We start from the raw sequence: 144,179 nt of genomic DNA, 5'->3' as shown, positions 1-144,179 counted from the left end.
ATGGGTGAGCTTAGGAGAGGCACAATCTTACTTATCATTTATGGCCGTCCTTTACTTCGCCTCCCACAGGCATCATTATTCCTGAGGTCATGACAACAGCACCACAAAATAGAACAGATTTAGATTTAAATCCTTTCACTGGTGAAGGCAAAAGCCGCTCTGCGCTCATCACCGTTGACAGGAAAGACGTATATTTGTTTTGGTTGTTCAGGAGCACCTCAGCTTTCAACAAGTCATTATTTTACAGAGGAAAAATGAGGTCTGACTTATTTTTAGACGCAGCTAAAATTAAAATAAATAAATAAATAATCCGAATCATGTAGAAATTCAGCTGAAATGATGGCATTGAAATATTTTATTCTAGTTTTACAGTTTCAGAAATTTGATTTTTTTTTCATGAGTTCATAGATGTGGATTTTTTGATTTTCTCAAACAGTTTCAAATCATATAATTATGTTTTTGAATGACTGACGTGATCTGGCAGCCTGGATGTTGAAGTTTTCATGTTAAAATGTAGCGTTTGAATTTAATCAACTTGAGAAACATAACTCAAGTTGAGTTTATGGATTTTGTAATTTGATCAGAGTGAACATACTTTTTTTAATGTTAGGCCACAAGTTCTGTGCTTTCAAAATAAAATAATTCAATTTCACGATCAGATATTAGATTTTTTTTTTTTTAATTTGTATCTTATATTGCTTCCATAAAATATATTCATGTCATTAGTTGTAGCCCTGTGAGTAGTGTTGAGTGATAGGAGCAGCTTGGGACAGGAGCTTGCTTGATTCTACCTGACTTGTGATGGTTCTGGATGTCTTTGAGGGCCCACAAACATCACGCTGCACAACAACAGCCCCTGACTGACAGCGCACAACAACAGAGAATGACGCGGAATGGCCACAATCATTTTTGCAACAAGTCAGAAAATTTCTGAATGGCAAGAAAGCAAAGAGAGAGAGGGAGGGGGCATATTGTTTCCTGGGCCAGAGCTATCCTGTGCTGCTGGAGCAGGGCAGACCAACGGAGAGTCAAACTGAGGTTTAATTTCACACAGAATGCATCGCCAGTGGTCTGCTGGACTAAGATCTAAATGGGAACTAGTTCACTATGGATCCGCTGCCAGGTATTTCACAAGTGATTTGGGAATTGCTAAATATGGGGAGGTCGTTGTCACAGATTGATGATACGTTTGTTTGCTGAGTCAATGTTGTGTTATTTGAGTTCTTGTGCCACATTTTTGTGGTAGTTGTGAGTGATGTAAACTTGTTTTTTTTTCGTTTTTTTTATTCAGTGTGACATTTTTATTCCACTTTAGTTGACTGACATTTTTTTTTAGTGTGACTAAATACTGACCCGTGTGGAAATATTTAGGAACACGGCCACACAATTCAGCTCAGTCACAGATGTTGAAGATAGGTTAGTTTGTGCCAGCAGTTGAAGTTAAGATAGCAGTGTGTTTGTGTGTGTGTGTGTGTGTGTGTCTGTCTTTTCTGTGGAAGCAGTGTCAGCCAGGGTATGTAAACACTGTCTATCACTGTGCCCACTCTGGACCCCGGTCTGCTGACAGATTTATGAGGGCAGTAGAGCTGTTTCCTGGAAGATTCCTCAGGTTAGGTTTGTAGGGTTTTACCATCCCCATGTTTAGAGCTTGGTGAACTCCCTGTGGCTTTACCCAGCCCCAGACTGAAAAGGCACAAGGCAGCCCCCCGGATTTTAAATTACTCACTGACTTTAAGTTTTCGTGTTATGCACAGTTCTTTATTAATTAATATTATTGTTATTATGTAGAAAGTTGTTAGTACTGTGTATGATAAAACCCAAAATTGTGAAGTAGGGATATGATAATGAGCGTTTCACTTCATGTCCCAGTATTTTCAGATATTGTGATGCCTGAAGCAGAATAATTCATTGTTACTGGCCTGACATTGGCCTGATATCATTCCCCAACATGCGTGGTGCACTTGTAGAATAGCAGTTTCAGAAATATGTACTTGACATTCAGCTCTAATTTAGACTTCAACAAGCTCAGCTTATTATGTGGGTTTTTATTTTTCCAGTGGTTGATGTTCATGTTAGAATTGTTACGATGTAAAACTACTTTAAACATTTTGCTAATTCTTGATATAAAACAAAACCTCAGTGTAAGGACACTGATGGAAATAAAGCTACACTTTTAATTTGGAATAGAATAGATAATGACACCTAAATTGAATCTTGCATTCATTCACGTTGAAATATTACTTAACATGGCTTTTATGTTGTTTCTATTGTTGGCTTATTATGGGTTCAACTATGGTTTTCATTAGCACTCACTGACACAGTGTGAAGCCAGACAAGACAGTCTATGCAGTCTCTGCAGTCGTCCTTCAGGGAGCTCCTGTGGATCTGCAGCAAAAAGGGAGAATAATTTATTTTCAGTATATTAGTCATACATTCAAAAAGCAAAGAGTCTGAACAAATTATTCACATTTCACTGTGTGTTTCATTCACCTGCTGAGTAGTGAGGCCTATTAGAACATATACTACTGTGTTTCAGCTGTGTTATCGGGCAACTCAGTATGTGAACCAGCCCAGTATTTTCCCAAGAGAACAAATTCTTCCTTTATTCTGCTAAAACAAAAGCTAATCCAATAGTTGAAGATTGCATTGCAGCTAAAACATTTCCCTCTTGTTCTTTCCAGAGTGTTTGTCAACAGAAGCTTGGCAATGGAGAAGATTAAGTGCTTTGGCTTTGACATGGATTACACTTTAGCAGGTAAGTTGATACACATCATCTGACTTATCACCACTAGTGCTAAAAACAAAACTGTTTCTTTATCATTGAGTGTCTTTGGGATTTCTGACTTTTGATGTTGAGACGTCACTTTGGGCCTTTGACCGACAGATATTATCCTCGACACGTCATTGGCTGGCTGCACCATACATTTATTCATCAAACACAATTTCTATATTCATCAGTAATTAACATAATGGTTATGTACGGCAATGTGCAACTTCACCTTTTAGTTTCAGTGTGCAGGTCGTCTAAGTTACATAGCAGCTTCTAAGTTTCCATGGAGCTGTCCATCCATCCTGTTGTCATATTAATAATGCAGCCATGTCAAACTGAGCATGTGTCAGTTACAGCAGCTATTTCTATGTTTTTATATTGGTACAAACCAGTGTTAGTACTAACATTACTAACTTGCCAAAATCTTCTGCCATCGTTGTGTTTACAATGCAAGAGTTGATAATATGCCCTCTCAGAAGCACTTCTTCTTCAGGGCAGCCTGGACGCTATCATGACTCGGCATTAAAAAAAGTGACTATATGGGCCAGAGCCAACTGGATAGCCTGGTACCTCAGCGGAAGAAAAGAAGTGATAGACGAGTGTTAAGATTGTTGCTCATCTAAGTGAGTAGATGAATGAAGATGGTGACCTCATAAACTTTCTGTTTGATTGATAGCAGTAAATTCTCCTTTCCTTATGAGCGTCATGTAGATATTAAAGTTGTATCCCGTCTTATCAGCGTTATATTATCAGCTCCCTCTGAACTCCATCTTGTTATCCATAAAATATTATTGGCCACCAGGTCAATGTTGGTGACACATTGAGCACACTCGAAGACTCGGATAAAAAAAAAAAAAAAAGAGCACAGCTTCCTGGTACACACAGTTTCAGATAGGTCTTCTTTTTCCAACTGACCAGTAACCAGGCCAAAAATATCCTCTTTTTTGTGCCACTTTGTTCTGTGACTCAGCTCCAGTTTTTGGCCTCCCCATCTCTATAAATAAATCTACCCTTACTTTGAGAAGTAGGTCACGTTTGTTTGTTGAGTTCACCGCTGATGGCTTTTTTGATAACGGGGATCACTCGTAGTCCGTCTCTGGCTCCGTACCCCCGGTCCTCGTTCCGAGGGCAGGAGATTTCACGGACGCTCAGCTGTTGACATGGCTCTCTTTATGGGCGCTCATAACCAAGTGTTAATGTTTGCTCGAAGTGTGGCTATCATGTATCGCTGGAGGATGTTCAGCTCTGGACCGCAGAAATGCTACATGAACTCCAGAGAGTAGGAAGAATCACAGTTGCTGCAGAACTGTGATGAAGACGTGTGTAAAATTCCTGATGTGTGTGCTCTTTAAAAAAAAAAAGTTTTCCTTTAGACTTATTTTCTAGACTGTAGAAAGTGGAAGGGGGTGGGGAGGTGGTGGTTTCTGGCAGGAGTCCATGTAAGATATATATCGGTACACCTCAAACATAGTCCCTGTCAACAGTCGTTCGTCAATACTAATGCTTTTCCCTGTGTCAGTGTTCATACCCAGCATGTCACTGTAAAGCCGATGTTTATGACAAAGATCCACATCGTTGGTCAAAGGAAGTCTAGGAAAGGTTTCTCAGTTTCTCATTACTGTTTTTTCAAACTGGCAAATATGAAGTCTTACTGGGTTTGTCAATTTCCCACAGTGCACCTGGACATAAGGAGCCAAACGTCACACTGTAAACTTTCCTTTAAAGCCTCTTATTTATAACTTCTTTAGCAACAATTACCTTAGAATATCAGTAAATCTCAGGTATGGTTGAGTTTGAAAACTTAAGACTATGTGGGTGTTGGTCACATTTGATTGACACAAGCATTTCCCTTCATAGTCGTCATTAACCAACTGTTGCTACATCCAGAGCGACATGGCATTACATTTTTCAAGATGAGCACAGAACAGTCCACATCAAACCAGTGAGAAACAGACTGACAGTCTCTCATTTGAAATAATCAAATCTGTTTGAACCTTGACAGATTCAACTGTTGCTAAATCCAGAGCCACGTGTCATTACGTTTTTCAAGATGAGCACAGTCTACATAAAACCCGTGAGAAACGGACTGACAGTCTCTCATTTGAAATAATCAAATCTATTCGAACCTTGACACAGCACTTTATGTTCATGTAGGACTCCATGGCTCATCGTAATTAAGAAAATGTTGATATGATTGAGCGTCCTAGATCACCGATGACGTATTATCATGTCACACCAATGATTTGTGTTGTATTTAAGTCACTGCGTTAGTCAGAAACAGATATTGCTGCTCAGTGTTTTTACCAAAATGTAAACATAACCCTCACACACTGATACTGAGGTGATGCTTGTTATCTGTGTGACAGAAGGAAGACCATGGCCCGAGACACAAAGATAGTTTATTGTATCTCTCTTTATTGATTTAAATTCATCACCTGAACACAGAAAAGTCTAAAGTTGTAGCTTTCTAGCTGTGCATCCCTTGAGCTCAAACTCTTTCAGCTATTTCGTTGACAAACGTCGTGCATTTGTAAGATTTTGTGAACTGAATCAACATCGTATGAAACAGCATTGCCTCATCTAATCTTTGTACTCCCTACTGGGAACATATTATCGTAGAAAAACGTTGCTCCAACACACGTTCAGGCCCAGATTGCATTGAGAGCAACACACAGTTTTGTCCTAGTTTTCCAACAGACTTTTGGCTGGAATGTAGGCCCCCGAGGCTGTGCAGTTAGTTCTCCACTTTTTTCCCCCCCTCCACAATATGCTTGATAGCATCATAAATCTGTGACAAAGTCCTATATTTGCATATCATATTAGTGGCCTCAGACAAATTAAACCAGTTGAGGTGTTAGTTTTTAATGAAGGTGTTTCGTGTGACACGGTTTAGATAAATTCTGCCAGGGACATTTTCTGCGGTTTGGATTCAGTAGTCTATTAGTGGAAGGGTGGGGGCTGTTTACCTTGTGTGTGTGGGGTGTATGTTACACATAGGCCTGAGGTGACCTGGCCTATAAACTCTAGATAGACACCTCACACCTCAGCAGTCGGAGCAGTGGGAGTATAATTATCTGGCAACAATCTCATTAGGGACACAAGGTAACATACGCCCGGAGCTAAGGCCGCTTCTTCTGAGTAGATGACCACATGTGTGTGTGTGTGTCCGCATCTACATTTGCATAGTGACAGCATGAGAAATGCCCTATAAAACAGACGTGCAGTGACAGTTAAGGACACAGCGAGCAAAAATAACACAACTCTGAGGTGCACACGACACGAATGTTGCAAACATGCACATCTGTTGATGTTTTGCTGTCTTATTTACTTAAACAGGGGACGCTCCATGACCGTTAGCCTCCAGCGGGGTTCTTGTAGAAAAACACATCTACAAATCACTCACGCAGATCGCTACTGCTCGAGCAAGTCCGACGTTTGAAATAGTGAGCGGCGTCTAAATTTCCGTGTGTAAAGGATACACTGTTGGGCCCGGTGTCGTGTGTCTCTGTGGAGTGTTTCAGCCTAAGTTGATTTCTGGTTGTAGAGTTTTTAAAGTCACATCTCTGACAAAAAGAATGATTACGGTATTGTGAAGTTATTTAGATGTCATGGTCAACGTTTGATTCCACAGCGGTTTTTAGGGCCGGTCATTGCGAGGACAGTTTGATGTGTATGAAGAGGGTGGAGGTGAGATGGGTGAAGGTGATGTCGAATATTTCTGTGCAGCAAAGTTGATCAAATCTAAACAAACAACATGCATACAGTAGTCTTGATGAATCTTTATATCTTGATAGGCTAAAAATGTTTTCAAGTGAAACTATCAAAAAACAAAACCAACTCTGTTTTTCATTACTCTTATCTTTAGATATTAATCGTTATCGTTTGTGTCAATACATATTAGAGCAGTGGCTCCTGACCCCATTTAGTCATCACAAATTTCTGACGACCCCACACACCCTCCATCAAGATGGGCCAGCTCAGATATTTTCATATGCTGCATTTTATTTGAACTCGATTTATATTTGAGAAAGTAAAAGTATGGAATACTGTTGATTAAGATTGTGCGTGGTGTTTTTCATCATAATTTTAAAAAGAATAATAATTAGTTAAAAAATATATTTTTATCAGTAATTTTTTTTAGTATCAAATACCAGACATTTCAGGCGACCCCATTTGAATTTCAGGCAACCCCCATGTTGGGTCCCGACCCCAAGGTTGACAAACACTAGTGTATTACTGTAGAGGTTAAAGAAAGACATTTACTGTAAGGTTCTGAGGCCGTGTTTACAGAAGTTTCACTGAGTTGAGCAGTTGTAGTGAGTAGATGTTAGATGGAGTGTGGCCTGTAGTAACAATCTTGTTTTATTACAATGTAATAAAATAACTTCCTCATTGTAAATGATCAGACTGGCCAGCTTTTATGATTTGATTTTATGTCCAAAGCTGTATGTGTGGGAGGGAGGGAGAAAGGGAAGGAGGGAGGGAGGGAGCACCACACCAGGGTCTCAAGGTCACATGTGAAAAAAGCTAGACAGTGAACTAAAGAAAGAGAGAGTGATGATAGCAAAGGTGACAGAGCGGGGAAGCAGCTCTCAAAATAGGTTTCTTTGTAGCGCCTCGGAACTCAAAGAGGAATATGACGGGTGAGCGAAGAGGAGGAGGAGAGGGAGGGAGGGAGGAAGGCATTTTAGTTGGTGTGTGCTACTGCTCTGGGCAGAGGGCCCAAACTGTCCGTTTGCTGGGAGACCAGACCACAGCCGGGGGGGGGGGGGGGGGGGGGGTAAAGTTACGTGATAATAATGCAGAAACAAGCTCACTCTCACTCTCACAGAGGAGGGGGCGTCAACAAAGAAGAAAAGCTTTCTGGGCCCAACATGTCCCCGTAACTCGGTGCACGCTCATTACTTTACTTTACTTTATTTGTTTATTTGGATGGGACAGTGCACATTAATGAACATAAAAACATGTAAATGTGCCAGATTATAGCAGCAATGCTCATTTCCGTCTGGAGTCCCATAACATAAAAACAGCACAGAGACAGTACACATAATAACGTAGACAACATAATAATGTAGACAACAAAAATACAAAAAGACGACTATGATGATATAAAACATATTGACAAACGCTTCCATGGGCAGGGGGACCATAAGAGTTTCTGAGAGATGAAGTGCTAAAGTGCTGGGTTAAAGTGACAAGTGCTAAAGTGCAGGAGTGCATACTGTAGGTACCAAGTTGTATTGCACAGTGCCCTAAAGTACACATCAGTTTAAAGTGCCAGGTTGTATTGCATGATGCCCATTACACCCAGTTGCACAAGCAGAAGTGTGTAGATATTGCACGAAATGTAATACATAATTGTAATTATGTAAGTAGTACTAGAACCAAAAATGACGTACAGTACACAAAAAAACATTGTGTACAATTAACTGAAAAATAAAAACTCAAATGGTGCCCCGGCCGTTGTTATATACAAGTTATAGGTGGTGACACGCTCCCTATGTACGACCCAGTGGTTCAACCAACAGCCCAAGAAAGCGCACGTTCGCATTTCTTTGCGGAGTAGGACACAGATGTTTTCCTGTTTGTCCTGCAGCCCTGTTCCCCCACTAACTGTCCTCTATCCGAGCATCATCAGCCAATTTTTTTCTTCCCCTCCCTCCGGGGGCCTCCCACCGCCCCACTGGGAGTGTAGAAAAGCGAGGCAACAACACAAGTGCATTCTCTGTTTTGTATTTATAACATCTGACATATTCTTTTCCCAGTGTCAAATAGCCTTTTAATCCTGCAGCAGCCTTTTCTTAGCCCAGCATCAGTCCACCTCTTTCTTTTTTTCAGAGCCTACCCTCGGTTCGGTTCTGTTTTGGCCCCTAACGTAGCTATCTGGCACCGGTGGCGATATGATGGGGGTGTGGGGGTGTGTGGGTGTCATCTGGGTTCGTTAGAGCCTCCGCTGAAAGTTGAGCAATTTTACATTTTCACGCCTGATCTTATTTCTTTGTGGATTTGCGTGTAGAACATAGAGGCCCTTGTTTATGTTGAGGACAGAGAAGGGCAGTGAGTTTGTGTGTCTGTGTGTGTGTGTATGTTGCAGTCAAAAGGACACAACACCACAGAGTGTGAAGTAGATGAGCTAGCCCTCACATGTGCATGTACATGTAAAGTCACATGTACATGTTGTGTAACAGGAGTAAGGTCCAATCACTCCTTGTCAGACATGTAATCACACAGAGGTTGTGTCCTTTAGCTGGAAACATATGTGAGTGTTTATTTGAATTTCACCTGTGGGTCACATCTTGTACCAACATGTTCACCCACAGGGACAAAATCTGCACATACATTGTTTATCATGTAGATTAAGAACATTTATTTTCATTTCTTAGTACATAGTTTAGTTTAGATTATTTGTTTCATCGCTGTTGCTTTGTAGAAGCTAGGTAATGAACAAACATGCTGGATGGACACTACAGGCAAAAACACTGTTTTTTCATGCACTGATCAATTTTGAGATTTCAGGCTATTTTGCATTCTTTCAGAATAATGGAAAGAAATGGTAGAAATCCACATTAAGGTGGTTAGTTTACTTCATTTTGTTTTCTTTCATTGGTTGATCACTAAAAGTTAACAGCTACTGTGACATACTGAGAGCTGTGCCTGTTGTCTGACCCATGTCATGTCAGGTATCATTGTAAAGCTCTCTCTCTCCTGAACAATGATGTAGGCTCCAAAAATTGTCATTTTCTCTGTATCAGCAACAAATCATAAAAGTACGATTGACAATAACAATCTATGGAATTTTATGGTACAGATCCTTAAAAGCCGTTTTCTCAAAATTAGTTTTTCCTCAGACTCTGAGTTAGAAATCTCCACTTCAGCAGCACAGAGACACCAAACCTTCCAGTTTTATTCCTGTTTATATTTTGAAGGTTTCGACAGAGGTTTTTGTTGATATATCATTCACAGCCTGGTTTGTGCAACGTTTTATTCCTAAAAACATGGCGAAATTAGATATTAGATTTGGGCTGGTGACAGTATTTTCTCATTTACAGAGTGATAAAAAGAGATATCCAAGTTCCCCTCTGTAAAAACTTCTGACTCTAATATGTCAACAAAATAAAACAAGAATTTTGAAAGGGGCTTTATCCATTGTTCAGATTTCTGTTATGGAGATGTATGCAAATTAGCGCATATTTCATCAGATATTGCCTCATTTACATATTTAAACATAAAATTTGACAAAACTTGTAATACAAAAAATGTTTGTCTCAATGTAAGTGATAAACTCAGGACGTTTCATGGTGATATCTGTAATTTTTTTTACCCTATTCACCTGTAGTGTCTCTCTTTTTGAGGAGCTAATTCACCAAACTGTAGCATCTTGATCTTTTTGTGATTTGATATTGGTGTAAAATGTCAAACTGTGTGTATGTGTTTGTCTTCCAGTGTACAAGTCACCGGAGTACGAGTCGCTCGGCTTTGAGCTAACAGTGGAGCGTCTGGTTTCCATTGGTTACCCCCAGGAGCTGCTCAGCTTCGTATATGACCCATCCTTTCCCACCAGGTCAGACCCATCACACGCGAGCACACGGCGGTCACCGTGACGGTCACCGGGTTAATGGCAAACTGCTGCGTCTGTCGCCTCCTCTCATGTCTTTTTAGCCCTTTGAACATTCAAATGTCAGTTTATAGAGTATAAGTGCCTTAACAAAATAACATAACCTGTTCCACTTCTGTTTATTTGACGGGACAAGCCCCTCTCCTATCCTGATAAGAGCTGTAATCACAACACAAATGACTGCAGTTAAAATGCCAGATGTTATGATCAGTTACAGTCAAGTTGGTACGGTTATTTTAGTTCTGTTTTATAGACTTAAACGGTTGTTTCTCTCCTTCCGCTCTCAGGGGCCTTGTGTTCGATACCATGTATGGAAATCTGTTGAAGGTTGATGCCTATGGTAACATTCTGGTCTGTGTCCATGGATTCAACTTTCTCCGAGGGTGAGCGATGGCAAATAGAAAATACTTCTTCTGCCAACTTCCAACCAGTGTATCGCTTTCTAAGATTTAGTTTTTGTTTTCTCAGCCCTGAGATCCGTGAACGGTACCCAAACAAGTTCATCCAGAGAGATGATACAGAGCGTTTTTATATCCTTAACACACTCTTCAACCTGCCAGGTAAAGTTTCTACACTCAAAGGAGAACACCATGGGACTGTTACAGAGTAAATACATAGTAAGAAGGTATTATTTATAAGTTTACTCAAGCCACAACATGACTGACAGCTTGTCTGTTTTTTTTTCTTCACAGAGACCTACCTCTTTGCCTGCCTGGTGGATTTCTTCTCCAACTGTGACAGATACACAAGGTAAAATCTTTTAGTTGCTTTATCTATCATGCAACAAGTTTCTGGACACCGCATGGTGACACAAAGACAGTTGCAAGCCAAACTGGGTCGAGAGCAAGCCCTGCAGCATGGGAGGGCACAGGTGTCTCAGCCGCTAATCTCAGCTAATCTTTTTAAAAATGGAAATTAAAACAGCAGTTCAGTCGGAGAACCGGTCTGCTTTTCATTTTCCGTAACAATTAATTCATCTCTGTCTCTACTAATTATAGAAAAGCATGGACTCTTTTTTTTTTACTATCTACAGAGAATGAAATCTTGATAATATAACCAAAAGATAATCTTTTAAATGTAGCTGTAATGAGGTATAAACATGGCCTGTAAATTTGTTGAGAATGTAATCTGGAATGGCTGCATGTCCTTTGTCCTCTGAAACCTGGTTGTTGGTCTTTTAGGGGGAGAATGCTTTCCTGTTTGGCTGGGGACCCCTCCAACAAGGGAAGGCTATCCCATTTAAAAGCAAACAAAAAACAAATGTCATGTTTCTGAAAACCTTCTGTAAAGATGTGGCCTGTGCGACGGCTGTGTACGTGTGTGTCTCTGCTCCTCTCCTCCAGCTGTGAAACGGGCTTCAAAAACGGAGACCTCTTCATGTCCTACAAGAGCATGTTCCAGGACGTCCGCGACGCCGTCGACTGGGTCCACTTCAAGGTCGGCTGTGATGTTGTTAACCTCAGCGTTGTCAGCTGTTTAGAGACTGACGTTTACATATGTTTCACGTTCCAGCCCGACTGTCACCCAATCTGACCCCCAGTCTGTTTGCCCTCTGCCTGGTCATGAAGATGATCAGTGCTCATGTAAATCTACCATGAAGCAGAACGTAGATTACCTGTCACACCTGTTGGGTTCACTTTAGGGATGTCACGATTATAGATTTTCTTGGTATGATTATTGTCGGAGAAATAATCACAATTATCACGATTAATACGATTGTTATTTTACAACATAATGTGTAAAATCAAATAGTCAAAAGCTAAATTGAGGTAATTAAGGTAATTTAACCCAGTTACTGTGTATTTACCTTTACTTTGGCTTAGAGAGCTGGGTGGGTATCCCGCAGGTGATGATTCATATCAGAAATATTTCCTTGTTTGGCCACTATTACATTGCAGCATGTTTGACAGTGCTGACGAGCCGTCATCGACTAAATACATTTGTTTGGCGGGAATCAGTTTGCTCTGCCAAACTGATTCCCGCATGTCTCTGTCTGCAACTCGCATGGAATGACAACAAAGTTACACAGTCAGTTGTTGTCGAACTTTCTTTTCGTTCCGTGTGAGTTGCGCTGATCTGCCGACATGGTTCTGACATGATCTTTTTTGGAAAGTGACGGTATTTAGGAACCTTTACGGTTAAATAATCCTGGTGTTTAATACTGCGATTAATTGTGAAAACAAGTAATTGTGACATCCCTAGTTCAGTTAGACCAGGCAGAGATGAACAGTTGCTGATATATACTGTATATCTAATCTAAAACTAATATACACAGAGGAGGATGCAGTTATATCTCTTGTTTAACTCCCTCTCACTTATGATACATCAGGAAAATCTCCACACTTGTGCTGATTAAAGGATTGCACATAGGTATAAGATACGATAAAGTACAACACACATTGATAGCCCTCAGATCAGGAGATGGGTTTAAATAACTCTTGGTAAAATCACTTATCTACTAGGACAACATCCTGTAAACATTTTTTAATCTGCGCCAGAGTTTCACGTGAACAAACTCAACACACCAGAGTTCAAGCGAGACCAACCAAACAGAGAAAGCACACAAGGCTGTATCTCCCGGGACAACGGGTCACCACAGCTTATCAAGATAATATAAAGAATACTTGTCATGTAGCATGGGCCAGAGGGAGGAGCTCACTGAATGTTGACAACAAGCCAAAGGTTAGGGAGTCACCGAGGTCACAGATCATCGTGCTCTGGGTGCTATTAATATCCAAAAAGCCCTAAAACATCTGTGCTGGATGTGTGTTTTTTCTGTCAGGGCCGTAGAATCAAAGAGCCGGGGTGTGAGGACGATGCAAGACAAAAACATCCCAGTCTTGATTCATTTAGCAGCTTGTAGAGCTTCTTTTTTATATCAACTGAAAAGATGTTGCTGTGATATCGCTGCTGTTATCACTACTGCTCTCTCGCTCTGCACATCCTGTGTAAACCACAGTTAAATGCCACCGTGTTCCCATCTGTTGTGTGGGGGTGGTTGCTGATACTCCTCTCTCTTAATTGTTACTGAATGGATGGATTGGTTTTGATCCTTCTAAGTCAAGAGTAAGATATTTATTAGCATTCTTTTTTTTGTATTTCCCCCCCTCCGTCTCATATTGCAGGGTACTCTGAAGGAGAAGACGGTGGAGAACTTGGAAAAATACGTAGTGAGAGATGTGAGTTGCTTGTATTCATCAACTGTTTGAGAACACACACACACACACACACACACACACACACACACACACACACACACACACACACAGTGTCACATTCTTTGTCACTGTGTGAAGAGGCTGGTTTTGAAAAGATGCCTTGAGCTTTTGGTCTTTTCTTCTTCTCTGTTCCCACCAGGGGAAGCTGCCTCTCCTCCTCAGCAGAATGAATGAGGTAGCCAAGGTTTTCTTGGCGACCAACAGTGACTACAAATACACCGATGTGAGTATACAGTATGTGTGCGGTTGCGATAGAAACTTCCCTGTTTTGGGACAAACAGTCATCGCCATCGCCATTTACTTGAATCCTCTGGGAAGGCTTTGAGAGAACAACAACGGTGCTGAGGCACAGACATACATTAGGTGATTCAGAAACTGCAGTGGTAGACTTAGACTTTATTTATTTGCACATATGAAATAGAACAAAAACATTTACTTATCTCTCTTAAAGGATAATTACCGTTTTTTACAATCTGGACCTTATTTCTAGCAAAAATACGATCATTTACTCACCCAGATAACTTTGGTGTCATTACAAGTCGTTCCGACGAAATTACATCCAGCCGAGAGCCGCGTATATCCGTATAATGCGAGTACACGGGGCAGCGGAATGCAGCCTCTAAATAACACATTATCTGCAGTGAAGTTGACCTACTGACCTCTGACCTGGATGATGTCATCTACGACCGCAGCACGGCGTGGCTTGTTGCTACCGCTAATGCTATGGTCCGTTTCTGCGTGTTTCTGACTTGTCAGAACAAAATGAGCAGCTGGATGAAGTTCAGCTTCCACAGGCTTCCTCTCCACAACCTGGACTCAATAAAGCTCTGGATAGTTGCACTAAAAATGGACCCGAATGCCAAAGCGGAATCATTATTATCAGAATGAGCCGGGCAGCGGTCGTAGATGACATCATCCAGGTCAGAGGTCAGTAGGTCAACCTACAGACCCCGGATGTTGATAACAGCTAACCCCGGACTCAGAGGGGAATAGCACTAGCGTATCATAGCAAAATATTGGTGAAATGAACGAGTTTTGCAGCAGATAATGTGTCATTTAGAGGCTGCATTGCGCTGCCCCGTGTACTCGCATTATACGGATACGCGATTCTCGGCTGGAGCTAATTTCGTCGGAATGACTTGTAATGACACCAAAGTTATCTGGGTGAGTAAATGATCGTATTTTATGCTAGAAATAAGGTCCAGATTCTAAAAACCGGTAATTATCCTTTAATAGGGAGAAAGATATGAAAAACCATGTACAGGTGAGGTCTGAAACCCGAAAGGTTTATAGCATATAAGATAACATGTTATGTTACATATAGGTAACACGGATGATCATGAGATCAATTCTGTAGATTTACTTGGAGACTGTTGGCAGCTGTTATTTAAAACACTGCTGCCATTGAACTGATTGAACTGATCGTCAGTCTTTGTGTTTTGTTTTCCTCAGAAAATCATGACATACCTGTTTGACTTCCCCCATGGCCCCAAGGTAAAACACCCCCCCTGCTTTTCATCGCACTTTGAAATGTGTCAAAAATGTAGGTCAAGGTGACATTGTGTTTTCTATTTTAATTAAATGTATGTGTGTGTGTGCCTACCATAGCCTGGTACCTCCCACAGACCCTGGCAGTCCTACTTTGATCTGATCCTGGTGGATGCCAGGAAGCCGCTGTTCTTCGGGGAGGGTACGGTGCTCAGACAAGTCGACACGGTGAGCGCACACAGAACACACAGAGAAGATATCACTGATAACGCTAATAGCTGCGCTGCATGCAAACAACTGACGGACATATCCAGACTTGCTGTAGCCCTGCTGTGTGTTTGCTTTGTAACCTGATAACAGTCTTTGCCATATGTTCATTTATGTTCATACATAGATAAGAAATGTTAAAGTACATGAGCAGAGGGTCATAAAACATGACCAATTTGGTAATGTCCAATATCATGACAATGAAACAATAAAAAACAGTAAAACAACTGAATTTTCAAAGCTCCTATAGAGCTCCAATCAGAACTGACCATTGACTCTTTACTCCCTGTAATTTCTTTGGTTGTACTTTTTACCGTTTTGACACGGTTTTGTAATAAATAAATTATTTTTTGCTACAGAACCTGACAAAGATCTTACAACCAAGTCTAGATTTTTAGAAATTCCATCTCTGATTCAATTCAGAGTGGAAACATTTACATTTACTCATTCGACAGACGCTTTCATCTCAAGTGACTATGACAAATGAGGGACATCACAATAGTTTCAGCTCAGTAGCAGAGCTCGTTGTATTGGTGTACACTCTCTTTAACGCTGCATCACGCCTTTATTCTGGTGGAACAGTGACAGACTAACGACTGCATTGGTAAAATAGTAAAATAAACTACAAATAGAAGACCCCTTTAAAACTTAAGTATAGTTTTATAGTTTAAATTTAGTCGGTTGTCTTCATTCATGTTCATTCAACTGACCAAGAATCCTCTCGCTAATCTGTCATGTGACGTCCTCATTTCAGACCACAGGTCGTCTGAAGATAGGAACCTACACAGGACCTCTGCAGCATGGGATCGTCTACTCAGGAGGTGAGACGACATTTTCTTTCAGCTGCTCAGTTTTTTATGTGTTTTTTCATGGTTTATTTACTGAAAGTTTTCATTATAATAAAAGACAAGACAATTGAGGGTAGAACTATTCCAAAATGATAATTGAACACCTCGCTGAGTATAATATAACAGTACCCTCACCAGTAATATAACATCACCTGCTAGGTCCACCATAAGACATGGAGATAGTTACGGGCAAAACATTATATGGCCCTTCAATAAACAGATAAACAAACAACAGAAAATCCCAAAACAAGAACAGCTCAGTAGCTCAGTGTGTGAGGCAGTGATCAGTCTCTGTAACGGCTGTGGTTGTCGTCTAGGTTCGTCAGACATCGTGTGCGACCTGCTGGGGGCCAAGGGGAAGGACATCGTCTACATCGGGGATCATATCTTTGGAGACATCCTCAAGTCCAAGAAACGTCAGGGCTGGAGGACGTTCCTGGTCATACCTGAGCTGGCCCAGGAGCTGCACGTGTGGACCGACAAGAGCTGTGAGCCTGCAGAGGAACACACAAACACAGACCCACGCACGCAATCACATGCCGACATACCAGTTTGACTGTATAGTCAATGTTGTTCACATTTTTCCAAGAATTGCAAGTGCATTGGAAAACAATGTGAGCAGAGACTTGACCCAGAATAGCAGCTGCAGTGTCGTACTGTACCTGCACGTTTTAGAAAAAAAACAAGAGCTGTTCATCAGCTAAATTTGATCAAGATCGGCGGATACAAAGTCTGAACTCAGCCTCAGGGGTTGTCACATTGTCCCTCACAGCGCATACTCACAGAAACATGTCTGATTCTGCAGACAGTCAAACCTGACAGACATACAGACTATAAATCTTGCACAGAAACAAGAGGACTAACTTTTCTTCTTGTGTTTTCCAGCGTTGTTTGAAGAACTGCAGGGCCTGGACATTTTCTTGGCTGAACTCTACAAGTAAGAACTGTGACCTTTAGACTCTTTTCCTCACTACATCCAAACCCCCTTACTCATCACTTTCTCCTGCACCAGTTTTGCTGCTCTTTGCTCGCTGCAGTGACAGTTTGCATGCATGTGTGAGTGCATGTCTGAGAGGGAACAGGGGGGTCAATGGGGTAAAGTCTAAAGGGTCGGCGCTCGCCGCCCGCCCGATAACCTGATTCACTGCCGTTATTTATAGCCTGGCTCTCCTCGCTGTTGCGCCACCTATTTGACACATTACCTTTCAGCAGACTGATATCAATACCACCCCTTCCCCCCTCCCCTCCCCTCCCCCCACGCTCGCTCTTGACTTCATCATCCTCTCTCCCCCCTATGTGTCCTTCCTCAGACATCTGGACAGCAGCAGTAATGAGAGGCCAGACATCAGCACTATTCAGAGAAGAGTCAAGGTATGCCCTTAATCACCTCTGTTTCTATGACAACAGAGGACCCTTCCATATGATTTTTTAGTTATCAGCGCCCACATTTGCATTGTGCTTACTATAGTATAATAATGAACTGTTCTTTAAAGGGATAGTTCAACATTTTGGCAAATTGGCTCATTGCCATAATCTCTATAGTTTTAGGAGTAGGCTCGTTACCTTTAATTGTCGGTGCAAGCTATTTTTAGAATGGCGGAGCAGAGCGGCGAGCTGCTCAGAGCTATGCTACGGAGGCTCATGGGATTTCTTGGTTTAACTCATCTCACTCATCAAATATCCAACAATTCCAAAATGCTCTGGTGGACAAGTTGTGACCTGCACATTCACCACGCTATGAGATAATAACACAACGTTACCAGACAGTTGTTTTAGAGGCAAATACAGAGTCTGCTTGCTGAAGAACTGCCCCTGAAGGCAACACGCATCAGCTGTTTTACATGAATTTACCTCTAAAACAACTCTGTCTGGTAACGTTCTGTTATTATCTCATAGCGTGGTGAATGTGCAGGTCACAACTTGTCCACCAGAGCGTTTTGGAGTTGTTGGATTGTGTATTTGATGAGTTTGATGAGGGAAACCAAGAAATCCCATTAGCTTCCGTAGCGTAGCTCTGAGCAGCTCACGGCTCTGCTCCACCGTTGCACCGACAATTAAAGGTACGAACCTACTGCTATGTATAGGGATTATGGCAATGGGCCAATTTGCCAAAATGTTGAACTATCCCTTTAAAGAAGTACAATTGCAGTGTCCATCAGAAAGGTTCAGTACTGCTCAGGGTGAAGCTGTTTTATGAAGCGGGTAAACATACATCATCAGACTGACTGATCTTCTCTTCTCCCTCTCGCTCCTTTAGAAAGTGACACATGACATGGACATGTGCTACGGCATGATGGGTAGCCTCTTCCGCAGCGGCTCCAGACAGACTCTGTTTGCCTCCCAGGTGATGCGTTACGCCGACCTGTACGCAGCCTCTTTCATCAACCTGCTGTACTACCCCTTCAGCTACCTCTTCAGAGCTGCACACGTGCTGGTGAGTATGTGACTGTGAGGCGAGGGCGCTGAACGAAACCACTCACTCTCAAGGGTCAGCACTAACGCCACCATACACTTTGCTGCCACAGATATGAAAGTCTTGTTGATTTAAATTCAAAATCTTTACAGGACATTTGGACTCTGTAGATGCTTTTCTCTCAAATTTTTGGTTTATAACATTTTGTCCTGTGACAGCGCAAATATGAGTCTCATTCATTCCTTACTGCATAACGGCAGATTGCGTTGGAATAACTCATCGCTATCTAACTGTATCTGAGCAGCACTACACTTGCCCTCCTCTCTCTCCCACCTATACTGTCAGAGAACTGTTTTGTAACAAAATGTGAGCTGCAGCATTCAGTGGAGGTTGGTTATGTGTCTCTAGAGCACTGGTCCAAAAACTCACTAAAACAATAAATGAAAAGGTTTCATCACATTTGGGTAAAATGTTGTAGACACAGGTATTTGTTGGCGAAGGCTCTGATTGGCTCAGATTGGTACTGATGGAAACAGTCACTGTGCACTAGGATAGTCAGGGTTCCCACGTGTCCTGGAAAACGTTTGACCAATTCACCAGTCATGAAAAACACATGGAAAATGACATATCACATCATGACATCAGCTACCAGAGCTCTATTTGACCCCTCGTTTCCAAAAAAAACCAAAACATGTTTGTGCTGTTCTATGATACATTTTTCATAATTTCTTAGCATTTAAGAGATTATTTCATAAATTAGAGCCATAGACTGCACATCTTTAAATCAGACTTCTGGGAGAGAGACTGAGAGAGAGGAATAAACATAGAAACAAACTGATTACATTTACAAAAAAAGGTACCATTGTCAAAAAGAACACTTCTCCAAAGCATGAACGGGACAGGGGATGAAACAGTTTATGGTGTACAAACTCATGTCTGTCAAACTGTAGCAGCTCAAAATGTCCTGGAAAAGTCCTGGAAAACGATTTCACGGAGATGAGACATGATAGGTCCTGCAGCAGCTATCAGCTCACCTTAAAGGGATAGTTCACCCAAAATTCAAATTTCACTCATTATCTACTCACCCTCATGTCGACTAAGAGCTGTGAGAATTTTCAGAGTCCTCCGTCCGGGGGGGTCAGCGCAGCAGTATTTGTCCATATAATGGTTAGGAATGGATACCAACTTTCTTCATCCAAAAAGACACACCAAAAAACATCCAACTACCTCCATGCTGCTCATCTGTAATGTCCCTCTTGTATTGAAGCCCCGACATGAGAAATTGTTCTAGAAAAAATTAAGTCTATATTTTAAGCTTGTTTGTAGCGGAAGCTCGCAGTGTCTCAGTTCACTGCTCTTCCTGTGACTGGTGGAACAATTTCTCATGTTGGGGCTTCAATACAAGAGGGACATTACAGACGAGCACTATTGAGGTATTTGGATGTTTTTTGGTGTGTCTTTTTGGATGAAGAAAGTTGGTATCCATTGACAACCATTACATGGACAAATACTGCTGCGCGGACCCCCTCGTAACTCAGAGAAGGCACAGAGGACTCTGAAAATTCTCACAGCTCTTAGTCGACATGAGGGTGAGTAGATAATGAGTGACATTTGAATTTTGGGTGAACTATCCCTTTAAGAACCTACACATTAAGAAAACCTGCTTACAGCTGTTAGTTCTGGTGGAAAGGAGCATAAAACATGCAGGCTTTGCTTTTAAAAAATCTGGTGTCTGACAGAAGCGCTGCATAAAAATCAATTTAGCGTTGTCAAGTTGTTTTCTAACATTTAGTCCTCTCTCCCCCCTTCAGATGCCCCACGAGTCGACCGTTGAACACACTCATGTGGACATCGACACAGAGTCCCCGCTGGCGACGCGCAACCGCACCCACTGCAGCGACTGCAAAGACCACGAGTGTAAACGCAACCAGCTGACTCGCTCCTTCAGTGAGATCAAACCTCCCAACCTGTTCCCCACCACTCCCCAGGAGATCACTCACTGCCACGATGAGGACGATGACGAGGAGGAGGAGGAGGAGGAGGAGGAGGAAGAAGAGGAGGAGGAGGAGGAGGAGGAGGAGTAATCAGGTGGACATGGAGTGGAGGTCCATGTTCCTGCTCCTGCCTTCTTACTGTACGTTTCCCAGTAGAGTTGGGTAGTGATCAGGGAGAAAACACAACTCCAGTGTGTATGCGTGCATATGTGTGTGTGTGCAGATACATATATATTAATTCTGCATGCACACAAACACACACAGACACACACATACACTGGGGTTTTCAAAGGAAAGTACAAAAAGGACCAGTAGCGAGACAGTTCATGTGACTGGTGGGAAACTGTAGGTCCTCAAAATCCAACCTTTCCTGGCTTCATTATAAAAAAGAAAAAAAGAAAAAAAAACACTCATTAGTTTTTAATTGATTTGATTTCTGTATCATTTGTCTGTCTCATCTGACAAATAGAACACACACTTGATTAAACATCACGTTTTTTTTTATTGTGTTTTATATAAGCTGACTTTTAAGACCTGCTGGTGGAGTAAACAGATGTTGACAGATGTTGGTCAGTAAAGTGTAGTTTTAATCATGACACACTAGCCTTGCTGACACAGTATATGCAGATTGTAATGAAAAAAAAACAACACTTTTTAGTTATGGTGTCAAAAAAGAAAAAAAAGCTTATGCAACATGGGAACAACATTCAGTTTTTCATCCGTTTTGTTTCTTTTTGTCCGTTTTTGAGTCATTTCTAGAGTAGTCATTTTGTTCTCACACGTGTGTGAGGGTGCGCGCATGTGTCTGTGTGTGTGTCTGCCAAAGTAGACGCACTCAGCCTGTAGCATCCTGAGTGACAGCAAGCTGAGGATCCATTGTACTAAACTGAAGCACAAGCTGGCGATCAATAACCAGATGCAGTTTGAAGTTTGTTTGAGAGAACATGTGGTACACAAGTGGCTGTTGGAGAGATATTTTGTTACCAAGCAACAATGACGACAGAGTACTGTAACCGTGTTTTATACCAATAGTCTCTATGACAACCCTGAACTACAGCCGTGTTTCTGTAAATAGCCATCAGCCATGTAACCAGTTCATGGTTTAAGCCACGAGCAGCTAACGTGCAGTATTTTTTTCAGCTTGGTGATTTCGGAAGGTGAAACTTGAGCAACGTCTTTGATCATTTCAGAGGGTTTATTTTGATAGGGGGATGTGAAATATGCGCAACTTATAGATGTGTGGTGTGTTTGTGGGTTTTTTTTGTTTTTTTTTGGTTAAGTGTGTAAGGAGGTGAGAGTGGCTGCTGTATGCAAGGAGGTGAGGTTTAAGATGTGCAGTACAAAGCTCAGTTCAGTAAATGTTCCTGGCTTCACACTGGGATGAGCTTGATTTGTTTAATTCTTTTTTTGTTGTTGTTTAATTTCTTTTCTTTTCTTTTACTGACACACTTGTAGGCGTTGTGAGGGGCTGAGTGCAGATTGAACTCTCCTGTTGCACTTCTGAACACTGTCAAATGACCATTTAATGTGTTGGTTCTAGTTGTTCTACTACTGGAGGACTGGCTGAGCTCTGAGTGATACTGTAGCACTTGCTCTTTGCATTTTCTCTTAACTACTTCTTAACAACTGAGCTAATTGGATTTAAAGCCCTTGAACATTTCAAATCTCAACTATTTCCACAAAACATTAATGATTTATAAATGAAAAAAGCAAAATCAACCTTGAAAAACAAAAGGTTTGGCATAGTAGAGATTACGTGGGTGTATGTGCCATTTACATTTTTAATATGCACAGAAAATCAGTAAATAAGTGTTCCAATATCCTAAAAAAAAAACGTTTTGCACTTTTATGCAGTGAGATTGCTGGTATACTGATGACAAAAGACAGTGTAGTAGAATCAGATCCTTGGGATAAATTAGGAAATTAGCTTCAAAGACATCAGTGTGAAGAGTTGAAGAGACTAACGTTCCTCATGTTGACACAAAACAAACATTTTCCACATCGTTTGAATCATTTCAACTTTGACTTGCTAACATGCTAACATGCTAACGGTGGACAGCAGTGGGTGGAAAACACACATTAGGTTGCAAAAAGTGCAAACTTCAGATGGAAACTTGTTAATGTGACCAAAACGATCCACCAGCTGTCGCCAGATGTGGATTCACATGTTGCTCAACTCCTGGTGCAAGAACATACGTGACCTCATCCTTCAAACTGAGCCTCGCCCACTTCACAATTAGTGAGAGTAGAGGAAAAGAAGAGAGTGGGATGTCTCTCATGGGAGATAAGCAGAGGTGTGTTCAGTGTGTCAGTGCTGGTGTTTCAAACATGGTGACCTTTTTGTTTTTTCCTTTTCTTTTCTTGAACATCCAGTGTCTCCTGTTCGTTGTTAACTTTCTGCACCTTTTTTGTTAAATCTGGACGTTTTGTCTAAGTCTTGTCAGTGTCGGCCTGTTGATGCAGGCCTGAAAAGGGAAGGAACGCGCCATCTAGTTGTTGGTTTGGCTTGATGTGGGGTGGCCAGAGGTGAAATTGTGGTTTCACCGCAACTTTGTGTAACGGATGAAACCTTGTACGACTTTAAGAAACCTAATAACATAACAGCTGTTTGTTATCTTTTTTCCCTCTTTTTGTTTTTTGTTTTTTTCAACCTAAGAATTTGTATTCTCTGTTTTGGCTTTAGTTCCTTCAGCATAGAATAACTGGATAATGCTACATAAGGCAGCTGCATTGCTAAGATGTAGTGGACTGTCGTTTCTTTGCATAAATTTGCAAATGCATGTGAAAATAAGATGCATATCCGTTCTGAAACGGTGGTTATGGTAGCATTGGTTTTACTTCTATGTGGTTTTTAGAAAAAGCTTTTTTTTGGCATTTGTCATTGTAGTTTACACAGGGAGAGAGAGAACTTCTACTTCTACCTGTATAAAAAAACAGTGAAGGGAAATGTGAACAGCATGTTAAGAACTGTAACTGCAATGTTACTTGTAATCAACACCATAGGGTTATTTTTATTTTTCTAAGCTTGTGTTTTTAAATGGTCTTGGTTTACAGATCTGTAAATAGACCTTTCCATTTCCTTTTCTTACCATATTTTTTTTTCCAAATAACAATTTTTTTTTGTTAATTTTTATACCGTGCCGCAGGAGGCTGTCATTCAGACTTTGAACTAACTAAAGCCTTGTGAACAGTGAACGTCACAGTGCTTTAGAAGATTTTTATCCATTGTCGTGATGCCCTGAAAGCATCCACATGAACAGCAGGTGCCAAAACTGTCACCTTTCATTTTCTAATCTATAGTAATCCTGTGTTTTTATGCATATCGATTTATGTTCTCCTGAGCGGTGTTTTGTTTGTTTGTTTCCAGAAATTACTCTACAGACTGTACATTGAAGTAAAATACATAAAAAATGTAGAATAAAGATAGTTTTTCATAATTTTCTCAGTGTCCTTTTTGTTCATATTTTGCAACCGTTGATCATTGAAAGTGTGCGTGTGTGATATACAGAGCAGTTATCCTGACAAAAGACAGTAGCAGTAGCATTCCTATATGAATGAGCCACTGTTTTCATTTTTCAGAGACATGTCTAGTTCAAGGACCGTCGTGACAAATCATAATTCACCGACCAGTGGGTGTTTTTAACTAACAGAGATCCCAAGTTTCCAAACATGCCAAATGAAGCTGAATTTGGGGAAAATGTGTAAAAATCCTTGATAATTTTATTGTATGGACAGGTGCAGCAGTAACATCAGTCCTGGGGTTGATCTTTTTATTCATTGTAAACGTTAGCCTTGATGAAAGATGAATAGCTGGAGCATGGACTGGATCAAATAATGCTGTTTTCTATTTTCATCTATCATTTGTAAGAGGCAGTATGTGTTCTTTGTACTTCATTGGACCATTTTAGAGTTTCACCTGCAGGATGTAAAATTAAAAACCAGAGCGCTGACTCAGCATTTTGCCTCAATTCAACCATCAACTGAAAGTATGCATAGTGTTTCATATTGGGAAACTGTGTGGTGGTTTAACACATGTTGTCTGCTACAAGGGAGACTGGGAATGGTTGAAACATTTTTTGACATTTCTGTCTGTATCTTGGAGCTCTTTTAAATCGGTGTGTCCAAAATTTGATACAAACTAGTTACATGTGTTCGCTGTTAACTCTGTAACACAAGAAGTGAAATGTTACAATTCACCTCATAGCCCGAGTTAGTTGTAACATTGTAAAATGTGTGTTACTGTCAGTCTGGTCCTAACCCTAACCCTTCTGTCATTCTCTTTCAAGACCGAGGCTACTGAAATTCAAAGAAAACAGAAATACTACTGAAATGTGGTTGGAGTAGGTTAACATTTTTCATTGTTGTTACAACGAACCATTAGCACTAACAACTTGCATGAAAGATATTTCAGTAACACTTTAGATTAGGGAACACATATTCACCATTAACTATAGGTTCTTATTAATATGCATATAAGTAGCTTACTAGCTCCTTATTAGTAATTATTAAGCACGTATTAAGACCTTATTCTACATAGCCTCATTCTACCTCTATGAGATATAAGATTTTTCCTGATATTAACTCCTAATTATCGCTTATTCATTGTAAATTAATGTGATAAAGGAAGAATTACTGTTCTTGTGCTACTGCCCCTGTACAAGGCCCCAATAACCCACTGGTTATTCACATCATTATTCAGAAACAACAATGCATTAATTTACAATGAATAAGACATAATTAGGAGTTAATATCAGGAAAAATCTTAATTCATGGTGTAATAGAGGTAGAATAAGGTGTTAATACATGCTTAATAATTACTAATGAGGAGCTAGTAAGCTACTTATATGCATATTAATAAGCACCAAGTTAATGGTGAATATGTGTTCCCTAATCTAATGTGTTACCAATATTTCTATAGACTCTCAATAAACATGTTTTAAGTTTGATGAGTTTGATCATAAAGTAGGCAATGCTATCACAAAAATAAATTAAGTAAAAAATAAAACAAAAATAGTATCTTGCCTTTGCCATCTAGTTTTCTCCTTCTGAAATTGTCTGTGTGCCACAGGTTGCTACTTCCTCACATATGGGAGAATGACTAAACTGAGCTTATACAGAGTGAATCATAACTTGTTTCTGAGTGGAAAAATTGGAAGTGTTACAACTGTTCCATGTTACAACCAACACAAAAATATACTGACAAAGTGACAATTATGGGGAATTATTATCATTATTTATTATGGATGCACTAGTGAAGCCATAGTGTATAAAGCTAAATGAAGTAGTTTTCCGTTTTTTCACAAGCTCAGCCTTAAGTTTGTAAAAGGACGAGTGTGTTATTTGTTGATTCAAAGGTTACACAGTGTGACTTTCATGACTGTAGCTAGTATTTGTGTACTTTTATTGCTTTACTGCGTAGGAAAAGCGTCACGAGAGAGAGCAGAGGAGTGTTTAGATTGAGCACACGGAGCCACCAGCTGTCTTGTCTGTTAATGATTCACTTTTTTATTAAACCACCAGCTGGAGGAGGCAATGGGAATGTTGTCTTCAGGTAGAAGAAGCATTATGGACAGCACACGGGTACAGTAGCAGCATCAGGTTTGACAAAAGACCAGTTAAACACAGGCTTGCAAAGCATTCACATAACTGAAGGCTGATCGTTCAGCAGTGTGTGTGTGTGTGTGTGTGTGTGAGAGAGAGAGAGAGAGAGAGAAAAGGACAGTATGTGTGTGTTCTGTATCACAGAATATTAAAACAATTCAATTGTGCGTTTAGGCGTCAGAACTGTCGCCTTGCTTCTCGCTCTCCTGTCAGGCACTGAGATCCACTGGCTTGTGAAGCAGAGCGTGAACATCACAAGCACAAGTCTTAACAATCCGTATTCCTAAAGATTCTGAGAATCCTCAGAGAGTTCCAACTTCACCTAAACATTCCTAGAAAGTAGTCTTGATTGAGAAAGTGATTCCAGAACATTCTCAGAGAACTGTGAGCAAGGAATGGACAGAAACTCCTGTCTTAGTGACCCCCGTTGCTAGGTAGAAGTCATCATTTCAAAAGCTGTGATTGGTTGATCCTAAAAGCTAGATAAAAAATATACTTCTGGTGATAATGGGCAAAGGATGGACCCTCAAATCGATAAACGTAACCATAGAAACTAATCTTATGAAGACTGTGTAATTGTAAATAATATTTCACATAAAAGAAAATATCTGTTAAATGAATACTGTAGTAAGCTATACTTTAAAATTATGTGTGAAAACTTAGGCCCACTTGCACAGTATTCACATAGTGATAGTTATATTTATTTGCTGGTAATCTTTGCACAACTTTCAACATTTCAACTCAATCTGGTATTACCAAGGGTAAAATGGCTCAGCTTTTATCAATGTGATTGCTGAGCGGCCTATAAGAAGCTTTCAAATCTACCACAAACCAGTGAACAGCAATGGAGAAGAAAAGAACAAGGAAACCCAACAGTGTTTGCTTCTGGCCCAATTGGTCAATGAGCATAAAAGTGTTTTGAGGGGTAAATTTGGCCGTCCGCCATTTTGTCCTCTGCTTAGGGAACTCCTAAACCGCTTAAAAGCCCTCTTTCCAAGCTCTTAACAGATCTCTTAGGAGCTTTAGGATTCTTTAGGAATAGCCTTTACTCTTCACTTTTAGGGGAAATTCTAAGAAAACATCATGATTCTAAGAATTTTCTTAGAATTTGGCCAGTAGGAGCAACTCTTTGGACTAAGAATCTTTAGGAATACGGATCATCATTCACTGCTTGGTCTCTGGAGTGATTGTCTCTGCAGAGCAGAGTGGGGGGGTGGGGGGGGGCTGCTGCATAGAAGCACTTTCAAGTAAACAATAAACAACAGCAAACAATGCAGACGTACTCCACGTCCATCGCACAACAGGAGCGCCACTGGTTGCTGAACAGATGCTGATCAGGGCTGTGTGTCCATGTGTGTGTCTGACACTGTCACACACATACACGGACACACACACACACACACACGGACAGTGAGTTACATGAGGAAACAGCGACCACCAGTGGTTACAAACTGCAACTGAATGTTAACAGATTCAGCTTCAGGAAACTTATTTTTTCTGTTGCCTGTGAAGTTGCAAACTGCAGCATTACAGTACATCACATGTTAATGAACAGGCCTGGAAGTGGAATCAACATAACTTCAAAGTTAGCGAGTTAAAACCTACACCTCCAAAAGATATCAAGTAAACAGAAGTATTCTAGTCTACAAGACTCATGTAGCTTTAGGAAAAAATTTCAAGCACACATACAGTATCGTCAAAACTCATTCCTGTCTTTTTGAGGTAAAAATAATAAAATAATAAGGGCAAGAAAATAGTAAAGGGGGTAAAACAAAAAAACAAAAAACAAAAAAAACCTCAAAAAATAGTTGAACATTTTGGGAAATAAGCAATTTTTTTCTTTTTCTTTTTTTGCTGAGAGTTAGATTGATACTACTGTTGAAGTCTGTTTGCTGAATATGATGCTGCAGCCTGGAGTCGTTAGCTTAGCTTAGCATTAAGACTAGAAACACATAGAAACAGCTAGCCTGGCTCAGTCCAGAGTTAAGAAGAAAAAAACATTGGCAAAGAAATAGTCCAGCATACAACCAACTGTAAAAATCACAGCTTCATTTTTTTTTACATCTTAAATTGTATGAAAAAAAAAAACAAGATGATATATATGTATACATATATATTATATACTAATAAACATAAACATGCAAAAACAGTAAGTTGTAGCTTCACAGGGGTTTATATTCTGGACGTATTCTTTGAGAAGAATAGTTTAGTCGATCCGTGTTAACTCAAGACTTATTAAACACAGGTTATAGTCTATATATCATGTGGGAAGCCAAAACAAGTAAAGTCTAGTCTCTTTAATATCGACTGCTGTCAAAAAATGAGCTTTTAAGGACTGAAGGACGAGGCTTTGTCCTGAAGACGCACACACATGCAAGTAACATACATGGGGGGGAAAAAAAAGGAAAGAAACAACAAATTCACACATAGACAGTGGAAAAGCATAGCTGTGTATCATTCATGGACACATTTAATGTCGAGGTTGCTTTTTGTGACGTTGATGATGCTCAACATGTTAGATGAGGTCATTAATACTGTGCAATTATCAAGTTTGATTATGCGTAAAATTGGCAAAAAAAAAACAACAAAAACAAAACAACACAATCTCCACATGCATAGGTGCTGTTCTGGCACTTTTACACATCCCAACCTCCAGGACCCCCCCTCCCCCCATACACACACACACACTTTATGTGTTAGGCATCATAACTCCCATATTAACATAGAACTAGTTTGAGGTCAAAGGATGCAAAAAAAATGAATGAGACAAAGAGAAAACAGAAAACAGACTAAAGACAATTTTGCATGTGGATGGCTGCAGTTTAGCATTTTTCAAAAAAACAAAAAAAACAAATAGACATATACATACAGTACATACATACAAATATATCTGTCAATTTATAATACAGTGATTTTTCTTATTCATAATCATCTCTTAAATACATTTCTCTTCATTGCACTTTGTTAAAATAATTAATTATATGATTTCTCTTAAAGGCAATAGTGTGATTTTTTTAAGGTGAAAAAGATAGTGTACCATAAGCCTGATTTAGGATAATAGTAAAAATAAGAAGATCTGTAATATACATACTGTATCTGTAAAAGACCCTCCCCTCCTAATATACATGAATGGATGTTCATCTCCATATATGTAGCATGTCCTTTTTTGATATGACACGTGTGCCCCACACACACCTCTGTGTACATGCTTGTGCATGCTCGTATGCCAGTTTACGTCATATCATGTCTCCACGCGTACATATATACATACAATATTATAAAATAAATAAATACAGGAAAACATTCTTGGTTCGTGGTTTAACGGTTTATTTCAAAGCGGTTTTTGGTGCAGTCTTTGACTAACCGTTGCTCTCTGCGTGTTTGGGTTTGAGTCCTCGCTGATGGCATCAACAGTCGACTGAGCCTCCCTGAAAGATGCACAGGTGGGTGGATTGCATTTATGTGTGTGTGTGTTTGTATGTCTGTGTGCAAAAACCGTCTGTGTCCAGTGTAAGAAAGGTTGGGACCAAAGTCTTTGGCCTGAGGAGAAAGTACAGCGACTATTGTGTTATGTTGTGTTATGTTGTGTTGTGTGTGTGTGTAGGGTCTGGGGCGGGGTTTGCATGCACTCTGTCGTCCTCTGGTCCAGGTCACCGCTATGAAAGTGTCAGATTGTCCCAAAAAAGAAGCTCAGTCACAGGTTCTGTCCGCGTGCAGCCTCCGGTGTAGAGGATGTAGAACAGCAGGGTTCTGACAGCGTTCAGTTGGGCGGCGTTCAAGGTGACGCGGCACCCGTCTCTCCCCACTGACTGACTGACTGACTGACTGACTGACTGACTGACTGACTGACTGGGGGCTACTGGTTGGAGCAGAACCCTCACTCCACCCGCCTCCACTTCCCCCCATCACTTTCCCTCATCTCCATCTATGCCACGAGACAGGGTGGAGGGTCTGGGTCTCCACCGGGCTCAGTGGGGGGCTAGATGGGTCCCTCGTTGTGGGCGCTGTGGTTGCTCCTGCTGAGGCCCACACAGTTCTGCTGCTGGTTGAGCAGGTGAGATGTCTCGTTGGCCACGGCGATGGCCACGGCCGGGATGGTGCTGGTGGTGACGCCGGCCGTTCCCGTGACCACGGCCGGCGTCTCCACCCCGTCGTGGAGCTCCGTCAGCGTCAGCTCGATCTTGGTGAACTCGCTGTCCGTGGACTGGGGCGTCTTGTCCATCCGTGACGCCATCACGGCGTTCTGGTACTGTTGGCGCGTTACCTAGGAAACAATGAGGATAGTGTAGAGCTGTAAACAGAGGTTTGATGCAGTTACGTCTTCTGGCTAGAGTTAAAGGGATAGTTCACCCAAAATTGAAATTTCAGTCCTCCGTGGCTTCTCTGAGTTACAGGGGGTCTCAGCGTAGCAGTGCATGTCCATATAACGGTTGCAAATGGATACCAACTGTCTTCGTAACAAAAAGACACACCAAAAAACATCCAAATACCTCCATGCTGCTCGTATGTAATGTCCGTCTTGTATTGAAGCCCTGAAATGCGAAATTGTCCCGAAAAAAATTAAATAAGTCTATATTTCAAGCTTGTTTTGTAGCGGAAGCATTTGGACAAACCAGGGTCTGTCCTCTTCCCAGTTCGTCCAAATTTGACGAACCGGGAAGAGGAGCTTCGAGAAGCTTCCGCTTGAAATATAGACTTATTTAATTTTTTTCGGGACAATTTCGCATTTCAGGGCTTCAATACAAGACGGACATTACATACGAGCAGCATGGAGGTATTTGGATGTTTTTTGGTGTGTCTTTTTGTTACGAAGACAGTTGGTATCCATTTGCAACCGTTATATGGACATGCACTGCTACGCCGAGAGCCCCTGTAACTCAGAGAAGCCACAGAGGACTCTGAAACTTCTCCCAGCCCTTAGTCCACATGAGGGTGAGTAGATAATGAGTGAAATTTCAATTTTGGGTGAACTATCCCTTTGATGATGTTAAGCCGTCACAACCTTGAGAAAGCCATCCATGACCTAATAAGTTCAAGGTTAGACTACTGCAATGCACTTTATGTTGGCGTCTCCTACAACGTGCAAAACGCTGCTGCCCGTCTTTTAACCAACACTAATAGACGTGTGCTGTTCTCCCTTCACTTCATTGGCTTCCTGTCCTTTATAGAATTGATTTTAAACTTTTAATGTTTGTTTTTAAAGCTCTTAACATCCTTGCCCAATCATATTTATCTGAGCAGAGTACTCTAGTTGTGCCACAACAATTTGGTTAAAACAAGCTGTCCTTGTTTTACCCGTCCTGTAGATTCCTCTAACTGTCTTTTAGGAGCAGCTGAACAAAATGCACAACAATAATTTTCTGATTTTACACATCTGGCAGAAATCCAGCATGCATTTGGAGCCATGTTTGTGTCTAGCTAATGGATTTGGTCCACAATTTTCTCTTTTTTTGCCTCCACTTTGGTCTCTAGCTCGAAATTCACCTGGGAACTTAATTGTATTTCCTTTAAAGGGATCTGGCAAATTGGCCCATTGCCATAATCCCTATAGTCATAGCAGTAGGTTCGTTACCTTTAATTGTCGGTGCAAGCTATTTTTAGAACGGCAGAGCAGAGTCGCGAGCTGCTCAGAGCTACACTACGGAGGCTCATGGGATTTCTTGGTTTCCCTCATCAAACTCATCAAATACACAATCCAACAACTCCAAAACGCTCTGGTGGACAAGTTGTGACCTGCACATTCACCACGCTATGAGATAATAACGGAGCATTAAGAGATGGAGTTGTTTTCTAGGTAAATTCATGCAAAACTACTGATGCACGTTCCCGTCGGGGGCAGTTTTTCGGCAAGCAGTCTCTACATTTACCTCGAAAACAACTCCGTCTCGTAACGTTCTGTTATCATGGCAATGGACCAATTTGCCAAAATGTTGAACTATCCCTTTAAAGTTAAATGGGGATACAAGGCCTCAGCCAGAGTACTCTACTTGTGCCACAACAATTTGGTTAAAACAAGCTGTCCTTGTTTTACCCGTCCTGTAGATTCCTCTTTAAACCTAAATAACTGTCTTTTAGGAGCAGCTGAACAAAACGCACAACAATCATTTTCAGATTTTACACATCTGGCAGAAATCCAGCATGCATTTGGAGCCATGTTTGTGTCCAGCTAATGGATCTGGTCCACAATTATACTGTTTTTTGCCTCTACTTTGGTCTCTAGCTTGAAATTCAACTGGGAACTTAATTGTGTTTCCTTTTGTGTTACTACTTTAATTTAGATCAATTTATCAATAAATCAATTTAATTAGTCTGTTTCCTGGTATCATATAGTAACAATTCCCGTTTTTCTACTGTCCAAAGATCTATCATTTAACAACCCAAAATGATCAGTGTCAGTAATTAACATTACTTTCAGTTATTGTCTTGTATGTTTCCTCACCTTTATAAACTGCAGGTCTGAGCGTGCTCTGACTGAGTAGTCAGGTACGTAGATCTGCAGGAAGGAGTTGAGCTGGTTGTTGCTGCTGCCCAGCGTCGGAGTGATGGCGTCTATGCGATCGCTCCTGTTCAGAGAGTCGGAGTGGTTGAGTCCAAACGGCCGTGGAGGAGATTTATTTTCTGTGAGAAGGAGAAAAAGCAGGACAAGACGTTTAAAAGACAGACTGATCTAAAGTCATACATGTTGTCCTATTCAGTTCTTATCTCTAAAGTGTAGAATTAGTCTGAGTCAATTCAGTTCTATCATTGTTTATCTGAGTTGTTTCTTTATGGGAAGACTGAGAGGATATTAACATTAATAAATGAGAAGTGAAGCCCTATTATGTTGATATACATATGTGGTATATAGTGCCTAAAAAGCCATGGTAGGAATTACTGTCCAAAATCATTTCCTTCACAAAGCTTTGGTCAATCACCCACAATGTTTTCACTTCATTTTACAACCATTGCCTGTTCCCAAGAAATGTGAAATGCAACGGTCATGCAAGTGATGCATGTTTCTGTGCTGCTCTTACACCAGAGCTGTCATCTCCACACACACACATGCACATGACAGAGAAGTTAGATAGTGTATGTGTCATTATGTCACAGGTGGAAACAGAAAGAAGCCCTTCCTGAGAACAGGAGTGAGAGACTGTATGTGATTATTTTCTATTTGACAATCTCTGTTATAACATGACACTTGGTATTGATCCATACAGTTGTTTAGTCTGGAGAGATGCTGATCATCACTCTCATGTCTGAGCATGTTTTCCAGATGTAAAACTCTCTTGATGCAGCTGCTCTAACACTCACTTCTCTCTGACTTTAGCTGAGCTTCACAGCAGCTCCGGCAGCTCTTAAGATCCTGTGTGTTGGTGACATTTTTCCAGGTCAAGTGTTAGATATTAGCACAGAAGCTTGCTGTGACACCGTATGGAAATCTCATTTCTGTATAAGGCTTTAGGTTAGGGGTGTTTAAACCAGTAGGTAATGAGTCGGTGGTCTCCAATGATGTGGCTTCCTTCTATGAGCCACCACACAGAAAACCTGTTCTGTTTTTATGTGTGAGTGTAAGTGTGTGTGTTGTGTGGTTTTTTTTTTTGGTTGTAATTTTTTAATTAAAGACAGATTATGTTTTCCACTTCTTAAAGAAGCCTATTGAAAATCACACACAACAAAGTGGAAACGGCTTGGCCGTGCCTAATGCTACTACGCCGCCTGGAATGTATGTAATCCCATGTTGGAATATGTGTGTGCGTGATAGGGAGTGAGACGCACAAACAGCGTGTGTGTACGTGTGTGCGGGCCGAGCGCAGTGGGCCAAAGACCTGGCATGTGAACTCTTATGGATTAGTACTCCACTTTCTAGGGGCCGCAGGGGCCAGGTCAATACAAAAAAAAAAAAAAATGGCAGCGTGTGTCAAGGATACACACATAATGCCTTTACCTACGCACAGATACACACTCAAATGTGTGTGGATGAGAAAACACACGCCGACAGTTGCGGCATATTTGTTCAACTGCATTTCCGGATACATGTGGGTGTGTTTGTGTTTGTGGCAGCATGTCCGACCGTAGCTATGCGGTGAGTGTGTGCGCTCCGTGTACATGTGGCTGCGCGTGTGAACATGTGTGTGGGTGTGTGTCTTTGTATGTGCGCTCAGTGGTGTCCGGCAGGGGGCTGTAGCTGTAGGTCTTGTTTATGTAGTCGGAGGGTTAAAGGTTAGGGGCGAGCGGGGCGGAGCCTGGGTCCGCTCTGGGGCCTCCAGTCTCCAACACCATTCAGCCACTTGACTAATGGCTCAGGGGATGAGGGTCTTAAAGTCTCCATCTGAATCTGTTTTCCTCTCTCCCTCTTTCTCTTTCACTTACACACACATGACTTTACAGAGCATGTTGCAACAAAGTCAAAACAGACTCTCAGAAATGCACATACCAACACTGTCTCAGCCACAAAGTCACATAAGGCAAAAAGACACTCATGTATTAGGTTACTGCTTAAAGGGATACGCCAACATTTTTTTTTTCATGTCTTACCTCACTCCTGAGTCCATGACAAGCAGATAGACACCATCCTTTCAACTGTGCGTGCAGTAACAAGGGAGATACAGGCAGAGCTGGCGCACCGCTAATTAGCTTAGCTCAAATGCTGGAAGTACATAGGTAGTGTTAGCCTGCCTCCACCTAAAGTCATCAGAGAAACTCTTGAGCGGTCAAATGCGAGATTCGTCAAAACGAAGGGTTCAAGTAAAGACGGTTTATTTTGGTTCAAGCTAGCTACATCGAGGGTAGGTTAGCTTCCTATTTCAAAGTAAAAGCACTAATTCTATCGTCATGGTTTTCTGTATGTAAAGGGCAACAGGTGTTTTTATTTTGTGAAAGTAACCGGAAGTGCGTTGGTCGCAACGGCTAGCTTGAGTAGCACCGAATTCTTCCGAACAAAATTGTAAACAGCTGGTATTTAGACAAATTAACGACACACTGCTGATCTAAACGGCTACTTTCTCACCTAAAAATGTTTGAAATGTCGATAAAGTGATATATTTACAGAGTTTAGAGCTAAAATGAAATCAGCTTCTGACTGCTGATTTCGGCTCGGGTAGGAGGCAGGCTAACACTACCTATGCACTTCCAGTGTTTGAGCTAAGCTAATTAGCGGTGCGCCAGCTCTGCCCGTACCTCCCTTGTTACTGCACGCACAGTCAAAAGGATGGTGTCTATCTGCTGGTCATGGACTCGGGAGTGAGGCAAGACACGAAAAAAAAAAGTTGGCGTATCCCTTTAAACTGCTACTATACAACATTTTAAAATTCAACAACAACATTATTATTCAGCATATCTGATTTTAGTGTGGCATTAGATGTGAAGACATACTGTGTATGTATGTGTGTAAAGAGACAGAATAGTCCACTGTACCTGGAGATCCTGCTAACGATTCAGCTCTACTGACCACAAACGTACGAGAAAGCGACAGAGGGACTTGGGGGAGAGAAGAGGAGATGGAGCGAAGAAGGGAAGAGAAAAGAGAAAAGTCTGTTAAAGGTGGAAAATAATAAAAACATGTCCACAATCTGTAAATACTCTGGGTCAAATGATGGAAAAGCATCAGCACATTGAAAAATAATTCAGTCTTTAGTACTGTTGACTTCTACTGAGAGGTTCATTTAATGTAAACACATCATTTGCTGCTTATTATGTACAATCATTATATTGAATTCAGATCCATCTTAAATGCTGAGCACACACACACACACACACACACACACACACACACACACACACACACACACACACACGCACACACACTGTGGGAAGTCATTCTACTCTTCCACCAGTAGGTGTCTCTCAGATCCCACCACCCGAGTGAACCAGGCCAGTGGAGGAATGCTGCTGAGAATAGTATTATAGTTTATGAATGAACTGAGCAGACAGAAGTGGATCACTGGGTGACGCTTTCTCATGATGTCACCGCAGGACGGCCTTTTCACTCTCACATCTGTTGTTCATAAACATGCACCAAAAGCAATTCAGGAGCCTTATAAACTGATCTGTGATCTCTTGGTAACACAACCTAGTTACTAGCACCAGCAAAACAGGGCAGGTCCATTTCCCACAGGATTTAGGACAAAGTTGAAATTATTTTACTGTATTGTATTTGACTTTCACTAATTTATGGCAATAAAGTCTGACGGCAGCTGCTAAAAGCATCATCAACTTGATACATACTGTATTTAACTGTAACTATTATGGAACTGGATAGCGTATTTAATATAGTGATTGGTTAAGCTAGACTTTGGAAGTTAGAAGTTAAGTTGAAGGGCTAATACAATGTATCACTATGCAACGTTTTAATCATTAACTTTGAGGAACATTTCACTGATTACTGTGAAATATTATGTCACATATTAAGTTGTTTTTAAATCTTAAACACTTTACAAAACAAAATAATATTTTATGACATCATTATCTAAATCGGGAGCTGTCCGATCAAAGAATACCTTGACGAGTGGACAAAGAGTATGAAGCTGAGTGAGCAAAGTTTTGGCGGCTACAGAGACATAAAGCTGCATTTGAACAACTTGCTCAAAAGTTACATGGCATTACAGTACAGACAGGATGTGTCAGAGGTCAGAGGTCAGAGGTCAGAGGTCTTACCTGGAGAGGCTGTCAGAGCCATCATCCCATAGAAGGAGAACGGCCCCGCTTCAAACTTCATCCCTTCTTTTCCTGCCTCCACTTCCACTTTCCCCTGTGACAGTAACAACCAAGTGTTATCTGCAAAATCTGCACAACACAACAAGGTGGACCGCTTAGCTTCCTTCACAGAGCCACTGCATCTCATGATTTATGATTTATTAATCCATCCAAACACATGCATGGATGTTGAGCGTGGGCCATTAGTGCTTCATCGAGTCAGTTACAGTGTGTTTCTCTACAGTCTTTTCTGTCGAGGATTTCCACTACAGCTTTGCGCTTTGCAATTCCTCCTTCGCCCTTTTCAAAATCTTTTGATTCTTTTCCTGCTCAAATACATTTATTCACCCTGCCCGTGAGTTTAGAACAAATCCACCCCTCCCTCTTTCCTCTCCTTTTTACTACTTGAAGAAAATCCGTGCTCTGTTTAATAGCTTCCAATCTGCTCCTAAGCCCGGTCTCAAGGGCAGTGACCTCACACTTGTCCAAACTGCACGTCATTTGATCTGAAAGGACTATGCATATCGACTTAGTGGGCTGATAGAGGGAAATATACAAAAGCGTGTGAATGTCAGAATTATGTTTTGTAATATTTCCAGTTCTGTGGAGTGTTTCCACCTCAGTGCCACTGATTTGAGACTTCCCTTGATCTAAAGCTCGATAGTGATGGTCTCCTTCAGACTAAAGAGGGGGACTGTAGAGTAGCAACGCATCCAGAGACGGAGTGGACTACAGTTTTCAAACTGTAAGGCTACATGAAGGTCAGCAGCGCCCGTTTTGATCCTCTTTTGAATAAATAATGGTAACTCTATAGCAGGATTTCTTTTTGGTGTCTGCAAAGAGAGAGAAGGAAGAGGGATGTGCACAGCCCTGCTGTCACTAATACACTGGACTGTTGTGATTTGTTGTGAAAACCTTAGAAACACATTTCACATGCTACAATGTTTTTTGTGCACTAACCACAATGTAACTGCTTTGAAGTGGCGTTATCTCTTAGAGCCGACGTTTGTATTACTAATGAGCTGTGGATCTACGGCACTGTAGCGTGTTTTAATCCAGTACAGTCATACCATGCATACCTTTTTAGGATGCATGACCCCTGTGGGACTATAACAAACTACTGAAAACAACAACTTGTACTTACAGCAATTTGTTGGCACACTAAAATGTGCTAAGTGTAACAAAATGTGGTGTGGTAGTGTCAAAAAAACATACATGAACTACAAAACACACTCTTCTTTGTCTATTTTAGGAGAAAAAGGTACAAATATTATTATTACTGGGTCTGGAAGTCATTTTAAACGCTGTCCAGAAGTGTGCCTGATTTTTTAGATATCAGTTTGGAGCAAATTTGTGTTTGCACCTCATCATGTCCACGCACCTGCAGGATGAGGATGAAGTAATCCACGGGCTTGTTCCTGTGGAAGAGGTAGTGCTCTGCCGCCCGCTTGTTCTTCTCATCATATTTCAGCTCCTGGATGACGTTCGGATGCTTCAACAAGCGCAGCAGAATCTTTTCTGACATTTGCACAGGAGCAAACGGCTCCACCTCTGAGGAGAGAGAGAGAGAGAGGGAGTGTGAAAAAACATCAAGTTCACAGTGTGAGGGTGTAGTACTAATGATCAAAACTGGTGACTTTTAGTTTCATATTGATCAGTGGTTCTTATACAGAGAAAAGCTGGATATGACAGATTTTCTTTTTCTTTTTTTTTCACTATTGCCAGTAAAGTTGGAATCAAATATTTTTTTACCTCTTCTCATGAAATGACTGTGACAATGTGACTTGTTCTCGATAATAGGAATAAAAAAGAGCAATGTGTCTGAAAACAATATCATTCCAACTTTATGGGCAAGAATAAATTACTTTTGTTCAAAGAATATTTCACTTTACTTTACTTAGTTACATACTTATCAGACATTTCTGGACCAAAATACTAAACAAACCACTTGTACATTTGTTTTGAAGTCGTCACATGAGTCATATGAACAAAACCTATGAGTGATGTAGAGACGGTCTGACTCGAGGGAAAAACACCAGTTTGAATTTATGTTACAGTACTTCACATATGTTGCAAAAAGTAATCTTACTGTCAAGTAATACTATTTTGCTCATCATACCAATAACATCATGAGTTGCCAGTTCAGTGGGAGTTTTGACATCTTTCCTTTTACTTAGATTTTTTATTTTCTGATTCATTTTTGCCCCTTTTTGGGCATATTTTATTTTGGCTTTATACAGTTATAGCTCCACTTCAGTTGCTAAGAAAAATCATCCCACTCCCCTCACTAATATCACTTGACTGACTCCCATCTCAGCCATGCAGCACTTCACTTGGGCTGTTTTATTGCATCTGACTTGTTATTAAATCAGTCACTCCTAATGTCTGTTAGTGCTCTGATTAAACCTTGTTGACAGCTGTTGTCTTATATTAATATCTTCTGTTTCAGACCGCTGGAGACACTGCTGCTGAAGCCAGCTCTGTGTTCAAGCTTTGAAACTCTGTGAAGGTGAATTCCTCTGCCCAAAAAACACACTGCATATGAATGAGGAATAGTGAAGATTAAAGCCCCAGTACTGTATGTAACTTATTTGGCTTTTTATTAGCAAAAATCAAATATGTCTTTCATAAATACGTATTTCACTGAAGTGGAATCACACCCACATACAAATGAAAGCTTTCTGGTACCTTAGAATGAGTTGTTACAAGTCGTTACAAATACATAAGTGGGCGACGCACCGAACCGAGGCGGCCATGTTGCATCGCCATTTTTTACGTTGAGTGGCAGCGTGACCATAGGTAACCACGGAAACTCAGCGGAGCTGTCGGCTCGGGGAGAAAGTTTTCCAGGTAGCGCCTGTTAAAACTGTCACCACTGTGTAGTGTGAGGAAGGACGGAGGCACTGGTGTTGCATTCAGGTGCAGTCAGGCAGACGGCCGTCGACAAACCAACCGGATGTCATTTTACTCCACGAGAGAAAGATGGTAAAACGTGGGTCAGGTAAATAATACGACATCACCATGACAACATATTGTCATGCCTGTATTGTTTTGCCTCGTGCTGGCGTCCCACTTGTTTACATAGACGCTTGTTTATCCTGTTACATGCAGCGTCTGTTGTCTGTCTGACGTCTGCCCAATTTCAGGTGAATGCAACATCAAGAATATGTTCTGTTATGCAACCGCACCGCTAGATGGGGGGAATTCCTACATATTATACCTTTAATGATGAATTGATGAAGGTTAATAATGAAGGTGGAGATTATTCCAATTATAATATTTCACAAACGCACACCTCTAGTGAACAATAAACCTTCATAGAAGCCTCAAAGACAAAAGTGTGAGCAGTTTAGGATAAAAACACAACACAAACATATTCCCACACTTGGACTAACATGTTTCTCCTAACTGAAACTTTGTTATTGTTATATCTGTCCACTCTTTGTATAGATCAGTGGTTCTCAACCTTTTTTGGCTCGTGACCCCATTTTGAGATCACAAATTTCTGGCGACCCCATGTGATCGTGGCCATCAATCAAGATGCTCACTTTATATTTGAGAAAGTTAAAGTATAGAAAACAGTTGTTTAAGATTGTGTGTGGTTTAATCATCATTAAAAAAATAATAATAAGTTAAAACAATATTTTTTATCAGTCATTTTGTTTTATCAATTAGCTACTGGACATTTCAGGGGACCCCATTTGAATTCCAGGTGACCCCACATGGGGTCCCGACCCCAAGGTTGAGAAACACTGGTATAGATGATGATCTCTCCTCCTTTCTTTTTGTTTTATTTGTGAAGTTTTTCCTGACCTAAAGTTGCCGCCACACTTTCAGTCGCGCACAAACCTCTGTGCTCATACTGCACAAACTGAAAACTCATTTGAGACTTTTAAAAGATGTGTCCTAATCATGACTGGTCTGCTTCAACCACCTAATGGGCCAATCAGCTCCTTCAATTCAGCGGCGGTGATATGTGTCAGCTGGCTGCTGGCTCCACCACCAGGAACTAAACTCCCTAATAGTCTTTAGAGGAACTTAATCAACGCTTAGCTGCTAGGTCAAAGTTCTAAAGCAAATCCAACTGCAGTGAGACATGGTCAACCGCTGCTGCTGCTGCTGCTGCTGCTGCTGTAGTAATACTGGGATATTCTTCTGCCTGTTCAGAAATCCACTTCCCTCGGGAAAGCGGGTGAAATATTTCACATTTTACACTAACTATGTCGACATGTGTGAGAACCCCGATCATAGGCCAAAAATGCCGGCCGTGATGTCACTGAGGAACGAGTGTAAGCAAACAGGGTGGTGTTTTTAAAGCTGTGACTCAACATGTAACCTTCAATGCATGACATGCAAGCAAATAGACGGCTGCCTTTTTTTTTTTTTTCGTGCACAGACATCCCGTGCCGCGCTCCCGAAAGGCCCTTCCACCTCTTCGCAAACACACACAAGCATACCAACACTCTTGTTGTGAGTCCTCACACAACTTACACAAACACACACAACCACACACACACAACAGATACTCATTCTACACACATACTCGCCCCCCTACACCCACTTGCCCAAAAAAGCCCATACGGGCACATGCACACACAAACAGCTCACACACACATACACACACACACACACACACACACACACACTTTCCCCACAGTGAGGGGCTGAGGGCACACTGGGGGAAGTCAAGCAGCAACGCAGCCCACTTGCCTGTTGCTAGGAAACGCAGGGTAGCCAGCAGAAGCTGAGGTGATATTTTAACCTTCATTTCATTGTCGGTCGGCTTGAAGGCCGAGAAATCCTGCTTCCTTTCCCGATGGGTGATTTTCTTCTTCGTCTTGTTGTCAGCTGTGGAGGGAAAAAATGTAAAGTTGAGGCTGAGATACAAACTTCAACTTTTGCTACAACAGAAAAAAGGTCAATCCGTAGCTACCACTGCACAGACACTGAGCTACTCGTCCCGGGTCATAGGGTGACTAAACTTGAGTTACCCAAAGCTTATTGCTTTTTCCAGAAACGTAGCTGTGGCGTCCTTCTCAGAACTAAAGGAGAGCTATAGGGGGCTACATTGTTAGCTTACCACATTCTTAGCATTACTTAAAGCCATATGTATTAGGGCAACAAATAGACTGGCACGTACTCCATGTCTGCAGGCCCTACCGATACCATTACGGTTGTAACAGTACAGTCAGTTTGAGTTTGGTGTCAAACTGTCAGAATGAACAAAGTTTACTCTAAAAAAAAAAAAAAAAAAAAAAAGGTAATTCATTCCCCATAGAGAAATTTAAGTAGAAAACTACACAACTAACTTTTTTTCTTCAAGGAATAAAACTGATAATAAAAAAATGAGCTGCCCTCAAGAGTCTGAACTTAGTTGCAGTGACTCTGTGAAGAAGGACAAGGATGTTCTTACACTTAATCCCACTGAGTACTACTAAACTAATCACACATTTACACATTAAAGTCCCTCTCATTTCTTTTCATGTAAAACATCTCTGTTAACCCATCCTGCACCTCTGGGTACAAACATAAATACTTAGTTAAAATCAACATGACTAAGTTTAATCTAACAATTTTGGTCGCTATATATAAATATATATATATATAAACAAATATTTGTACCTCTCAGAATTCACAATGTCTCAGATTCTGCAAAGTTTTCAGCTTCATGTCGCCTTTTGCCTTTTATTGTCAGGATATATTGTGGCATGATTTTACCAAAAAATATTTGGGTTTTGGCAGAATGGTGAATAGATGATGTGATTCAGTTATTTTAACCAATAATTATAGATTCTGAAACTGATACATTAAAAAATATATATATTTTATTTATATTGAGAAATGTTATTTGTGTCATTATCAGCAACATAAGTTATTTATTTGCAGGTACAACACCCAAAGGCCTTTGTGCTCTAAAAATTCTTATTGTGACACTGAAGGTTTAATGGCCTTGCTCCTAAAAATGATAAACTCATGGCCTGAACTGAAATGCATCAAAGTATTGAAGATGGAGATGCTGCTTTTCTACCTTGAGGGCTGAATGTATATAAATCCAGTCAGCATCAGGGACTCACAGCCAATTATATCCTGAGTGAGAGTTTGAGTACATAATCAAGCTCTCTTAGGAATAAAAAGTAACTTCTCAAGAAGCGTTATACTGACATGTAAAGATCTGCTGTGGACGTGTGTTTGAAATTAAAGCGCTGCTTATTTGACACCCTCTGCAAGTTAACCAGTATATATATAATGCTCCATGAGTTTGAGCAACATTAAATTGCTTTAAGAAGTCACTGTGATGTAAGAGAGCTAATACACAGAGCTCAACCACAGGAATTGGATCAGTGGATTTTTTACTTTGACGGGCTCACGACACCTTCAAGTCTTAAACTCAAACAAGTCTGAGCCTCCAGAGGGAAACTTACTGTACAAGTCAGTCTCGTCCAGGATCTCCGACTTGATGATTTCTTCTATCACATCCTCCAGTGTGACGATGCCCAGAACCTCATAGAAAGGGTCTCCCTCACCCTCATTGTTTACCCTCTGAACTATGGCCAGGTGGGACTTTCCTAGGAAAACACACACACACACACACACACACACACACGCCGATACACAAACACAGGTGATAAAGTTAGAGTCATATAATGATAACAGAGTTAAATATACATCAGGCAGTGATGGGGGCAAACAGGCAGGGACACACACAGGTTTTTCCATCTATAAACAAAAAACTATTATATTTCATAAAATAAAAAGGGTAAAATCACTCATGTGAGACTGAGTGGTGGCTGTTATGACAGAGGCTGCAGCGTAAATTGCATTTCAAATCACAAACAGAGCAGGGGACACAATAATCTGATCTCCTTATCGGTTAAATGAGCAGGGATGCAGAACATGGTAGTTTGAAGTGTTCAAGTGCCAGCAGAAACTCAGACAGACAGAGTGACAGTCAAACAGCCCTATATTTCATCATACGAGCCCCCATCACCCTCCCTCCCTCCCTCCCTCCCTCCACATCTGTGTTCCCAGGACCCTCCTGTGTGCTGTACCATCTGAAAAAAAAAGAAAAAAAGAAACAAACTGTGTGTATGCAGAGAATACTGTCAGGCAAAACACTAAACAAATTCTTTGCCTTTTCTCAGCTTGTGATCATTTAAAAGGAATTTTCCAGAGGCCCAGGCTAATATTAGCCCCTGCAAAATGAAGTTTCCATTCCGCCCCGGCGATATTCTCACCGAGCGAAGGAACAGACCAGGCGAAGCCTCCGCTGTGTGATCAGATTGTCTCGAAATAGGCCGTTTGCATGCAGATACACCTGGGTGTAAATAATGGAGGACATCAGTGTGCTTGTGCGTACGTGTGCACGTACGTGTGCCAGAGTCCATGGGTGTACGGCTGCATGAGAGTTAGTGTGTGCGTGTGTGGTTATTTTTGGAGAACACAGGTACATGACAGAGCCGGTGCTTGGACGCTGTTTCAGTTAACACTGGCTGCTTTGGTGCAGACAAGCACAGGCTGAAAGCAAAGCAGTCCTGGGCTGGAGTGTTTTATTGCACTGCAGCTCTGCACTGCTTCCACACAACACTATGACAGCACACTGATGTGCAGCGGACAGACAGAGCCCCGGAGTCTGAACGTGAGAGGGCTGTGAGCGATAGATGCAGAGCTGACGATGCTTTCAACAAATACACTCAGGTTACAAAGGGGAAGATCCCCAGATGGAAGTGTTAATAATGTAAACACGGACATCCTGTGATGTTGAGAGTCTGAAACTGGCAGGAAGGATCCAAGTCTACTTTCAAGAGTGGAATCGGCTTATTTTTATAAATATGTCGACATCTTCAGCACATTGCTTTATTACTGCGGGGTTAGGTTTAACTAGGACAAACACAAATGGAGCCATAGTGGGTTAAAGCAATCAGGACTCTGAAGTCCTTGAGCAAGCAATTACTCTAAACTGCCCTGGGAGGGGAAGGGGATGGTGAATGGAGCAGCCAGCACAGCAGAGTCAAACAGATCAATGCTCACTTCCCTCTTTTTAATGGCATCCACTGCATTCACATCTGGTCTCTGAACACAGCTCTCAAACAGCTGTGGGTCTGTCCACCGTCATGTTGTCGTACCCTTCCACGTGTGAACATGAAAATCCAGATGATTTGTTTTTGTGTTTCACAAACTCTCTGTACCAGCTTACACTGCAGTCTGTACACATACATAGCCTTTGTGTTCCTTGTCATTTAAAGAAGCTTTTTGGTGGAGGTGATTGTTGTTTGACGAGAGCTTGGGCCATTGTTGTCTCTATCATCCAAGCATCCTGTGAGTTGATATTGGAAAGTGACAAAACAAAAGCTAGCTGGTTAGCATGCTAACTTCAGTTGAAGAAACAGGAGCTACAGTAACGTGTTGCAGTCAGGGCCGTTGTATAGGGGAGAAAGGTGATGATAATTCTAGGGGCCCAGCGCCCAGTAGGGCCCACAGAAAACCCCAGCAGTCTAATCTTTGTATGACTGAATTATTCTGCACAAGACCCTGCCTAATACTCATGGTAATGCTGCATTAGCATCAAAACAAAGTAGGCTAAATAAAAAATGATACATACATAGTAAGAAAAAAAGTGGAGAGTCAGGGGATAGGGGGCCCACTTTAGTATTCTTTCAGGGGCCCAGAATTCCTACCAACGGCCCTGGTTGCAGTGTTGCTTTCCACTGCTGTGGACAACTCTTTGCGTACTGTATAAGCGAATGGTGTTTCCTTAACTGTTATTGCTGAAGAGTGGTCTGATTTTATTTTATTCTTTACAAATCATGAATCATGTACTTCTTTCTTGCCAAGAGTTGGATGAGGACCTAAAGTCAGTAGCTGACTGACCATAGTGCCAGAGAACAACTAGCCTGGCTCCGTCCGGAGGTAACAAAGTCTTCTCATTAATACATTTGTTAATTCTGTTTAAGAAATAAACCACCAAATGCTTATGCACACCTCCAAAGGCAGAAAGGTGCGTTGGAGAAGACCATTGTGGTCATAAAACTGAATTAAAGGAGACTCCTGCACACTGTCTTAACTTGCATAGTTTAATGAAAGAGGTCCGGTGCCTCTTTTGATTCAGCTTAAGAAAGAAAGGAAGAAAGAAAGAAAGAAAGAACGAGCTAATGCTATCAGGAAAGCAGATAAAGCTATTTTTTAAAATGAATGATGAACAGCTTATTGGCTTATTCATCTAAAAGAAACCATCCATGTCTTTCATGTTAGCACATTTAATCTGACGTATCATGTTCTTTCAACCTCCTACAGAAACATTAACATACAACATCTGTAGTAGTCCAGCAACACCAAAAGCTACAGCCTCAACAAAAAAGTGAGCATTGCATTGATTTATTTAAACACCACGTGTGGGATTTCTTTAGTTATTTTTATTTTGCTTATTGTGTCCACCTTGCAGATGTAGGAATGTCGGGTTTGGTTTCATCAGAGGAAGTGAACCAGAATATGTGTCAACATAACCTCACCTTTCTGACACAAAATGAGGCCCGACCTCTGACCTTTATGTAAGCCAGCTGATAGGAGGCAGAAAAGATCACACACAATCTGTTCTGCTCTTAAAGCGGCTATGTGCACACATACGCTGAACACAATCTTAACCGCACAAGGCATTTGTTTGAGAAGTTAAACTAATCCCATCAGGATGTTTGTCTACTTCAAGATCACTTTCCATCACCTCCGTTAGCTGGGGAACTATTAGAGATGACCCATTGTAAGAGCTTTATTAACAGAGGCCACATAAGTCACCAGTAAAAAAAGAATGACACGAGGAGGAACCAAATGGGAAACTATTGCAATGACACAGAAAAGTATGTTTATGCAAAGTTTAGTTAGTGTTTATTCTAGAGTCTGTCCCATGGGCTGCGATGTAAGGAGACAGAAATTTCACAAATTCCATGGAAATGACGGCAAATGGAAAATCGTACATTTCAATGCAATAAATAATCACAACAACCACTATTTAACTCATTGAGTGTCGCGCTCCTTTCCAAAGTTTTAGTCAAGTGTACCGGCAATTTAGAGTCCATTTTTGACGATTTTTGCAGAGCCACAGCATATTCTATATTATTGCCACCAACACATACAGTACTGTGGCTCATTTGAAAGGTGAAACTTTCTGCTTCAAATGGCCACAAACCGTTTGTTTCTACGTGCCTCTATTCCTGAGAAAACTCAAGCTAAACATGGCTGGTTTTCACTAAAATCCCTACTTTTTTTCTAGAAAGTTATGCATCCACATGCATAACTCGGTTTGCAAAAGCCGAGTTATGATGAAAACTTCCAGATCATGAGCTGTCATGAGTTTTTGATCATCATCTATTTCAGTTCTACTCGTCGTAGAGTCCCCAAATTTACACATAAAGGTGTGTTAAAGTGTCTATTTTCATAATTTAAAAAAAAAGGCAAAAAACGTAAAATTACGTTTTTGGCAATCAACGCATGGGAACGAAAAACAAGAAATTACGTGGTTGGCACTCAATGGGTATTTAATGTAACTGAATCAGCATAAATGTATATCTATATTGATTGTCCCTTCACATCTGATGTCAGATCAAAGGCATTTGTCACGCGTCATGGAAACTCAACCTGACTGAACTAACACACCTGAAACTGTGATGCAAACTAAAAAGTTCACATCCACAACCAGCCAGGGGTGTGTCCAGACATTTTTGATAGGGGTGGCCCAAGTGGGGCACTGACTTATGGTGGGTTGGCATGAAGCGTGAGCATGAGCGTCTGTGCGCACACATTACGTACTCATGTGACCGTTGTGACTACTCAGACACACCTGGATTAATCAGTTTGTCCAATAATGTAAGACAGGAAACAAAGGAGCAGCATTAAGTTCAGGAAGTAGTGGAGCTGTGCATAGAGCCCATTGTGATAGAAAACCTAAATATTTTGTTCTTGAAAAAACAAAAGGAAAAACTTTACAAAAGCCAAGTTAAAATGTATAAAAACCCTCTGACATGGGCATATACCCCATCATATTTTGGTTTGGCACCTGGGGTGGCCAATCAGATTTTAAGGGTGGCCTGTGCCACCCAAGGCCACTCCCTGAACATGCCACTGCAACCAGCCTCGTCATCAGATAGTGAGTATATATTCGGCATCTCTCATCTCAGAAAATTCAAAAGAAAAGAGAAAAATAGACGCTCGCCAACAAGGGCCAGGATGCGGAGCTTGGCGATGTGTCCTTTACGCACAACTGCTTCTGATTTCATCTCCATTACGCATGGTATTTGTTTATCATCTCAGTTTATTTTTTACCTGATTAACAATATTATTAACTTTCTCCCAGACTATTTTTGCTTCATTAGTCCGTGAAGGTCTGTTTGCGTTACCATATATTCGGGGTCATTCCTATGTTCCCACAGCCTTATGTTCCCACATTTCTAACTTTTGTTAGTTGGGTTTAGGCAATGAAGAAAAGAGTTGGTTAAGTTTAGTAAAAAGACCCGGTAGAGGCTAGACAGGCCAGATAGATAGAGTCCGATAGGTAGAGAGAGTCCAGTGGGAACATAGGGCCTAATTTTGAGAAAAATCTTAGAACTGTGGGAACATAGGGCTGTGGGAACATAGGCATGGACCCATATATCCGTCCACTGTGACCTCGGACATCAGTTTCCTCCAGGGAGAATCATTTGATTGGTGAAGATCTGACTCTGCTGTGTTAAACCCACTCACGCCTTCTACACTCCCTCTTTCCCACTTGCGCCGGTAGGAGGGACGGAGAGGAGGATTTGTGCCAGGGTGCGTGGCGCACGAAACTTGCAAAGTGGCCTAGACACACCCCGTTGACGCAGCACACCTGTGCGGCACTGTGCTTACGCCTGGTCTGCAAAACTAGAGCCTTAAGATTTTGCCACACCAGAGCTGTGGCTACAGAAAAGACCACGTTGGTGGTCGAATACTTTGTTCCACAATGAAAATTTTGGATTGCCAAAAATTTTGTGCAGAATCCTGACGAGTCGACTTGAAGATCCTCCAATTTTTCATCTAATGCCACCAGCAGATCAAATGTGTGATCTAATCTGTGAAATACATTCACATCCTCTGCAAGTCTGGAACATTCATGACTACCAGTCCAGATGATGAATCCGGATTACTGATGATTGACGACTGGTGATTACTCAGCAGAGTGACACCCCCATGGAGTTGGTGTTCTTAGTCCAGAGTAAAATGTCTGGATGACTGCCATGAAATGTACAATCAACCCTGTTTCTTTGGCGATCTCATTTTTCACCTAGAACCTTGAGCTCCAATTTTCAACTGGTCACCTTTGTTCTTTTGGTTCATAAATGAAGCCAAAGTATAAGTACCAAAAACAGCACTTTTTTTGGGTGGCTGCTTAGAGGTTGGTTCCAGAAGTAATTAAATCCCTGTAGACTCCAATGTAACATGTCCAACCTTACACTAGAAATAAACATGTTTACAGCCTGCAAATGTCCTCCGTGAAATTTCTTTATAACTAAATAGTTTAAATTTGATTAACGCTTTAACTTCTGCATGAGAGTGGGTCCGCTTTGACAGGTGAGTAAGCATTTGATGGCCACAAGCTCACAGTCAGAGACTGACAGCCAGATTCTCTTTCAATAAAATACAAATTATAGTCTGTAATTTATTTCATCAATTATTTATGCTCTGAATATTCTTTTGTTTATTTATAGATATTGGTCAAGTTATTGTGGATAGTGAAATATATGCAACTATATGGATCATAGTTTAGTTTCTAGTGGGTGAAGTAAAGAGTGTTGAGAGCTGTGCAGAAAAAATTGGACTTTAAAAAACACTAATGTTTCATGGTTGTTTAGATAGATCTGGATTCCTTTCTGATCTCATCACACCACATTTATTTGTTTTTGTCTGAAGTGACAAGACATTTTTAAGTCCAAAACTGACCTCAACCATTCTTCTAATATGATGTTAGTTTCATGTGAGACTATTTTATATAAACAAAGATGAAGGAAACAAATTATGTAGGCATGTAAACTCCTCTTCTGGAAATATTGTTTTAATTTTATCTGGGTAAGTCTACTTCTGTCTTTCTAAATGTTGCAGACACACACACACACACACACACACACACACACACACACACACACACACACACACACACACACCCGTCTTTCACACAGTAGCTCCTATCCAAACGTTTTGTCTCGCTGTCCCACAAGATGAGTGCATAGTTTCCCAGTTTCCCACAAAGACAAAATACCACACAAGCGACAGAAAAAATGCAGCTTCTGTCTTCCATAAATATATTACGAGACAATGACAGCCTGTTTATTCATAGCTCCTTAGCTGCTGTTATGGCAGTGGTTTTTGCAAGGGGGGGCGGGGGGGTTTGGAGGTAGAGTGGGGAGGCTGACCCTCTGGACCCTCTGGAGCCTGGAACTTGGCAGCGGGCCTCAGGGAGAGCGTGTCCTTGTGAAGACCAGTCGTCTGGGGTCCTATAAGCCACCACTGCTGCCTGACATCTGGGGCCGTCTAGCTGGGCTGAGACTGAATGCATGCTGGGTAGTCCAGCACACAGGCACACTGCACACATCAGGGTTGGGGGTCAATTCACTTTCAATTTCATCCATTAAAGCAGCGTGTTTTCTTGGTCAAGAACTGGAAGGCTTCAGTCATTAAAAGGCTCTTGTATGCATTTCTAAAACATTTCTGCGGACAATGGCCGTGTCATTAGCCCTGTAAATGGCTGTTTCAGTTTCCATTTATAATTGAAGTCAAGACAAACACACACACACACACACCATACACACACACTCACCAGAGGATTATTTTGTTTCCCTTAACAACAATGCAGCAGATGACTAAGGTACCAGGAAGTGCTTAATCGCACTGAGGAGACAGTCACAGACCATAACACGTTTGTTTAGTTAATGTGTTTCAGTGTTTTATTAAACCACTGACTGTGAAAAGATGAAGATTCACAGCAAATGAGATTTTATAGCATTTTATAGCATAATCCATTTATGTATTTCTCATTTGTTCTGGGGTTTGGGCATCTCTGATTTTTTTAATCAATACTTCTGTGAGGGTGCCATTGTTGTTATGGTGCTTTGCTCAAAGCCCCACTGTGGTGCTACAGTAGTGTTTTTCAACCTTGGGGTCGGGACCCCACATGGGGTCACCTGCAAATCAAATGGGGTCGCCTGAAATGTCTAGTAATTGATAAAAGAAATTCCTGATAAAAATATTTTTAAATTACGATTAAAAACATCACATACAATTTTAAACAACTGTATTCTATTCTTTCACATTCTCTAATATAAATCAAGGTAAATTAAAATGCGGCATATGAAAATATCTGAGCTCGTGCATCTTGATTGACGGCTGCAATGATCACGTGATCGTGGGGGTCACCAGAAATTTGTGATGTCAAAAAAGGGGTCACAAGCCAAAAAAGGTTGGGAACCACTGTGCTAGAGGGAAAGTGGTGGACTGACTGGTCTGTATATACACCGGGTTTCTTGTGTACAAACAATACTAGGTGCGCGCGTCGCGCAACCAGGGGGCAAAGGACTACTTCGGAGTGAATTGATACCAGTGTAGATGCTGTATTGTTTGTAGGGCTGCAGCCAATATCCGAGTACTTGAGTACTCGCTGGGCTTGGGCGGTATCTGAGTGCCATTTCACTACTCGGATTATTTATATTATTTTTAGTTTTATGACTCGCCGCCTTTAGGACCTTTGGGACCCCAATCCGCCCTCTTCTTTTTTTTCGGCAAACGGATGAGATCCCCTCGAGATATTATACAATTTCTATCCATCCTTTTGCCGGTTTGTGCAGTTAACAGCACAACAACAGGCTTTATGCACAGCTCTACTACTTCCTAAATTAAGCCAGCTCCTGTATTTCCTGTTTTACATTATTGGACCGACTGATTAATCCAGGTGTGTCTGACCATTGCTGTCAGGTCAGACACACCTGGATTAATCAGTCGGTCCAATAATGTAATTCAGGAAGTAGTAGAGCTGTGCATAAAGCCCACTCCTTGTCCTTTTCGTTTGCTGCTTGACTCCGCTTGTAAACAATGAGAAATGTCCCACTTTCTGCCCCATGGCTGCGCAAGCACATCTGCAATGACGTTGCACAGGAACTCGTCTATAGGTAAACCAACTAATCACACTAAATATAACATATTAGAAAATGTAGAATACACTCTCCAATAACACAAGTGGAATGAGTGGAAAAAAAGTACCCTAAAAAAAGTAGAGCTATTACAAAAAAAAATGTTTCAAGCTTGGCTGACATGGGAAAGTAGTGTATTGATAAAAGATACCCAGGAAAGTCAGTGAAACATGACTTCAACGTTCAACAAGAAACCACTGAGACTAAAAATGTGAAAAATCCTCAAATTAATGTCATGCTGTTGGGTGACATCATGAAGTGGTGTGGGATGATGGGAAATGGTTCAAACATTTTTCCTGGCCTGGATTCCTTCAGTGTCAGTCATTAAGGAAGTTTTTAACAGGAGTCAGATTACCCTCAGAAGTCTCCTCCTCTCAAAAACCCAAAGAGACCAGGTGATTACAACCAAACACTGAATAAAGCAGTTTCACATTTACAGTCAGTGTTCGGCTGATGCTTTATGGTGGACATGAAACATCAGGGGAGGGTTACAGGCAGCTCACCTTTGTTTTGATTGTTCCTCTGATAAATTATGAACAGAACAACCTGGAGACTTTTACTGGAAGCTAAAGTATCCTCAGAGGTGTCCTACTCAATACAGTAAATAAAACAGGGGGTCGCAGCCAGTGGAAACACTGAATGAAACAGTTTTACATTAAAAATCAATGACAAAGCTCAGCTAATACAGGATGTTTTGGAGAAAACGGGAGCAGAATGTTTGACTTTTCCCTCGATACCTTAAAATCCAAACATCCAATGACTCAAATCCAACATCCAGACACAATACATATTTGAAAATGACCTTTTCTGGCAGGGAATCATAACACTCATGTATACGCATGTCTAATTGACAGGGAATGATTAACACCATATTCCTTGAGGGTTAAAAACTGCTGGAAACATGTGAGATAATGTAAATTCACAACTTAACAAAATCTAAAACCCAGGTCCAGTCATTTTCAGATATTTTATGTGGATAAGTTACATTATGTAACTTCACTATATGGAGGAAACATTAATTAAGTTCAATTTTTTTCCCTTGGTTTTCTATTGAGACCATAGACTTTAAAAAGAATGGACGTAGCATCCGTGACGTCACCCATTGGTTTTGGGGAGTCGTTTTTGTGACTCAAATATGGCGGCCTGAACAGCGCCATGTTGGATTGGCCGGCCGAGAACCCGCCCACTGGCCTCGAAGCAGCCTGTCTCCGGACCGCTCCCAACCTGTCACTCAACGTTTCCGTGCCCGAATTGGCCAGAGTTTTAACCTAATAATAGTAAAACGGTAGAGTTAAAAAAAAATTCACCCCCCTCAGTAGGGCTGGGTAAAAAAATCGATTTAATCGATTTTGAATCGATTTCATTTAAATTTTGTAATATCGATTCAGAGGGCATGAGATCGATTTTTTCCCCCCGTTAGTCTTGTGCGTGATGAAGCAGCGGCGCGGTTACGTCTGACGCTCTGACTCAGTAACTACGAGCGGAGTTTCTTTCTTCCTCTTTGTAACTGTGCAGTGTAGCTATTGCTGTGTTTGATATGATTAAAAACCAAACCAAACTACAAGCTCAGGTGATCTGCAGGTTATTGTTTCACTTGAGCGCTCCAACGCTGTGTGTGTCTGTGTGTGGCAGCGGTGCGCTGACACACACACAGACATCTACAGGAACCGCATGTTCTTCAAGCCGCAGGTGAGCGTATTACCGCAGAATAAAGGACACGAGCAGCTCCGTGTTTTCACAGTGCGACTTTTCTCCTCCACTTTATGACCGTCGGATCATAACACATGACGCCCGGACTCTGGAGATAGGCGACGTGACCGGGCCGGACTCGTCACAGGAACCGCTCCACACATTCACTGTCACTTTATTTACCATGGGCTCCGTTTCTACACATTTCCTCCCTCAAGAGGGAGGGAGGGAGCTTTAGCTGCTGCAGACTTGATTTGAGACACTTTGTACTTAAAGAAACAATGCCTTAATTATAAATTAATTAATTAATGCAATTTGCAGTGATGGAATGTTGCAGTTCAAGTTCACTTTCACTTGCAATTCCTTTCTAATTTCTAAATTGCCCTTTTGAGACTTGGGACAGTTTTATTTACAGTTCAAGTTTAAACTGTCAAATTTAGTTAAGTTAACACTTAAAAGCTGAATCGTTTATGGTGAAAAGAAAAAAATAAAGAACACTGTATTTTGTAACAGAGTTGAGCCATTTTCATTTTTTAAGAGGAGATTGAATCGATTCTAATGAAATCGAATCGAATCGAATCGAATCGTGATTAATCGATTTAGAACCTTAGGAATCGAAATCGAATCGATTCAGGAAATTGGCCACAATACCCAGCCCTACCCCTCAGAGTGTGTGCGGGGGTAGAAACTACCGATTTTAACATGGGGGTCTATGGAGAAATGCTCCCTTCTGACACCAGCCCCCAGAGGAAGCCGGGGGGATTGCAGTTTTTTGAACGCGGAAGTGAGCTTCACTTCTCAGACCGACAACTGCCCCCTTGATTGAGACCTGCAATCTTTCTATTAATGGCACCTGACGATTGGTGTCCTCAACTGTTTTTGGTGAATTAACCACTAACATCCACACAAAGTGTTGGATAAAAAAATAAAATAAAAAAAACACTTGTTAATTTGACTTTTTCGCTGCCAAGTTTCTGGAAATTCGAGCAAAAATTTGCACCACATTGGGACAGAAACCTGGTTAACGGCAGCTGCAGCCCTGCTACTCTGGCGTGTGGAGGCTCCAAAGCCAAGCCTGAGAACCACCACTCAGGCCTTCAGAGACTAAGCCGTGTGCTCTTTTCCACCATTCCCAGCTTATTTATGGAATGCAGCTTTGTCATATTTTTCCATAGCGCAATTTTCCCCTATAAATAGGCACGTAAGGCTTGCAGAGTTGGGGTGGGAGTATGAGGGGTCAGTATCTGTTCTGGACACTCATCATTGCCCCCCTCCCTGTCTTGCTCCCCTCCTATTTTTCCAAATATTTGAGCACTGACAAATATAGTGCAATGTTAGGGTGATGGGAACCCATTGGATGGTCTTTCTTCTAAATCTACCTCTTCTGAAAAAAAAGAAAAAAAAAACAGCAGAGTTTCCAGGCATTTTGACCCATTTTTCCACTGACATGGACAAAAACTTCACCCTGATGCTGATAACATGTTGACTATTTGGAGCTTCATTTACATAAACATTTAGTCTGAATACACATGCAGTAAAACAACACAATGCCGTGACTTGGCCTCTGTTATAGGGAGACAAAAGTGGAATGTGTGTCCGTATATTTGTGTGTATAACAGTTTGTGTTTCCTCCACAAGTATCATAGATTAAATAGATAAATTAAACTCCTGGTGGGTTATAACATGAATATAAATACAGCAACAAAATAACCCTAATCGAGTGCCAATGCTGCTCCAGAGATGTTACAATATATAAACTTCTGAGGAAATCTTACGAGTGACATCATATGTGTAGTCAAACAGGCGACACGAGGGTTCCCTTACTTACAACACCACCTACACTGTGACGTGAAAGAAGTTTGCAGAAATATTCAGAGGCAACAAGATGGAAAAGAATTTTGCAAAGTCAGCAGCATTTAGGGGGAGCTGATGTACCATTTGCTCCGGGTCCTGATCAAGACACAGGTATCCTATATTAGACTTAGCTATTAAAGGAATATGGCAAAAAAAAATGTTTTGTGTCTTGCCTCATTCCCGAGTCCATGACAAGCAGATAGACACCATCCTTTCGACTGTGCGTGCAGTAACAAGGGAGGTACGGGCAGAGCTGGCGCACCGCAGCTCAAACGCTGGAAGTGCATAGGTAGTGTTAGCCTGCCTCCACCTAAAGTCATCAGAGAAACTCTTCAGCAACTCTAAACGGAAACCAGCGGGCCGATCTTCGTCTCAGAGCTGACAAAACTCTCCGGTAAGGCATCTTGAGCGGTCAAATGCCGGTAACGGGACGAGATCGGTCAAAACGGAGGGTTCAAGCAAAGACGGTTTATTTTGGTTCAAGCTAGCTACATCGAGGGTAGGTTAGCTTCCTATTTCAAAGTAAAAGCACAAATTCTATATGTCATGGTTTTCTGTATGTAGCCTAAAGGGCAACTGGTGTTTTATTTTGTGAAAGTAACCGGAAGTGCATTGGTCACAACGGCTAGCTTGAGTAGCGCCGAATTTGTCCGAACAAAATTGTAAACAGCTGGTATTTAGACAATTTAACGACACACTGCTGATCTAAACGGCTACTTTCTCGCCTAAAAATGTTTGAAATGTCAATAAAGTGATATATTTACAGAGTTTAGAGCTAAAATAAAATCAGCTTCTGACTGCTGATTTCGGCTCGGGTAGGAGGCAGGCTAACACTACCTATACACTTCCAGCGTTTGAGCTAGCGGTGTGCCAGCTCTGTCTGTATCTCCCTTGTTACTGCACGCACAGTCGAAAGGATGGTGTCTATCTGCTGGTCATGGACTCGGGAGTGAGGCAAGACACGAAAAAAAATGTTGGCGTATCCCTTTAAGTTCAGGCTGCGTCCTTTGGAGACCACCCGCATCACAACAGCACGTCCAGACTGTCCTATTTTGAAGGCTGCTCCAAATGCAGCCTTCTGTCCCTCTGCAATAAAGGATCCATCTTTCATGACACAACTGATCCCAGGATTCATGGTGCCAGAGATAAAAAATAATACGGCAAATTACACTTTTCAGTCCAACCACTAGGTTTCAGCTCAGTTCAACAACTAACATAACAACTACTAAACAGCTGGGCCTTCAAACATTTTTGTGGGAAAAGGTTAGGTCTTATCAAGTCTGCTAGTGGACAGCAGTGGTAAGGGCAGGGACAGTTCCTAGCCCACGTCCTAAGACGGATGTTGACCTACTGCTAGGCTACTATGACTTGGACCCTTACCTGGTTTTTCTACAAAGCATTTTTCAAACTCATGCTCCTAGCAGCTCCTCTGTGTTGGTTATTCATGAAGCTCCTCACATTTACATTAATCTTTGCAGAACTATCCTTCCTGTCTCTGTGGATAGCTGATATCCTTCAAAGCTTTTCTGAATCCTACATGTTTTGCATTTTCATCTACATGCAGCTTCATGTCAGACTATTTGAGCTTTTTCCTGCACAACCTTCTCACAGATGTGAGCTGTGGAGCTCAGGTCGTATTATGTTGACAGAGTAATTATCAACAGGATGAGGAAAATCACTGTTCTGAGTGTTAAAACCACAGCACCTCATGTTCTCATTGACACATGGTCACAGGCCAGGCCACTACCTGGAGTTATGAGCTATTGATCTGTAGTGAAGTGGTCATCCAGCAAGACAGCTGGGAAACACAGACACTCAGTCATAATCCATTTACACACACTCACAAACACACACACACACACACACACACAGTTTATGCAAAGACAAACACTACTTACCAAGCTAAACAGTTTGTACACAGCAGTGATATTATGTGGTGGCATGTTGATACACGGTTGCCCATAAAGTTGGAATAATTATAATATATAATATAATTATTATTATAATATTTTTACCTCTTCTCATGAAAGGATTGTGACAACGTGATTTATTCTTGATAAAGTATATCTTTTCAAAACTTTATCGATCAATCTCTTCCAAACACCACTGTGAAAATTAAACCCAGATTAATCTTTGTAATAGGAATACAAAGAGGAATTTGTCTGAAAACAAAAATATTCCAATTTATTACTGCCTCATTAATATCTTCTTCTACTGTTACCCTTCTAATTGTACTGGTGTGATATTGAAGTACAACAGGTGGCAGGTAATGCTGAGACTGAATACTATCGAATGTGTCTATGTAGATTTGACACAGCACTGGCCAAAGACAGCCTGTTCTCACACTGAATTAACCTCACACTGTTCCTTTTTCTCAGAAAATGATTTACACAACAAAGGGAGAACTTAGGGACAAAGCGGCTGATGGGAGATGTCGTCGTCCACATATGGGACAAGTTGGCTGTTTTTACACTGCATGATTCAAGTGGCCCAATTCCATGTAAACGTGTAAACGGGACAAATTCACATGGAATCTTGTCAGATCAGATTCAGGCAAATATGTAGAAATAAATCAGATTCAAAATCGGATATCTGCCAATACGTCTGCAGTCTAAACAGACAGATTGTATCTTTCCTGGCAATGCGTGTCATACGTCATCAATAATGATATTAATTCCAGTGCCCACACGTTTTGCTGAACCTCTGTAGCCCATGATTGACATGGGGCTGACCTGGACTACCATGACCAGCTGTGGCCAGCTGTCGTCACTCTCACAGGAGTAGACCGAGGACAAGCGAGGGAGTGTGAAAAAAAGAGCGCATGAGATTAACACCAGATTTCACGTTTTCCTACCTGCAAAAACTGAAACAAGCTGATTAGAAATCCAGAGAGGAAAAACAATTTATACAAATTTGTCCAAAAGGCTTTGTCCCGTCCACACCGAGTGATAGAGGATTGGATGGTCGCACAACCGACACTGTCACCGCCAGCTGCTCATCTCACAACAGCTCCGCCCCATACAGGCACTTAAAGCAGAATTAAGCGATCCGGTCATTTTGGTTAACTTTTTGTCAGCCGATGGACTTACCAGCCCCCGCCCTCGTCATGGATCTATTGGTCCTCGTCCCTACGTCACCACATTCACGCGCATCCCTTGGCTGCACACACAGCCCTTCATGCCGTTCTCTCTCCTCATTGGATAAAGCTTGTAGGATACAAGGAAAGTTTTCTCCTCGGCTTACAGCAGAGCAGAGGGACTGACAGACCCGTGTTTCAGACCAAACACATGTAAGTGATTGCCGTCGGAAGATATAACTATTTAAGACTTGTATTAACACAAATATTCCGCTTACTTCTGCTTTAACTAACTTCATTTTGTAATGTTCAGTTTGTAAACAGTGACATGTTGGATATAAACTCTGAGCACCAGACTCACCTTAATTATTATGGAATTATAACGTGACAATCTAGCTTAAAAATCACTAGCTTATTTCCTCTTCAGTGGGTTGTTTCATGCAAGCGAAGCCAGATACCAGATATGGGTCACTTCTGATAGAATATGTAAATAGACAGTCAAAAAAATAGGATATAGGCAACAAGGCCTGCAGTGTAAAGACAGCCGTTGAAACTGTGACACAGTAACTGAGACACAGTCATAAGCTCTAATACACTCAGTGACAACTGAGATCACCAAGTTGAGTAAGGAATCGATGTCCACCTGCTCACTTATTTGAACCCTTTATTTTAAAGGTACATTGTGTAGGAATTACTCCCATCTAGCGTTGTTGTTGTATATATTATTTTTCATGCTGCATTCACGTGAAATTGGGCAGACGGCAGACGGACAGCAGCCGCTGCACGTAACGGCATAAACAAGGCTCTATGTAAACAAGTGGTCCGTCAGCATGAGACAAAACAATACACGTGACGTGACAATATGTTGTCATGGCAATGTCGTATTGTTTACCTGACCCACGTTTTACCGGCTTTCTCTCCACTTCTGTGACTAAAATGACATCTGGTTTGGTTTGTTACCGACGGCCGTCTGCCCGACTGCAGGTGAATGCAGCATCAGTGTAACGCTCCATTCCTCCTCACTGCGTTACCGCGGTGACTTTTCACAGACGCCACCTCGACCTGAGCAGACAGCTCCGGTGTCTCCGCTGAGTTTCCGTGGTTTCCTACCGTCACGCTGCCACTGAACGTAAAAACATGGCGACACCACATGGCAGCCAGCACCGAGCTTACCCGCTCCATGGAGATATGAATGATATGAACGGCTCATTCAGAGCTGAAAGGAACACTTCACTTTGTTGATGGGGGGATTACTGATTAATGAAAAACATTTGAACAAAATTATCGATTTTCGTGAATCGATAACAGGAGAAGTTACACAATGTCCCTTTAACTCTAGGCAGCTGAAAAGCAGCCTAAAGCAGGCTTCTTTGTGTGACATCAACCAGTGTGGTGTTGGTGTTGGTGGCCTCAGACAGCCTCTGGGTCAAACAATTCAGTTAGCATGATATGGACCAATCAGGGTAAGGCAGAGACGTTAAGTCTGCTCATTGCTCACCATCATTAAGAGGCCTTGGTCACAAGATCACTCTGCTGCTACTAGCCAGTGGTGTTTCACTACACTCACACACACACACACACACACACACATACAGTACAGCCACACACACACACGCACACTGCTGGAATGACATTGTTGTTCATTCAGAGAAGCAGCTTGCTGTCGTAGCTGGCTGCGTTTGTTGTTGAAAGGTCCCCTGGGTGGAGATTCCTTTGGGCCTCAGTCATAAGGAGAGGCATCAATGGGAAACCAGTGGGAATAAATGAATGGGCCTGTGGTCAGGTGCTGCTCTGTTATGCGAGTGTTGCAACTGCTGAATGGTGAGCACATCATACAGCGATGACAAGAAGCGGGGGTGTTTTTAAAGCAAGACAGACACATGAAAGTAGAATCATGTCTGAATACTTTAGAATTTCTGGGCGTCAGACTGTCTTCACACAGCTACTCTTTTGGCACGGTCAACATGATGACTTGAAGAAATTAACTGTGTATTACAGAAGTTAATTACTCTCTATTTCTGCCGATACATGCGTATACCTCCTTTACAATCTGGAGGCAGCTATGGGATGGTATTAATTAAAGGAACTGTGCATTCCAACAGATGCAACTCACATGGTGTAGGCTACACAGTGCATCAGTGGCAGCAGACATACAGTACATGTGGAAACTTGATGCAATAGTGACACCTAAGACAGAAGGTCAGAATGCAGAAACTTCACTTTGGATGAAGTGTGCTATCTAGTGCTAACAGATCACATGATATCAAGAAATGCTAGTCACTTTTATTTCTGTTAATTATCGTTGCAACAACAAGAAGCTTCCTGTGCGACGAGGAGATTGAGATGAGATGTGTTTAGCCTAGCTTAGCATATCAACTTAAAGTAGCATTATCGCAAATACAGCAGTAATAGCAATAAAAAAAATGAAATATGCAATGAATAGGTCCAGGGGAGCTATAATGTACACAAAATATAGCAAATGGTGTAATGCCTGTGGAGCAAATGCAGAATTCATTTTTGTTATGAGACAAGCCGGCCCGGCGCTTAGCGCCACCTCCTGAACGGCACGCTGTGTAAAGAGAACTAGGATGTTTCTATCTGATACGCTGCACCACCGGCCCCATCTAGTGGCCGAACAAAGAATTGGAATTTGCGATAGTGCTACTTTAAAGCGGCGCAAAACAGCTCACCTATTAGCCCAAAGTCAAACCAAGTGCCTTCTAACTCGGGGTGTGCATTGGCACGGCCCTCACAATTCGATTCAATTTGATTCTACGATGCACTGCGATGCATCAAAATTCTACTGCACACGACAAGGCAAATTTTTCATCAGTCATGAGGCAATACAAGCAGTCAGATATTGAACAACAGATTTTATTGGCTGCTATGTGTGTATTCACTCTCCTGTATCTTTGCCGGAAATGCCCCCTGAAGTAATTGAAACTTCACAACTTTATTGTCCACTCAAGGCCAGAAAATAAACAGTGACATAATCGGTTATGGCACGTTGCCGCATCGATGCTGAATCGTGCATGCCCCGCATTGCCGATTCTAACACTGATACATCTCAGTATTTAACATTTTAATAGTCTGATGAAAAGACATGTAAAAGCCAACAAGATGTTGGTTTATTTTAAAACGCAAGAACTTGTTATTGACTCACATATCCTCAGTCTTGTCGTCACAGTAAGGCTAACAGGTTTGATATTTGTTGAGCATATAAAGACACCAAACCCTGTATTCTGACAACTCTAAAACTTTGGCTGAGGAGGCTAGATGTGTGAACCGCTGTAAACAGCTATGTAAAATCCTCTCAGAATACTGTATCAATTAAAACACATGTACATTTGTGATCCTTAAAGGTTGCCATATTGATATGTTTCGTTACTTTAGATTCTGTTTCTCAATGCTAAACTTCAATTTGAGACTATGTAACATTTCAATGAGGAAATAATATAATAGTCCTGTTGAAGAAAAAAAAAAAAACGTTATATTTATATATTTATATATTTATAAAACAATCTTCCTCAATTCAATACAAGCAGTGTCTCTGCTACTACAGCCTTATCTGGTATGACCAGGAGTTTACAGTAGCTTGTGTTAGATGGTATTGAGTCAGTTTATGAATCACAACTTTCCTCTAGGGTCGCTTTCACGTGGTACAGATCATGGAAAATGACAAATGAAATTCAGAGACAGTGAGTTTAATTTCCACTTGTGGCCACAGCAAAGTCTGTATGATCAGTATACATTACTTCCTCACTGTGTATGGACTGTATATATATTTATAAAGTCTCACTTATATCTACATAGCTAGTGAACTGTGAGTTGAACCAACAGCCCCATCTTTTAAAAGCCAAGCTTGACCATCAGCTTGTGCGTCCTATATGGGCACGGAGCAGAATAAAGCAGGGGGTGTGTGTTTAGGGTTTGGGTATCAACTGCCAAAAACTTTGTTCACATTTCCAAAACAGCGGGGCTGAGGTCCAATTTTCTTCATTTCACCCTCATCCTCTGATCTAACAACACAGAGGAGCAGTGTGTAGGTGGAGGCGAGGAGTCGTACAGCTCCACGTCTCTGTAACTAACGTGTTTGAATGACAAATACACGACAGAAGCTAAAGAAGCTCTAGCTCTGGTTGGCTGTAGCAACAGGCTAAGTGTTTGATTACATCCTGTAGGAGTTGACTACTATACAAGAGAAAGTTATTTACTGTATATTTACTGTTAAAAATGTCACCAAAGATGAATGGAAATTCATTTGCTTCTATGAATAGCAGCGTGTTGAATAGACCACTTAGAAGATTGAACTTCTACCAATCAGGTTGTGAGTAGAAAAACACAGTTTGTGAACACTAAGTGCTGTTAATTCACTTGATATTGTTTTTAATCCTTTCCAAGCTCATATAATACAATGTCATAATGCATGAAGATGCAGCACAACAAGGTGTTGTGGTATGTAAAATGGAAACAGCCTCTGAGCAGTGATATGTCACATGGCACCTTCACTACTGCAGCCGGATCATTTGACGCACTCCTCACTTGTGACACAGAAAGAGGAAGCTAATTTAACTCCTGAAAACACGCATTTTTGGCTCAGAGTACTTGGAGCTTTAAAACTCATAATTAATACCTCAATAAAAACAATTAGCCGGGGCGAAATCCTTAAAGCTAGAATGAGCTAAGTACTCAATAAAAAAAGCTCCCGTGCTTTGTGCAATAAGCTTTGAGAATGTGGGTTTGTTGGGGAAAACATGAAACCTGCAAGAATGTCCCGCATCCTTGTGTTGTTTTTATTACGCCACTCGTCCACACTGACTCATCAACTCGCTACATTACACCTTTTATCTTTTCATTCTCATGTGCAGCCACGTAAATCACCAAGATAAGAACATTATGATCATATTTTATGTGCATATGAATATTTTTGTCTATATTATATGAACAAAGGTAGTTCATAGGGCATGAATGTCTATACACTCACTGATGTGAAGCTGAGCAAACTGTTAGGCATGTTAGTTAGCATGCTAATGTAGTAACTTCACCCTAAAAGCCTAAAAAAAACCACACTAATCAAACACTGAAGTGATCGTTGATATAATTATTACCACATCAAGTCATTCACCCATCTGTTTGAGTTAATTGAAATAGTGCAGCCCTGCCACAGTGGAGGTATGCGAACAGCCTTGAGCAAGGGACGTCAATGAACACCACAGGTAATGGTGTGAAACAATTCTTCTCAAACAAGGGTCCTGACCCTGTGACGCTCAAATGGTCATAAACAGTGTTTCTCTTAACACCCCTCTGATGACTAATTAACCATTACTCATTAAATCGCGCCACTTCAAACTTGTTACAAGTCTTTTCCCAAAAGGGGGGGGGGGGGGATCCACCCTGAAACAGAACTCAAACAACTACAAACTAAACTAAATCCAAAATACGATAAAAGCACAGCAAAGTCGCACAGAAAAATCACCATCCGCAATGGAAGCAAACAGGACAGGAATAATAATTGGAGCTGAAGGGTCAGCTGCGGATGGGGTTAAGACTTGGAGGCTGGATCTGGGTCTGGTGGGTTAGCTGGAGCAGTGGCAGGGGCCTGCAGCCCATAGTGGGGCTCTACTAGCAGTTTCCCCCCCTTGCTGTTAGTTGGGAGACACCGGAGGGGGAAAAAGGGGGCAGGCATACCAAGAAAACTGAATGACCTGAAAATGCATCTGTGCAGTTAGAGTAAGAGCACATCAAGATAGATACAGTATGTGGTTTATACCAGCGTATAGATGTGCTGCAAAAAGACCTAAAAGTGCATTCAAACTGTTTTCAGTTTAGTTACATAACACCTTTGAGAAAAGAATGTGAACTGATCTTGTTTTCACCGGTTGGTATGAGGAGCTACTAAAAGAGCTATATGGGAACCTAATTGGCCTTTTAGGATGTTGGTATGCTTTCTCTGCACTGGCACTTTGTCAAAAACAGTAACCTGAAAGCTGTGATGTGGGATACAAAAGTACAAGTTGTCAATTAGAGTTCATTTTAAGGTGGATTTTCCTTTAATATCACTTTGGCAGTGTGAGGGCACGCAATGGTCACATGCACTTTTGAGAATGACACTTCATGGCCCATTGGCTTATGCTAATAAATGCTTACGGGCAGCCGGTGCCAATTTCTCAGAAACCACAACTAAACGGTGGTGTGAGAATTTTCCAAATGTGCCCAAAAATGACTTTGATTAGTTTCCCACAGACTTTCATTTCTACTTCTGATCACCAGACCTCTTGTAAGAGTAAATATAAAGTCTTGATGCTCAGTTCTTTTTTGGTGTTTTATTTATTATTTGTGTGTTTTACAGGGCCAGGTGATTTGAAACAGTACCGCTGCTCAAGTCTCTGAAAAGTAGGCTACATCAGCTGATTGTAAAAAGCGCTGGTGTCTTTCGGGCCTGAAGGGCCCGTCTTGGGCTTTTCCTCCTGCCAGTAAATGGAGAGACGGACAGTGTGCCCGGTGTTATCAATGAAGCCAGCCTCTTGGCTCTCCAAAAAGTGCAGCTTGGAAGGCGTCCATGGCAGGGCATTAGGCCTGGAGGTTTGTGTCGTTTGTAATTTATAACACTGAGGGAAATGGGCAAGAGGACAATATGGAGAGAAGAGGGAGAGAGGGAATGTGGGAGGAGGGGGATGGGACTTGCTGCACAAGCAAGTGGCTCTGCTTCCCTGAGTGTGCTGCACAGAGCCTGGTTACCAGGCTGACCAAGCTGGAGGGCTTTCTGTCCCTCTGTGAGGCACAGCCTGAATGGGCCTTCTTTTTCTTTTTGCTCAAGTCAGAGTGAGAAATAAACTAGGAAAAGATAGAATTGTGTATATATATATATACATGTACATGCAAATGCAGCATAATTTAAGGTAGAGTACAGGGGACTGGGGTGATTAATGTTAATTCCTTTTTCAAATCAGAGCATATGTTTAAGATGGCCGCAGCTTCACTGCAAACCACAGACCAACAAACTACTGTACTTGCTTCATTATGGTGCTTACTGTAACCTCTGATAACTTCACCAGTGTGACAGGCTTCTACTGTGTGAAAATGGGCCTGGGTTTCAGAGCAAACCTCGCATTTAGCTGGATTTTCACAGATTTGCCCATTTCAGCCCCTGTTAATAAGACATTATAATCACTGCAGCTCTGTGGCCATCACCATTATTCTTCTCCTCCTCCTCCTAATTATCATACAGGGACACTAATTGCAGCAATTTCCCTTCATTTCATAAGAATGACATAATGAACAACACCCAAATTACCATGATAATATCTTAAAGACATAACTGCAGTGAAAACAAGCATGTCTGTGACATTTTCCTCTCACCAGACACATTAAGAATATGGCTTTGGACTAAAGACTATGTTGTGGATTTTTTTTTTTTTTTCCAAAATACAAATTGATCTCTATTTCAATGTTAAGAGCAACATGATCTGCCATTCAAAACAAAATGAGCATCTTAAAGTTATCTCAACTTGATGACATTACAGATTACAGTTGTTGGTTTGGTGGTTTTAGCTTTGGGAGAGAAGCTGATGTTGATAAATGTCGACTGAATTCACTTTGGTTCCATGTGTTTCCCTTTTTTCACTAATGTCTTGAACCTTTCAATCAGCATGCTCCACATCAACACCTTCCATACAGGCTGAGACCACAAAACTAATTAAGATGCTAATACTAGACAAGAACCCCAAATGCTCACTGAACAGATTTTTAAAGCATTGATTAAAGCATATAGTGTTCGCTCTAATCTAAAAATGAATAAAGTTTCTGCTCACTCAGGTACCTCAGATGTCAAAAGGAAGCCTTTTTCTTATTGGAACAAGTCATTTTAACACATTACACACATCACTCTTCAGCTATTATAGTAACAGCGTCTCTATCATGTCGGCTAAACAGCCTAAACACCCTGCTAACACCTCGGTCCTTCATAAACAGGTCCAGTGTGATCTCTGTTTTGGGAAACAGCTTATCAAAAGGAACGTGGGGGTGGCTGCATTCTGGATTGCATAATGACAAATTTTGCCCAGTAGTGCATGGCTACGGATCCTAGGCAACATGTGCTGGAAGCAGACTCGGCTCCTTAACTACATCCACAACACAAAACCATCAAAGCCTTTCCTGCAGGAACAGCCATCATCACAGCTTTCCAGAAATGAAATGAGTTAGCAGCAGTGAGGCCTGGTTCCAGCTACAGATCTGACATGTACAGCTAAACCAATGGGAAAACACATTACAATAGATTTCACTATTCAAACCTACAGAGACCTCACAAATACAGTGCTACCACTATACCTGTTACAATGAGTCCTTCATGTTTACCCTTTCAGAGAAGTATATTCATAAAAGCCCATTGTGGCTCCATTAGAAGCAGCCTTTAGATACATCACTGTTTCATACAAATAAATCTGCCACACGGAGGCAAGAGGGCACGAAAGAAACCCACACAATTTGCTCTTCAAAGTGATGTTTCGTAACATGACATCTTCAACGGACTTTGTGTGATTTTTATTTTTTAACACAGAAGTATTTTCTATATTCTATTTTGTTGGTTGCACAAAGGTTTTATTGCCAAGTAGGACAAATTTGGAGGCTGAAGCATTTTCCATCCAAATACAGCAAGCTGACTCTGACACACCGTTGTTTGTGTTGTTGTAGTGGTATAGGGCAGCATGTACGCACAATGAAACAGCCCACCTGGATACTGTACTGTGCTAACAAACATTTTACATTTTTCGCACCACGGTTCCATTAGGACCATGGACTGCTGAAATGTGTGTAGTAAATGTAAAGAAAAGTCATAATGCCAGATCAGACAGGCTTTGGGAATGCAATGCTCCTGGATTCACACTCCTCAACTGTTGTACTAATCGGCTCTTAGAAGCCTACTCCATGTTGTACCAGAATCTGAGGAATGTAGGCCAATTCAAAAGCCAGTTTGTTTTAACACAACAAACACAAGAGTTCAATCCAGACGATATCTAAATCACCAAAAGTCAACCATGTCTTAAACCATTTCCATGTTAGGTTGTAATTACCTGATATCTGAATGTGACTTCATATCCTACGTGGAAGCAGCAACATAACGCCACTACGTTAAACACAAGCACTCTATATTCATACAATATTAATGGAGAAATTCATGAATGACATATTGCACATTTGACATCTGGTTTCCAAAAGCACACCAAACAGCGTTTCCACCAACAAGTCCACCGCTTCTTCACTGAGTTACAAATGTAAATTAACTTGTAAGAGACTTTACAAATTCCACAGTAAAACATGCGATCGCTTTCATTTCCATGTCAACACTTTGTTGTTGTGTTACTGGTGGTTACTAGAAGAGCTCACTTTAGAGACATCCATTGATTCTGTGATTGATTTTTTTTTTTTTTTAAAAGAACTATTTAACACCGAAAGCCAAACAATGAGCAAACTGCAGTGTTGTGAATAGACAATGTCTCTGTGGTTGGTTGTTTTTCTTAAAGCGGTATGTTTGACATGAGAGAATGAAATTCAGAAAATGTTGAATGTTAAAAATATCTTTAGATTCTACTATAAAACAACCACTTTGTTTCATGTGTGAGGAGTTGCTGCAATGTCTTATGGCCCATCTCTGCAGATCTACACAGCATTTCAGTATTTTTGAGCATGTTTTGGCTTCTGCACAATGAACTCCCTTACTTTACATGAGGCAGCTGTAAACACACCTGCCGGGTACCAAACAGCAGACAGACACACTTAGCAACTAGCTGATGAACAAACTCCAGTGGAGTGTTAAGCAGCTAAAGCACTAACCCCCCCCACACACACACACACACACAGCTTTAAAATGACTTACATTTGCCAGGAGGCTGGACAAATGACTGTTGCATATTTAAGAAAATTATTTACTAATACTATTACAGTCAAGGGTGATAATATATCCATGTTGTTTCCATACCAAGTGATGAAAAAAATACAACAAAAGACAAAAAAACGCAGTAAGAATAAAGTTTGGATCAACTACAGTATTCCAAGTCTCTGCAAAATGGAAAAAAAAAAAACTACTGGCAGTTATCTAAATTACTATTACTATTATTATAAATCATTATAATGATTTCTGTCAAAACATGGAAACATCTCCAAGATTGAAAAGTGCAACAGAGAAAGTGTTACCATACAACAGGTTGCTACAACAGCAGGTTTTGGTTTCTTCCAGAAAGAGCCAAACACAAATAAATAAGTTAATTACTGAAGTAAACGTTTGTTTTCAGACAGTAACTATGAAGCTTCAGGACAGGAGCCGGGGTAAAAGAGCACAAAACACAGCTGAAGTGATTTTTGAAGTCTTTAAATAAATAAAAGTTTTTTGTTTTTTTTAAATGGACGACACTATGCTATTCTGTTTGTAACATGTAGCCTATTGTATCAAAAAGGCATTCCCCCTGTGAGAAAATCCACTACTTCTGCCATCTCCTGTAACACAAAGTATAGTGAAAAGCAGACAAGCTTTGATTGGAGGTAATTATTTCTGATAAAGTGAGCGGCTGGCAGGAGAAGTCCCGCTGAGTTCAAAGGGGTGTCCCTCATCAGGAAACATTCAGTGTTCTTACCAACATGATGCCATTTAATCCCAACACTTGTTGCCGCGTTAGCACCAAGGGTTACCAGGCAAACACTCCGACACCGTTATCTAGACATTTGCTATGATACGCTCTCCCACACAAACACCCAGAGAGAATAACCCATGTGAAGCAAAACACAAACCTGCTGGAAGTGTTTCAATAAGGCCGTTTAGAGGAGAGAAAAAAATGAGTTTCACTTTAAGACAAAGTACTAAGCAAAGAGACCGTGAAGTCTGTTGAATCTGAATTAAGCATAGATTGGCCTATATTGCAGCGATCGGGGGAAACTAGTTCAAGACGTGCCAGGCCTCATGTAGGCTTTTTCACACTGGGGACCTCACTCTCTAGCAGTGAAGTATATATTCTCTGGGTTATTTTGGTCATTCACCGTTAGGGTTATTCTGCAGGTTTTCACATAAACTGCTAGTGTGAATGAAAATGTAATGTACCGCAGACCGGCAGCTTTTTAAACGAGTGCGTATTTGCACAAAGGCTCATAGACCTGTCATAACAGCACTGTGTAAACAACAAGCTGTGCATTAACTAAATAAATGTATGTTGACGAGTCAGAGATAAGAAGAAGTGAGTGTGTGTGTGTGTGTGTGTGTGTGTCTGTGACCTGATTTTATTTTTTTTAGCAAGGCAGGAAGACAACCGAAGGGGGGTGGAAAGAAAAGTTCTCCTTGCTTCTGCTGGGTCAAGTCCCAGTTCCGCTCTGGACTCCCGTATACAAGTTAGGCAAGTGTCCTGCCTCCCCCAGGGGCAGAAAGCTCAGTGTGGTGCTGCTGGAGAAGAATACCTGTGCATAACCTGATCTGAGCCTCTAAACCCTGCACACAGCTGATGCCTTCCTGCTCTCACAAGGCTGGTTACGCTGCATGTGAGTGACCGAATCACTTTCGCAAATATCCCGCATAATTGGAAGTCAGAGGGGGCAACTGAGCTGGATACATGTTTCTGACTCAACTAACTTGGTTTTGCTCCCAAAATGCTGCACACATCCAGGGTTCCTACACATTTGAAATTTCCAAATTCCATACTTTTTCCAGACCCTATTTTCCAGACTTCTCGGTACAAAATTCAAATACTTTGTGATATATGAGTAAATAGTTGTGCATTATATAAAAAAATCATGCAATTAATAATTTGTTTTCATTATACTGAAAGTGTATGCTATTATGTAACCAAATAGGTACAATAGCACATACAGAATAAGACCAAACCCAGATAAGTATTAAGTTAAATATTTCCATACAATAATTTCCATTTTCCATACTTTTCCAGACCTGGAAATGTATAAAACCACATTCCATACTTTCCATACTTGCGTAGGAACCCTGCACATCAGACCCACTCATTAACCGGTAAACCTGCAGCTTGACAAGCAGCTCCCTTGGATGACAATAATTGTTGCAATCGACGGAGAGCAATTAATGAAGGGGGGGGTCAGAAGTTTCCAGGAGGATGTCTGCCTGGATTAAAAAGCTCCCACGTGAAGCTAAGTGTGACCCCTGGCCTAGGGCCTGCAGGGTCCAGCCTTGTTAAACAGAAGAATGGGATCAAAATTGGAATTTTTGAATATTTTCCTTTCACATTTCTGCCTTCTTTTATAGCAACATTAAATTTAGAGTCATTCTGAGTAGATGTGGAGTCTTAATCACCGCAGGCATCGGTGTTATAGTAAGTTATGTAATGTTGTAAAGTTGTGAATGCGAGGAACAGAAGAATCTCCAAGAAAATCCCAACAGCACAGAAAAAAAACACCTCGTCAGAAAGTTCAGATCCGATGCAAAGCAACGCCAGCTGCTCCAACACAGTTTGTAATATGAGCAACATGTTGAGGTTTTTTTTTTTTCTTTCTTTTTTTTTTCTTCTCGTTTTTGTAGCAGACTCCAGACGACTATGCAGCTCGGCGAGCGGCATTAAATTAATTAACAATGACTTACAATACAAAGCACTTTGAACAGAGTGTGCGCTGCGAACAGAGCCAGATTGACAGGAAACTTTGACCCCGCAGCCCTCCACACAACAGTTGCTTATGACTTCGATGAGAAGCCGAAAGGCGAATTCCCTCTGGCGCGGGGCCAGCCACACAGACTCTCCACCTCAGCCACTGCACAGCACAACTGCATCTATGTAGGATGAAATGCACCGGTAAAAGTCACCTGCTTGCCTTTTAGTGGTAGGAAACAGAACTACTAGTTCTACTGACTTGCTGAAGGACAACAAGTAAATGGCTGGTTTATTCTAACTTCACTTAGTGATGCATTTACTAGTGTTTAATGTACGTTGTGCAGATGCAACTTCTATTATAACTCAGCTCTGGTATTTAACAACTATTGATGTGGACAAATGAATGCAACATACTGGGAAAATGTGGAGAAAAAAAACTTTGGCTATATTATACAGAAAAATATCTGTTAACGTGCAAGATAATGATAACGACACGCTTTTTTGTGGGTAGTAAAAGTATTTCAAACATTTCCACCCATGCTCATTGTGGTTAATTGTGCTTGCTCAGTGTGCACGAGGCCAAATGACTTGACAACAGCAGACATGTGCACCAGGACCCAAGGTAGTTATTATAATTGTCAGAAGTGACTTCATGCACAGAGATGTGTGTTGAGGGCAGCATAAGCACACACACACACACACACACACACACACACACACGTCCGAAACACAGTCTATTTCCAAATAATCCTCCACCTCCACACTACATAAACTTAATTTCAGCTTGTTTACTTAATTTGGACAAAAAAAAAAAATCACGAGTCATGACAAATCCTTCAAGGACAATAAACATGATTTCAATATCACTTTTTTTCTTTTTCATTTCCAGAACAGAGCAGGTGTTTTCTGGTCAAAACAACTGATAACAACGTACAGCAGCAGACTGCACCAGCACAACAACCTGTTGTCCCACTTTAATTAATAAACACGTGTTCCAAGTTTCTGCAGCTAATGATGATCAGTTAATCAGAAGCCACTAGTTGTTGTTTTTTTTCCCCCCTCAAATCATTTGCCAACTTTTTTTGTGTACATTACAATTTCCCTGTGTCGTCTTCACATTGCTTGTTTTGTCTGAGCCCAAAGATATTTCATTCACACCACACATAAACACACAGGTGCACACAAGCCTATCAAAGAGTCATAACACTCACGGAGCATCTTGACCATCACATGTCTGACACTGTAAATAACAACACATGATACGGTAACGTTTCCTTTACTGTTTAAAGGTATAATATGTAGGAATTCCCCCCATCTAGCGGTGCGGTTGCATATCAGAACGTATTCTTGATGTTGCATTCACGTGAAATCGGGCAGACGTCAGACAGACAACAGACGCTGCATGTAACAGGATAAACAAGCCTCTATGTCAAGTGGTCCGCCAGCACGAGGCAAAACAATACAGACACTGTGACAATATGTTGTCATAGTGATGTCGTATTGTTTAACCTGACCCACGTTTTACCGTCTTTCTCTGGTGGAGTAAAATGACATCCGGTTGGTTTGCCGACGGCCGTCTGCCTGACTGCACCTGAATGCAACATCAGTGCCTCTGTCCTTCCTCACACTACACAGTGGTGACAGTTTTAACAGGCGCTACCTGGAAAACTTTCTCCCCGAGCCGACAGCTCCGCTGAGTTTCCGTGGTTACATACGGTCACGCTGCCACTCAACGTAAAAAAATGGCGATGCAACATGGCCGCCTCGGTTCGGTGCGTCGCCCACTTATGTAGCCTATTTGTAACGACTTGTAACAACTCATTCTAAGGTACGAGAAAGCTTTCAATTGTATGTGGGTGTGATTCGACTTCAGTGAAATACGTATTTATGAAAGACAGATTTGATTTTTGCTAATAAAAAGCCAAATAAGTTACATACTGGGGTCTTAAAGCAGAACTAAGCGATCCGGTGGTTTTGGCTAACTTCTTGTCAGCCGATGGAGTTAGCAGTCCCCGCCCTCGTCCCTACGTCACCACATTCACGTGCATCCCTTGGCTGCACACACAGAGAGGACCGCCCCTTTATGCCGTTCTCTCTCCTCATTGGATAAAGGTTGTAGGATACAAGGAAAGTTTTCTCCTCGGCTTACAGCAGAGCAGAGTGACTGACAGACCCATGTTTCAGACCAAACACTCTATATAAGTGATTGCTGTCGGATGATATAACTATTTAAGACTTATATTAACACAAACATTCCGCTTACTTCTGCTTTAAACTAGTGAATGTCTGTAAATAGTTGTGATGAAAACAAACAAACCCCCCCACCCCCTCAGCTAGTATATTATGTAATGCTAATTTGGCATGGAGAACTAGGCTACACCTAATTTCTGGTAATGGAGCTCACTGATTTGTCCTGCCCCCCAATTAATCCTCTTAAAGTAAAGTGAATATTCGAATGAGCACGCAATGCATCACTCGTGTGTTGGTTTGTTTTCACATTTTATGTGTCAACACTACAGGTATGTCAGTGTGTGACTCCTATAAGAGGTTTGTACCAAATCTGCAAACACTGCCAGGAATAACTCAGTCAGAGGCAAACAACAGCGAGGGGGGGGGTGGGAGGGGTGGCTATGCAAAACATCAGGTAAACCATGGGTGAGGTAAACATCTTTCTCAAACACTATGCGCATACACACACACACAACAACACATGGGGGGCTCGAGGGTGTTAGAGGCTGTTATTCATTATCCACACGACTGCATTCCAGGGCTGGGCAAAAGGAGTTATCGCCACCATCACTCAAGAGGCAAGCACAAGAGAGGTAAGAGAGGGATTTAAGCAGGTTCTCAAACAAGATGCCCCCACCTGATAACCTCAGCAATGCCGTTGCACCATTCCCACATGTCCTAATGCATTCACAAATCAGAGAGAGAGAGAGAGAGAGAGAGATGGAGGGAGGGGGGAAAGAGTAAAAAAAAAAGAAAGAAAAAAGGTGAATGAATGAATGAGAGGAGGTCAAGGTAAGAGGAGGAAAGCAAAACAGAGAGAGAGAGCGTGTGAACATTAACACTGAATGGAAGCGATGGAGGAAGATAAGGACACCTTCTCCTCCTCCTCCTCCTCCTCCCCTTGGCAGGAAGTGACCAGTGAGGCTGAGGCAAGTGCACCTCGCTACTGATGTGGTGCTTTGTGAGGCAGGCCTGATAAGAAGCGCCAAAACCATCCCATCCTCCTCCTCCTCCTCCTCCACCACATCCTCTTTCTCTTTCTCCCCCTCACTACCTGGAATTTTCTTGTGAAATCTTGCAGAAGACAAGAATTCCTCCTCCTCCTCCTCCTCCTCCTCCTTTTATTCCTGAAAATCAGGTTGGATTCACTTCTAATAACTTGACCTATAGATGGAGCAGGCAGCAGCACAGATATGCACATCAGAGGGAGAGCTGTGGATCCATTATAATACCTGACAGACTGTTACATAACTCTGTGGACAGGTGAAATGCCAACCTGCTCATGCAATTAACTTCATCACTTGAGGCAGAAGAGAAGAGAGCTCTCCTGCACTTTTATATGCTGAGCTTTTCAGTTGCCATTAGAATAACAGACTTGTGTCATGTTCAGGTGTCAAGAGCTGATGTGGGGGAAACTTTTCACACACACACACACACACACACACACACACACACACACACACACTGAATGAAAGAGAGAGAGTATGGATGATGGAGCAGTCTCACCTTTTTTAAACTCCTCCAGCATGGCATCCAGCTTGGTGTCATTGAACACAAAATGCAACGGGTGGCTGTAAAACTTAGTGATGGTTTTGAGCGGGGTGCAATCATCCGGGTCCACGAAGGCCAGGTCCTTGACGAAGAGCAGGTCCACGATGTTGGACCTCTCGCCCTCGAAGACCGGGATGCGCGTGTAGCCGCTCTTCATGATCTCGGACATGGTGTTAAAGTCTAAGGTGCCGTCCCCGGGGATCATGAAGCAATCTCTGAGCGGCGTCATCACGTCCTCCACGGTCTTAGTCCTGAGCTCCAGCGCGCCCTGGATGATGTTGAGCTCCTCCTTCACCAGGTCGTTGTACGGGTCCGTGACGCGCAGCATCTCCAGCAGCTTCTCCCGGTTGTACACGGTCCCTATCTCCTGTCCCAGCAGGTAGTCCAGCAGCTTGCTGACCGGGTAGGAGGCGGGGAAGGTGAGCAGCATGAAGAACTTGGTGAGGAAGATGGTGTTGGCGCCGACGGCCAGGCCGTGTCTGGAGCAGATGGCCTGGGGAACGATCTCTCCAAAAATCACTATTCCGATGGTGGACATGACCACCGCGATCAAACCCGAGCCTGCGATGTCGTCCAGCAGGATGGTCAGCGTGGTGTTCACTAACACGTTCCCCAGCAGGAGCGAGCACAGCAAGTAATTCCCTTGGCTCCTGACCGGCTCGATCTTTTTGGCGTAATTCTTCTCCCTTTCCGTCCCGCAGTTCTGGACTATCTGCAGCTCCATGGGGTCCAGAGCCATGAGCCCCAGGTTCAAGCCGCTGAACATCCCCGACAGACACAGCAACATGGAGATGAAGATGACCTGGAGCCAGAAAGGCAGCAGAAACTTTTTCTCCTCCACCACTATCACTTTGGTGTCATCCCCGTCGTGGTAGATCCAAGTGTTCTCCGTCCACGGGTCGTGCATCCCGGCCGCGGCGGGCGGCGTGGAGGTGGCGATGCAAAGGTAATACGCTTTACTCCTCTCCGTCTTCCGCAGGGGTTTGACCTCGATTTCAACTATTCCCGACGTCTTTCGATTCTGGTTGATGTTGGGCAATATGATTATATCCGAAGTCCTAATGCCGCAGGGATGCGAGCCGGACGGGTCCTCCTGGCTCTGGTTATCCCCCGAGGAGCTGTCAACGCTCCCCTGCACCGCCCGGCTCCGCTCGTGTTCCGTGAAAGCAATCTTGGACCAGGTCTCGTTGTTGATGTTCTGCCCGTACACCCTCAGTTTCACCCGGGAGCGCTCGCTCACCCGCAGGTAGCCCCTATCCATGAAGGAAATGTCGTCCGTGTCCTCCAGTCGGAGCCCTATGATGACGGTCTCCTCGGACCCTTCCTTGCCACTTGTCGGGGCGACACAACAGCCAGTGACAGTTAAGAAAATCATCGCCAAAGCTCGGACCCGGTTAAGTGACGCCATTTTTGTAGCAGTGGGCGCTTGGGATAACGGCTCTGCCATATTGATAACCATTGGCAACCAACCTCCTGAATGAAAAGGGCTGTTAAAAATCAAAGCCAGTCGGAGTCCGCCTTCATCTCCGCCGAGGGTTGCCGTGACTTGTGCATCGGGACCTGCTCGTTCCCACTACGTGTCCGACACTGATGACTCGCGAGCGCAGGCTTATGGGCCAACTCGTGCCTCCCCTGATGTCCCCGAGACAGGCGACGGCGGCGGCCAATCGGAAGGCTCCGCTGGGCGGGGGGCGGGGCTTTCGCAGCCTCCTCGGCGAATCAAATTCCAAAACAAGTGCACCTCATGTTAAGAGACAGACAGGACTCTGCTCGTGACTTTTTTTTAAACATATATCCAACCACAGCATTAGCACTGCACTGTAGGTATATGAACAGACATGTCACTTTGACATAAACATCGAGGATGCACACATGTCAAGAACCAAAAGCACTCGTAGCCTACAATATAATGCAATGTCACCTTGATCCTCTGAATGACACAGGGTACTTTTTGTTTTTATTTGATTTATTCGTTACATTGCATCACACATTTTATACAGGAGCATGCTGATGCTCTTTTGTCCCACTGCAGCATCCCCACTGTCCCTTATCACAGTTTGTTCCCACACTTTTAGACCTATGATCTCTTATGTGCACTGTCTACTTGTAATTCCTCCTGACAGGTAAATTAAAGTTTTTTATTTGGATGTGGATGAAATATGAGCAGTTCAACCAAACAATATTTTTTTCTATGGTGGATTTGAGGAGTAACCTCAAGATGTCAGTGTATTCATATTGTTCCACAATGCAATATCAAAATAAAACTTTTTATCTTTGATGCAGTATTTACTTATGTAGCCTAATCATGTATGGTCATGTATCGTCCTCTGAACAAAGTTTGATCTGTCAGTTTTGACACCCTGGTTATGAACTATTGCTAGTGCCTGTTTATGACACTAGAGGCCTATTTCAATCAAATTTGCACTTTTCCTGGTTTAAAAGTTCTACATGCATGCTGTAAAACCCCAGAATATAGATGTGTAGAATGAAAAGAGGACCTTCAATAGAATTAAATAATTTATTTATTTTATTTTAATAGAAATAACCACATGATAATTATCATACCACTTAGTAACTAGAACATTGTTGCAAAACTAACACTATTGCAAATCTGCCTAAAAATGAGTTAAATTGCTACAAACATATTGTTACAAAATTTGTGTCATTTGTGTGGCAAGAATGGTCACTCATGAGGTGTGAATGGCACAGACTGAGATGTTAGAGACGGCAGACCAATGGAAGAAAATTAGCCTTGAGGAGAAAAGGAATTTGTAGTGTCTAATAACCAGTGCTGAAGTCATTTTGTTAAAGCAACACTATTATCTGAATAATTCAAATTCTTTTCAGTTTTTTTTTCCACTGGTTGAGACTGAGTAGGAAGTATGTGCAGAGCAATCACAACACAAAAACCCTTCATTTAAACTGCTACAACTGAATATGAATTAAAATATCAGTAATACCAGTTATAAAATTTCAATTTTAACTAACAAAAATTAGATGTTACAAGGAGTCAACATATTGACACTGCACAATCACGGTTGATATTCACATGATGATGCTGGGTTGAATTTCTGTGTGTTCTTCCCATCATCACTTGCAGCAGCCAGTAGACTGTGTGCTGCAGCACCCCCCTGTGGCTGATCCTGGACCTGGTTTCTCCAGCTGAAGGGCCAGTTCGAAAGGATCCACAATATTTGCCTGTATTAATAGTTCAACAGGGTAGAAATCATTAGAGGTTTACAACCAATTATTGGTTCCCTTTTAAGTGTTGCATAATAACTGTGTAACTTGATCTCCATCCAGACAATCTAAGAATTGGAGAGATGTTTCCTACTTAAATAAAAACCAATCAATATGATGATTGACATTTTTTGAATAAATCGTTGTTATACACTGGGCTTTTTCAGTGAATGTTTACTTGTGGTGTGCAGCTCTTTCTCTCTGCTATCAGACATGGGTTGTTCATTAATCAGCATTTCACAGTAGCTGTGCTTTAAAGACCAAGACCAAAGGCTTTTTATTGCTATTATCACCAACTAGCCACCTTGATTGGAATAAACTACCTCAAAACAGATTTTCAGAGGGGCGGTCCAAGGGTTAAACTAAAGGACTGTTTTTGATAAATCACTCGGATTTCATTTACTTAATTGCATCACAAAAACACAATGACAACCCATCATTGGCAGAGTGGAACTGCCATGAGTGATTAAAGGATTAGGGTAGTCACTGAAAAACGTATAATGGTGTTTGTAGATGTGTGTGTGTCTGTGTGTGTGTGTGCACGCGGACACAGAATGACCATGAGAGCTGATAAGATGGTATTCTATTAGTTGAGAAGAGAACATTCCTTCCTGTTCAAGGTTCCTCAGCAGGACTCCACAGTCTGGTTATGACTCCAAGACAGCTGCTTGACCTTGTGTGTGTGGATGTGTGCGTTTGTATGTTTGAATGGGTATGTGAGTGTGTGTGTGTGTAAGAACTTTCAGCATGCGTCCTGGTGCACACATGCATGTGCGACTGTGTGCACAGTGGGCTCTCTGGGTGTGTCACACACTTCAAACTAATACTACAAACACACTGACCTCTAGTGCTCAAAGAGAGATCAGACAAGTACATTTTCACTTAAAGGTATAATATGTAGGAATTCCCCCCATCTAGCGGTGTGGTTGCATATCGGAACGTATTCTTGATGTTGCATTCACTTAAATCGGGCAGACGTCAGACAGACAACAGACGCTGCATGTAACAGGATAAACAAGCGTCTATGTAAACAAGTGGTCCGCTAGCACGAGGCAAAACAATACAGGCGTGACAATATGTTGTCATGGTGATGTCGTATTGTTTACCTGACCCATGTTTTACTCGACAAGTAAAATGACATCCGGTTGGTTTGCCGACGGCCGTCTGCCTGACTGCACCTGAATGCAACATCAGTGCCTCCGTCCTTCCTCACACTACACAGTGGTGACAGTTTTAACAGGCGCTACCTGGAAAACTTTCTCCCCGAGTCGACAGCTCCGCTGAGTTTCCGTGGTTACCTACGGTCACGCTGCCACTCAACGTAAAAAAATGGCGATGCAACATGGCCGCCTCGGTTCGGTGCGTCGCCCACTTATGTATCTGTTACGACTTGTAACAACTCATTCTAAGGTACGAGAAAGCTTTCATTTGTATGCGGGTGTGATTCAACTTCAGTGAAATATGTATTTATGAAAGACATATTTGATTTTTGCTAATAAAAAGCCAAGTAAGTTACACACTGGGGCTTTAAAGGGATAGTTCACTCAAAATTGAAATTTTGAAACGGAGCTCACTTTTCTTCGTCCAAAAAGACACACCAAAAAACATCCAAATACCTCCATAGTGCTCGTCTGTAATGTCCGCCTTGTATTGAAGCCCCAATGTGAGAAATTGTTCCGAAAAAAATTAAATAAGTCTATGTTTTAAGCTTGTTTGTAGCGGAAGCTCCCAGTGTTGCTCTGCCGGAATCTTGGGCGATTTGTGGAGCCGTGAACTGGTGATTTGCACAGACACAGGCAAAGCAGTGAACTGAGGGCGCTTTCACACCAACAGCAGTTGGTGCACACTAAATGGTCCATTCGAACCAAAAGCTCTTAGTTCGGTTCGTTTTCGTCGGTGTGAAAGCATCAATCGCACTCGGGTGCGCACTAAATCAAGCGGACCGAGACCCTCAAAAAGGGGTGGTCTCGGTCCGCTTGATTCCGCACCAAATGCCAACATCTGGTGCGGTCCCTCCGGTGTGAACGCGAACCTGGACCAACTCAGGTCTACCGGTGTATGAAAAGTGGGGTGTGTTTGGGCCCGCCACAGTCTCTCATGGAAAAAAAAAACCTGTTTCACCATCATCTCTGCCAGTCTGCCCCTCCACCTGCCGTCTCTCTCGCCACACACACTCACACACAACCACACAGGGAGCGAGATAGAGAGAGAGAGAGAGGTCGTGCTTGGCTGCTAATAAACGGTACATCTATGAGCTATATCATGCTAATTGTGCAGTGTTCTACAGTGTTGTCTCCATTGTGAAAGTCCAAATTGGCGCTTATTTCTACCGGAAGATGACGAAACGTCATTCAGACCAATTTTAGTTTGTTTGCTAAGTGAATGCACGCCACTCCACAGTCTGTAGCTACAATGTAACAATTTTACTGTCTGGTGTGGACTAAATAATCGAACTAGCGGTGTGAAAGCACCCTGAGACACTGGGAGCTTCCGCTACAAACAAGATTAAAACATAGACTTATTTAATTTTTTTCGGAACAATTTCTCATGTCGGGGCTTCAATACAAGAGGGACATTACAGACGAGCACTATGGAGGTGTTTGGATGTTTTCTGGTGTGTCTTTTTGGACCAAGAAAAGTGAGCCCCGTTCGCAACCGTCATATGGGCATGCAGTGCTGCACCGAGCCCCGCTGTAACTCAGAGAAGGCACGGAGGACTCTGAAACGTCTCCCAGCCCTTAGTCGACATGAGGATGAGTAGATAATGAGTGAAATTTCAATTTTGAATTAACTATCCCTTTAAGAATTCAGTTGTGACACTGACCTTAGGTTTGACTCCACACTCAGAAGAGCCTCCAGGTGGCTGGAAAGTGAAGTCCTCCGCAAATCTTGAATGGGTCAGGATGCTGGCCACCTCTCCATCCACGTCCACCACTGCATCAGCCTGTCAAATACACATTTGACGCCATTTAACATACAGTGGGTGTACAAAAGATATTTAAAAGCTGGACCTGTGCTGTAGCATCTACTGACCTTGAATGTGTACTGACAGTCAAACTGAAAGCTGTCCTCTACCCCAGTAATGCTCCCATTGTATATGACCTGACAGGCCTTGGTGTTGCCTTTAGGGATCTTAAACAGGCGGTACGTGGCAGAGACAAACTTGAAGTCACCTGCATTGCCAGAAAAGGTAGGAGAGAGAAAAAAAGATGAAATGCAACAATCTACACTGATATGTTTGCCACAGTTATTGAACTTGTACAGCTCAAGGTTGTGATAACCAAAGTTAACCTGAATTATACATTTGTACTGTGGACATTAACACTAGTTTAAAGGATTTATAATTTTGTTAAACCTAGATCTATCTAAGATAGCCTTTCATTCAATATTGACAACAACATTCACACTAGCAAAAATCACAAAACAAAGCCCTCTTAAAAATGATAGCATGGATGTTAAAATATTGCACCTGTTGCCCATGTATAAAATACTGTGCAAAAACTGAACATGGGAATCTCATGAAAAATAAACAAATAAACTACTGGTATTTACAAGTTGTTGTTGTTTCTTTTAGAAATTGACAAACATATTTCAAACTCAGTTTAATTTATGTCCACTGACACCTCCCTTGTATCACTTCTTGTTAAATGCAAAACAGCTCTACAATTATTTCTTATAAACTACCTGCCAACTGCCAGAGTAGTCCACTGTTAACATAGACTACATGGTGTATATATTTTTATGGCATAAGCATGAACCTCATTATGAGAAAACGTGTGGCCCTGTAGATATTTAGTGACAGTGATAGTGATAGTTTGTCCTAACCCTAACCTAAGTAACCGTGTATAAACTAACAAAAGGCATTGTGCATTTTGATGGCAGCAGGAATTCAGGATTTCCTGAATTTCTCAATGTCCACCCCATCCACAGTCACAGGCCGTAAGGATCTCTTGGACCTGCCACAGTCAATAATCATTTCTTTGATCTTTGATGAATTAAGCAACAAGTTGTTCTTGTTGCACCAGTCCATGAACGCCCCCACCTGGTCCCTGTATTCATCTTCCTGTCCCTTCGTCACACATGCCACGATGGCTGTATCATCTGAGTACTTCTGAACATGGCAAGATTCAGATCTAGACGTAAAATCCACAGTGAACAGTGTGAAGAGGTAAGGTATACTGCTCACCACTGTGTCTGTCATGCAGTTCCCCAGTCTCACATACTGAGGCCGCTGTGTAAGATAGTTATAGACTCACAAGATGTAACTAACCGTAAAGGGAGTACATGCCAATGGTATGCTCATACAGGGGAATCTACTTAGTCTTGCCAGTTAGACCTCTAAGGACTGTGATCATGTGAAAACAATACATGTAGTTTTAATTTTTGTCACTCCTCTTAGCCTTGTTGTATCTGTCACCATGTGACACTAATAGTTTATCTCACATAGTTCTGTATCATCTTCAGCCTGAGCATAAGTCTAAAGTGAAAGAATTGTGTAGGTGGACAAGGTGAAAATAAACAGAAGAAAAGGCTTCAACTGACTTCAATATAATGTTATACGTCATTATATTGTTGTAACACAATCAGTTTGATCTAGCTTATTATTGCTTATTAATGCAAACCGTCCTTAAAGGGATAGTTCAACATTTTGGCCCATTGCCATAATTCCTATAGTCTTAGGAGCAGGTTTGTTACCTTTAATTGTCGGTGCAAGCTATTTTTATGGCCAATTTGCCAAAATGTTGAACTATCCCTTTAAGCTTAGTGTAAAGTAGAGCTGGGCCGATATGCTTTTGTGCCGATTCGATTCTCTAATGATTTTTGGGTCCCGATTCGATTTAAATTGCGATTCTGATTAAAGAACTAATTGCGATTTGATTTTACCAAGTATTCCGATTTTATATTTCAATTATTGTGATTTTCCTTCCTTAAACAAGAGCAGGTTGAACCAAACACTTGATAACACATCATAAGTCATATTTACAAAAAACAATACACACATCACATCAGTTTGCCTGTTGTGTTTGTTTGTTGTTATTGTATATCTGTGAACAAATGAACACAACAGGCCGGTTTGACTTTGTCGAGTGTAATGGCACAGAATACATGATCAATAAAGATTGGTCGTCCCCAAAAAAAAAAAAAATTGCGATTAATATAAAAATTGATTTTTTGGCCCAGCCCTAGTGTAAAGACAACCAAATACACAGACAAAAATGAATATGTCAGAAAAAGAGGAAATAGCATAAACAACAACAAACCCAGGACATCCTGCAGCTCTTTGTTGTCCACAGTGATGACAGTGGCTGTAACCAGCCGCGGGGGGCTGAAGCCCACTTCTTCAGCCAGCTGAAGCAGATCCTTCCACCAAAGCGCTCCGCCAAGACACTCACCTGCCAAGACAAAAGCACACTCTGATATCCTGGCAGGTGTCTGTCATCTTTTACAGCAGCAGGATATTAATCTGACATACCCCAGAGCACTTTGTGATTTTTAATTTCCTCTGTTAGTCTTTCACTGCTGTAGACGTCACTGAAGTACAGCTCGCCGCCGTCCTAATGATCAACAGGGGGATGTGTATTTAGTGAGTATCCAAGCAAACAAATTTAATGACCTAATTAAAGATATTTTTATAGAATACCTTGAGTACACTGTAGGCTTCAGCCAGCACTCGCTTCTTGTCTGGAGACAGATTCACCACACAGTTGGAACTAATGATGGCAGAGAATCATCAGATCAGCTCACCATTTCAGAAATGACATTGCAGTAAAATATGAAACTGAGCATCAGAAAAATATCTTACATGATGATATCGAATGAGTTCTTCTCCAAACCCGCCTCTGTTAGGGCCTCAATGTATCCTTGGACAAAACTGACATTGGGCTTCTTGTAGCCAAAGTCTTGCATGTGATGGTCAATGTATTTCCTGGCCACTTCGAGCTAGAAGAGACCACAGACAGTGAAGTTTCTGTTTATCATGTTTAATCAGTCTTGTTGTTCCTGTTTTTCCAAAGCCTATGTGCTATGCTATCTTTAGTGTACAGCAGTAAATGACACGCTATGGAATCAGTGAGTCAACATCTTCAGTCTACGAGCCAGTGACATCCAATAATGCTTTTTAGGGCTATTTATTGAATTTACCATACACATCATTTAATCGCCAGTGACGCATACAGTGAGGCTGCTGCAGCTGATTAGAGAGACATAATGTGATGCTAATCAGTGGTGTGTTCAGGGAGTGGCCTTGGGTGGCACAGGCCATCCCTGAAACCTGATTGGCTACCCCAGGTGCCACCCCAAAATATGATGGGCTATATGCCCAGTCAGAGGCATTTTATACATTGTTTTATACTGGCTTTGTCAAGTAACCTTTTTTTTTTTCCAAGAATAAAATATTGAGGTTTTCTATCACAATTGTATGTTGCCACTATTTATTTTGACTAGTAGGTCTAGTTTTTCTAACTGAAGTAGATATGGGTTTTGCAGACAAAACTGGGTGATAATTTTATTAATACCTAAAGTCAGAACCAAAACTCATGGTGAAGCAGCCTTTTGTCATTACGGCCCACGACTGTGGAACAGCCTTCCTGAAGACCTGAGAGCAGCTGCGTATGTGGACATTTAAGAGCAAAGTTAAAACACACCTTTTTAGCTTGGCTTTTGATTAGACTTATAGGTTTTACTATTTTATTAGTTTTCCTATCCTTTTATTGCATTTATCGATTTTTACTGTTTATTTAATTTTTTATTATTATTTTATTTAATTTTGTATTCATTTTTACTTTTAATCTTTTTAGTCTTAATTTTAGTAATTTTTTATCATTTCATTTAATTATTTGGTTTTATCCAGTCCCTGGTGTTTCCTCACGGCAAATTGTAGAGTAAGATAGTGCTTCAGTTGCCTTCTTTTACAGTAAGCATTATAACTGAGTGTGTACGGGTGTGTGTCTGTGTGTGTGTGTGTGTGTGTGTGTGTGTGCGCACGCGTGTATGTAGCTGCGTGACTTTAGGTTTTATTTTTGCTTTGTTTTGTCTGCTTTTATGGTGTAAAGCACTTTGTGCTACATGTCTTTTGTATGAAAAGTGCTCAGGCTTCATGCCACCCCACTGTAAGTCAGCGCCCCACTTGGGCCACCCCTATCAAAAATGTCTGGACACGCCCCTGATGCTACTGCACAGTACCTGGCCCTCAGTCATGTCAATACCAGTGACATGACCCTTCTCGCCCACCAGCTGACTCAGCATGTAGCAGTCTCTCCCACTGCCACTGCCCAGGTCCAGTATCCTGCAGCCCTCCAGACATTCTGGTACCACCAACCCACAGCCATAATACCTACAGCAGGAGCAAACACACTGAATCTAAGTATCAGAGTATGAGGACGTTGCAGTGCCATAGAGAGTAGAGGGGGCTACACACCTGGCAGTGACATCAGGGTGCACTTTCTTCAGGGCCTGGCGCACGAAGGCAGGGATGGGCTGGGCTGGAGTCACACAGGCGCTGGTCTGGAGGTCTTCGGTCTTCTGAAGTCTCTTCCCATAATAATCCTGTGCAAACAGAGACAGTTGAGAATGAGATCCACATCACTGCCGGTTGTCATGAACAGTGCAGAACTGACAGAGCAAGTCATTGAGTGGGTCTCTGAGGACCCAGAAACATTACTGAAAATCACAAAAGAATAACAAAAATATGAGTTATTATAAATATTCACGTTTTACTACCTTGACGTCCACGTGAATGCTGCCATCTACCACACTTGGCACGCGCACATGAAATGATATAGTAGTTACACATTAACTTCAATTGCGTACACAGTTAGTTTAGAAAGTAGACTACACAGCCTATTAAAACTAAATTGCAGTTCTCAACTTTAAAGATTTAATGCCAAATATGATATCATGTCACACTTCCTAGTGAAAATGGTCAATGGACTTGCACTTATATAGCGCTTTTCTAGTCACTCGGACCACTCAAAGCGCTTTACACTGTAATGGTCGCATTCACCCTTTCACACACATTCATGTACAGCGCTGTTCGCAGACAGGCTTTGGTAGATAATCATTCACACACATTCACACACGTTCAAATGTGACAGACGCCAATCGTTCACCGTAGCTACTGTAGGTTACTGTAGGCTACAGCCTGCTGCTGTATGAATGAGTCCATGTCTCAGGAACATCTTCATCTTACCTTTGTTTCTCGGCCATTTAGTCGAGAGCGTTCTGCCGCAGACTGTAACAACAGGACAGAGGAAAACACACACAACACCCCGGCAGCTCTGACGAAGCGTGCAGCAGCCAGGAATACTTCTGAGTGTCAAGTCAAAGCGGAAGTGTTTTAGAGTGCAATATCAAAGAGGCCACTAGGGGCAGGCTTCACAATAAATCTCTGACTCAATCAGATTCAAAGTTGGTTAAAAGAACTCCTTCTGATGGCAAATTAGGCAAGACAAGGCAATTTTATTTGTATAGCCCTTTTTTAAAAATTCATATCCATAGTGCAATATATATATATATATTTTTTAAATATTTATTATTGTTGTTAGTCATTATTATTTTATTTGTTTAAATTAATTTTTTCATGTTATTTTGTGTTTTTTCATATTAAACTGTAAAAGGTGGAGGATTAAAATAAGCCCCTTGTGGCTTTTTGCCTCTCCCTGCACTGTCCTATTGTTACCTACCATGTTTTATGTTGTATTCTTTTAACTTTGTGTAAAAATAAAAATTCAAAATTCAAATTCAAATTCAGATGGCAGGCTAGTTCATGAGCAGGGACTGTAGGCCGGTTTAACAGCAGGAGAAAGGAGGTGATGCAGAGGGATGGAGCTCTGGACAGAGTGCAAGACACCAAGGCCAAACTACAGAGTGCGCAACAAATAATGATGGTTCAAAATCTGTGATCAGTGTTGTGAGGTTATTTTAAAATAATTTCATGACTTATTAGATTTAAGGCCTCAAAGAGAGGACGCCTGTGCCTGGTTTGATTGACATGGTCTATGGGAATGACAACAAGAGACAAATCAAGAAAACAGGGTCAGTAAAGAGAAAACACACTGGATGGACAAAGTGGACATTTAGCATGAAGCAAGGCACTCCAACTGGAGAGACGATTCCACATTATGAGGCTTTTTAAGTAAGTTGCAGTAGAGGAATTAGGGAGAGAAAGAGGCAGTAGGCCTATGCAGGTCAGGTGTACCTGTAGGATGAAGTAAGAAACGGTCAAATAAACAAAGAGACAGAGGCCAGGGTGTTTTTTGATGGGAAAAAAGAATGTTAGTGATGAGTGTGTAGTGACTTATACACTAAGCATAACAAATCATGCGCAGGTCTATATCATATTAATAATGTGTGTAAACATATTGAAAATGTAACCTTTCAATAAGAGGTAGGCCTATGTCTTAACACAGGCCTCTAAAATAGGGGACTAGTACTATCGGCCTCCCACCTGTGAGCATATTGGGAGGTGTTGTGATGTGTTGGTCTGTTAGCTTCCTTATCTAAGCAGTAAAGCATCCACCCAATGAATTGACTATCTACTCTAATCTTTGCTAATTTCACCGTCAGGGTTCTATTGGCTTGCTCAACTGCTCCATGTGATTGAGAGTGACACATACAGCCACACTTCTGCTTTATGTGTGATGTGCACACACACTGCATTCATGTGATATTCTGTCCACTGTGCTAAACCCCCCACCCCCAATCTTTTGGTGGGCTGCACACTTGTAATGATAGCAACAAGTGCTGCTCATGTGAGGGTTGTTTTCCTGTTGGAGTCCCCTGCATAACACTGCACTTGCATATCTTAATCTTTTCGGCAACATATAAATGAAATGGCTTGTTGTAATCTGTGTTCCCTAGCGCTGGAGCAGTGTGCAAATCCTTTTTAAGAACCTGAAAAGCTCCCTCTGCTTCCTCAGTCCACTAACTGTGCTGAAGTGTTTGTTTGTCCCGCGGCCCGTATAAGGGCTCCGCAATGGGGCGGTTTTAATTTCATAATAGATCCAAGATGCTGTCATCCCCAGAAAAGACAACATCTGTCCTACAGTTTGTGGTTTTGGTGCTTTATAGTTATTATTGCTTCTATTTGTGAGGGGGGAATATGTCTTTTGTTGCCGCAGAGCTCCTGGTCAAGGTACTCAACCACTGGCTGGCAAAATTGCAAAATTGTGGCCCCTTTTTGCTAAGGCTGTTAGTACTGCAATAGAATCTTGAATCAAGTTTACATGTATTGCTGACTTTGATAAATAAAAGGACAGAGTAATTGCAAATCTGGTTGAAACTGCACGCTGAAAAACGCTGAACATGCATCAATCACAGCGCTCAAACAAACATCTGGAGGAATATTGGAGGGCAATGTACTGCTATTATTGCTTCCTATACACTTGGTTTTTGTCTTTTTTCTTCACACAAAGTAACTTCCTAAGTGTTGTAAGCAAAAGTAAAAACAAGACATGCAACAGGCCAACACATTACACAGTCAGCAGCTATTCATTAATTCATTCTTTTCACATCATGCCACCTATATAGCCTACATGCTTTAGATGGCTCAAAAGGTAACAGGAAAAGCAAGTTGTAGTTCCTATAGAGAAGCCAGAACAGATACATAGACAGACTTCAACTGCCTCAGTGCGTATGGTGTTGAACTGTACTGTATGCCATGTTGATGCTTTAGAGTCTGAGGCTTTAGACTGAGTTGAATAAATGAAAGTCCTATTGTTTACTGATGATGTAATCTGTACAGCACTCTTCACATTACAGGGGAGTATCTGCATGGCTGCTATTTGTTATCAGAAAAATGACATTATGTAAGATATGTAAAGATTAAGGCTAACAGAGTATAGTGCAGTCACAGTGTGGTGATAAGGGAGCAAGCACAAGTTGTCAGAGGAAGAAATTAAACATCAATGTAGGAGTTAACTCACTCCACAAGATGGCAGCAGATTAACACTGAGGATGCAACCTTCCACTCAGCCCTAAAGAGGAAGGAGATTGACAACAGGCACACTGGAAGATGGGTGGTGGATTATGGATTACACACACACACACACACACACACACACACACACACACACACACACACACACACACACACACACACACACACACACACACACACACACACACACACACGATTACAACTCTGCTGCTGGTAGACTGTTCAGTTTTTCGTTTGTTATTATTATTTTTTTTTTACTTTCGTCCGCCTTTAAGACACCCCAGAAGCATTAACTAAAGAAAATCTGCCAAATTCAAAGTTCAAGTTCAGTTCAAGTTTTATCCATCCTCACCCACTCCATCATCACCTGGTTCCCTGCTGCAGCTGCCAGGGACCTCACCAAGCTGCAGCGGAGAGGGTGATTGGCTGTCCCCTGCCCTCCCTCAAGTCCTTGCATGACACGAGGGCCCTAAGAAGGGCAAGGAAGATCATGGCCGACCCCACCCACCCTGGCCACGGCCTCTTCACTCCGCTGCCGTCGGGAAGAAGGCTGCGTCTTGTGAAGGCTGTAAAGTCCTGACACAGACAAAGCTTCTTCCCGTCGGCTGCCAGGCTTGTGAACAGCTCTGGCCCCCCTTTCCCTCTCCCCCTCCCCCTAGGCAATAACTAATTTTCAATGAACACAAACTGCAACCTGCACTTTATAATTTAAACTGTCCATTGCATTTGTTGTGTTTTCACTGTCCTGTCATGCACTTATTTATTTATGTGAAAAGAAATGAACACACACACATCACCACAGAACGTTCCAATTATGTTTAAACATAAAATGGCAAATAAATGAATCTTGAATCTAACTAGAATCACCACCTTACATTTGTATGCCCCTGCCAAAACCCTTTCTGTTTTTTAAAGATTTTGTGTTCACAAGGCCAAAACCATGTTTTATGATGTCACCATGACCTTGACCTTTGACTATCAGAATCTAATCAGTTCATCCTCGAGCCCACGTGAATGTCTGAGCCACATTTAAAGAGGTTCAGTCAAAGTGCCCATGAGAATAAGCTGAAAAAAAAAAAAGTTTCTGGCTGTTGCCATCAGCATTAAAATGTGAGATGTTACAGTTTTTCTCCATTGGTTTGGCTCATTTTTTGAAAACAGAAATTATATTCTCAAAACAACATGGACAAACGTCCAAACCACTCATTAATTTACTAATCAAATTGCAAATGTCTTCGTACATCTTTGCAAATGATGACGTACAGATAGCCTGCAGTTAACACAATTTCCAAGTGAATAGATCTTGTTGATCTAAACTGATTGTTGATTCTCAGTCTAATGGTTCTCTCCAAAACACGTCAGCCTCATTTCATTGTAGAAGTTCTCACCTGCACAATAGTCTGTTCAGTTGTCAAAATTAGCCAAGAACATAATACCATGAATACCATAGATTTATTTACAGCACTGTAGGCTACTCACAATTTTCCTTGTTTTTGTGTATGTGTTTATATTACAGTATATTATGCTGCATACATTTTCTTACTCTGATGAATGGAAGTTACTTTACGTGTGATGGTTACCTTTCCTTGACAGTATGAGTGCAATGTGTGATATCAAACCTTATAGGCTACTCTTACCCTAAAGTTTTTTAAATTTATTTATTTATGTTTTATGTATTCTGTTATCTACACAAAAAAAACTAGTATAACTATTGTCAATGTAGCACTGGGCTCAGACTGAGAGGTGGACATGAGGGATTTCAATGGTCCTCTGCCATAGTGACAAAACATCTCAACATTTTGACTTGCAGTGCTCACACGATGCCAAAGGGACGATGCATTTTGGGGGCACTGACTATTTGTATGGGAAGGAAATTTAGTTTTTTGACACATGAGTGTCAAAAAGTCTGTTTTGAGAGAGAGATGTGCTTTTGCAAGTGATCTATGGTGTTGTGGTTGAACTGTATCACTGTTTTGCCAAATGATCTTAGAGTTTTGAGAATGTAATTTCTGTTTAGAGAAATGAGCCAAACCAACTGAGAAAAACTATAAAATCATGACAACATACATATTCTCCCCTACCAAAGGATTCACTGATGTGAGTTGACAGTGTATTGGATACACACTTCTCTCAGTGTCTAGCAGAAACACTATCTGCTATCAAGACGCTGAGTAAGTGGAAATAAAACTTTTTCTGTACTTGAGATCGATCGTCAACCTTCACATGTAAAAATGACATTGAATTCTTTTGCGAAATCACCTGAAGTGGGCGTGTCCTGTCGTCTTGCAGTCTGCAGATGGATTTCACAGTCCAGTTCATCTCAACAGCACTCTCTGTTCCTCACTGCCTGAAACCACAGCTCACACAGACAATGAAGTCCAAATCATATGTTGTATATTACAGTTTGCTTTTTTATTTAGTTTAAGTATTGAAAAATACAAGTACAGTTCCCAGCACAGGACCTCAGTCAGTTTTTAAGTACACTCTGTAATGAAAAAGCCACAACGACACAACAGTCTGCCTGAATTTAAGAGTATGTTTATTTCACATACATCCATCCTGGTAGTTGTAATAAATGGCTTATGATCTGAACATTCAAAAAAATATGTGCAAAACCACCTTACACACACACACACATGCACACTAGTGAAGAAATAAAAAGTGTCTTTGGCAAGATGCCCCTGATCTTGTTAACAAATGAACTACTGTATTGTTAGTCGAATGTACCCTTCACACATCTTCAGGATAAGAAGTTAAATCGTATTTTTCAACAGAAAAAATAATAATACCCACATGAGAAAAAGAAAATCTGTCCATAACAGTAAAGCTAATGATTTCATTAAAAAAAAATAAAATGAGAGTAACTATTTGGTTCACAAACATGTTACAGAATATTGTACTCAATTTGTAAATATAAAGTGGTTTTGAAATTTTATACAGTTTGAATAATTTCTCATAGCATTAAGGATTTAAGGTTTCAGCTGATATGAAAAATAGCTCATCTTTGTACTACATGTACCACATTTACATTTTTAGTTCACAAAAAAAACAAAACATTAACTTATAAAGCACTTTCGAGTGAGTCCGGGCTTCAGTCATCTTACTGTCAACACGGAGAGTTCACATGTTACAGTTTTACTTGTGCTAGACATATTTGGGAGACATCTTCTGTTGGATTGTTTTAGGGTGTATACTGCAGATCAATCCCAGAGACCGATGGCTAAAACAGTTGTGCTCAGTAGAAACTGCATTGTGTGCATTTTTGAGTGTGCTCCGAGAAAATGTCTGGAAAAAAAACACATTTCCATGACACAAAGGCAGCTCAGGGAGAGGGCAAACCAAAAAATGTCTGATATCTGTGGCTGATCAGTTTTCCATGATCAATCAATATTTACTATTACAGCACCTGGAAGGTTTGGATTTGGAGGTTTGATTTACAACATTTAAGATTTTTAAGTTATTTTAAACTGATGAGTTGATGAATTAATAAAATACATAAATGAATCTTTGATTAATTTGATGTTTTTTTTTGTTTTTTTTAATAAATGCTCTTTGTTTTAGGTCCATGATACATTATACAAATTACTTGTCAGATACATCGTGTGCCACAAATCTTTTGTCAATCTTAAAAAAACAAAGCAAACATGCTTCTCAGAAACATCCTGCTGTGACAGCTTGTATTAAATAGATATTTAGATATTAAGAAAAAAACACAGACAAATATCAGACGGCTATTTCATCACCTTATCTGCTTCTTTGCTTCCTCGTTCGTTCTTTAGCTGAGCTGCATTCATTTTAGACTGTTCTCCTGCCTCACCCACACAAAGACGGATTTTTCCGCTGACCAGGCTGCAGCTATCAGTGAAATGTTGTAAAAAAATAAAAAATAAAAAGCCCCATGGGGTTAAATGCTTATTGTTACACATATTATGTGCAGAAACGAAAAAGAGAATTTCAGTTAATGTGCAGGATCACACATAGTTAACTGAAGTCCTCTCTCTTTGGGGGAGCTGGAGGTTGGAAAAGTTTAATGAATGAATACCAAAGTTGAGAAATGGTAACAACAAAAAAAAAAAGTGATGATATGAAAATCCAAGCTCAAGAAGAGTCATCTTTAATAAATCTTTGTTTTTCATACTGTACAGCTGGTGACGGTGGCGAGCTACTGAAGGAACCGACGCTAAAGTTTCACGTCTGATGTGGCCTGTCTCAGTTGTGACCCTCAGAAGCTCAGTGTTGTCTTCTTGGTTTAAGTATTCACTACTTGCTTTGTGATGGTCTCTCAGTTTCACTGAGGCTTATTATTGTTCATCAACATTCTGCATTTTTTGGGTAGGCACATACTACACACATTCATTAAATTAAGTCTACAAATGATTGTATACAAAGAGAATTTGTTGCATTCCCTACTAACAATTCACAGAGGTCTTTTTTTTTTTTTTTTTTTTTACACAGACGTTGCAACAAACTCCTAAGGAACTAATCACATACGGCAATTTAAGACTAATTTTATGAAAAAAAATCTTTGTTTTGATTTTCTAGCCAAAAGCTTCATTTATAAGGATAAATACATTTTGTGCAAAATAGGAACTGCTCACATGAAGATCTGTTAATGCACTTATACTCCACTATCACTAGCGGGACAGATAGAGAGCAACAAAAACAGACATGAGGCAGAGCGGTTTTTAATCGCTGAAAAAGCACTTGAGAAGCGAGAGTCTAATAAGATGTCCCACACAGTCTTGTTCTGGTGTCCCTGTGCAGTATCAGCTTGCATAAACACACACTGTGGTAATTCCACATTGTACTCATCAAAATGTTCCTGCTGTGTGCATGTGTGCGTGTGTGAGTTGTTTTTATATGTGAAGAACGGCTTTGCAGAACTGTTGCAGAGGAGAGCTGCGTTCGTCCTGGGCAGTGAACGTCCGCTTCTGACATCACAGCTTCAGCTATCAAGTCTTTGACTGTGTCAGTAGCTTCCATTGTATGAAAGGGACATTTGACAGGACTGTGTGTGTATGTGTTTGTGTTTGTATGAGTCTGGATTGCCACAGGCTGTTAAAGGGCTTGCTCTGCCCTAATATACCCCAAAATACACAGGTTAAGGCCACTGTTCCAGTGTGGAGAGGACCAGGCTTTCCAAACCATTGGATCTCTTTTCTTAGTTGAGATTTCCCTTCCTGCGCCCACATCTGTTTTTATCTAAGATGCACACATTCATTTAAAAAAATCCTCACTTAGAAAGCATTTAGATATAAATACTTGCTCGAATATGAAGGCGTTGCGCCTCCACGTCCTGTCCTAAGTGTTCTCTCCTTCCCTCGGTGACAAAAAGGTGTGTGTGCTGCGTCTCAGCCCTGCGGCTCAGTGCTGGCGTTGTGGTGCGGCCCCTCCTGCTCGTTGATGGTGTGGAGGAGGAGGCAGACGGGGGGGTGGAGCGAGCCGCTGCCTATCTGCTGAGCCGGCTGAGGGGGTCCTGAGGGCCCACGTGCGGCCCGCCTCTCCGGCCCGCCCAGCGCCTGCTCCTCCTCCACGCTGAAGGAGGCCCGCTGACCGCAGCTGTCGCAGAAGTCGCCCGCCTCCTCCTCCCCCTCCCCTTCCTCCTCCTCCTCCTCCTCCTCATCGTCTCCGTGGCGCCCCAGCAGGCTCTCCAGCTCCCTCAGCTCCTTGCCTTCCTGACCCGTCTCTCCTGCTCCGCTGCAGCCGCCGCTCCCACGTGTGCTGCTGCACACGCACACCTCGATCCCGGAGTCCCCCGTAAATCGCCTCCTCCTTCCGTTGGGGAGTCGGTCTTTGTCCTCGGCGCAGCCCTCTGACAGCTCCTTCAGCAGGGGGTCTTTGCAGGACTCTTCCCCGCTTCCGCCTCTTTTTTCCTGGCTGCTGAGTCCCTCCCTACTAAGCCCGTCTGACAGCAGTATCATGCCTGAATCTTGTGTTGTCTGCATGGGCTTGTTGTCAGGCTTTGGCCTAAAGTCTAAAGTGGGAGGCTGTGGCTCCTCTATGCTGGGTCTGCAGCACAGGCTGTCAGAGACTTGAGCCGCTGGAGTGGGCTGGATGGTCGGACAGTGTCCCTCCTGCTGCTCCGAGGCCAGCGGACTGGTGGCCACCGAGGATGGGCCTGTGTGTAAGGCACTGTAGGGAGGGGGGGGAGTCGGCGGCCGGTTGACCACCTCTTCATAGTCAGGCAGGAGGTAGTTTGGCAGAAACCCTGAGGAAAAGATGGAATAACAGCTTGAAGTAGGAGAAGCATTATTTTGCATGCACACTGATAAAAATGTACACAACTGAAGATGTTTTGCAAAACAAGCGTGGGTTAGTCTTTCTTAAAGGGATAGTTTTGGCAACATTCTGGCAAATTGACCCATTGCCATAATCCCTATAGTTTTTGAGTAGGTTCGTTACCTTTAATTGTTGGTGCAAGCTATTTTTAGAATGGCAGAGCAGAGCCGTGAGCTGCTCAGAGCTACACTACGGAGGCTCATGGGATTTCTTGGTTTCCCTCATCAAACTCATCAAATAAAAAAACAACAACTCCAAAACGCTCTGGTGGACAAGTTGTGACATTCACCACGCTATGAGATAATAACAGAACATTGTTTTCGAGGTAAATTCATGCAAAACCGCTGATACGCGTTCCCGTGGGGGACAGTTCTTCAGCAAGCAGTCTCTGCATTTGCTTCGAAAACAACTCAATCTCGTAATGTTCTGTTATTATCTCATAGTGTGGTGAATGTGCAGGTCACAACTTGTCCACCAGAGCGTTGTGGAGTTGTTGGATTGTGTATTTGATGAGTTTGATGAGGGAAACCAAGAAATCCCATTAGCCTCTGTAGCGTAGCTCTGAGCAGCTCACGGCTCTGCTCCACCGTTCTAAAAATAGCTTGCACCGACAATTAAAGGTAACAAATTTACTCCTAAAATTATAGGGATTATGGCAATGGGCCAATTTGCCAAAATGTTGAACTATCCCTTAAATAAACACATCTCTCTGAGTCCTACAAATTGCAGTGTGACCTCACTGAACCCCCGGCACCACTATTCAGGCATTCCCGACGCAATAGGAGAAAAATATGACAAAACAAGCCAAATTCTGGGTCAATCCTGTGCTGAGGGCCATTGCAGTTCTCTGTGAGATGATGTTGCAACACTGGCAAAGTACCAAGAGAGCAATCCTGGCCGTTTCCTGAAAACTGGGGCATGCAAACAGGGGAAGGTTCTGACACTGCGTGAAACCAGGGATGGATCTCAGTGCAAACATTACATTTGAGCCAGGCACCACCACTTTGAGTGAGTAGCCACCGCTTCGCCCCGTCACTACTGTTATATACCTCTGTTTTTTGCGTAACTGGAAAATTACTGATGGGAAACTGTAGTTCAAACAAACCAAAAAAAACAACAACAAAGAAATACCTCAAGAGTTTACATACACATTCTCAACAGACGTGCACTGGTATGAAATGAAACTTTCAAGGTTATCAGTATATGCTGTTACATCCAGCGCCGTAACGTAACCGTGCGGGGCCGCGGATGACGGCGGTGATGGCGGGGGGGGGGGGGACGATGGCCGCGATGACCGGGGGGGGGGGGTTGACGGCGGCGACAACACAGCAGAACAATCCTACCTAGGAGCTATCCATGGTTACTTAACCAAAAGTCTCTTGAAATATCAAACAAAGAGGAGAACTATGGACTGTGGAAGCTTGAATGGCCAAAATACAGAAGTTATCATGACGTGAAACATATGTTGCAGTGTAAAAAAAAAAAAAAAAAGGACCGTTGATTCGGTGGAAACTCGGTTTAACGGGCGGGGGCGGGGCCCCCACGGCATGCGGGGCCCCCCCCGCCTCGCGGTAGGGCACTGCAACAGACGTGCACTGGTATGAAATGAAACTTTCAAGGTTATCAGTATATGCTGTTACATCATATTTACCGAGGTAAGAATAATGTTTTCTGTGTGGCAGCAGAGAGTTACCTATTTACACATCCAACAGACATGGAGGGACATTCATTTAGAGTTGGGTCTCTGGCCACCTGGCGAATGTGCAAGTCCAATATTCACTTTATTTAATGTTTTGGTTTCCACCATCTCCTCTCTACCAGCTTAACACTCCTGTGTTTTCCATCTAGCTGTGAACATTTTCTGCCTGTTGCTGATGCTGAGCAGGTTGCATACAGTGGCTTTATGGGAAGTATTTGTTCATTTAAGTGGAAACAAAGCAAATGAGAATGATGAGACTGAGAAGAACAGAACATTAGGGTGGCAGCTGAGCAGAAAAAGAGACATTGAAATGCTGTTAAAGGGATAGTTCAACATTTTGGCAAATTGGCCCATTGTCATAATTCCTATAGTCATAGCAGTAGGTTTGTTACCTTTAGTTGTTGGTGCAAGCCGGAGCAGAGCCGTGAGCTGCTCAGAGCTACGCTATGGAGGCTAATGGGATTTCTTGGTTTCCCTCATTAAACTCATCAAATACACAATCCAACAACTCCAAAACGCTCTGGTGGACAAGTTGTGACCTGCACATTTACCACGCTATGAGATAATAACAGAATGTTACGAGACAGAGTTGTTTTAGAGGTAAATTCATGCAAAACCTGCTGATGCACGTTCCCGTCGGGGGCAGTCTCTGCATTTGCCTCATAATTATTTCATACCGTGGTGAATGTGCAGGTTACAACTTGTCCACCAGAGCGTTTTGGATTGTGTATTTGATGAGTTCAAAGGTAACAAACCTACTGCTATGACTATAGGGACTATGGCAATGGGCCAATTTTCTAAAATGTTGAACTATCCCTTTAAAGCTAGGTCATACTTACAGAGAGTTCATATACAGGTGCATCTCAATAAATTAGAATATCATGGAAAAGTTCATTTATGTCAGTAATTCAATTCAAAAAGTGAAACTAATACAGTACATTATATGGATCCATTACACACAGAATGGAACATTTCATGTCTTTATTGATTTAATTTCTTTTAATTGTAATGATTATGGGTTATATGAAGTCCTAAAATTTGAATATTACAAAAGACCAGTTAAAAAAAATGCATTTTTGATATGGAAACGTTGGCCTTCTGAAAAGTATGTCCATCTATGTGCACTCAATACTTGATTGGGGTTATTGTAATTGAATTACTAGAAATGGACTTTTACATGATATTCTAATTTATTGAGATGCACCTGTATGTAAGTAAATGCAAATAGTACAAAATATGATCAGCAGCTCTTACTGAAGTAGAAGGGCACAGAGGGATAGTTGTGTGCTTCACGGTAAGCTATGAGGTTGATCTCGTGCTGCCGTTGTTGTTGCTGCAGCCGGTGTTTGGTGCGGCGATGGTGACACACGCAGCAGCAGCTCAAAATGAAGATGATTGCCCACACCAACCAGAACCCTGCAGGAGGGAAGGGGGGGGGGGTGAATTCAACACACAGACATGTTGTATTTACAGCCGAGCTCCGACCAAAACAGGTGTAGGGTGTCGTTTGATGTTTTGACATGAACTCATGTTCTGACGAGCACGCTCACACGGGAGAAACTGAACTCTCTACAACATCCATGATGTTTAACTGTACTGATGTAGTGATGTAACACAAGCCCCTGCTGCTAACACAAACATAACACTGCAGATCAAATACTGCCTACATCTGGTTCTCACATTGTGAAACATCCACATGCTTGTATACTATATCTACTGCATTATGTAACATACGGCAACATTATTCTATTTTTTTTTTATTTAATCATTTGCCACTTTGCCACATAGACATAGGGCACATGTTTTGGGAAAAATGTCAATAGATGCAAATACAAAAATGTTCAAATCTTAGGACCAAAATAATGAAATGCATTTAGAGGAAGTCGCTTAAACGCGTTTGTTTGAGAACATTTTGTGCTTTTCCAATAAGTGAAGTCCTAATATTCTTCAAAGGAATTATTTGTGAAACTGTGCTATCTAGAGTCCAGTCTAAACAGCAGCAGAAAACCAAAACTGAGTCAGGCTTCGGAAACTACTCCAGTTTGTGTTTACTGGCTGTCTGAAGTCCACACGCCGCTACGTCTACGCGGAAAAATGTGGAGAACTTCACTTCAAGGACTACGGGCTGAGGCAGCCTTTTGTCTGAGGAATAAGAATGTAAACTATACTGTGCAGTGCATCTTTGCTCTCTTGATGTCCTTTACAGATACATCAAGATATAAGAATGCCACAAGTTTCAACAAATGTCTGACAGTGACGGAGCGACTGTGTCATACCTGCAGTCAGGTTGAATGTGGCTGGTTTGTGAGAACCTGCACCGGCTGCAGGTCTCAGCATTTGTCCTTGGATCAACCTCTCCTCTCCGGTGTGCGGGACTGGACGAGAGCTGAATTACAGACATTGTGACTCTTACCAACCCAAATGTGTTTGTACTGTGAAAGTCAATTACAAAACCAGCTCTACTGTAAATCACCCAACAGTAACTTCAGATTTATCCTACCTGACAAACAACCCACACTGCTCCCGCACGGAAAAATAGTCCCGACCACTCCAACTGTGTCAGGCTTAGTAGCACAGATTAATGAGGGTGACACTGTGGCCAATATTAATGTATGTCAGATGTGTTGGATATATTGCGTGTTTGTATTCCGTATTAGAAAAGTGACATGGTGCGAGTCCGTCTGGTTTAATGCGAGATTCATAATGTCTGTAATTGGGCTCTTGTCCAGTCCTGCATGCTGGAGAGGTCGGTCCAAGGACACAAGCTGACTTCAGAGCGGTTTGTATTCTATCGTATTACACAGTCTCTCAATGGAATCCTGCATAATCAATAACTATTGTAACCTCTTTTATTTAAGATATTTCAATACTTTATTTTTGATTATTAACTAATGTTACTGACTCAAAGTGCACAACAAACAAGAAAAAACAAATTAACATGGGACCAACATTTTGTTTAAAGGGATAGTTCAAAATTTTGGCAAATTCACCTGTTGCTATAATCCCTTTAGTCATAGCAGTAGGTTCATTACCTTTAATTATCGATGCATGTTGTTTTGAGATCCGCGGGGCAGAGACGTGAGCTGCTCAGTGAACACAATGGAGGTGAATGGTACAGGTCCCCTGTCCCTCAAAACTCATCAAATACACAATCCAACAACTCCAAAACGCTCTCGTGAAGAAGTTGTGACTTGTACATTCACCCACCATGCTATGAAATAATAAAGTAACATTATGATACATAGTTGTTTTCGCGGCAAATGCGTAGCCGGAACTACATCCCAGACACGGCTTCTGAGTATTTGCTTCATGTGTCATAATGTTACATATATGATTATTTCATAGCGTGATGAATGTGCAGGTCACAACTTCTCCATTAGAGCATTTTGGAGTTGTTGGATTGTGTATTTGATGAGTTTGATGAGGGACATGGGACCTGTACCGTTACCTCCATTGTGTTAGCCGAGCAGCTCGTGTCTCTGCCCGACGGATCTCAAAACAGCATGCACCAATAATTAAAGGTAATGAACCTAATCCTATAACTATAGGGATTATGGCAATAGGCACATTTGCCAAACACAGCGTAGTTGTGTGTTGTACTGTAACGTTTCCAACTTTACTTCTAATTATTCCAGACCAAGACGCTCATCTACAGTTACCGACATGTATCACACCCACTGGACTTTGCTCTCAGACAAATAATTCAGGAGGATGCAGCTCTGGGTTTCTCCCCTTATGATCTAGTCTATTGTACTCTCTGCTCCTCCTGGGGCTATGGTGAATCACCAACTATATCATCACAGTCATTAAACATCAAAAAGGTCAGTTCTGTCAAATCTTGAGTAAAGGGAAGGGCGAGGAGACAAAAGAAGGAAGAACCAGATACTTACACCAGAGCTCATAGTAGTAGCTGCAGCACTGAGACTCTCCGCAGCAGTGTCCCGACTCACAGACGTAGCTCTGGTTGTTCACGCCCTCACAGTGCAGTAGGCTCTGGAAGACATGCAGAGGAAACATGGTCACTTAAAAAAGGAACGTATTATCAACATCTGAACTTTGGAAAAATAAAACAACTTGAGGAATCTGGTTACAATGTGCATGGCAAAGTAAGAATTAAAAAAAAAATTCAAAGTGCCTGCATTTATGGAGCTCTTTCAGCTGAAGCGCTTCATAACCTGCCTCTCATTTATTATTCACACAAACAGACAGTGACCTACTAAACAAGGTGAGGAGCATCTGAGGCTTGATTCTGGATTATCAGAGGATCGACTCTACTTCCTGACACACAGCTGCCAAAATATCATTTATCTGGGAAATACTATTGTTATGATGACACAGGCTAAAACACTGCTGGTTCATCTTGAGATGCGACATGTAGCTACATCATTGCTGTACAGAGTGGAAAGTCATTTTTCAATTGGACACTTTAGCAGAGGACCAACTTCACCCTGAGAAAGTGAATATGCAGTGGTCGTTAGGATTAATATAAACATTATTACGCTGTTTGGATGTCATGTATCAATCACTTGTAACTGGTTTCAGTTAAGTGTCCAGATTGACTCATACTAATCCTCACATTTTTCATTCAAACTGGAGCTGTCACAATATCAGATTTGCACGACAACGATCACTTATGATCTCATTGTGACTATAGAAAATTAGAAAAAATATGACAGCTCACTTCATCTTCAGCTTTAATTATCATTTGTTAAATACAATCACCATTATCCTGTTAAAAATTTAGTAGTTTTCTAATTGACGGTACTTGTCGCCCACTATTTGCCTACAATTTGAATCAACTGTAAAATTAAAACAGAAACAAAAGGCTATTTTTACAATGGACATTTTGATTTCTCATTTTAAAAAAGTCGATAAAGTGTTCTTATTTTCTGTCCTGCTGTCGATGTACACTACCGTCCCACAATGCAATGCACATTGGAGATGGATGCACTACTCCAAGCTGTCTTATAAAGGAGTTCATCTTCAGAAGGTCTAATGTGAGAAAATATAACAATATAATATATCTCTTGCACAAAAACTACAAAAAATAGTAAACGATAGAATTAAAGGGACAACGAGGAGTTTTGGAAAAGCGAAGTGTTTTTCCACTACATTTATGAGCCGCCGTGCGCACCGTGAAATTCTTTGACCGGCGCAAGACAGACTCATGTTTTCATTCATCAAGAATTAAAGTCAGAGGTTCGAAGACGATCACATACCGTCGTAGTTCCGAACATAAACGGCGATTCGGCGGTGTTATTCTCATGACTCGCCGCGAAACCGAAAGTAAAGAAACGCTGGTCGACTCGCCCAGTATTTCCGCCACCACTAATAATAACAAAATAACGATAGAGACAAAACGATATATTTATCGAAAATGGGCCCATTAACAAGTGTAGGTAGCGTAGATTCATCCACATTAATATGATTATGATGATTATGATGAATTCTTCGTTCTGCCGATAGAGAAACTCCTCGTTGTCCCTTTAAACATGAAGCAGACTTTCTGTGCACAGAATTAGGACGCTGCATTTTTTTTTAACATGCCAAGAACTGGTATAAGAATGATTACACTGCAGACATGTTGTAGCCAACATTTATACTTAGCTATGGATCTGGAGTAAACAAGTCCTAGCCACTTGTGCTGGTAAGCTGCTAGAATTTCAGCAGTGTTTAAGGCCCATATCAAGTGCAAATTTTTGAGCAGCAGCCAGTACAAAACCACTCAGTATGTCGCCCGAGATCTAAAACACTATTTCGATCTAAAAGTTTAGCTGAGAACTATTCAGACCTTTGGAAATGTCAGATTGTATCGGACCCAACAGTCCCCCCCCCCCCCCTCCTCCACGGGGCATCTGCCTCAACTGTAATGTGACATTTAAAGTTACCATATTGAGCCTATTGCTATCATACCTGTGAAAAGTTAAAGTTGCAAAGACCAGACAGATCAACATAGAGCCAAAAAAGACAAAGGGAGCCCTGTTATCAAAATCCCTGCATGAGAAAGGACTGTGGATTTTTCCAGGGAAGATCCTTCAGATGTTTTTCTTCTAGATAAGCTTAATGATTAGCTACCCATTATACTTCTAAGCAGTCTTCTCTGTTTGGATTACCAGTGCAGGTCCCAGATTGAGAGTCATGATGATGATCCAGGGTCCAAAAATCTCAGACAAGTCCCCTCCACCTCATGGGTCATTATACCACAGAAGAGAAAAGTCAAACAGCTCTCAAACATACTCTCACTCTCTCCCTCCTTGCCTCCCTCTCTCCCTCTCTCTCTCTCTCCCTCCCTGTCCACCCTAACCACCCACACCCACAGGCACAAACACACTCCCTCACCCCCCCACTCCAACCCAGGTCCAAACAGCGGACGAGGATTGCTCTACGGAAATTTCCAAGCAGTGGCTGAGTGGAGAGCGAGCGCCTCATAAGCAGCATGATAATAAGGCGTACACACACACAGGCGAGGAGAGAGAGAGAAGGGCAAGAAAAGCACTGAGAAATCCACACACAGAACAGTAACGCAGGAATGATCTGTCACACACACACACACACACACACACACACTGCGACGCGCCGGATCAGCACAAACCAAAACTGCTGACATTAAATGTAGCCACGGATTAATCATTCCTCATCAGCCGTTTCATCTTTTATCAACGTGACATGCTTTTTTTTTTTTTTTTTAAACCCCTGCATTTCATTCTCTGTGATAAACACATGATGTTCTGTTCCCTCCGCTTTGTCTCTGATAACTTTAAGCTGTTGCTCACTAACTATTCTGCACCACATGCTCTGTGCTGAGGCAGGCTGGACCCCCTTTCTGCAATTTGATACAGATAGCCATCTAGTTTTTTGGGTCCTCAGTCTGTGCTGCAAAAAAGGCAACGGCGTACAGAAGGAAGGAGCTCGGGTTCTCACAAACAGGCCTTCATACAGAAAAAAAAAAAGTGCCCCCTCTAATCTTTAACAGGCATGTGACCCCGCACAATAACTTGTGTTGCTGGAAAAGTGACAGTCAATCAATAAAAACAGCTGAACCTGAAAAAAAATCTAGGTCATCTGAGATTGAGAACATTTCTAACTGTTCGTATTTACTTCTCCTGACAGACAGCGGCAGAGTAAAGAATCCGGGCAGACTAGATTCCTCTGTCTCCGTCCCAAACAGGCAACAATGAAAATATCCTCCTCTCCCATGCCGTACGGCCAGATTAAAAGCGGGTTTGGTTACCGTCCCAGAAATGATTGGTGCATTAGAAAATAATCAGCCTTAAATAATGAGAAGCTGTTGAAATGAGCAGACTATGAGAACAGTTCAATAATCCCCCCGGTGACTATCGAATGCTGCTCCTGGAGATAAGTGGCTACAGTTCTTAGTTAATTCTTGACTGCACGGTCGGAGCTGATCCACTTAGCACCGGCCTGTAGGACTTGGCAAAGTTAGCCGATGCACGCAAAGACCTCGGTGACCCCTTCTTTATTAACCTGTCCTCCAGCAAACAAAGCTGCTCCTACTTAAGTCTTTGAGATGATGTGGAACAAATCACTGCTGTGCTATCTGTCCCATACGCTCCTGTGAGGAGCATCTTTAAATTCCAACAGCTAACGAGCTTGTGAGCTGATAAATTTTTATCTCAAAAGTTAGAACATCCAGTGTGTTGGCCTGAGGCTAAAGCTTCACAAGAGTTAGACAAACTCCAGCTGTAACTATTAAATGACTCCGCTGACAGAGGGCTGTTGTTGCTCAGTGAGGGCTATCGCCAACATTTCCAGTAACCAGACACTGCAGCCAAGGGTCAAGCAGAACATTGGATGACTGGACTTCAACGTCAACATCTTACCAAGACAAGCTGTGCTACTTAAAACAGCTGCAATCCACATTTCTTTAGCGCTGTAACAGTTATTACCATCCATAGTTGGTATTGTATTCAGCTTGTAGTCGCATGCCAGTCATCTAATAGAAAGGCAGCAGGAGCCGCAGTACCACAGCTTTGATGACAAGTGTTTATCTGTGGACAGATGTTTATCACTGTGATGGTGTCACAGCTGTGCAAAATGCAGCCACACACTGTTGTGGTTAAAATAAAAATCAAGACCAATTTTGGTCTGACCCATGAGTGAATTAAAGTGTTAAGATGTCAGCATGGTGACTGGTAACTGGCGAGAGGCCATCATAAGATGGTCTCTTGTTTTCAGTACTGATGAATCTCACTTTATTTATCTAGATTTTGGACTACAAAATGGCAAAATTGAGAAAAAAAGTGACATATTCTAGAGCACAAGGTGTTTCTTTCTGAAAATATTCATTTTTCAATGATTTAAGAAAAGGACAGATAAATTATCTAATTTAGGAACTTGGTCCAAAAAGAGTTTTGACATTTTTGCTTGGAAAAATCAAAACAATTAAATATCTAAATATTTGCAAGATAGTTTGAGTTCAATCCACTTATCAACTAATGATCAAAGCTCAAATGGCAAAGTGAAAGAGTTTGCTCTTTGTGACTAACCTATAAAAGTGCTCATCATTGCCTTACAGACAACCTCTCATGGCTGTAACTTTCTTCTGAAGGCTGAACTCATGCTCTGCTGCTACGATGGAGACTGGAATAAAGACAGCGCTAGAGTTTTGATCATTGGGTATAAAGTTTCCGCCAGGAAAGTGATCAGAAGTCGACAAGACTCTCTGAACATGAGACTTCACCACTCTGCAAGCACCGGCAAAAATCCCACTGCATGTGCTCCTTTTGCACCAAGAGCTTGGCTGCAGCCCTCACAGGTGTGCTCCAAGGTCTCCAGTGCCCAACACACTGTCAGCACACACACAATGAGATGTGTTACTACCTACATGGGCATGATGCCACAGAACATGTCTTCTAGCTCTGCTCTAATCTGTCAAGATGGGTTTCAGATTTTCCACTCACAGTGAAAAGACTTAGGTCAGTGACTGGACATATTTGGTTAATGTGACCCCTGCTAATCCCTTGAAAAAAAAGGGATGTATCAAGACTGTATATTTCTCTTCTTTATGAGACAACAGTCACTGAATCACAGTGGCAGAATTCATATGGCCTTGAAAGTTCAAGATGGCCAATAATTGAGAATAGTCAAACTTTGGCTATACTGCATGTGGTAACAGTGGTAACTGGGGGAAAAAAAGCAGAATCCATTAGATTTTATGCCTCGATGTCTTCAGAGGCTCAGAAGCATTGTTCTTTAAGAGCACAGGGACTTTAACTTCATATTTTAGCACATAGAAAACAAAGAGGGTGCTATCTTGTATGAATGGACTGCTCAGGTTCTGATATAGGTCATAGTCAAAATGTTTTCTCAGGACAAACAGCTGACATTTACAGTAATGACCACACAACTCTCTGGCAAGCTGGCTGATATGCTACAGTATGGATTAACATCTGCACATTTTGATCAGCAGCAGTGCAGAGGATGTTAATGATCTATTAAATGTTTTCAACTGTATTCGATTTCTAATGTTTTCTTTTTTCGTCTCACTCATCAAGAAGTTGTTATATCTGTGAACCACAAGAATGCAAAGTGCCGTTACCCAATCTCTTTAGTGTTGCCACAAAAAATCTTGATACAATATTAACCTGCTGTGCTTTATGAAGTCATACACTTCCCTTACTTTGCAAGTTGTATGCAAGTTTGTGGTTTCCTCTTCATCACACTTTGTCTGCTTTTCATATAAATCCCTTGCATATCAAAAACACATGAAATGCATGCCCTTTACATTCTCTACACTAAGCAGTCATATGATGTGGATAATTCCTGACTAAATATACCCTATATTGCATGAAATACAAATGCTGATAAGAACCAGCACCGGATGCTGACATTCACCCACCCACTCAAATTATACAAGGGTATGTGTAATCATAACAAACACAGTAATATTATAGTGCACCCACTGCATGTACCGGAAATATGTATAGAGTCCAACAGGGGATTTTTTAAAATGATCTCTGCTGCAGCTTTGAGAATGGGAAATGATTTCAAACTGGTTTCATCGACTCAAAGGTGTGGATTTAGAGTATAGTTATATACCCAAACACCATCACTGCCCTTCAAACACACCGTAATTATGTGTGTTTGTGTCTTGTATGTTTTTTCATAACCATAATAATAACACTACTAATTATAATTACACTATTAATACAGTGATAATTCTCCTTGAATAACGTTATTTTGTCATTAAAAATTGAACTCTGAGATGGTTGCTGTTGCTAATAAGTTATAACTTTATCAATTCCAACACAACAACAATAACATCTTGACACTGATTGGCTAAACAGATAAAATAATAAAAGAAGTGATTTCTGTTTTGCTGGCACAGATAGGACTTAGGAACCACTTCTTTGTTACAGTGTGTGTCTGTGCTCATACCTGAAGAGCTGCTTTTCTTATTTATGCAACTCACTTGTGGCTAAAATGTCAACCCTCTACCATAAACACAAGAGAGCAGAGCAGAGAGCAAGGCCCAGCTCTGACAGTCCGTTCACCTCAGCTGTGCTAGGTGCATTAGCTGCAGCAGCTAAGAGCCGAGCCTGGGAGAGCACGCTACTCTCCGTCTGAACACACGAAGAGTTTAACTATATCTAACGACAGCAGATGTAACACGCTGCAGTAATGACAGGACTCGCTAAGCTACATTTCCTTTGGTTGGACAGTTTGCTAACTTAGCCAGGTGTTAACTAGCAAGCTAACAGCCCAGTAAAGAGCCTTGTTTTTGTGACTGCTCAACCTTACCCTGTCTACTGCGGACTCGGTGGGGGTGACAGAGCCGACAGCGTGCAAAAACAATCCCATTTTAAGAGCCGAACATACGCCTCTCATTCCTCCGGGAAGTGGCTACGGCTACGGTGAAAACACGAGCATGTAAACACCGCTGTTCGACAAACTGTGTCCCGAGTATCGTCTACTAGTTCTCGGCCCCTGTCGCGCTGAGAGGCCGCTGCACGCGCCGCCTCCTCTGCGTACTGGACATTTCAACAAGGCACACGGTGCTGGCGCAACTGGTGGCTGCTGTCGGTGCCACTGGCTCATACAGCTGTTACACAAGCCGCTCCTCCGGCACAGGCACTTCTCTGCCTCGGTCTGCTGGGTGTGGCGTGGGCTCGTCGACCCGATCCATGTGCGCAACGTGATGTGCGTACCGTTGCGTTAATCGCCACTCGTTTTGCGGACTGGCCCGCGATTGGACAAAGCCCGAGCCTACTGGGGAAGCGGCTGACCAATCGCTGGTCGGTGCGTCTCCGGTGCATGGCCTTGTTATCTTCCTGGCTTCCCCTCCTTCCTTTTCACATGTTCAAAACACAGTCATGTCCTTTATGAGTCCTCTTACTGGACTTTATCCAGAGTGAGGAGTGTTAAAAGGCAGTCTAATTTACACCCTCTATGTCAAACTCATGTGCACTAATAAAATGACAGGGAGGAGATCTGATATTTCCATTCAGTGTGTTTTATTGTTTTTGTCATTAAAATATACTATAACAAGCCCTCCCTAATTAAAAATGCCTTAAAAGGGCGAGGCCACCCAACATGCTCAATCATATTTTCACTTTTCTCTAGCGGTATCAAGCCCTGCAGATGGTTTCAGTGTAACCCAATGAACATTGGAGACACATTTGACACTTTTGCTGCCTGTTGTGTATGTCTGACGGTGATAAAATTTCACCCTTTAAAGTTTTACAAACTGACATTTGTCATATATGTTGTTGTTTTTTCCATGATTTCCTTGTTACACAGCTAAATTCAGAAACTGACCATACAAATTCAACATCAATGTTCTGTTCAAATCATTACTTTCATTCCTTTATATTAGGCTTCTGGGTTGGGCACTGTACCAGCATGCACAGCTTCAACAAGCTGTAGGGGCAGATACAGCCATGGTTAAGTTAGAGGACGGGCTGAGATTTGGATTAAAATAAAATTAGCATTCAAGTCATAACAGGGTTCTTATATGATTAATAACGCAGTAAAACATACTTAAAATTACTTATTAGAGCATGATTTCCGTTTCTGTTTGTCATCATTCATTGTCATGATTTTTCTACACAACCAGATATGGTATTGTGATTGGCAAACCTTCACCAGTCCCTTTCATGAGGCTTCCTGTATGGTATGCCTAAAAGATTAAAAACATCCTCTTCTTTCTGAGTGGGAAGTGGGGTGCCACCGTACACCTTTACGCTTCCCTGACGCACCACAGCTTTGTTCAGGGAGTGCTCCGATAGACTCATGTTCTTTGTCTTTGCCATGGCTCTCAACGAGCGGTTAAAGTGGGCCGACCCCGTGAAATACATGAGAGAGCAGGCGAACTCGCTGAAGGGCACTACGATGATGTCCAGCCTGCGATGGCGGTGGTCGGGTCCCGGCAAACGGCACACGCCCATGTACTTCTTCTGCTCCCCGTTTTCCTCGTGGCTCACAAGGTCATCTGTCAAAAACCCTTTGGAAAAAAAACCCAGATGATTTCAGTCTCTCTGAAGGAAGACAAACTTAGTAGTAAAACATGAGAAAATCCGTTCCACCTAAAAAAGTTGGAGCTTACCACTGTCATGGAGGCTCTCTAACACTTTGCTGAAAACACCCTTGTGGGACTTGCCATCAGGATGAGATATAAGTACATCAACATCTCCACATGTGGCTTTTCCACGACGATAGGAGCCACATGCGATGGCCACCAGGCCTGGGTCTACAGCCACAGTAGCATCTCTCACCTGCAAGTACCGAGAAAAACAGACAAAACTCGAAGCTGTAATCTGTAATGATCAAAGGAGCTTTTCTTTTAATCTCTGGACTGTCTATAACAGTGTTTATTTTGTATGTTTTCTCTGTTTTACTGTGTCCCTTCCACTGGCAAACCTTCACCTGTTCCCAGCCAAATACTGGGAGGTAGGCTCACTAAAGCATCACATTTTATTTTGACAAGCCTATGGGAGTACACATGCTTTAGTCATCTTTCTCCTGTGTGCTTTCTATTTGGCAGCTTTAAAGGAAAAAGAAAATCCAAGTAATACTATCTGAAAACAACTAGGGTTGTACGCAAGGCTCTGGAGTGAACAGGTATCTGGCTAACTTAAGATGCAGCAAGTTTAAGAGTTAGTTTTCCCCTTTGGGATGCTCCACTTTGTGAGAATACAGTCTGGTTTTCCCATTATAAAGCAGCCAAGGAAAGCTGACACAAACTTTTTCCTACTTTAGCCTTCTGCTTCCAAATTTTCTGAGGGTTAGAGGCAGAATCGTGTTCAGGGATATCTCGCTTCTACATACATGACTTAACATTTTGAATTGTGGAAAGAAGGAAACATATGTTATGGGCCATCTGTGAATGTCACATGCAGATATGCGACCAATTAAGGTGTATTACCACTTTCTCTATGGCGGCTGCTTCTTCTCTGGGCATGCGGTCTAGAAAGTCATCGTAGTGCTTCAGTCCTATTTTCTGAGTGTTGGTCAGGTGAGCTTTTGTGCGGATGTCCTCCAAAGTGCGAAATCCCTGTTACACACACACAACGTAGAAAAGTAAAAACACAAGACATACATTATTTGCTTCCCATCTCTTTCTTTATTTTACCAATAATCTAATTACAATTAATTATGTCTTTTTGCTTTCACTGTAATCTTTCATTGGCTTTGTTTTATAGACGCTTCCCACAAAGAAGCTCAGAATTAAATCAAAATTAATTAAGCCCCAAAGATTTTGGATGTGAGACTAATGTTTGAATAATGGAGAATTCAAAAAAATCAATTGACAGATATAACTATACATACATATCTTTAAACCTTAAGTTTAAACAGACCTCTGAGATAGAATTTGGATTTTTTTTTGGATTTTGTACTCTATGGTGGATATTTTGCAGTGGAATACAAACTCGTAAGTGCTGCCTGCTGTGCAAATTATGTGTGGAAACATTGTTTCATAAGTACGTCTTTGGTATTACTGCACTGAAATTTCCTTCATCAAGTGATGTATACCAGTCAATAATCTAATATCAGCACTGTAACAGCCCACCAGACTCATGAGACACAAGCAGTAATGGCTACTTTCAAGCACTCCTGTGTGTTAACCTTACCTGTTGGTACCACAGTTGTGCAGTTTTAGCTCCTGCGCCCCAAATGTTGGTAAAAAGCTCCAGCACCGGCACAGCCTCCCCGATGTGATCTAGCTTCCGGAGATGACCGCTCTCCATGATCTCATCAATTTTGTCTGCCATTTTTTTCCCGATTCCTGGAATCTGACAAGCCTCCTGAAACAAATGGGGGAAAAAAAGTTTAAATTGAAATGGAATATAAGCAAAACAATTTCAGTGTGTGGTTAAATAATCTGTGTGTCTTCCAACGAAAAGTACTTGCTGAAGTATATCCAACATCTATATACAGTATATTACTGACAGCCTGCCACCAACATAACATTAAAAGTATTTGCGCTACATAACCTGATATGATGTAACAGGCTTGTGGTAACTCTTCAGTGCGTTGACAGCCTTGGAGTAGCCCAGCGCCCTCCACTTGTCCCCCTGGTGTGTGTAGGCCTTGGCCAGCACTTCTAGTTTTTCGGTGATGTGCTTGTTGAAGTTATTGCTTTTAGACTGAGAGGAGTAGGCACAGACCCACTTCCCTAAGACTGCCTTCTGAGCTGCAGAGTCGGTACCGGGGCTGAGGCTGGGGCTAGGATCCTCCTCTTTGGGGTGCTGGCCAGTGATTAGTGCTTCCAGGTCACGCTGAGAGACACCGTCTTCATCTCCCCGCAGTTCCTCTTTGGTATCTAGAGTACCGGTAGTCTATGGGTAGGATTTAAAATTAAGCTTTAATCATGATCCAAAATACACCACAGTTCCAGCAAATGACTCCTGACTGAAAGCCTGATTCATCTGATAAATGACAATTCATTTTGTGTTTTCTTTGCATGACCTGGCCACGTACCACGTCCAAGGTCTCTCCTGTCATAGTTTGATGCGACACTGACTCTGTAATTGTCTCTGCCACAGGCCTTACATCCAGCAGCTCTTCTTTAATAGTTTCATGTTGTGCCACAGAGACCCTGAGGGGACAGAAAATAAAAAGCTTAAAGGGTGATGAGTCACTGAGATTTTTTCTAATATACAGCCACTGTCTATGTGCAGTGTATTGACAAGTGCATGTGTAAATCATTAACTGGAAACATCATTAGATACAAATACAATCAAGAAAGGCATTCAAAACAAAGCAGTATTTTCCACAATTGACTAGAAGCTTATTAACCTTTCAGGTAAAAGAAGACTGTAGCTGCTAACGTCTAGCAGTTGTTTCTCACTGATGCACAAGCTCAACCAAGTGCATTTCACCAGTTGAACTCCAGAGGGCATACAATCCACTTTCAGCAGGCGCAGAGCCCTGTCATGGTCCATGTTGTCATCTACAACAACATGAGTGACACTAGGACGAAGGGAGCCCTCCGTCTGTCCTCCATTCTGCTGAATTTGCCTTTGAAAGATCTGGCATCTGGCATTTCCTATTCCAGCAGGCAGGATGTAGACTGTGACACCGTTAAAAGTGCTTCCTGAGGCAGAGAATAGGAACAGATTACTATAGAAAAACAAAAATATATCAAGTTTTTTTGAGTAGTATTTATTTATTTATTTTCTTTCAGTCATTTTCACACGTGCACAGTACACACAATAACAACCTGTGACATCACATTCATCCGGTTTCTTCTTTAGTGGGGGGGCGTCCTTTCCCTGTTGTACTCTGACCCGTTTAACTTTAGGGAACGCTTTCATGATCCCATGACGAGGTTCCATCTTGTCTGCTCAAAGGGGGGACCAGTGGCCTGTGGCACAAAGGATATTTTTACAAATTTACTAATTCATGAATTTAAAGAACAAAAGACACCCAGAAATCTGAAACATCAGCTATGCACCACCAAATGTTCATTACGTACTAATACATTGAGATCACACAGGATTAAGTATTAGGTACACCTAAAAAACCAAACCAAAAAAACTAATAGCCTACTTTTTTTATTTGTCATTTGTGTATTTTTATACTTCCTTATTGTTCAGCAAAACAGACAGACAGTGTCAATGTGAAAAATACTGAGAGGGATTGTGCACTGCATTCAATTTAAGTTGGATTACAGCTCAATGGAAGTATGTAATATGTAACATACTCAAATATCCAAAGTAAAAGTCCAGTCATACAGACAAAGAGCCGCCTTGTGACTGTTCACTTATCAATATATCACCGTCAATATTGAACAATAATTACCACCAGCATGATACTATTCTAGGCCTAATTGATTTACAATTTATTTGTTTGGATAATAGTATGGGTTTAACTGTAAAAAGTTAGTTAGTCAGTTAGTAGGTGAGTTAGTTAATTTTGCCCCAGTGAAAATCTTTTTCAGAGTACTGTAGATTGGAAAGTGAACATCACAGCCATTGTCACACAGAGACAGACAGTAGTGCAGTGCAAACGACATACAAGAAAAACGAAGAACAGCAGAACAGGACCTCAGACAACAGAACAGAACAGAACAGAACATCTCATTTTGTGTCCCAATGTCGACATGATGGATCTTCTGGGCGTAGTAACAAGAATAGTTGCCCTCTGAAACATTTTCCTGAGCGAGCTGCTTTCTATCTGCCTTAACTTACTGATTGTTTTTTCTATTGATTTTCTATTAGAAACAGCGGAAAAAAGTGCATTTATCGTAGTTACAGCTTGTTCCAGTGATTGGGGCAGTGGAATAGCATTGTTATGAGTGCTGTTTCAGCTCGACTCTGTACCAGAACTGTTCATTCTGCTTCATAAAACATGTTTGCTCATGTCTTAGCTTTAGCTTATGCTAACACTACAAACAGCAATCGATCGCTGTTTTGCCCGTTTCAGTTCTTCTTTTCACTTGGTGCAGATACAACATTTTAACCCATTATAACACATTCGGATACAATCGTGTATTTTAAGCACAAAACTCGGTAAATTGTGATGTTTTGGGTCTTACCCCTCAGGTGGAACCATACGTAGAGAAATCACTTCGTCTATGCTTCGGACGGACAACAATAATTCAAACGTTTCACTTCCGGGTGAAGGACCTGGGCTGAACACGGTTACTATGGTTACGGAAGTCTTTCGCACCAGAGTAGAAACAGCAGTAGGTAGAGTCTAGACATGGCAATGCAGAACTGGAGTAATATCTTAAAATCGTCAAAGAAAACAGCTTTGATACACGGCGGTGAGTCCAACCAACAACACCACCTAGCTCTCCTGATGGAAAGCTAACTACCTGCGAGAGTTGGCTAGTTGTTTACAGACTGTTAGCTATTGTTAGATTTTATTCATCCACAAGGCAACAAGCAGGTGGTTTTTCATCGAACGTTAAAGCACAGAGTCAGAATAGTCCAATAAATGAAAAGGGGGTGCACAAAAGAGGGGGTTAAGGAGGTAAACATCAGGCTAACTGAGATCTGTGCTCAAAGAGTCTGGTTTCATAGATAACTTATATGGTTTAACATCCGTATTAGCATCTCTGCTGACTTGATGCTAATCATTCATCCATGGCATGCTGGCTAGATATGGCTAATATATTTCATTACATATTACAGAATGAAAGAAAGACTAATTTAATACAGGAAAGTAATACACTGAATTATTCATAAGTATTCTTTCATTCTGCATCAACCCAGTTTGAGGTTTAATCATACAGTAGATCGCAGAGAGAATTTGGCTTATTTGTGTGAAACAAGTGACACATTGTTAATATTTCTCTTATTTCATTTGTGTGCAAATATTTATCTGAATTTCACCTCTAGGATCAAGGAAGATCCACTACCTCTTCACGGATGGAAAAGAAATGGCTGAAGAATATAACTTGGAAACAGACGAGCTCATGGGTAAACAACAACTTTAGGGTTTTAGACAGCTGCAATGGGGCTTCTAAATTATGTATCATTCATGCATGTAATGGCTTTCTCTGACTTTTGAAACATTTCAGTGCGAAAGTGGCGGCAGAAAAGCACACTTGGAGGTCAGGGTCAATGGCAGGTAGAGATCGGGCTGCCAAATACAAATCCTGTCACATCTTCGGACTCTGTCGTGATCCAGGAGAGCTGCTTAAGTGTGGGTTTTCTTCTCTTCCTCTTTTTGTCTTACATTTTTTGACTCTAGAATTTCAACTGAACCAGCACACACTCAGTTGATTTTAGGTTTGATTCCTGAGTGTCACATCCTAAAAGCAGATTTGAATGTCTTCATTTCAACAGCCTGTATTCATGCGACAAGACTCAAAGAGCAGTTTTCAGTGGAGAATCCGCCACCTTCCCTATCCTAAAGATGTCTTCAGTGTTTCTGTGGAGCCATCTGAGAGATGCATCACCATAAAAACCTCCAACAAAAAGTAAATATGCTTGACGTTACTGGTTTTCCTTCAGCATCTTGTCTTTGCTCCCCGTTGCACTTGTTGCATGTAATCCTTATCTCCTCCCTATAGATGGCACTGTGTACAATACTTTTGTCGACACTGGCATAACAAACCTATGACATCTTCTCCTTGTCTCCCCAGGTATTATAAGAAGTTCAATATCCCTGATCTTGACCGCTGTCAGCTGCCATTAGACTGCTCTGCCCTCAGCTTTACTCATGCCAACAACACATTGATGGTCACTGTAAGTCCTACACTTCAATGAAAAATAAATTAACGTAAACCTTAACATAATGAAATCATATACTGGCTCAAACATTTAAGATTGATTCTTAAATGTGTTCTTACCTAAAATGCTAAATGCACAGTCCTGAATAGTTTCATCCATTCAATATTAATAATGACAAAAATAATCAGGAAACTGTCTTTACAAAGAGAATTTCTGAAGAACTGTCCCGTCCTATCCTCATGCATTTTAAAATACGAAGTTCCACAAAATGTTTAACTTTCATTAAGTACTGTATATGGAATGCACATAGTGGGTGCGAGATCTTTTCTTTTTCTTATTTTGTGATTCAGTTCTTCTTCTACACACTGTCAAGTTTTTTGAGATGACAAATTTTCTTCCCCATTTTTTTTTTGTTTTATATGCTTTGTATTCTGTATGGCCTTTCAATATGATAAGACCTGAGAGAAGGGAGACAGGGAGAATGTTGAAGTAATTATTTTTCTTCTCTCTTGTCCAGTACAGAAAACCTAAGGAGATCTTAACCCTTGAGCAGGAGCTGCTGAAGGAGCTGAAGAGACTGAACACAGTGAAGGACACCGCAGAAGGCGACGGCAACTGCAAAACTCAGTGAATTGTGACTGTGGGAGCGAGAGAATTAATCTGCGTTGCATTTAAAGCAGATCCTCATGGCATCGTTTTCTACTCACGTGAACTCTTGTTTATCTGAATCCCTTCATTTAAAGGACCTTTTCTGAGTGCCTTATCCATGACTTAATGCTTTGCATTACATTTACTAATTGGAGTCAATTTCTTGGAGTTGTTAGTGGTAACAATTTGTCCTTTTTTTATATTAGATTCAGTCATTTTCAGTAAAATATTTTCCAAGTGTTTTTCAGTTTCACAGGTACATTTGCAAACTTTTCAGGTGGACCATGAGTGTCCTCCCAAATTATTTCTCTTTGAAAAACAATTTCACAATTTACTTAAAGTATGTGTATGGAAATTATAATTGTATCACAACAACATCTATTTTTGTTACCAAAGCTTCTAGGAAGCCTGTTGATGGGGGTCACATAACCTACCACCCTCCTTTCATTGATGTCCTTGTAAAACACTCAAAACATACAATGCCTCATCCCTGTTCGTTCCGGGGTCACTGTTACGAGCACGTCCCATTTGTGTTAACTGAATACCCTTATGTTCCTTGCATGTAGAGGGCCACCCTGAAAGCCATTACTGAAACTAGTGTTACCGTTTCCCATTACAACAGGGTCACTCTGACTTTGTCTCCAGCCAAAACTTCATGGACAAAAAAAAAAACTACTCCATAGGTTTGTCCCATAATGATTTGATATTCTCCCCTTTAAACCGAAAAATATTATGTTTTTTCACATGCAACAAATAACTGTATTCCTCAAACTGTGACATGTGTCCACTTTTTGTTCACAAGGTTTGATAAAAAAAAGAAAGAAAAAGTCCTGTCAGAAGAACTTGTACAGTGGATAACAAAAAGTGTTGTGTAAAAGAGACAATGGCATTTAAATATAGATTGTTTCAACCTTGTGATTCCTTGCATTTTTTACCACTTGTCCAAACCCAGAGAGCAAGTGCAAAAAGCAGAGACAAAACCACAGGTCTCTCTCACTATTGTGCCTTGTCTTCTTCCAGATGGAAAGAACAGGAATATACGAAAACATCTTAAAAGCAGCCTGTCCTGTTGTTTTGCAAATTCTTGAGAGGGTCTTGATGGAACTTTGGCATGCATTCATAAAAATGAATGCAAAAATGCATTCATACATACTTGATTAGGGAGTGTTTGTCTGTTTGGTCTCTAGGACGTGTGGTGTTGATTCTCAATGAGTATAACATGAAAAAAGTATCTGCTGTGTACAAGATGCATCGACATGAAGCAATATGAGGTCTTAATTTTGCTAATTTTCTTTAATGCAGTACAGTCGTTAGAGCTTGAGCCGCTGTCAAAACAAATTCCTGTGGCAGCAAGCACCAACTAACAAATTGGACATCCAGCTCATGCATTGTGAGAGCAGCCGGGTCTTCTTCCTCCCCTGTCGTTTGGCCTCTGATGGTCATGCTCAACTGCTTCTGGGAAGAGGGTTTCTTTTCTGCCTTCCTTTCATTCCCGAATGCCTCTTCCCAGCCATTCCCACTCTTTCAGCCGATGCCACATTCTGCCACACAGGCCCCGATGCTTTTTCTGCTACCCCTCAACTCCCTCTCTGCACCCCCTTCCCCCCATCCCTCTTACCCCTCCCTGTGTGACTGGCTTCTTTTTGATAACTGACCCCTCCTTGTGTTATTATTCGAACCCACTATTGTATAACATGCCCTTTTATATGAGGTTTCACAAAGGGCCCATTTGATCAGAGAGTTACGGTGTGCGATCGTGAGAAATGCAACTACATGGTGGTAACCTTTGTTTGGGCCAAAATGGTGGGCTGACCTCATCGCTTTTAATGCATAGCTCGGGCCATTCAGGCCCAAGTCTCACTTGCTGAGCACATTGAATTCAGTAGCCTGTCACAGATATTGCCCCTCAGTTATCTGGGTCTCCAGCTTGAGGAAGAGGAAAGAAAAAAAAACAACTGTTTTTTTTTTTTTTCAGGGCAACCAACATTGCACGCTAGCTTTCCATCCCAAAACAACCACACAAGAGAAAAGCCAAGCAGTATGTTGAACTGATTCTTTAGTGGTTTTAATATACACTCTACAATAAATATTTCCATCATTTGACGTAATTTACATTTTTACAGTAAAAATATATTCATATATGTAGAAAAACAGGTTAAAATTCTCCAAAATGGCCCCCTATAGGCAAGATAGTGTGTCAACTGAGATGCTGTAGCCACAAGAAAATCCACAGATAGCTGCCGTGTCTAGCTTCATTGTAGTCATTTCTCTTTTAAACATTCTTTGTTTCTGAGCTGGCTAACTTCTAACCAAAGTCACTGTAGTTGAGCTCTTCTGTCCTATAATTGCCCCCTGATTTAATAGGGGTAAAAAAAAAAAAAAAAGTTTCCTAATGTCTGTCTGAATTGGAAATAACTAGCAGATTAGATAGTCAATGTTTACATACAATCCAGTACAAAGAAATTACATAACAAGTCCACAAAATGAGGCAAAAAATTGTATGGGGACTTGACTGTAAAAGTTGATTTTTGCTGGGAGCACTTGCTGTCTCTTCTAGTGGTTCTTCTCTGCCGGTTCATCCACAGTTCTCCCTCAGTGGTTTCAGTCCTCAGCGGCCCCCTGAGCGCTTGTGATGGGAATGTTTAGTCCGCTTGCTGAAAGGCTGCACGGGGACAGGGAGAGGAAGAACATCAAACGGTCTCCTCTCACTCAGCAAGTGCCCCCTGGGTAGACGCTTCATGAAGTGGGCCTCCCTCTGATGCTGCTTGGTCTTGGAGGCCTTCCTCGGACGGCCCTTGCGTGTGAAAGCCATATACCAGCCCTCGTACTTGGCGTTCTGTAGGGCCGTGTAGTTGTTTTCCAGAACAATCTCGGTGAAGATGCAGTCCTTGCCTCGTCCTTTCCGCTGCGATTAAAAAAAAAAAAAAGGGAGGGAGAAGCTGACACAGTTTGGACAGTTTCCAGGAAGCAGAAGCATTGTCTTTATTTCCATTAAATCAAATTCCCTTTGAAACATTGAGAGGGGCTGCTCAGACAAAATCTAAAAATCGAATTTGTCCTGGCTTTAAATGTGTCTCAACAATGCATCACCATAAACTGCAAAGCTGGAATAACATTTCCAAGAAACAGACAAACTTCAAGAGGCTGCTATAGTCTTGTGCAGCCACAAAACGATGAATTCCAGATTACCTTGCCGATCAGCTTCCCCCTCTTGTTCATGCATATGTAGTATCCTGTCTTCACTCCTCTAATACGAACACGACTTCCAAAAGAGTCCGTCTCCACCTCCAGTTTAGCTGCACAGACAAAACAAATCACAAATAATGAGATGACACAGTTCTGACATGGTGCAGACATGCAGATTATTATGTTACAGTGTGTGAGACAAATGAGCGTCTTTCCCCTGAATGTATTCCTTATGTGCAGCCGGAGACTGTAATAAACCGGAGTTACATCATGTCATCATTAAATGGCATTAAATCGCTTTGAGGAGATCATGACCAGGGGAACGGGATCATAAGGATGGCAAATAAATTTAATGACCCGGCAGTCACCTTTTACAAAACACGCAAGCCTTCCAAAATAGCATCAAATGATAGTGATTTCACACGGTGCGATTGTTGTTGAATGTCTGTAAATGCTGTGCTGTGATGCAGTTCAGACTGGGAATAAAGGAGAGTGAGAATACTGCGGTTAGGGACACAGCCACAAGCACAGAGCAGCGGTCAGATTTGGGCCGGTTACAAGAGTGACACCCACTTAGGATGTGCAGCCAGTGTGTGCATGACTGACTGTGTGTCTGTATGTGTGTGTGTATGCGCGCGCGTGTGCTTGCCTCTGTGTGTGTGTGTGTGTGTGTGAATGTGGGTGTAAGCAGAGAAATTAAAAAGACAAAAGAGCACACAGGAGAGGCAAGGAGAGGAAAAGGTATAAAGTGAAGATGCTGACTTCACCTCTCCTTATAAATTGAGTCATACATTGAGTTGTAAAGCAATGAAAATTCCTCATAAAATGAGCCTCCAAAAAGCAGGCAGCAGGCATAGAGAAGTGGATGGACGGTGGTGGCTGTGGTGGAAAGATGGCTAGACACACCAAAAATCCTTTGGTGACAGGAATTCTGCTGCCTTTAGGTTTAAGACAGTTTTTTTTCCTCCTGCTAGAAGTACTCAGCGTCCCTGCTGCAGTCCATCCTAACAGGTGTCAAGGCCTCTCTGGACCACCAACACATCACATCACAGAAATAAATTACCATCATAAGGCTGCAAATGATGGTAACACTGATGCCACTAACTTTGTTTACAGTTTCTATTACTGTTTCTCCTGGCTCCAACTATTTTCCTACAGGCTGCCATAAAAGACATAATTTATGCTGCTTTTCAACACCGCACCGCGCACCATTGATTTCAAACTATTCCCGTGTTTGTAAGGTGAACATGTTTCGTATTTTACTGTTTTCCTGAGGTATAAAGCCATCGAAATGTAAGAGGCGATGGCCTTTAGCTGTCATCGCTTTTTGATGGCTCTGGCCACAGCACGCTGACTTTAAGAAGTAAACTCTCCTTTATCGTTTCAGAGACAATAAAAAGTGCTTTCCCTAAACGGAATAACACATGTGCACCTTTGTCCGGCTTCATTATTCAATTTTAAAATGCGATAAATATGTAATTATCGACGAAGGTTCAGCAAGGCTGAGGTTCAAAAGTTATTTAAATGACATTCTCGCGATATTTTGCCTTTTTCATTATCCACGTGCCGTCGCTGCGGGTTAAATTGTGCTTTAATTGACGCTTCAGTGGGTCATGTGTAATTAGAAGAGCCGTCTGTCTCTGTTTCCTTTCCTCTGCAGGTAGTTTGTGTCTTACCGTGCACGGCTCCGTCGTCTCCGTTGGCGTTGACCCTCTTGTTGGCCAGGACCTGGACGTGTTTCCCGCTGGTGCGGCTGTACAGCTGGTAAGTTCGGGTCAACCGGCGGCTCATCCGGTCCGACAGCCGGCTCTGCTCGGTGACATGGTGCTTGAAATTAGGAGGAGACTGCACAGAGTTCTGTCGGGGCGATATAGGAAACACATGTCATGAAATATGAAATCACTTTTTAATGTCGCAGATTTTTTACTTTGCAACTGAGGAAAGCCTGAAAATATTAATGTCAACTGTGAAGCTTGCCAGTCAAACGGCCAGGGCCCTGCCCTGCTGTCCCACACTTCATTATGTCATTCATCATATTTAAATAATTCATCCTGCTTTTTTTTTCTTCTTCTTTTACCATCGATGATCTTTCGCCCCTTCTTGACTTCTTTTTTTTCTCATTTCAGCATTTCTCCATCCACATGTGTTTTTACAATTACTTTTTAGGCTGGAGCTTACTTCTTTTCAAGATGTTTGAATTGTTGCCAATTGCCATAGCGCTCATAATAAAATGTTTTCATTGTTATTGCAGCCCATTGCAGATGTAGAGACGGTGGACTATGAGCTGCTAAACAGGGCGCCTGAATACCTGTTAAGTTTTACTTAGTTAGTTAAAGAACTTTACGCAACATTAGCGATTTTTTATTGAAGTGAAAATGTGAGTTACCTGTGCGTAAAAGCAAAGCGCCGTGAACTGAAGTAACCTGGTAGGGGGAGAAGGGGAAAAAATGAATAGCTCTAACCTGCTGCTCGAATTCAGCGAGTTACACAAGCAACTATATCATCCTGACACCTCTTTACTTACAGATAACCTAACCTCGATGTTCTCAGCCTCATCTTGTAATAGTTCAAATATTGCTTCATGAATACTCCACTGATTCGGTGCTGGAAGCCCTTGGAAATAAAGTTCCTCCTGGTGGGGATTTCAACCCACTTTTATTCCCCTCTTGTTACACATAGAAGGTGATAGCCGTGACAATTAAGAGATCCGAAACTGTCAGGGTCCCATGCGGGTAAAGGATCCAGTCTCCGCTCTACTGATACATGAGAAAGTCCAGAGGATTTAAAGACGCTGCGGTGCCAATCCAAACTGAAAGTCCGGAGAAAGTGTCGCTGTCACCAAAGCACCTCCACCAAATCCTCTCCGTCACTCTCTCAGCAATGAAAGTCTTAGTTCACGTTTCAAGTCGAAATAAATCCTCACTGACACTCTGTGACAGCAGTGGAGTTGATTTAGATTTTTACGCACGGATCTTCACGCACGAGGGATTTCCTAAAAAAAAAAAAAAAGTGATTAAATTAAAAAAAGAAAATGTTGAATGAATTCCATGAGTGACAACTCGGATTTATTTGTTTTCTGTGCAGTTAATGCAATGGCACCAAGGCTGTCTCTCTATCAGATGCGCAGATAGTAAGGCTCCAGCATCAACCTCCTCCCACACGTGTATTTCTTGTGGTTGCCTCCAGTCCGCATACAGCATCTGTCTCCCTCTACATTTAAATACTTTAACTTGCGGGAAAGTCAATATCCTCGGCGAGAGCAGGCGGAGCGTTCAGGCTGGAGCCAATTTGAAACTGAATACTTGTTAAAACACTTTGCCTATTGCTTTGCAACTATTTGCTTGCAAATCCCTATATGCACAACATTTATCATGTACACAATTAACCAACCTGTGAAAATATTCACCATGATGAAGAGAAGATCTTATTTGTGGATTCATATTCAAGTTAGATTATAAAAAAATATATAGTGCAATATCTTCCAAAAAGTTTTTACTAAGTATTTTTTATTCACAATCATAAATATTAATCTCATTTTGCACATGCCGTATTACAGCGTCTTCATACATGTAAAATCACAGTGCACTTGTTTTTCTATAAGCACAGGCATCCACATGGAAAAATTCCCTGGCATGTACTTAAGAAAATCTACAGTTACATTAACTTATTCCCTGGCTGCAGGTTAGAGGTTGGTTGGTGGTCCCACAGGACAGACCTTGATGTACTTTTTCATCCTACATATGTAAGTAATATGTATTCCATGTGAACACATGACACAAAATGGTTTTCACATAACATCTAAAGCCTTTGCCTTGGATACAAATGCTCTCTCACTCACACAATCGCTCTTCCATAACTTTTTCACAATCCTGGTTTGATTTTCGTAAAAGTGTGTCCTGGGCTGGTTGTGCTACTTTCACAGCAAGGTTTCATGCACTACATCATGCAATTATATTGTAATTATTCTTTGTGACAACAAAGCAGCAGGGTTTTCTTCAAGGGAACATGACTGGTGCACATTCATCTGATAAGGAAGAAAAGGGATAGTTGTAATGTAAAATACCTTGAGCACTGTGTGTAAGGAGCAAACTCTACACTTGATTAGTTGCTGCTTGTGTCCAACGTGTGAATAAAGATTTTGATTTTTTTGTTTGTTTGTTTTATCTCTATAACCTCAACCTACTTCCTCACACCCTTGCAACTAAAAGGATAACGTGTAACTTTGTAAACCTTTTATCTAGATGCATGTGTCAGGCGGCAGTGTTAGATTTGACTTAACTTGTGTTAATGTATCTTTCTGTTTGGTTTTTGTAACAGTCATTTCAGATGTTTGTGCTAGATTTCTAAGTTAAATTCTGTTAAAGTATCTTAAATGAGTGAGGAAATGCGGATGAAATGTGAAACAAATCTGCCTTCACTGTCCCTGCACGTACAGATGAAATAAACATTAAGAGTGTCATTCACAACTTGAGAAATGACCGTGACTTAATAGTCTAAACCTGTACACGTGAAATGGTATAAAAACATCAGCGGCTGTCTTCTAAATCTCATCTGAGTCCTCATGACACCATGAGTAAGGCCGATTTTAGGTGACATCAGTGTCTGGATACTGAGGCTTTAAATCAAAATAGAAGCGCTAATCTACAGTATAGATTTACTGACTCCAAACCTCAAATCTGATTACCGCCCTAATGAGCCAAAACCGATTTTTGGACTTCAGCTCTTACCTGTGAGGTTCCAGAAACGCAGGCCCACGTTCTCTATGTGAACACTATGGGAAACTTTTGCACTATTCACACTGAGCAGCTGTAAAAGAGTAAAATATAATATATATATATATAATTGTGTGAGTTTGGTCAATGTCTTAGCTGTAAATCAGTCATTTTAGCCAGTGCAGGGGATTTAGGGGGTGAAAATGGACCTGCCTTATTAGTTCCAGTGGGACACAGCAACAAGTGATTTTGCCACCTGGAACAATTCAGCACTTTGTTTTTTCATATTTTGACCCCTACGAAGCAACGATCGCACATCCTGATATGAAATCCACATGCATCACAATTAAAGCTGTTCAGTGTGTGCGTGTGCGCGCGCGTGTGTGTGTGTTTTAAGACCACACAATGACTCATCAAAGTGCTTCTTTAACTGTTTCAACCCACAAATTAGTCCACTCACGAGTCATTTCAAATAAATCTGATTAAGAAGCAGAGGAAACCTGGACCTCTCCATGGTGAGTCTCTGTGTAACTGAAACCCTCTGTAATAGACTTCTTGACTCAAGTTTCTCTTTTAGGTTTCATAATATAATACGCATAGAAATTTATATTTTCTTTCTGTAATGCTACATAACATGTCAGATAAGAATGGGATGAATGAGGGTCCCTGTAATAATGCTGACTGGTTCATTGATACAGGAATATATCACGGAAATCATCCTTTTTTTCTGTCTACCTATTAGAAGCTATGATTGCATACATACATTTGATTCAAAATGGATAAAGATGCAGAAAGAAAGAAGAAATCTATCCTATCCACTGCTATGTTCATCTGTTGACATTCCCTCTGCAAACAGGCACAGCAGTCTCTTATTTGGCAAGAACACTATTTCACTAGAAGATGACTTTCCCCTCCAACACACTTGCCAGTTTGCATCTTTGTCTACTCTTGTCATGGCCTTGGATCAAGTCAGCCAATACCAGACAATGGCAGAAGTCATGTGTCTTTATTTCCAGGAAAGCTGTCTACAGTATTTCCCACCCATTCAGTGACAGTTGATGATAACAGCAAGTGGATACATAGCAATGATTTTTGATCAAATATGGTTAAAGATAGAAAGAACAGCTCTTACGTTCTTTCATTTTAGGCAGAACGTGCACAAAAATGATATGTAGATTGCCTTGGCTAATAACTTTGTAATTTTAATCTTATTTCTCATATTCATATTCTGTTTTTATTCTATTTTTAGGGTGACTTTTTAACATCCATCTGGGGACTACAGATGAAAAATAGCCTCTTGGCTAATTCTGGCACATTTACAGTAATGTTATTGATGTGCACTATCCCTGTTTTCAAATAAACTTATTATTATTGTATGTGAGAACTTGTTAATATGTGTCTTGTGAATTTTCATACAATCTGTGTTTTTCTCCTGAGTGATGCGTATACTGTTTGTCAGTTGTATGAAAAGAATGAAAAACCTTTATAAGAGCAGTCTAGTAAAAAGAGATGCCCTGATAGAAGAGTAATATTGATTTTGTTGAAAATGTTCCCACTTGTATCCATATAGAACATCTACTGTCATCTTTATTAAACCTTACCTGATCTGTGCTATTTACAGTAAGGAAGATGTCTGTCCACTCCACTCAATATAAGTCTATGCAAGTTCCCACGGGACGTCATGACTCCAGGAAATCACTGCACCCAGCCAAGAAATAGTCTTGCACATAACCCCAGTAAACCCACAACATGTCCTTTTTTAGTCTCAGTTTTAGCCATGATTCAAGGGGCTTTTTGTATGTGTTCTGCTGCTGAACATGGGTTCTTGCTAGGAGCAGGTGGTGCTGATTATTCTGTTATAATTTACCATCTGAGCAGTGCAAGCACTTCAGGTCAGATCTGAGGACACAGTGACTCACTGTTGGAAAGTGATGACACAGGGTAGCGTGCAAACTTCATTAGATGAAAAGATGTGACAGAGACAGTTCTTGGTGAGGAAAGTCAGAGGTTTGATGTCTGAGTCACAGCCTTTCCTTTGAGGTTGGGAGGTAACAGGTGTTAATGCTACAGTAACATCGGCTATAGCATTAGAGGTGTTAGTCGGCATAGTTTTCACAAAGTCAGGCTAGGTGTTTCCCCTTGTTTCTACAGTAGTCTATATGCTAAGCTAAGATCCACTATGAATGTTGATTTACCTTAGTTTCTACTGAACAGACAGACTTGAGAGTGGTATCGATGTCCTCATCTAACTCTCAGCAACAAAGTGTATTTCTTTTTATGTTGAACTGTTGTTCTACACACATAACGTCTTAGCTCGGCCATCCCCCGTAGCCTACAGTATCTCCCTGACAATCTACAGCTTTAGAAAACTTGACAGAGAACATTTGGTTGAGAGGTATGACGTTGATAGATCTATTTAACTTTACTATAGTCTACCACAGCCACTAACAATTCAGAAACAATTCCATCTCTGCAAACATAAATGACATTTCGTTAAGGTGACCTGTCAGACAGGTTTGGCTAAAACTCTCCAGACTGTACATGAAACGTTTTCTCTGAAACCCGATCAGAAGCTATCATTTTTTTATTGTAGTTTTTTTTTACATACCAAACTGTCTGCTGCCTCACTCCTCAGATTCTCTAGTGACCAGCCTCTCTGACCTCCTAATGAGTTTGAGAAAAGTTGACACAGGTCCAAGTTTTGCCCCGGCTCCCCCCACTCTTTCGCCTTTTCTCTTAGCCTCCCAATGCTGCTTTTCTCATTTGGATCACAGTTTGCTAATACAAAGCCTCAGTATCAGAGAGCGAGGTACAAAAACAGCAATCACAGGACGCTGTGAAAAAAGAAATCGGAGAGAGGAACTTTTTGGCAAAGATGTACATTGGTTATTCTTAGAAGAGGAGTGACTGAATGTCTGAAAAGGCCCCAGAGCAGACTACCATTCAGTGAGAGGTATTATTCCCTCTAGCTAATGCGAGACATAAAAATACACACTCTTGCATAAGACAGAGCCAATGGAAAGGCAGACACCATAGAGCAAGAGAAAAAACAGAGCCAGAGAGGAAGACGCACAAAAAGTGAGCCAGTGAGTGTGTGTGTATGTACTGTGTTTGGGTGGAAAGAAAATGTGGGATGTTGTGATTCTCAGTGTCATCTGGTAGCAGTGTCGCTCACCGCCCAAACCTCAGCGGTTTTTTAGAAGAAAAACTCTGCAACCACCTGTCGTAATTATGCACTGCTGCTTTGTTGCAACAACCTGAACCACATAATGCGCCTGTGACCACATCACCACACCAGTCACTTACCTTGTGCTGGCTCACAACTTCATCACTGGAAGTTACAATTTGTTCCTGGTGTGTATGCAGGATGACATGGAGGATGAATACTTACATTCTTTACCGACATCATTCACGTTTTGATAAACTGACAATTACAACTGATAAGTCGTCCCATGGATGAAGCATTTGACCTCTGACCTTCCGGTAAAGTGGCTGTTTGTGATCAAGACCAAGATGTCTTTGTTACTGTAACACCTTATTCAAATGTACAACTACAGCCTTGGCTTTCTGTAGAAACTACTTGACAAATCTACATGACTTCCTTTTGCCATAGGGTTATTTGAAAATTGACTATTTATGATCCTGTCTTAAAAACTTAATTTTCATGTTGACTAGCATACCTTTTACCATTTCTAAATGACTTACTAACATAGCTTGAATTGTATACCTGTTAGTGGCTGTCCCCTCCCCTACAGCCCTCCATGGAATGTGTGTGTACAATGTTACCTCTGGATCCATATTAGTGCGACAGGTGCTCCTATGTAGGAATATGTGCTTCATTTCTGTTAGTTTCACAACACACAATGTACTGTGGATAAAAGAATAACACCCAGGGCCCATCTGTAAAACAAGACAGAGCCACATTGTTACCTAGTACTGATGGATCCTCTGGATCAGATTACTCAGCCAGTTGACATACAGTGACCTGGAGCTTTTGTGAGGGTAGGGGGCTGCGGGTGGTTGCCTGCTTTGCCTGGTAGGTAATCTACCCATGTTTACATTTATAAAAACAGACTTATAGTAGTAAGTATTTTATTACCAACTATGAAAGACTCATTTAAAATTCAGTTCACCAGAGAGAGATACTCATTAATGTTCACTGTGGACTTTGAAATGAGAAACTACTGGCACCTTATTAATGACATGGCTTTATTAAAGATTCATCATTTACAATATGGCAATCCATTAATGGATTATAACTGATCCATAAAACAATAATTAATATCAGTTACAGGATATGAACCTCAAATGGTGACAAATTATTACTGAAAAGTTTTTTCCCCCCTCTAAAATATAGACCTTCTAAAGACATAAGATCTATGGAGACATGCTCTTGGCTCAGTGAATTAATAACTTTTTACGTTCATATTTCTGTCACATTTATAGTGCCAAAGTTATTTTTATTTAAATGAGGACAGACAAAATGTTGTCCATAGTAAAGAAGCAATGATGTATCCAAACCCAAACCCCCAATTCTTCCCAGTTCACCTGAATTCTGTCTTATTTTTTAATCTGCTCTCATTTTTGACATGATTTTGGACTGATGGAAAGAGAGGGTGAGAGGGACAGTAATTGTCCCACACTGTGCCATTAAAGTGAGGTAATCAGGGCGGGTCGGGTGTCTGTCTACCTCTCAGTCCCGTAGAGCAATCTAGTCACACAGTGATGATTTGGTGAGCGTATGTACGAGTGAATATGTGGTGGTGTCACAACGTCAGCGCCTGAGAACATTGTTACAGTGAGAAAATTTGGAAAATTAAGTCAAAGTTCTCGCCACTGAATGACGTTTGAGGTACTTAGTCGTGTTTGAGCAGAGTGGAGAGCTGGAATGACTTTATAACTAGATGAAACGACTGTCTGGGAATGACCCCAGTGTGTAGAAGTGATTAAGGGCACCCAATTTTGCCATAACCCAAATGTGTTTGCATAACGACTGTGAGTGGTGTTCTGAGTGATATTAAATAAAGCTCTCTGCTGAAGCTTTTAACAACACTTGAGCATAGTAATTCAGCAGTGCTATTTCTCATGGTCGGCTTGTTTTTAAGTGTCTCAACAACAACTTTATCATTCTGTAAGTCTTAAATTACTCATTTGCCCTTGTCAGAACAGATGAAAATGAAAGCCATGAAGACAAAGAGCCCCATCGTGGCATCGCCATCAATTCCCTGTGAGGAAAGGTGCGTGTGTGGCGTGAAGCACTGGCAGTGATGTAGAAAGCTGCAAAGTTGTCATTGGCTCAGTCGCAGCGCTCTTTGTTCCCACCGACTTGGATGTTTCCTCCATATTTCACCCCATAACCCCCCACCCCGAATGGAGCGTGATTTACTGTCTTGTAAACACATAGGAAGTAGCATTGAAAATGGTTTAACAAAGTCAATAAAAGCAGACATCATTCCTGGTATCAGGGGGTGGTGAGGGGGAGATCTGGGGTGGCCGAGGGCAGGTATACTTCCCCTCCTTCCCTAGACTCCCCCTCACTCATCCATCTCTCCATCTCCATCTTTTCTTCTTGTCTGTCATCTGTGTCCTCTATTCCTCCTCTCCCACTTCTTCACATTTCTTCTTTATCCCTGTTTTCATATCATCCTCTTTTTTCTCCCCACTCTCCCCCAAACCCCCTTCCTCTTTCTCTCCCTCGCTCTTTCTCTTTCTGCCTTTTTTATTTTTTTCATTTCATGCGCTGGGCAGTGGACAGCCAGAGCAATGGCTTTAACAGACCTACCTGCAGGGCTGCTTAGGGCGGCTCTTTCATCTGGGCTCTGGAGAAAGAAGCCCCCGGCCCTGAAACAGCTGTGTGGACCTGGGAGTGAGAGGACCATGAAAAACGCAGAGAAGAAAGAAAGGAAATTCAATGGTCCTCTGGGAATCGTACCTCCCCATGCTTCTCTCTTGCTCTTTTTCTCTTTTCCTCTTTCTCCCTATACCTTTCTCCTCCTCTCTTTTTCTTTATCTCTCTTTCACTTGCTCACTATCTAAGACAGTTACAGTAAAGTGACACCATTTTGATACTCCTTCCTCTTCTCAGTCTTTTGTTTCCTTAAGGTTTTCACACAGTTACAGCTCTAAAAGCTGGAACGGTCCGGTTTTAGATTCACATCACCTCCTGTCAGTTGCTCTATTTCACTACTGAATTATCAAATGTCATGAAAAGAAACTGAGATGCAGGAAGAAATCTTGGGTGTCAGTGAGGGTCAGTGGTGGACTGAAAATAGGCCAGGAACAGGGCCAAGCCCAGCTGTGAGAAATTTAATTCAGGAAATTAAACCATAATAGTCTCATAATAACTTGAAAAAAGGGCAGGCATATTTTTTTGCTCTATAATGATTTTTCATTATTACTGTTTTTATTATGTTTTTGTACTCAAAAAAGCTTCATATTCAGTGTGGCTCTGCAGGATTTCTGAGAACAGAGAGAAGACATGCAACATGTGCATCTACGTAATATCACAAAATGCTGCCTCAATTAAATGTTTACAATTCAAACATTTAACTATAATAATACAATTAAAACATTGGAATTTCCTAACTTTGCTGTCCTGGGAGCTGTCCATTCATATATAGTAGGCTAAGCAGGTCACAATACCTGAATAATACAGACATTATAAGAAATCAGAGAAAAGCATTTTGACTGCTTCCACTAGGAGGAAAACTAGGAGGTTGAATCTTGGCTAATCAACCCTTCCAAACTAATCAGCAATTGGTTATTTAGACACACATACCTCCTTATCAGTGTGGTCTGGTTAATTCACGAGGTTAAGTGCAATTTTTCCTCCTTTTTTCTTTGTTCTGGTCTCTGGTCCTGAGGAAAACATCAGCCTCTTCAGCGTCTTAGCTAACTTTTGGTTCATAGGGCCTAATAGTAATTCCTTGACTTTCTCCACAAGTCTCTATTTCCTCAGCTGCCTGACATGTTGTGCTGGACAGATAGTGAACACTGACGCTGAAAACCAAATCGCTCCCAGTCCATATGAGGAAAAATGTGAAATCAGTGAGCTAAACAATGCTAAAGCGGAGCAGCAAAGCTTTTATTTTGGGTTCAGCAAAACAGTCAACCTTTTCTCATGATTCAGTACTAATCAGGATTATTAATGCAGGCTACTAAATATCCATCCATTACTTGTACCGCTTAGCCTGTTCAGGGGAGGAGGGTCATGAGGGGCTGAAGTCAATCTCAACTGACATTGTGAGAGAGGTATGGTATACCACGGGCATATGTGTGACCGTTTTGGTAAATCACAAACTCTCACATTAGGGTGACAGCATTGACACAATAGCTACCAACCCTGGTTTTCAGGCTGTAGGCTATTATTAAAGGCGGCATGAAATAAAGACTTTTCACATCTCCAGCATCAAATGTATTTCAGCCTCGGCTTCTGTAAAACAAGAAAGAGGAGCTGGAGTTTTGGAGCTGAACGTAATGTCCCTCATGCATCATCACCATCAGTCCCCTCTGCGGTGAGATCACCGTCCTGGTTTTAAAATTCCTCACACTCCTCCAAGAGGTGGGATATAATAAAAAAAAGTGAGCAATTGGTGAGAATCTGTACCATCCTCATGGGTGCTGCTCAAATATCTCCTCTGTTTTATAGCTGCTATGCTTTCTGATCTTATTGTTGCCTCTCTGAACATAGCAGGCGCTCTGTGCACTGCCTGTGTTAGTTGATTTGTTTGTGTTGGACCGTCTTCTGCTCGCCGGGATCTTTCACTGTAGTGACTTGGATTCATGATTGCTTTAGATTGCCCTAAGTGTGCAGTTATAGCAATCTAAAGTTTTGGGATGTGTATCTTAACTAGTGTACATGAGGGAATAAGAGTGGTCATGTGCACAGACACTGAATTTTGTGTAATTGACTTGCCTTGGTGTGCTGAACCTCCCAGCTAACAAGTGCCATGTGTGGTTTTTGTGGTTGCATCACTGATGGACATTTATTCGGGTCAGTTTAATGTGTAAGCCGTGTGTTTTCCCTACACACATATTAATTTGCTAATCCAAATTTTTATAATTTAATGCTTTATACGATTAAATAAGTGCTAATGCTGAGGGAAAAAAACTGTTTATTTGTGTTAAACTATGGCCATTTTCAATTTATAAAATTTGCAAAGCTTAATTTGGGGGCTGCAACCTTTTCTATGGCATTAAAGAGATAGTTCACCCAAAATTCAAATTTCACTCATTTTCTACTCACCCTCATGTCGACTAAGGGCTGGGAGAAGTTTCAGAGGGGCTCCGTGCAGCACTGCATGTCCATATGACGGTTGCGAATGGACGCCACTTTTCTTCGTCCAAAAAGACACACCAAAAAACATCCAAATACCTCCATACTGCTCGTCTGTAATGTCCCTCTTGTATTGAAGCCCCAACATGAGAAACTGTTCCGAAAAAAATTAAATAAGTCCACATTTTAAGCTTGTTTGTAGCAGAAGCTCCCAGTGTCTCAGTTCACGGCTGACACATGCAGTGCTACCCGGATCCCCCCTGTAACTCAGAGAAGGCACGGAGGACTCTGAAACTTCTCCCAGCCCTTAGTCAACATGAGGGTGAGTAGAAAATGAGTGAAATTTGAATTTTGGGTTAACTATCGCTTTAACACACAGTTAGCCTACTTGTTGAACAGTGTGGTTAGGTTAGCATTAGCATTAGCGCTGGACACAGGGAACCTGCTTATATCATTCAAAATCACAAATTACTGCACATCATTGAACAACACCCTCTATTTTCTGTTCAGTTAGGGACAAACTAGCCTGGCTCTCGCCAGACCCTTGTAGTTCCGCAAAGCTACGCCAGAGGCGCTACGCTCAGCTTCGCACAAGGGTCTGGACTCGAGGCCAATGCAAACTTCTTCCCCGGAGCAAAAAATAATGAACCAATCAGGATCGCCGGGCGGGACTTTCTGAGGTGTGACGTAGCGCTGAAGCGACTGTTTGAGTCAAACTACAATGGCGGCTCGCCGTGAGGGGGTCATTCCTATGTTCCCACAGCCCTATGTTCCCTCAGCCCTATGTTCCCTCATTTCTAACTTTTGTTGTCACTGAAAATTAGGCCCTATGTTCCCTCAGCCCTTTGGTCCCACCATTGGTTGGGTTTAGGCAATTAAGAAAGGAGTTGGTTAAGTTTAGTAAAAAGACCAGGTAGAGGCTAGACAGGCCAGATAGATAGAGTCCAGATAGGTAGAGAGAGTCCAGAGGGAACATAGGGCTGAGGGAACATAAGGCTGTGGGAACATAGGCACGCTCCCGCAGTGAGTGGCTGAAGTAGCACGTCATTCAAGATAACGGACAAGTGGTTTATCCAATCACATACAAGATTTTTTTACAAGGCCCCGCCTTCTGAAATGAATCGCCTATGGAGCAGTCCCAGACCCTTGTACGGAGCTCAGCGTAGCTTTGCGGAACTACAAGGGTCTGGCGAGAGCCAGGCTAGGGACAAACACCCTCAGAAAAAAAACACAGAAGAAAAGGAAGAAACTCCAAAAAAGGTATGTATGCTGTCATTCCGACATCCCACCATTCAGACATCCCACCATTTAGACATAGGCCTACCACCATTCCGACATCCCGCTATTCCGACATGCCATCGTCCCACCATTCCGACAAGGCTTTCAAAAGGAAATGTGCGTTACTCAACAGGTGACTCCCTCCTACTGTATCTGGACTCTCTCTATCTATCTGGCCTGTCCAGCCTCTACCTGGTCTTTTTACTGAACTTAACCAACTCCTTTCTTCATTCATTCAACCAGCGCAAAACCTTTTGGGGAAAAAATAAGCTATTAAAGGAATTGTCGGAAAGACAGGATGTTTAAAAAAAGAAAAAAATACCGTCATTCCGACCATAGGAGGCAAGAATTGTCAGAATGATGGGACGTTTGATAGAAAATTAAGTGTTGCCATTTAGACAATTGATGCCTATGTCGGACTGGTGCAGTGGGATGTCGGAATCACCCCCCCTCCAAAAAGAGCAAATGATGACAGCGCTCCACCAAATAGCTAGCTAAAATTGCACATAGCATCCAAATGAAGACAGCACACATAAATGTTTTTTTCATCTAAATCTTCCTTAAACATTATGTCAGAATTATACGTTAAAGACATCACCATAGAAAGAGAATTCAATGTTTTGGGTCATGAATGTAAAACGTATCAACAGTAGCCTATAAAAACGGCTTCGTGAAGACAGATAATTGCCATCCCGCTGTATTGAAACAACATCGGCAAGAAGACTCAAATCACACGTTTTCCATTCCCTTACTGTCAAGTGTTTTAAAGGCCACTTAACAGGGAGGACTTTAATAGTATCATAACACTTATGGATTAGTAGTTAAGTGTTCCAGCAGCACCGTTTCCCCCCCTCAGTTTAAAGCCAACTTTAGGAGATGTAAAAAACTGACCTGTGAATCACCTGGTCCTTCTCTCTCTCCCTCACTCCTTCCTACTCCCCACCCTTCATCCCCAGGAGAATCTGCATGGCGAGGGAGACCGCAAAATGTGAAATGAAAAAGGAAGATGAAGGGATGAGATATATGGGTGAGGGTGGGGGTGGCTGGTTAACACAAGGGGCTGGGTACAGCAGATAACAGAGTGAGAAAGCAGAGAAGGAAAGTCCACTTTAAAGCAGGGAGGAAGAGAAGTAAAGAGTGGATGGGGCTGGTGTTGAGTGCTGTTGTGTTTGTTTAGTCCCCTTCAAAGGCAAGCTTAATTATTTTACCATGCTGTGCCTGCAGAGACTGCAGGATTCATGGGCTGCTCTCAGCCCCTATCTCTTCCAACCAACCGAGGGCTTAACCCTTCATCTCCCACCAAACACATCAAATGTTCACATTTAAGAGCACATAAAGTTTAAGATGATCAACATAAATAATGAAGATATATATTTTTTTAAATATCACCTTTGTTAACATGTCCACCTCTGGGATCCACTTGTGATTGATAAAATCATCTCATCCTGTGTGACACGCACCGAGATCCATCTGATGACCGTCCAGCCCAGCAAAAACATCTACATAAACATGAATCACTGTCTGGAGCTGGACTGATGTTTGCTGCCTGCAGAATAGTTTGCTTTTCATCAAGGGTGCAACAAATTTGAACAAGAAACAGGCCAGTACCACTGTGTGTAACTCTATATTACATAAATCGAAATAAATAAAGTGTTCATCGCTGAGATAAAGAGGTGCTGGTACAGTAGGTGAACTTTGTTATACTAGATGTTTCCCCTATTTCCAGTCATTATGCTATAAGCTTAGCTGACTGGAGCTTCATATTTTTATGCAGAGCCATAAAACTGGTATCAATCTTCTGTTCTAACTCTCCACAATCACTGTGTGTGCACCATACACACGCACACACACACACACACACACTCACACGCCCTGTGATCACTAGTCTTTGCTTCTGCTAAAGTTAACAGTGCCAGGGGTTGGCCAGGTGTCCTGCAGGCCAGCCTTGTTGCAGTGTTGTTCTCATTGCTGGATGGGTTTGGGCTCTATAAATATGTCGGGATACGGCCCAATAACCTGTTAAAAGTCCTGACACATAGTTGAGAAACCAGATTTGACATTATTTCAAGTCCTTTTTAATTTAAAAGATGTGGTCAAGACTTACATTTACTAGATATTTGACACATTCATAACACATCTATGAACGCACCATTTAACATCTGTAACACATACACCTCAGTACATCTGGGCCGTAATAGTTTCGTTTCGACTGCAGATGTACTGTAACTTGGCTGAGGGAGTGTGCATTATGAAAAGAGGCCATTGTGAGATAATGATATGATAAAAAGAAGCTCTAATAGGTTTTTCTGCTGATGAGATGTGTTAGTGAATAAAACCTTAGGATGAAGAGCTTCATAGGGGCCTTTATGTTGGAATGGCATTGGTACATTTCACTCCATTTTTACAGCTGCAGTATCATGTACAAAAGCACAAGGATTTAGAACATTAAAACTTAGTGACTCTTTCAAATAAATCGTATAACAGGAATAGTGTCAGTGATCTTGTTCACTCAGTCCTGGCAAGCACACAGCAGATCACTTTACATCAAATGGGAATGCCACTCACTTTAGGAATTTATACGTATTATTACTATGGTCTAGACAGTCTAGGACAGATGTCATGGAGATGTAAAACTGGACCTGCTTTATAAAAGGGTGAACTATGTGAGATGGTGAAGTTGTCTGCAATTTAAAAGGTGTATGTTAACAAGGAAATCCAATTTTTCTCAAAAACATGTGACACTGGGAGTCAGGTAATCCCACTTAGCTGAGTTCAAATGAGAAATAATATTATAGTAGCATAAACCAAGACACATTGCTCCAGTAGTGTCAAAAAAAGCATTAATTCAAGAAATTCTGTAGAGAAATTTCGAGCGAATTGCTTTTCCCCTCTGGCGATCTTTTCAAGGTTCTGCTTGAGAAAAATAATATTTAAAGAGTCCTAACTAGATTAAATGACTTGTAATTTTTCCTGCGGTGTGACAGTACCCAGGGTAAATGATCTGGGAATACCATTTTCTGCTTCATAACTATCAATAATACAGACTAAAGCTCGTCGGGGTATAAAAAGAAATAAATACTCTGAGGACTCGCAAAGTCGCTCCTTCATCTGCTGAACAGTTCCAGATTTTTACTTCTACTCAATAGCACCACAGCTTTCAGACTTTTTGCTGTGGTTCTCCGGCTGTTTGACGGAATTGCACATTATCACATTGACTATTAACATATAATATAAGGCGAGCACTCAAGCTCACAAATGTGCCTCACCTCAGAGACAGATCACTGTTTGCCATAAACGATGATTAACTCCTTGCAGCTAATAAATTCATGTCTTGAAATTACACTCGTTGTGCCTGTGGTGCACATCAAATCCAGAGGGTTATAGTGACCTCTGAGAGTTGCACTTTGAGTAAGCAGAACCTCAAAGAAGTCAAAACCTATAGGCAAAATTAAACCGTACACAGTGTTACCTTTAATATAAATAACTAAATGACCATATTTACCCTGATGAAGGTCTTCCAGGTCCAGGAGATGCTGCTCTATTTCTAGTCCTGCTGATGAACAACAGTTTCTCCTTTAGTATTGCCATCAAGTACAAAAAAGTCACATTACAGCTTGTATTTAGAAAGCACAGACACATTTCTGTTGGCTGAAGAGTCAAGGTGGTGGTAAATGCATGATAAATACAAACACAGATGATTCTTTAAATACTGTAGGAATTAAGAAAAATAACATGGACATGTTTAACTTATCTTCTCTGTTGAGTATGTGTTTGATTTGCAAATTGAAGAGAAAATTCCTATTCCTATTTTAATTACAGTTACAGAGGCGGACTACTCTGGATGGATGGCTATGAAACTGTGTCCATGCAAATATTCATGGTCCCCAGAGGATGAATCTTATTCTTTCTATCTATCTATCTATCTATCTATCTATCTATCTATCTATCTATCTATCTATCTATCTATCTATCTATCTATCTATCTATCTATCTATCTATCTATCTATCTATCTATCTATCTATCTATCTATCTATCTATCTATCTATCTATCTATCTATCTACAGTATCTATCTAGTATCTATCAAATCACATTTATGTTGTGGTAGCTGGGACTGCAAGCTGACATTTCCACCAGCTCTCCCTGATAAAACCAGTCTCAGCACTGCAGTAAAAGTCACTATCAAACCCCACAGTTGCATCATGGAAACAGGATTCCTCTGCTCCTCTCCTTGTCCTCCTATTTCATCTCTCTATCTTTCCTTCTCTTCCTTATTTCGTCTCTTTCCTGTCTTTTACATCTCTCATCTCATATTCTATCTGTCCTTTACGCCCCCCTCCCTCCCTCCCTCCCTCCCTCCCTTGTCCGATAACTCCTTCCTGTACCCTCCTCTCTCCTCTCTTCTCCTACCATTTATCTGTCTCTCACTCCCTGCTGTTACTCCCCCCCCCCTCTCCCCCTCCTCCTCCTCCCTGTCCCCCCCTCTTTCCTCTGTAGTCTGCAACCTGTGGAACCAATTAGACCTTGTAAGCCAAGGCCTTTTGCCCCTGTCGTGTGGTCGGTTTAACCTGCCGCTCCAAAAGGAGCTCGCCTCATTGCGTGACCACCAGCACCACCACCTTGCCTGCCTCAGTGGTATAGGTTTGGGGTGGTTGAGTGGGGGGTAGTAGTTATGTGACCACAGGAGCTCAGGGACCACCAAGCCTCTTTTGAACTCCTGTCCTCAGTTAAAATGCAGAATGTGGGGTGACTTGTTTTAAGAGAGAAAAGATGGGAGCAAATGGAAGCTATAGCGATTTCTGAAATGTCCGTAACATGAGAACTTTTCATCAAATTCATCTCCGTCTTTCCCCCCCTATCTTTATCTTTTCCAGGTTATTAGGTTGCAGGGCAGTTGGGATACGGTTCATCCTCTTTAGGGGTAAACAAACTCCTCTTTTAGCACCAGACCGTCTCCTTTCACCCTCTTTTCACCCTCACCCCAACTGCCAGGAATGCTTTTAACAATTCACTGTCGGACACACAGCAACATGGGACGCTGGGAGATTGTCGCATTCCAAAGGGGAGCGTTTTTTAGTTGCTCTTCACGTGTCAATCAGCGACACTATCTCCTTGTCACCCCTTTAACCCCCCACCCTCCACACTCTAAGACACACAAACACCGACTCTGTGAGCCTGCAGCCCGCTTTGCTGCGTCTCAGTTTAAGGACACAAGTCGTCGATGTGTTAAGATCCTAAGAATGCAGGCGGAGGACACACAAACATAGTATTCTCAGACTTCACACAAAGGACTTTTCCACCTCCAACATCTGTGATGTGGGTCACTGAGGAGCACCTCTCCTCTGGTGACATACAGGGAGTAGCAGGTCTCTTTTAACAAGGAGTCTCTGAAAAAAAACAAAAAAAAAAAAACATCCCCACATCTCATCTTGGCCAGCAAGTTTTTTTTTCCATTTGTGATGAATTTTTGTCTGTTTTGGCCCAGACTCTGTACTTCCTGAAAATAAATGAAATGCTACAAAGGCAATTGAAATATGTAGTAAGTCTATTTATTTTTGCATCTGAAGTGATTAAACAGAAAACTGGGTCACAATAGACACACACGCACCACGCACACACACAAAACAGAACTTTCAGCAGCTCCCCTGCTAACACACACACATCCTCTCCCATACAGTTGGGACAACAGTCCTGGTGAAATTCCTTGGCACATTATCAGTGTGTTGAAAGCACCTGACTGGTATGTGACAGTGGCAGTTACTGACAGTTCTCCTTTAAAGTGTGGGGGGTGGGCAAGTGGTGGCTGTGGTGTGTGTGTGGGGGGGCTAAAGGGTTGATGCATTTGATACGAGTCCTGCTGAACACTTTACGGGAGCTGTCAGTGAGCCGAGGGGTTAGGTGGTGCTTATCGATCAAACACCCCTCCTATCTGCCTCGCTGACCTTCATGTCCTGGAGAGGCGTGTCTGGGTGGGGACATGGTGATGGTCTGTAGACGGGGGTGGACGGAGGGCTTTGTCCTGTGGTTGTCAATTCATTTTCATATCACAGATTCTGTGCAAAGACACTTTATCATGAGTGTATTTTTCTGAATGTGTTGCCACTTTTTAAAACTACTGTACTATCCAACCTGTGCAACTGGTGCCTGTGTAAGATACACACTGATTAATTTAAACTTTATTATTATTATTATTTATTATTATTATTATTACAGTAATTAATTAATTATTCTTACTTTTTACAGTAGTTTAGGAGAATAAAAGATAGAGAACTGTAGCCCTATATTGTAATAACACCAAAATTAAAATTTAATCAGTGGTAAAAAAGAAAGAAAGAAAGAAAGAAAGAAAGAAAAATCTCTGTATCTAAGTATTAGATTTATTGTTACAGCAACAACAGTAGTATAAAGTACAAAAATATCTCGAAAAAAAACATTCCTGTTTTTGCAGCATTATTGTGACTTGTACCTGCATCGCTACAGCTATAATGAGCATTTAAAAACACATATTGTAACTTTTTAAAAGGAGACAGTAATAAAAAGGACACTGGTGTTTATGTCCCTACACAGTCCCTACAAGGAATGCAACTCCTGAATATTTTTATTATTGATTAACATCCTAATTATTATTTTTCAGTCAGTTAGTATAGTATAGTCAATAAAATGTGTGAAAACAACTGTCTGAAGATGAATCATACTTTTTACAATTTCCCTAATCCAAGTTGTCCTTTTCAAACAGCTTCTTGTTTCGGCCCTGCAGTTAAAAACACAATAGTTACAATACAGCAAAGTCTTTGGCATTTTTCCAAATTTTCCACCACTGAGATGAAGCCTGACTGTCAGTACTAACAATAGCCAGAGTTGCTGACTTTGTCCCAAAGTAATTAAATCTATAACAACTCAGCCAACATTAGTATTTGTTTACACTGGCTTCATATACGATCTAATGTTGGACTGTATTTGTTAATCTTTACTAATTCTGAAAAGTAACTACAACTGCCAAATACATGTAAAAAAAAAAAAAGGTCAAAAAATACCAAACATCTCCCTCTGAAATCAAAATCTGAATCTCTGAGTTACTCTACATGCACATCTTTTCCCAGTGCTAACAAATTTGGATTTGAACCAATCACACGCCTGCTTTCCTGACCTCCACACCACTGCTGCCCCTGTTCACACGCTCATTGCGAATGAAAATCTCCTCACAATTAGCATAATCATTTCACAATTTCAGGGCGAAACAGCAAAATCACGCTCACACTCAAATCACAGCACGCACACGAGTCCGAGCGTCTGACGGGATCTGCTGTTATCCTGAAAAACGCAGCTTTTTAAGTTATTCTTTCTTCAAATTCTGGCGCAGGGCCACAGCTTTTTTTTGCTGCAGAGGTGGACGCCGTGCATCAGACCAGCAGCATGCAAAGAGGCTGTGGAGAAAAAAAAAAAGAAGTGCGACAGAGGGGACACCCAGTCATCTTGTGGTTGACCGTAACCAGTGTTTAGCCTGGACAATCTTTGGCCACTGGTCATTACAGCACCATGCTGGGCCCGCTGTACTGCTGTCAAAACACTGTGCTTGGCAGCGACTCTGCATAACAGAATGTGACTGGAGAAAACGTGTGGAATTGATGTGGAAGTTTTGACCTATGAACTGATTGTTTTTGATGAGCCACTGCCTTGCACCATGACTGTCTTCTTTCTGCCCACTAGGTTATATGAGAAGCATTTTTTTTTGCAGTCAAGTCAAAATGTAGTGAAAATGAGTGTGAGGGAAACAGCTAAAAGTGAACACATGGGGTCCGATGTGTGGGTAACTGGCTCCCCCTACTGTCTCATGGGTTTTTTCCTCAACTAACTGAGGCCTCTGTGTTGGATGGATTTATATTACTCCAGAGGAACAGTTTACTTCATGTGTTCAAGCAAAAAAAAGTGCATTTGAAGACCTTTAGATAAATGTTTTCACATCTGTATGTGTGTGCATGCTCATCTTTACACACCCTGCCTCTTCAGTCCCTCACCCTTTTCCCTCCCTCTCTCCTTCCTGATCTATAAATACTCTCTCATCAGCAGAGGTTGGCTGCAAGAGGCGTCGACCCCGGCCTCTCTCCGTCCAGCAGAGCAGTGATTTATGGGGGCTCAGCCTGGCGCTAACCTTGCACTTGGGCCCTGGCAGTATAAATGATGGCAGGTCAGAGGCAGCGTGGATGGAGGGGAGAGAGACTCTCTTTCTCCACCTCTGTCTCTCTCTCTCTCTGTCCTGTAATCATCAGTGTGATGGAGACATCATCATCATCTCTTGGGAGTATAAATAGTGCTGGATCAGGTGACAGTGCCAGCCCTGGCCTTTGATGGGAGCTTTAATTTCATGCCTAATTTCTCTCGGCACAGATAGGATCGATGCTGCCCTGCTCGTGCTCCCCATCCCTCTGCTTCCCTCTGCTGCAGAGACGGAGAGAGCAAAGAAGGACGAATGCCCAACACTGACTGATGTGCATGCCGAGAACATTTAGCTTACCTGTAAACACACACCTATGTATCGACATCCTTCACGGGACGCGGCCGTGCTGACGAATACAGACGAAACAGGAACCACATGGAGAGTTCCCTTTCTGCATCCACAGACGCCACGAAGAATCAATACAGCTGAAACAGATAGCTTTGGAAATAAGAGCAACAAGCAAAATATAGCTGCCCACCTGTGTGTTGTGTGTGTTACACATTGCCATGGTGATAAATATTAGCCCTCTGTCCTCAGTTGCAGCCCCAGGGAGGCATTGAACTCTAGCCCCTCCATAATGACTTTGTCTACCTATCGATCCGGCTATGATCCATGTACTGTAATTCTTATATCATCAGCCCTGGCCCCGGCAATAACTCCAAGTCATATTTCGGGGCCTCTCGTCCACTTGACAACTTAATGATGCAGGGGTCCTTGCCGAGTTTGGACTATTCCCCCCTCCTCCTCCTTCTCCTCCTCCTTTTTCTTCTCCTCCTCCTCCTTTCTCTTTTCCTATACTGTTCCTTCCCCTGCAGGGCTCTAATTTCTCGTTGTTCTCTGAGAGTAATATCAGCGAAGGCACAGAGAGGCTGCTCTCTCTAAGGACTTCCCACTCTGAGCCACATATCTTCTCCTTTTCACCTCTGTGTGTTAGCAGTATAGCACAGGGTTAGTGTCTGGGACTGTTGTGCATCTGTCTCCGATTTGGAGCACAGCCCCTGCAGGCTCCCGAGGAGACTCAGGCGTCCCTCTTTAGATCCTGCTCTTTTTCTCCCTCTGAGTCGGGGCCATATTTCATTGTCATTTCAACCCTCTGTTCCTAGCCTGGATGTAATAGCAGGAGATATATGGGCCCCTACTTCTGCAGGCTTCCCATAGCTTCCTCAGCCTTTTATAAAACACTGTCAGAGTGACAAAACAGCAGCCCTTGGGTATTGGGGCACAGATGCCCCCTCATCCCGAGGCAATTTCTCAATATCCTGCGCTGATCCTTTTAGCAAAGAGATAACATCTGGGTCCTTGGACAGGATAAGTTGGAACAGTCATCCTGGAAAGAGTCGTAGCTCATCGCTATAGCTCTGTCTGCCCGTAAGCCATAGGCTGTCTGTCAGCTCTGTTTTTATAAGAGCTGATTTAGGGAGCAGCTCTTTAATCCTGGGCCAGCAGAAAAACCACAGGAGCATGCCGGACCGATCCATACTGATACTGCTAATCAAGGAGCTTCAACCTGTCGGAGCAGGAATCTGCCCAGACATTTCATAATGGAGGGGTAAAGAGAGATGGGAGAGGGGTATGATTGGGGAGGAGGAGGGGGGGTCATTCATGTCTCTAATGATGTTCCACCTGGCCGCTGAGACACATAACAACCCTGCACCTCTGAGACAGCCAGGGCCCTGATTGAGATGTGAGTGAGCGAGGAGGAGAGGGAGGGAGCAGATGGGCTCTGCAGACAATTAGAGCTGCATGTTCTGTTGTGGTTCCTCCACTTTGTTCCTGACACTCACTTCATCCTTAGTGACATCTGTCCTCTTTTTTTTTTTTTTTTTTTTTTTTTTAATGTGCCACTGCAACTACCTTCATTTTCCTTCCGGCTTTCACAATTCAATCTTCTTCTCATCTCCATCCCAGTCTCTCTTTCCTCTCTCCTGTGCTCCACATCTCTCCCTCTCTCTCCCTCTCATCCTGCCTGCCACCACCACCACCCCTCCCTCCCTCCCTGCCTCCCT

At 41.7% G+C, this 144,179-nt stretch overlaps 7 protein-coding genes across 10 annotated transcripts in view; 2 read left to right on the top strand and 5 right to left on the bottom strand.

Moving 5' to 3' along the window:
• nt5c2b (5'-nucleotidase, cytosolic IIb) overlaps positions 1 to 20,996 on the top strand; it is a 24,324-nt gene extending 3,328 nt beyond the window's left edge. For 2 of the 3 annotated variants that reach the window (XM_085788055.1, XM_085787998.1), the window contains exons 3-18: positions 2,682 to 2,755; positions 10,214 to 10,331; positions 10,673 to 10,768; positions 10,854 to 10,945; positions 11,078 to 11,135; positions 11,729 to 11,822; positions 13,511 to 13,564; positions 13,743 to 13,826; positions 15,056 to 15,097; positions 15,212 to 15,319; positions 16,113 to 16,179; positions 16,524 to 16,694; positions 17,092 to 17,143; positions 17,517 to 17,577; positions 18,464 to 18,640; positions 20,431 to 20,944. In XM_085788055.1, coding sequence (XP_085644181.1) covers positions 2,682 to 2,755; positions 10,214 to 10,331; positions 10,673 to 10,768; positions 10,854 to 10,945; positions 11,078 to 11,135; positions 11,729 to 11,822; positions 13,511 to 13,564; positions 13,743 to 13,826; positions 15,056 to 15,097; positions 15,212 to 15,319; positions 16,113 to 16,179; positions 16,524 to 16,694; positions 17,092 to 17,143; positions 17,517 to 17,577; positions 18,464 to 18,640; positions 20,431 to 20,703 — 1,621 coding nt within the window. In that variant the 3' untranslated portion in view covers positions 20,704 to 20,944. Of the gene's footprint in view, positions 1 to 2,681; positions 2,756 to 10,213; positions 10,332 to 10,672; positions 10,769 to 10,853; positions 10,946 to 11,077; positions 11,136 to 11,728; positions 11,823 to 13,510; positions 13,565 to 13,742; positions 13,827 to 15,055; positions 15,098 to 15,211; positions 15,320 to 16,112; positions 16,180 to 16,523; positions 16,695 to 17,091; positions 17,144 to 17,516; positions 17,578 to 18,463; positions 18,641 to 20,430 lie in introns of all 3 variants that reach the window. The other variant, XM_085787930.1, reaches the window with a different exon arrangement.
• Positions 20,997 to 30,150: 9,154 nt separating this feature from the next.
• cnnm2b (cyclin and CBS domain divalent metal cation transport mediator 2b) lies at positions 30,151 to 76,656 on the bottom strand. Its single transcript, XM_085787797.1, has 8 exons — positions 75,018 to 76,656; positions 43,311 to 43,454; positions 41,599 to 41,736; positions 38,270 to 38,439; positions 36,850 to 36,943; positions 35,611 to 35,673; positions 32,654 to 32,832; positions 30,151 to 30,478 (listed from the first exon to the last, which is right to left on the bottom strand). The coding sequence occupies exons 1-8, from the start codon at positions 76,519 to 76,521 to the stop codon at positions 30,194 to 30,196; spliced, it is 2,577 nt and encodes an 858-aa protein (XP_085643923.1). The 5' UTR covers positions 76,522 to 76,656; the 3' UTR covers positions 30,151 to 30,193.
• Positions 76,657 to 77,749: 1,093 nt separating this feature from the next.
• On the bottom strand, positions 77,750 to 86,626 carry as3mt (arsenite methyltransferase). Its single transcript, XM_085788853.1, has 11 exons — positions 86,491 to 86,626; positions 86,022 to 86,055; positions 85,720 to 85,847; positions 85,485 to 85,635; positions 84,106 to 84,242; positions 83,944 to 84,013; positions 83,776 to 83,857; positions 83,564 to 83,695; positions 81,336 to 81,475; positions 81,127 to 81,246; positions 77,750 to 78,260 (listed from the first exon to the last, which is right to left on the bottom strand). Exons 1-11 carry the CDS (start codon positions 86,505 to 86,507, stop codon positions 78,153 to 78,155), a joined length of 1,119 nt encoding a protein of 372 aa, XP_085644979.1. The 5' UTR covers positions 86,508 to 86,626; the 3' UTR covers positions 77,750 to 78,152.
• Positions 86,627 to 91,754: 5,128 nt separating this feature from the next.
• On the bottom strand, positions 91,755 to 108,416 carry wbp1lb (WW domain binding protein 1-like b). 2 transcript variants are annotated; one of them, XM_085788702.1, is made up of 4 exons: positions 107,978 to 108,416; positions 101,107 to 101,209; positions 98,471 to 98,632; positions 91,755 to 95,446 (listed from the first exon to the last, which is right to left on the bottom strand). In XM_085788702.1, exons 1-4 carry the CDS (start codon positions 108,062 to 108,064, stop codon positions 94,590 to 94,592), a joined length of 1,209 nt encoding a protein of 402 aa, XP_085644828.1. In that variant the 5' UTR covers positions 108,065 to 108,416; the 3' UTR covers positions 91,755 to 94,589. The 2 variants fall into 2 exon arrangements, with proteins under 2 accessions (XP_085644828.1, XP_085644896.1); XM_085788770.1 differs by lacking the exon at positions 107,978 to 108,416 and adding an exon at positions 103,330 to 103,485.
• A 900-nt stretch (positions 108,417 to 109,316) lies between these two features.
• poll (polymerase (DNA directed), lambda) lies at positions 109,317 to 114,344 on the bottom strand. The gene is made up of 9 exons (XM_085788153.1): positions 114,216 to 114,344; positions 112,899 to 113,042; positions 112,475 to 112,772; positions 112,157 to 112,274; positions 111,670 to 112,014; positions 111,307 to 111,480; positions 110,601 to 110,729; positions 109,782 to 109,950; positions 109,317 to 109,679 (listed from the first exon to the last, which is right to left on the bottom strand). Exons 2-9 carry the CDS (start codon positions 113,011 to 113,013, stop codon positions 109,318 to 109,320), a joined length of 1,710 nt encoding a protein of 569 aa, XP_085644279.1. The 5' UTR covers positions 113,014 to 113,042; positions 114,216 to 114,344; the 3' UTR covers position 109,317.
• Positions 114,290 to 116,750, top strand: dpcd (deleted in primary ciliary dyskinesia homolog (mouse)). The gene is made up of 6 exons (XM_085789390.1): positions 114,290 to 114,446; positions 115,024 to 115,104; positions 115,206 to 115,330; positions 115,474 to 115,607; positions 115,773 to 115,875; positions 116,378 to 116,750. The coding sequence occupies exons 1-6, from the start codon at positions 114,383 to 114,385 to the stop codon at positions 116,489 to 116,491; spliced, it is 621 nt and encodes a 206-aa protein (XP_085645516.1). The 5' UTR covers positions 114,290 to 114,382; the 3' UTR covers positions 116,492 to 116,750.
• Positions 116,751 to 118,560: 1,810 nt separating this feature from the next.
• On the bottom strand, positions 118,561 to 122,912 carry fgf8b (fibroblast growth factor 8b). Its single transcript, XM_085789273.1, has 5 exons — positions 122,219 to 122,912; positions 122,081 to 122,117; positions 121,371 to 121,551; positions 119,698 to 119,804; positions 118,561 to 119,413 (listed from the first exon to the last, which is right to left on the bottom strand). The coding sequence occupies exons 1-5, from the start codon at positions 122,275 to 122,277 to the stop codon at positions 119,117 to 119,119; spliced, it is 681 nt and encodes a 226-aa protein (XP_085645399.1). The 5' UTR covers positions 122,278 to 122,912; the 3' UTR covers positions 118,561 to 119,116.
• Positions 122,913 to 144,179: the final 21,267 nt, after the last annotated feature.

The sequence above is a fragment of the Trachurus japonicus genome, chromosome 1 (genome assembly GCF_045865225.1).
Source record: "Trachurus japonicus isolate A0001 chromosome 1, Traja_1.0".
Lineage (NCBI taxonomy): Eukaryota > Metazoa > Chordata > Actinopteri > Carangiformes > Carangidae > Trachurus > Trachurus japonicus.
This window is presented reverse-complemented; position numbering and strand designations above follow the sequence as displayed.

Bases quoted from the DNA above. Each gene is read 5' to 3' on its own strand.
- cnnm2b (XM_085787797.1), bottom strand. From the start codon at position 76,521: ATGGTTATCAATATGGCAGAGCCGTTATCCCAAGCGCCCACTGCTACA. The intron at 43,455-75,017 runs GTGAGACTGCTC...GTGTTTTCCTAG, and splicing joins GCTGGAGGAGTTTAAAAAAG to GAAAGTCCCACCTGGCCATA. The intron at 35,674-36,849 runs GTAAGACCTCTG...CTCTCCCCCAAG, and splicing joins GGCTCTGACAGCCTCTCCAG to TCCCTCTGTCGCTTTCTCGT.
- as3mt (XM_085788853.1), bottom strand. The intron at 83,858-83,943 runs GTATTCTATAAA...GTTGATCATTAG, and splicing joins AAGCCTACAGTGTACTCAAG to GACGGCGGCGAGCTGTACTT. The intron at 81,476-83,563 runs GTTTGTTGTTGT...CTGGCAATGCAG, and splicing joins AGAGCTGCAGGATGTCCTGG to GTGACTTCAAGTTTGTCTCT.
- wbp1lb (XM_085788702.1), bottom strand. From the start codon at position 108,064: ATGAGAGGCGTATGTTCGGCTCTTAAAATGGGATTGTTTTTGCACGCT. The intron at 98,633-101,106 runs GTAAGTATCTGG...TCCCTCCTGCAG, and splicing joins CTACTACTATGAGCTCTGGT to GGTTCTGGTTGGTGTGGGCA. The intron at 95,447-98,470 runs GTAAGAGCTGCT...TCTTTTCCTCAG, and splicing joins CTCTGTGCCCTTCTACTTCA to GGTTTCTGCCAAACTACCTC.
- poll (XM_085788153.1), bottom strand. From the start codon at position 113,013: ATGGAACCTCGTCATGGGATCATGAAAGCGTTCCCTAAAGTTAAACGG. The intron at 112,015-112,156 runs GTACGTGGCCAG...TCCTACCCATAG, and splicing joins CAGGAGAGACCTTGGACGTG to ACTACCGGTACTCTAGATAC. The intron at 109,951-110,600 runs GTAATACACCTT...CGGTACTTGCAG, and splicing joins CAGCCGCCATAGAGAAAGTG to GTGAGAGATGCTACTGTGGC.
- dpcd (XM_085789390.1), top strand. From the start codon at position 114,383: ATGGCAATGCAGAACTGGAGTAATATCTTAAAATCGTCAAAGAAAACA. The intron at 114,447-115,023 runs GTGAGTCCAACC...TTTCACCTCTAG, and splicing joins AACAGCTTTGATACACGGCG to GATCAAGGAAGATCCACTAC. The intron at 115,331-115,473 runs GTGGGTTTTCTT...TCATTTCAACAG, and splicing joins TCCAGGAGAGCTGCTTAAGT to CCTGTATTCATGCGACAAGA.
- fgf8b (XM_085789273.1), bottom strand. From the start codon at position 122,277: ATGAAGCAATATTTGAACTATTACAAGATGAGGCTGAGAACATCGAGG. The intron at 119,805-121,370 runs GTAAGACACAAA...TTGTCTGTGCAG, and splicing joins AGACGACGGAGCCGTGCACG to CTAAACTGGAGGTGGAGACG. The intron at 119,414-119,697 runs GTAATCTGGAAT...TTTTAATCGCAG, and splicing joins GGGGGAAGCTGATCGGCAAG to CGGAAAGGACGAGGCAAGGA.